General features: G+C 41.7%; 1 long non-coding RNA gene across 1 annotated transcript; it reads left to right on the top strand.

Moving 5' to 3' along the window:
- The first annotated feature begins 35437 nt into the window (after positions 1-35437).
- Positions 35438-128794, top strand: LOC117523562. Its single transcript, XR_004564539.1, has 3 exons — positions 35438-35545; positions 109378-109471; positions 128703-128794. It is a non-coding gene; the product is annotated as an uncharacterized LOC117523562 (long non-coding RNA).
- Positions 128795-144179: the final 15385 nt, after the last annotated feature.

Below are 144179 nucleotides of genomic sequence, written 5' to 3'. Positions count from 1 at the left end.
CATTTATGTGTCAAGATAATACTGAGTGCACGTTTTACAATATAATAAAACGTGTGCACAACATCATAAAACGTGTGCATAATATAATAAAATGAGCACACATTCTCTCCACATGCAAAACATTTTGCGATGACAATCCGTAAAAATGCCTGTTTTTACAAATAAAAAAATGAAATATTTTACAAAAGCACATTTATCTGTAAACACCAACACACGACACACATCACATTAACGTGTTGGTTTACATAATAAATGCCTGAACCACTCAGTGTTTAGCAGAGGCACATTTTACCCAGAATCCTTTGCGATCTGTCTGTGTTTGTTACAAAACCTCAGAATTAGTGCATTATTCAACATTAAAAGATATATGTTATATTTTAACTTTGTACAAATGACAGAATTGACATGAATGGAGTTATTCTATCGGTATTAATGTTATTTATAAATCAAAACCATAAGTCAGCACAGTTTTATTTTCCAAGACCTCTGCCTGACTGGAGTGTTGTGATTGGGTAGAGAGGTGGGCTTTGTGGCTGTGCTCAGCTTGCGTCTGTGTTGGAAGCCATGTAGTAAACAAGAGCTTCCAGCAGGGGGCAAGATATTCAAAGACAGAAGTGCTGGCTCATTGTTTGGGTCTGTTGTCGCTTTTGATGCTACCAGAAGCGATCGTGGTGTTCAAAATCAGCTTGTTAGTAGTTGCAAATGTACCAGAAACAATACTGGAAGTTATCGGTTATTTGTAACTTCCGATACATTTTTGGGTGGCTTATCGTTTTATCTTTATCAAAGATAACTTTTATCTGATTAAACAGGTATCTGTTATCGAAGTTAATTTTTTGATTATCTGTGCCCACCACTGGGTGGATTCATCTTATTGTTCTGCAAATTGGCTGTTGAAAACAGCTTGAATCACTTCCTGAATCACAGAGGAGGCTGCAGCCGGAGCTATTCACACACACGCGCCTAATAAGCTGCAGAAAGCATTTTGAGCCGTCTAAAAAGGTAATTATTTGACTTGTTTACATTGTCATGGCTTTGTAAAAGTTGCGTGTTTTTCCTTCTTGTGTGCAGCTGTTAAAGTATTTATTTTTATGTTTATAACAGATTTAACATCTTGTTATATTCCTCCAGATGAGCTGCGCTCTGATGCGATCCGCTAACGTCACCACTCACTCTGTTCACTTCTTCTTTACTCCACTTGATGAGCTGCACGTCATGTTGGAGATTAGATCACACCACATAGCATGACATTTGTGCGTGAAAGATTTTTTGAACATTTCAAAATTCTCTGTGCACAATAGCACGCACCGGCGACCCTCTGGCGTCCTGTCTGCACCAGTTAAAGACGAGTTTACTCTCCAGCACGACACAGTTTGTGGTGTTGCGTGAATCAAAAACATGCTCGTGTCAGGGCCCCTTTAGACGCAGATAAATCTTGAAATGCTGTGTTTACAGAACACTATTTGATAAGTAAGATGGTTTTCTATTTGTGTGGATGAGGCCGAACCAACAAACCACAAGGCCATTGCAGTGTTAAACTAAGCTACAAAGACACTGCCTACGAAAATGTCAAACTGTTGTTCTTACCACATGATTGTGCTAGTGTAATTCTTGGTCATGACTTTATCAATAGACACTCAGAGAGTTGAGAATTCTACTACAGGGTGATCGACCTCCCTCAGTGGTGTGCATGGTTGTGTGTGATAGACACCTGCCCGGTTCGCTAATTTGGATCCTAACTGTAAACCAATCACTATCAAATCAAGGTGCCATTTTCCTGCAGAACAAATCAGATCTAGTGACATTCAAAAGCTGTTTAAATATGATATAAAGGAACCTTCTCAATTCCCTTGGAGAGCTCATGTTTTCGTAACTACTAATAAAAGGCACAAGAAGCAACTGGTGGTAGACTATAGTCAGACCATAAATAAATATACCTAAGTTTAGTTTTTTTTATTGTTTCCAAATTATGAATGTGTAAATAATTAGTATTTTCAGAAAATACATATTGAACTGTTTCCCCCTTTTTGGAAAGGATTACATTAGAGGTGGGCGATACCGGGAATTTTGGTATTGATCCGATACCAAGTAAATACAGGCCCAGTATCGCTGATATCGATACTGATACTTTTTCATATTTAAGCTTCATAGATCCAAAGGATCCAAAAGACCTAGGATAGAATTTGGCCAAACATTGTATGTGACAACAAAATACTTTATTATCACAATCAACATTTTTGTTTAAAAAAATATCACTCAACACAACTTAAAACAAAATCTCCTGAGGCGGAGGGCTGACAAACCACAATACAACAAAATTAACACACCACAACAAATACTGTAAACAGTTTCAAACTTATTCTGTTTTTCAAGTCAAACAATACAATAAAATAATAAAAATAATAAGGAATTTCTTCCCTTCAGTGCACTTCTCTATGTTGTTTCTTAAATAGAGTGTAAAAAAATAGAACTTAAAGCAAATTAAAACAATCAACTCAGGTTAGAGAGCTAACAAACCACAATAGAGAAAAACTAACAAACCACAACAAATATTGCAAACAGTTTCAAACTTGTTCTTTTTTTTCCAAGTCGAACAATACAAGAAAATAATACAAAGAATAAGGCGTTTCCTCCCTTCAGTGCACTTCTGGCTTTAAACAAAATAAAAACTGTTGTTGTCCATAAACAAAATAAAAACAATAAGTGAAAATAAAATAAAGAAAGAATACGTTAAGGGCCCACCGCTACACTGTGGGCCCTGTCCCCCTGTTAAGAACAAAGGATTAGAGGTTTTTATTTAACAGTATCATGTTCACAGTGTCACATGTTGACTCGAGGAGAGCGCTGAGTAGATGGGCCAGGCTGAGCCTACCTGCATGGCTGTTGGCTGTCACCGCTGAGCCATGTGACGGCGCAACAATAAAAGACCATAGGGGGGAGGGTGTGCTGCTCCGTGTTGTGTGACACAGCGCAGCTCTGCTCTTATAGACAGAAAGTAGACTTTGATGAATCTACGTGCGCAGCAGTTAGTGCGTGCGGGAGAGAAAAAAAGCTTGAGTATTGATCATTTTATACGCGGATCATTCAATATCAATACCAGCGTTTGTATCAATATTATCGATATTAGGATCGATCCGCCAACCTCTAGATTAAATCAAATCAAAATCAAATCAATTTTATTTATATAGCACCAAATCACAACAAACAGTCGCCCCAAGGCGCTTTATATTGTAAGGTAAAGCCATACAATAATTACAGAAAAACCCCAACTGTCAAAACGACCCCCTGTGAGCAAGCACTTGGCGACAGTGGGAAGGAAAAACTCCCTTTTAACAGGACGAAACCTCCAGCAGAACCAGGCTCAGGGAGGGGCAGTCTTCTGCTGGGACTGGTTGGGGCTGAGGGAGAGAACCAGGAAAAAGACATGCTGTGGAGGGGAGCAGAGATTGATCACTAATGATTAAATGCAGAGTGGTGCATACAGAGCAAAAAGAGAAAGAAACACTCAGTGCATCATGGGAACCCCCCAGCAGTCTAAGTCTATAGCAGCATAACTAAGGGATGGTTCAGGGTCACCTGATCCAGCCCTAACTATAAGCTTTAGCAAAAAGGAAAGTTTTAAGCCTAATCTTAAAAGTAGATTAGATTACACAGGTTTGAATTGTGTAGTAGTAGTAGTGGGTATAGACAAGCTACAGATGAATAGGAAGGCTTGAGAGGACAACCCATCATCCAAACTAAGTTCATCCCACAGATGTATTTATTGGGCTGATGTTCATGTTATTCTTGTTGGGCCTGGTAAGTACTCACTGCATTCACTGTACTGGGCATTATACCAGGTTTTTCATCAGACAAACAGGTGGCTTTTGTCCTTGGCCTCTTGCTGTAAGGTCTGAATACAGAGATGACACCAGTGCAGAGCGCAAGCAGGAAGGTAAAATCCACAGTTCTTTACTGAAAGCCAGAGACAATCCAAGGTCATACACAGGTAGAGGTGTCCTTGAGGGTTAGTACAAGAGAGTTTAATGTTAACAGCTGTAGAAATATCTCAAGGATGATCAGCGGAAACTGGAGGCTCCTGAGCTCAAGTTTGAGCTTCATGACAACAGCTGCGAATACTTATGTGATTTCTTAGTTTTTTTTTACCTCCGCCAAGGAGGTTATGTTTTCGGTCGCGTTTGTTTGTTTGTTTGTCTGCCTGTCAGCAAGATAACTCAAAACGTTTTGAACGGATTTTGATGAAATTTTGTGGAGTGGTTGGAAATGACAAGAGGAACAAGTGATTACATTTTAGTGGTGATCCGGATCTCGATGCTAACGCTTTAGCATGTCTATGGCATTTTCAATGTTAAAAGTTAGCATTAAGCAGTTGCAGCTGTCATCACGTTCGGGTGCATTTGTTTTCAAATTGTAATATTTCTTAAATTTATTTTTGTTTATATATTAATAATCTAATCAATCAATCAATCAATCAAGTTTTATTTCTATAGCACTTTACAACAGTTTTCACTGAACCAAAGTGCTTTCCAATAGCACCAGCTAGAGATAAAATAAAAAGAAAAGTATGAAAAACATACTAAAACACAATAAGAGCATCCAAAATAGAATAAAAATAGACAAAAAAGTGTCAAAGCAATTATGTGCAAAAAACTGCCCTGAACAAGTATGTTTTTAACTTAGCTTTAAACAGAGGCAAGCTATTAATGGACCTCAGTTCAGGAGGTAATGCATTCCACAACTTAGGACCTGCTACTGCAAAAGAATGGTCACCCCATTGTTTGGACCTGGACCTGGGAACCTCAAGAAAGTTTTGGTCAGCAGACCGAAGTGCTCTGACAGGGTTGTGTGTTTTTAACAGGTCACATAAATAAGAAGGTGCGATGCCATTTACAGTTTTAAAAACAAACATTAACAGTTTAAAATCAACTCTAAAACGGACTGGAAGCCAGTGCAGGGAGTAAAGTACAGGAGTGATGTGGCTGTGCTTCCTGGTATTGGTCAACAGGCGAGCAGCAGCATTCTGGACCAGTTGGAGTCGGTTTAGAGAGCCTTGAGTGATACCAACATAAAGTGCATTGCAGTAGTCAATCCGGGAGCTGATAAAAGCATGCATAGCTTTTTCAAGGTCCTTTTGGCTTAGAAAGGGTTTGACTTTTGCCAGGAGTCTCAGTTGGAAAAAAACTGGCTCTTACCACACTGTCAATTTGTTTCTCAAATTTTAAACAGTCGTCAAACTGCACACCAAGGTTCCTTACCACAGCCCTACGATAAGGAGCCAGGGAGACAAGATCTGGATCAGAGTTAGTTTTAGCTCCAAACAGAATACACTCTGTTTTGGCTTCATTAAGGTGCAGAAAATTCTGAGCCAGCCAATCCTTAATATCCTTAAAAAAGCCATGTATGGAGTCCAAAGCACTTGTATTATTAGGCACAACTGGCATATAAATCTGGAGGTCATCGGCATAAAAATGAAACTGAAGATTGTGTTTGGTGATGACTGAACTCAGTGGAAGCATGTACAAAGAGAACAAGAGCAGTCTGAGGATACTGCCCTGGGGCACACCAGTGGTCAGAGGAACTGTGGAGGAGGAGAAGTCATTAACCATCACCCTGAAAGTCCTGTTGGTCAAATAAGACTGAAACCACTCCAGATCCCCTAGAGACAGTCCCCTAATAATCATTAGAAGACTGTCTCTAGGGGATCTAATGATTATTATATACAATTTTAGAGAAAGAGACAAAAAGAAATAGATCACTGTGCCAAGGAGGGAATCTCTTTAGGGTCAGTGACCCTATGGTTTTGTTTAGAGAAGTGTTTCATAAATATTAAAAAATTCATATATGTGCAGTTTAGTTGAATAATAAATTGAATTTTGTCTCTTATTTGTTTTGTCTATAAGCACATGCAATATCAATATCAGTGCTCAGATGACAGTAGCTTCTGGGAAAGGTGCAAGTTGCAATAAACTGTGATGCCAAGCACTAAGGATACATGCTATCCAGTCACAGCAGATGAAACTTTTTACTACTGAGCAAACATCATTGTTAGACTTTTTTAGGTTCAATGATTCCACGGCGTGTAGTGACCCCATGGCCTTGGCGGAGGTTTGCACTCTCTGAGTGCTTCTAGTTTTTAATAAATTCACAAAAATCTGAAGAAGAAACCTTTCACATTGTCATTATGGGGTATTGTGTGTAGAATTTTGAGGAAAAATTTTCCATTTTGGAATAAGGTTGAGAATGCGGAGGAAGTGAAGCGCTGTGAATACTTTCTGGATACACTGTAGATATCTAGATGCCTATCCTCTGATGAAACTTGACAAAAATGGGGGGAGAAGTGGCTCAGTATGAAACTATCAGTACTTTAAACTTGCAAAGTGCTTACCATCAGATCCCATTGAGGGAAGAAGAAAAAACATTCACTGCTTTTGAAGCTTGTACTAAAAGGGTGCCGTTTGGGGTGAGAAAGGGAGTGTCTTGTTTCCACTGAATCACAGACGTCACTAAATGAGAAGATGTTGACCTTCGCTTATGTTGACAACATTACTGTATGTGGAAACAGTAAAGAAGAACATGAGAATTTCCAAAGCTTGAAAGAAGCTGCTCAGAGCTATGCTATCACATTTAATGATTCCAAGAGCATCACTGCTGTGAAAGAGATCAATTTCTTTGAATTTAGAAAGAAATTGCCATATTCCATTGAAGAAATACAGTCTTTAAATAGGGCTTGTGAAGCATGTGCAGAACTAAAACAGGTTTTCTAAACCCAAAGAAAGAACTTTAGTGAAAGCTATTCATCCTTTTGAGAGGCTTAGCATGTACTTTACTCAACTCAACTTTATTTATATAGCGCTTTAAAACAACTACAGCTGTCACAAAGTGCTGTACATGACATAAAATACTAAGGAACAAGACAAATTTATGAGACGAAACAAGTTTAAAAATAAAAACACTAAACCAAGAAGAGTAACCAACAAATAAATGAATAACTCGAAGCACTCGGAGAGCGCAAACCTCCGCCAAGGCCATAGGGTCACTGATGTCACATGGAATACCCTTTGGCAAAGAGACTTATTCCATGTCGTTTCACGCATCTACCGTCATGTTTCAGATTCAGTGGTTAACCCTCTGGGGTCTGAGGGCATTTTTTGGACAGTTCACTCGCCTGGCATAAATGTTTTATTATTGCTGTTAACAGCTCTCCCTGCATTCCATAATCAAGTTTTATGTCTCTTTTTTTCAGGACAACCTGTACTTTCAAAATATATATGCTATAGTTGTGTTTTATACATGTAATAAAGGTTTACAATCAGAAAGAAGAAAGGAAAAAGTAAAGTGGAAAATAATTTTCCACACACATTTATTCAAAACACGCAGCAAACTATTATAAACTTGTAACACGTCACTCCTAAAAACAATCTTTGGTGTGTCACGTGAGGTGAATCTGCCCTACAATTGGATTTTGGAAAACCATGTGACGGTGAACCAATTCCGATTGGACACTCACATTGCTCACGTCATCACACAGCTTCTATAAGGAGTACAAAGATGGTGGACGTTGGCTGTAAAGTCTGCGGAGGTAACTTTTCAGCAAAAAAAAAAAGTAAGTTTCTATCTCATATCATTAAAAAGTTATTTATAGGGTTAAACCCTTAGATCTTCAGCAAATGTATTCATTCGCCCTATTGATGTTTCAAATCCCACAAAACTTTGAAGAGTTTGCCGCGCTGCAAGATCTCAGTAACATTGAGAACTGCATTGAGACGCTCTGATCAAGCTGCACTTTAACCGCTGCACACAGACAACACCATTAACATCACAACATAAAACTATTTTTATATTGTGCCTAAAACTCTCATGAATATATTCTCTGGGTTTATAGACGTTATTACATTTGTTTTTTGTGAGAATCACAGTCTGTCTCTCTGTTATTTTCAATGGGAGCTGCTGTGAGCTTCGCTCGCTTCCTGATCATGTCGTTCTGGGAGAAAGTGAAGTTTGCTCTTTAACGTTTTGATTATTGTCCTTTACAACACTGTTTGTCCTCTTTGTTCCAGACTAATATATACAATATGTGTGAAATTCGGTTTGCGTTTATTAAATTCCATGCAGATTAAATGTAGTAGACATGGATTATTTGTTATAATTGTTTTAGCAAGTTTTCAGTTTAACATGCAGCAGTCTGTTATTAACGTGATGAAAAAAAACAAATTACATTTTTGTAGTATAATATTCATTTACAATTGTCATCATGTGGATTCTCTATGTTGTTTGACTGCAGCGACTCTCTGGCGTGCAAGAGATTATGGGTGAATAAAGAGGGTGAATAAAGAGAAACTGCATGAACTACACAAGTTTTTTTTAATTTTCTAATAACAAGTGTATTCAATGAGGAGAAACAAATGCTAAATTATTGTTGTGTCATAACTTAATTTTTGTTCAGCCTTTGTGACCCGTCTTCATGAAGTTAGATGCAAAAATGTTGAAACTGGCCCTATCCTGCAATGATAAAGAATCCTTAAAAAAAATTACTGGATCTGGATCGTGTTCCGGATTATTACCAAAATGTAATGACTTCTAAGTTAGGCCAAGGTACACCCCTGGTAAAAATTTCTTTGAAATCCGTTGAGGATTTTTTGAGTAATCCTGCTAACAAACCAACCAACCAACCAACCAACAAACGGACGCGACCGAAAACATAACCTCCTTGGCGGAGCTAAAAATAGGAATAGAGTCTCATGCTGGGTTAAAGCCAGGGAGTAGAAATTGGTTTTAAGATGAGTTATAAAAGTTGACTGTTGTGAAAGTGTAGGAACACGGACCCACAACAGGGGGCGCAATGAACGGACAATGGAGAAGGTAAATAACAAGGTTTACTATTGTGAAACGAGCACAATAAATACAACAATCACAATTTGGGGTCGAATCCGCTGGTGTCGTGTGGGCAGGCTCGAAGGTAGGAGACGTCCGTCTCAGTCGAACCGGAACCACCCAGATCTCCTCTGCCACCGAACCCTGGAAATACTGGAACCGCCAAGTCCCGAATTCCCAGGTGGCCACTGCCTCCGCTCGTCGGATCCGGTACTGCTGGCGGGAGAGAGCAACAACACACAGGTGTGGATGCGACCGCACCCAGTAACGGAGAGGGGAGAAGCCACCTCCACCTCTTGTCAAAGTACAGCAGGAAGGTGAGTACTTATCCAAGCAATGAAGCTATCAGTAGTCAACAGTCCTGAAAAGGTTTAACAAGTTTAGCTGGTTGTTCAGAATATAAATGCAGAGAATATTACCTCAGTCTTAGGCGATATCTCGGCACTGAGATGGAGACGCCATCCTCCTGATATACCTCTGTGCTGAGTGGAACAGCTGTGTCTGGTGATGGGTGACAGCTGTCACCCAGGCTACTCCCATAAGGCGGCAGCGCCCTCTGGTGCCTGGAGCCCGCACTCCAGGCAGGGCGCCCTCTGGTGGTGGTGGGCCAGCAGTACCTCCTCTTCAGCGGCCCACACAACAGGACCCCCCCCTCAACGGGCGCCTCCTGGCGCACGACCGGGCTTGTCCGGATGGCGACGGTAGAAGTCGGCCAGGAGGGCCGGGTCCAGGATGAAACCCTTCTTCACCCAGGAGCGCTCCTCGGGTCCGTACCCCTCCCAGTCCACCAGATACTGAAAACCCCGGCCCATCCGACGGACATCAAGGAGCCGGTGGACAGTCCAAGCCGGTGCTCCGTCGATGATCCGGGCAGGAGGCGGCGCCGGACCCGGGGTGCAGAGGGGTGAGGTGTGAAGGGGCTTGATCCGGGAAACATGAAAAACTGGATGGATCCGCAGTGAGGCCGGAAGCTGGAGCCTCACTGCGGCGGGGTTGATGACCTTGAGGATCTTATACGGTCCGATGTACCGTTCTTGGAGTTTCGGTGAGTCAACCTGTAGAGGAATGTCCTTGGTGGACAACCAGACCTCCTGCCCAGGACGATACTTGGGGGCCGGGGCTCGCCGCCGGTCTGCATGTTTCTTCGCCCTCGTCCGGGCCTGCAACAAGGCAGAGCAGGCGGCACGCCACACCCGACGGCACTTCCGTAGGTGGGCCTGGACCGAGGGCACACCGACCTCTCCCTCAACCACCGGAAACAAGGGGGGCTGATACCCCAAGCACACCTCAAACGGGGAGAGGCCGGTGGCTGATGACACTTGGCTGTTGTGGGCGTACTCGATCCAGGCCAGGTGGGTACTCCAGGCCGTCGGGTGCGCGGCTGTCACACAGCGAAGTGTCTGCTCCAGTTCCTGATTCGCCCGCTCTGCCTGCCCGTTGGTCTGGGGGTGGTACCCAGACGAGAGGCTGACCGTGGCCCCCAGTTCCCGGCAGAAGCTCCTCCAGACGTGTGAGGTGAACTGGGGGCCGCGATCGGAGACGATGTCTGATGGTATGCCATGCAGACGGACGACGTGGTGGACCAGGAGGTCCGCTGTCTCCTGGGCCGTTGGGAGCTTCGGGAGGGCCACGAAGTGGGCCGCCTTGGAGAAACGGTCCACTATCGTGAAGACGACGGTGTTTCCCTGGGACGGCGGGAGACCCGTGACGAAGTCCAGACCGATGTGGGACCAGGGGCGATGAGGCACGGGCAGTGGCTGTAGCTGCCCTGAGGTCTTTCTGTGGTCGGCCTTGCCCCTGGCGCAGGTGGTACAGGCCTGGACGTAGTCCCGGACGTCGGCCTCCAGGGATGCCCACCAGAAGCGTTGCCGGACGACTGTCACGGTCCTTCGCACCCCTGGGTGACAGGAGAGCTTAGAACCGTGACAGAAGTCCAGGACTGCAGCCCTAGCCTCTGGTGGGACGTATAGTCTGTTCTTTGGTCCGTTTCCGGGGTCCGGGACACGGGTCAGGGCCTCCCGGACGGTCTTCTCCACGTCCCAGGTGAGGGCGGCCACGATAGCGGACTCCGGGATGATGGGATCCGGGGGATCCGACGGTTCCGTTTTGACTTCGTCTTCGTGCACCCGGGACAATGCATCCGACCTCTGATTCTTGGTCCCGGGACGGTAGGTAATCCGGAAGTCAAAACGGCCAAAGAACAGTGACCAGCGGGCTTGCCTGGGGTTCAGCCGCTTGGCGGTCCTGATATACTCCAGGTTCCGATGGTCAGTGAAAACCGTGAATGGCACGGCTGTTCCCTCCAACAGATGTCTCCACTCTTCGAGGGCCTCTTTCACAGCAAGGAGTTCCCGATTGCCGACGTCATAGTTCCGTTCAGCGGGGGTCAACCTGCGAGAAAAATAGGCACACGGGTGAAGGACCTTATCGGTCTTCCCGCTCTGGGAGAGCACCGCTCCTATCCCTGAGTCCGAGGCATCCACTTCAACCACTAACTGGCGGCTAGGATCGGGCTGCACCAGAACTGGTGCAGACGAGAAGCGCCGTTTCAACTCCTTGAACGCGGCTTCGCACCGATCCGACCAGGTGAAGGGGACTTTTGGTGAGGTCAGGGCTGTCAGGGGGCTAACTACCTGACTATAGCCCTTAATGAACCTCCTGTAGAAATTAGCAAAACCGAGGAACTGTTGCAGCTTCCTACGGCTTGTAGGTTGGGGCCAATCTCTCACCGCCGCAACCTTGGCCGGATCAGGGGCGACGGAGTTAGAGGAGATTATAAACCCCAGGAAGGACAAAGAAGTGCGGTGGAATTCACACTTCTCGCCCTTCACAAACAGGCGGTTCTCCAACAACCGCTGCAGAACCTGACGGACATGCCGGACATGAGTGTCAGGATCCGGGGAAAAGATGAGTATATCGTCCAGATACACGAAGACGAACCGGTGCAGGAAGTCCCGCAGGACATCGTTTACCAACGCTTGGAAGGTCGCGGGAGCATTAGTGAGACCGAACGGCATGACCAGGTACTCAAAATGGCCCAACGGGGTGTTAAATGCCGTCTTCCATTCGTCTCCCTTCCGGATCCGAACCAAATGATACGCATTCCTAAGATCAAGTTTGGTGAAGATATTGGCTCCATGCAAGGGGGTGAACACCGAATCCAACAGGGGCAACGGGTATCGATTGCGAACCGTGATTTCGTTCAACCCCCTATAATCAATGCATGGACGAAGCCCGCCATCCTTTTTACCCACAAAAAAAAAAAACAGCACCCATCGGAGAGGTGGAATTCTGGATCAACCCGGCAGCTAATGAGTCCCGGATGTAGGTCTCCATTGATTCACGCTCCGGCCGTGAGAGGTTGTACAGCCTACTGGACGGAAACTCACTGCCTGGAACCAAATCAATGGCACAATCATACGGGCGGTGGGGAGGAAGCGTGAGAGCCAGATCCTTGTTGAACACGTCAGCGAGGTCATGGTACTCCGCCGGCACCGCCTTCAGATTGGGCGGGACTCGGACCTCCTCCTTAGCTTGGGAGCCGGAAGGAACCGAGGAACCTAGACACTCCCGATGGCAGGTTTCGCTCCACTGAACCACTACCCCGGACGGCCAATCGATCCGGGGATTGTGCTTTAGCATCCATGGAAACCCCAAAACCACACGGGAGGTGGCCTGAGTCACAAAGAACTCGATCACCTCCCGGTGGTTACCTGACACCACCAGAGTTACTGGAGGTGTCTTATGTGTGATTGGTGGGAGTAGGGAGCCATCTAGCGCCCGAACCTGCACAGGCGAGGTAAGAGCCACCAGAGGGAGCCCTATCTCCCTGGCCCATCTACTGTCAAGCAGATTCCCCTCAGAGCCCGTGTCCACCAGTGCTGGGGCCTTCAGGGTTGAATCCTCAAACAGGATCGTGACTGGGAGTCGTGTAGCAATGTGGGTGTGTCCCACGTGAATATTTTGGCCCACCCCTGGCCCAGTCTCTAGGGGCGGGCGTTGGAGTTTAACCGCTCGGGGCAGTTGTTTGCGAGATGCTCACTCGAGCCACAAACATAACAAGCTCCGTGGGCCCGCCTCCTTTGTGCTCCAGGTGCCCTAAATGTTGCCCTGCTCGTGTCCATAGCTTCGTCAGCAGGGGGAGCCATAGGCGCACGGAGCGCAGGAACAGAGGAGCGTGGGGAGGGCGGAGCTCGATCGGACCCGGAAGGGAGAGGGACGACGCGTGCCTGGCCACGCCCTTCGCCTCGTTCCCGACGGCGTTCTTCTAACCGGTTGTCGAGTCGTATGACTAGATCGATGAGCCCATCTAAATCCCGCGGTTCGTCCTTAGCCACCAGGTGCTCTTTTAGGACCAGTGACAGTCCGTTTACAAAGGCAGCGCGGAGGGCAGTGCTATTCCAGCCGGATCTCGCCGCCGCGATGCGGAAGGCGACTGCATAGGCAGCTGCGCTCCGACGCCCCTGTCTTATTGACAGTAGTGCGGTTGAAGCGGACTCTCCTCTGTTGGGATGATCGAACACCGTTCTGAGCTCCCGTACAAACCCATCGTATGTATGAAGGAGCCGTGAGTTCTGCTCCCAGAGCGCTGTAGCCCAAGCGCGTGCCTCCCCGCGAAGCAGATTTATCACATAAGCTACTTTGCTAGCATCAGTCGCGTACATCACGGGACGCTGTGCGAAGACGAGCGAACACTGCATCAGAAAGTCCGCGCACGTCTCCACACAGCCTCCATACGGCTCTGGAGGGCTTATGTATGCTTCTGGGGACGGAGGAAGGGACCGTTGAACGACCAGTGGAACGTCACTTTCGCGCGCAGGGTCCTCGGGAGGGAGAGCCGCAGCGGCGCCCGAAGGGCACGCCTCCACTTGTGCGGCGAGAGCCTCCACCCTGCGGTTTAGGAGAACGTGCTGCTCGGTCATTAAATCGATCCGAGAGGTGAAAGCGGTGAGGATCCGCTGCAACTCACCGATTACCCCTCCCGAAGCCTCCGCCGCGCCTTGGTCTTCCATTGGCCGTTCAACAGCCGGTTGACGCCCCTCGGGGTCCATGACGCTGGCCGAGATATCCTGTTGTGAAAGTGTAGGAACACGGACCCACAACAGGGGGCGCAATGAACGGACAATGGAGAAGGTAAATAACAAGGTTTACTATTGTGAAACGAGCACAATAAATACAACAATCACAATTTGGGGTCGAATCCGCTGGTGTCGTGTGGGCAGGCTCGAAGGTAGGAGACGTCCGTCTCAGTCGAACCGGAACCACCCAGATCTCCTCTGCCACCGAACCCTGGAAATACTGGAACCGCCAAGTCCCGAATTCCCAGGTGGCCACTGCCTCCGCTCGTCGGATCCGGTACTGCTGGCGGGAGAGAGCAACAACACACAGGTGTGGATGCGACCGCACCCAGTAACGGAGAGGGGAGAAGCCGCCTCCACCTCTTGTCAAAGTACAGCAGGAAGGTGAGTACTTATCCAAGCAATGAAGCTATCAGTAGTCAACAGTCCTGAAAAGGTTTAACAAGTTTAGCTGGTTGTTCAGAATATAAATGCAGAGAATATTACCTCAGTCTTAGGCGATATCTCGGCACTGAGGTGGAGACGCCGTCCTCCTGATATACCTCTGTGCTGAGTGGAACAGCTGTGTCTGGTGATGGGTGACAGCTGTCACCCAGGCTACTCCCATAAGGCGGCAGCGCCCTCTGGTGCCTGGAGCCCGCACTCCAGGCAGGGCGCCCTCTGGTGGTGGTGGGCCAGCAGTACCTCCTCTTCAGCGGCCCACACAACATTGACAGTGAGTTGGCTTCTCTGATGTGGAGTGGACACTCATTCCAAAGAGTGGGGTCAGCGACAGAGAAAGCTCAGTCCCCAGTGAGCTTTCGCTTTGACCAGAGGCACCGAACAGGAGCGTAATGCCGCGTTCACACTGGACGCCACGCAACGCCACAAATTCATAATTTTCCTGCAGGAGCTGCGTCTGGATGATGGCCGCTTTCAGCGATACTTCTGCCACTATAGGACCCCGTTTGAGGACCTCCTGTTCCATTCACACGCACACATGTGAAAAAAAAACAACAAAAAACTGGCTGCTGCTGCAGTTCCTTGCTCTCCTCTCAAACTCTGTCATAATTGTGTTATAAACCAGTCACCATTTGTTTTATAACACATCTGTGTAGTTAATAAAATTATCTTCACGGACGATTCATTCGTGCGCGCACATGTGAACAAAAAAAAGCTGGCTGCTGCTGCAGTTCATCACTCTCCTCTCCAACTCTGTCATAATTGTGTTAAATAAATAAAGGACAAAAGGGACATAAGTCCTGCTCACAGGCTGATTGACAGAGACAGGACATGTGCACATCAAGTATAAACTCCAGACATCTCCACGTCACTACATATCCATCAGAGCCGGCCCAAGGCATACGCCAACTACGCGGTTGCTTAGGGCCTCCACGCCACCAGGGGGCCCCGAGAGCACTGAGACATTGTGATAAAAAAGTAAATATATACATGAAATTAAAGTAATATTAAATAATTTAAACAAAATTGTATTACACCCGAAAAAAATAAATTCATTTTGACAAAATACCAATACTAGGTTAATTGATGCCTCCTGTTGGCTGCTGCCACTGTTGGGCAAATTTAGATGCGCCGCTTGGGTCAGGTGGTCGATGAAACCATAATCTCCACATCTCCACATGCTACGGGTCAGTGTGTTAACTGCGGGGACATGGAGACTGTTCATCATGTTCTGTTAGCCTGCCGAGCGTACAGCATAGAAAGATGTATTCTGCTAGAGGAGGTCAGAGAACTGGGGGAGACCAGGCTCTCTCATGAGGGACTACTTTCCTTCTCTGTGCTGTCAGCTTGGAGATTTGTGTTTAAGTTCCTTAAGAACACAGGGCTTTTTGATAGGATTTAGTTAACCTTTTTTATTTATTTATTTGGTCACTCCTTCGTCGATGCTCCACATCTGTAGTTTCACAATTGTACAGTTGGTGGCGGTAATGCAACATTCTGGATGCCAACCGCCAATAAATTGCAAGAAGAAGAAGAAGAAGGTGGTCGATGACTAATCGTGAGGAAAGAAGTGAGTGTAAGTCATGTCTCAGAAAAGAAATTATCCCTCTGGAACGGAGAAAAGAAAAAAGAAGAAGTTGGAAGACGAGAAAAAACAACAAGACAAAGGTAGGTTTGCATGTCTAATATTACAATTTTTGTTGTCATTATTTGCGAAATGCTCCGTTCGTTTAGTGTAAAGTGCTTTAGGTGTCTTAAAGTCAGAGGCGATTGCTCTAAGACTGCAAGGGAAGCTCAGCTTCCCCTAAAATGTCAAAAAATAAGTGATCAAATATATACTGTTGTGTCTACATGTCATTGACTAAATATGCGCTGCAACGCGCTCAACGTTTGTTCAGAATCAGCTTCTTATCACTGGTAACAACGCGGCTTTCCTCTCACTCAAACCCGCAGCTTCACAGTGCTTTAAACAGTGTAGCGACACAAAGCATGAGGTGCAACGAGACGAGTCATTGGATAAATGCTGGGCTTTGTCCCGCCCATCGGACGCTCAGTGTGTCCCCGGGTCTATGGGGCAGTGGGCGGGCCTCGGCTGGCCCGGACGCTGAGCTTCTGCATGATGATTGGATGATCTATCTGAGGCTGAATCCCTTTTTGATTGACAGCGAAATGAGCGAATCAGCGATCTTTTGGTGTAAACGTCCGTGGGAGCATTTTTTAATTTTCATTCTGTTCTGAGTTGAACCGGAGGCTTTGCTAATCGTCTTAGCGGTATTTTCTTTGTTAAAAACGACGAGCGACAAATCGAGCTTCTATTTCTGGTGGTTTTTTTTGTAGCTGCTTGTGTTTGGAGACTGACTTCTATCACTCTTTCTGACTTCTATCGCAGTTTCTTTCCCTACCGAGCAGCGGGTGCTGCTGAGCTCCTCCACCGTCACAAAGCGCTCACAGGCGGACAAACTTCACACGAGCCTCGCGCCAGTCCCAGCTAGCTAGCTAGCTAGCTAGGTAGCAAGCTGCATATAATGGCAGACAATTTGAATGTTGTGGACCGGATTTTGGCGAAGCCATTTGATAGTCTTCCTTACGAAGAAAAAGTTAAGAGTTAAACAGCAGGGCAGATCAACTCCTCAGATTAATTTGGTGCAAAAGGTGGGGAAAAGTAGCTCAGTTCTCAATGGTTTGCAGGCCAAAGTTAAAGCAATAGCCCCCAGTGCATTGCTGTTATGTTGTGGATTTCTATGTTCATTTTGGAGATTATTTAAGTATTGTATTTATTATTGAACATTTTGCACACATTGCACATCTGAAAGAAATTAAACTAATGTGTTTACTATAAATGCAGTCTCCTGCCTGCTGATGTTACTTTCAAATAGTTAAATTAATGAGCCATACTTATACATCACTCTGTATGTAGAAGTTAATTAAAACATATGTGTTTGCTACCCCTTTAAGGTTTAAAAACAAGTGACACCTGTGTGATGTAAGATAATTACAAATAATGCTAATGACTGTGGGTATGTTACACTCATAACAGTGTAGCCTATGGAATAATGAGGCATCTGGTGCTGAGGTGATGGTAGGGGGCCCCCAAATGAAATTCTGCTTAAGGTCCCATAAAGGCTTGGGCCGGCCCTGTATCCAGTCCCTAATTGGTCATCGCGGTGTGACAAAAAGAAAAAGTTCAGATTTTTCAACTTGGGGAAGAGGGCGACGCGACACGATGCAACGTGATACCGCACCACAAACGCGCCAGTCACTCAAAATCGCTTTATTCGCGTCCATCGCGTCGCATTCTGTGGCTTGGACTTTTGTGGCGCCACAACTCATCCTTCCATAGGGATTACATGGCAACCTCTCGCCGCCATCGCTCGCGTGGCTTCTGGTGTGAACGCGGCATAATAGTGGTGTAGCTCAGAGAGGTAAGACCATTAAGAGCTTTATACACAAATAAAAGAATATTTAAATGAACTCTAAAGTGCACAGGCAGCCAATGGAGAGAGGCCAGAAGGGGAGTGATGTGCTCCCTCTTATGTGCTCCAGTTAGGGGGCAAATAGCCATGTTTTGGATCAACTGGAGACATGAGAGGGAGGACTGGCTTACTTCAAAATAAAGTGCGTTACAGTAATCCAACCGAATTGTGACATAGGCGTGGATTACTGTCTCATAGTGCTGATGTGCAAGAAATGGCTTGATCTTTTCCAGCAACCTAAGATGATAAAAACTGGACTTTACAACTGATCCAGTTTAAAACACTGTCCATATTAAAAACCAAGTTAGAAACCATTGGCTTTGTATAAGAAGCCCAAGTCAACAGGAGGGTGATCAGAAGAACAACTGGGGCCAAAGACTATCACTTCTGTCTTCTTCTCATTAAAATTCACAATGTTCAAGGCCATCCAAGCTTTAATGTCTTCGAGACACAGCATAAGAGACTGTTATACTATTCCAACTAAAGATAGAAAAAATAAACTATCTTACATTGTTATACGATTTACAAGCAGAAAATATAAAAATGAGTTATTAAGACAGGCAAAGAATTTGAAAGGAACGAGTGTCTATATAAATGAGCATCTAACGGAAAAAAAAATGCAGATATTGCTAGGGAAGCAAGACTACTAAGAAAACAGAAACACATTGTTGCTACATGGGTCTGGAATTGTAGGGTGTGGATTAGAGTAAAAGAAGGAACAAACGGTATACAAATCAAAAACATGGAGGACCTTACGAAATACAGACCTGAATAGACAATCAAATATGACGTCTGTTGGTAATTGGACCAACAAAAAATCAGATCAAACATGGAAACAGATGATAAAATATATGACAGACACTAATATTGATGAAAGTATATTTGACTTGTGTATTTGGTTGAGTATTATACGGTAGAACAGCTGAATAGTGAAAAAGTTGTAGAAGATACCCTGTCACTCATACATATAAACATCGGAAGCTTGTATTGTAAAATGTCACAAATAAAAGATTTATTTAAATCAGTTTAAAAAATAGATTTAGTATTGTTGCAATCACTGGATCTTGGCTTAAAGATGATCTCATGGATGAAGTTCAAATGGAGGGATATGAGCTGTATTTTGTAAACAGAAGATATAAAAAAGGCGGTGGTATTGCTCTGTATATAAAAACAGATCTGATGTGTACAATTGTTGAAGAAATGACAATTATGAATGATGTCATAGAAATTGATGTCATAGAAATTGTAACAGTGGAACTTGTACATGAAACATCTAAGAATATTCTAATCAGTTGTGTATACAGAGCACCAGATTCTTGTGTTGTGAAATTTACAGATAAAATAATAGAATTATTCCATCAAATTAAAAACAAAACGCTTTTTATGTGTGGGGACTTTAACATTAACATAGAAAGCTCCAGTTGCCAAAGATTGATTTTGTGAACTCAATGTATAGTTTGGGGTTATTCCCCTTGATAACAAAACCAACCAGAATTACATCGCAAAGTGCAACGGTAATCGACAATATATTTACAAACAGAACAGATGAAATTATCAAGAATGGGATCTTCATGACAGATATTAGTGATCATTTACCAATTTTTTCAATATTTAAATATAAAAATAGGTACAACAAAAAAACTGTTATAAACTTTAAAAGAGATAAGTCAGTAAAAGCCTTAGAGGCATTAAAATATGACCTTAAAAATCAAAATTGGGAAGAAGTTTGTCAGTGATGTTAATGTAGCATATAACTCATTTATGAATAAAAATTGTAAATTAATAGAAATTAGTAATAAGAGTAAATAAGCCATGGCTGACAAAGAGAATAAAAAATGCTTGTGCAAAGAAAAACTATTTATACAGGTGCTTTTTAAAATTGCAAACAAAGGAATCAGAACATAAATACAAAAAATATAAAAATAAACTATTAACAATAATTAGGAAACAAAAAAAAGATTACAGTGAACAGTTAAATAAGAGTAAAGATAATATGAGGGTAACATGGGGAATTATACAAAGTGTGATTGATAGTGATGGAGCGAAAGCAACTATTCCAAATTACTTTGTTAAGGAAAATAGAGAGATATGACATAAAAGAAGTTGCAAATGGGTTTAATGATTATTTTTCAAATGTAGGATCAAGTCTGGTGGGAAATAAACCAATAATAGAATATAAATTACATACACTGGTAAATACGGTCAATAGTATTTTCCTGGACAGTGTGGAAAAAGATGAAATAAGAAATATTGTAAAAAACTGTAAGCAAAAGATCAACTGACCATGAAGATTTAGACATGATGACTGTAAAAAGTATAATAGAAATTGTTATTGAACCATTTACTTATACAGTGGTCCCTCGCTATAACGCGGTTCACCTTTCGCGGCTTCGCTGTTTCGCGGATTTTTTTTAGTCCTATTTTGCATGCTTTTTTTACAGTGCATTGTGTTCCGCGGCCTCATCAAGCAGCCGGTCGCGACATCGCGAAGGGAGAGCACGCGCATTGTGTTCTGCGTGTCTGTTTATAAGAACCTTCTCGCCCAGAAGAAAAAAAGAGTGCCAACAACTACCCATATCTGTGTTCTACACTCGGAAAAAGACACCTGCAGCGAGGTTTGACTCAGTGGAAAAAGACGTGACAGCGCAGCGGCGCCAGGACGAAGAAGCGCAATCAGAGGAACTTTGAAATACTGGTCAGTCACTATTAATAATTTCTTATGTGTCCAACCTCGTACGTTGATCGTTAAAATCTAATTTGTTAGTTCTAAAAGCCATCATAATTATTTATATGAAAACGTTCTATTTTTATTTCTCAAACAAATGTTTGGGCCTGAAAACAAGTTAGTCTTATTTTTCTACTCAGGTTTGAACTTTGAGAGTGTTTACACACAAGAGAAAAGTGAGAAAATGTTCATGCCTGATTGAGAAAAGTGTATAAAGTGTGTAGTGAGGGGTTTTACAGCTTTAAAACGTCTATAATAATTGTAAAAAATTAACGCTGGCCACTTCGCGGATTTCGCATATCGCGGGCTATTTTTAGAACGTAACTCCCGCGATAAACGAGGGACCACTGTATTTGTAATCTGTCTCTGTCAACTGGGATTTTTCCAGATGAAATGAAAATTGCTTAGGTAGTCCCATTATATAAAAATGGAGACAAACATCATTTTTCTAATTACAGGCCAGTATCATTGCTTCCACAGTTTTCTAAAATTCTGGAAAAAGTTTTTGTGACAAGACTGGATAAATTTATTGAGAAACATATTTTAAATAATGCTCAGTATGGATTTAGAACAAAACATTTGACAGCTATGACAATTATGGAACTAATAGAGAAAATATCAACAACAATAGATAATAAGGATTATTTTGTAAGTATTTTTATCGACCTGAAAAAGGCTTTTGATGTTATAGACCACTCAAGATTGCTTCACAAGTTACAACAATATGGAATAAGAGGTGTTGCACATCAGTGGGTAAAAAGCTACTTAGAAAATAGAAAACAGTTTATTCAGATAAATAATACCAAATCAGAATTGTGTAACATTATTTATGGAGTACCACAAGGATCGGTACTTGGACCCAAACTGTTTATTTTGTATATCAATGATTTTGTGAATGTATCCAATGTGCTTGGCAGCATTTTATTTGCTGATGATACAACGCTGTTTTACTCTGGATCAGATATACAGGAAGTAGCACAAGTGATAAATACAGAGTTGGAAAAAGTTAAACATTGGTTTGATATAAACAGATTGTCACTAAATATTAATAAGACAAATTTTATATTGTTTAATGATAGAGCGAAAAAAAAATAATGTCATTACAAATAGATGGAATGGATATACAAAGGGTAAAAGAAACAAAATTTTTAGGAGTCATGATTGATGAAGATCTTACATGGAAGTCACACATAAATTACATAAAAGGAAAAATAGCGAAAGCCATTGCTATTTTGCATAAAGTAAAATATTCATTAAATAGTTATGGTTTATTAACATTGTACAATTCATTGATTGTCCCATATTTAACTTATTGTGTAGAAATCTGGGGATCAACATATACAACCTATATACAACCTTTATTTATTTTGCAGAAAAGAGCTTTAAAAGTGATTAGTAACAGTGGTTTTAGAGATCCATCTAATCCATTGTTTATTAAGTATAGGGTACTTAAATTTCATGATTTAGTCGATTTGAAAATATTACAAACAATGTACCAAGTTAATAAAAATACTTTACCAACAAACATTCAAAATATGTTTGAAAAAAAGAGTAAGTAGTTATAAATTGAAAGGAATAGAAGTCTTTTAAAAATTTAGAACCAAAGTAAAGGAAAGGAGTATTGCAGTAAATGGTGTCAAATTATGGAACAATCTTAATAAAGAAATTAAAGAATTAAGGTCGCTTAAATTATTTAAAAAAACGTATTAAATTAGATGTATTAAGTATGAAACTATGAAATAAGTCAGTGGGCTGCAAGAAAGTCAAAAAAAAAAAGGTAATCTGTTAATAATGTTTGGAGTGTCTTAAGTTTAAAATGCAACCTGTCAGAGATGTAATCTATTAGTAATGGTCATAATTATGAAATGGGTCAGTGGTGTGTGACAAGTTAAAGAAATGCAATCTATTAAATAATGTTGACTGTGATGCTGGATATTGAAAGATTGTATTGTTAAAAGGGGCAGAAATCATAAGACTTGTTCTTCTTTCTGCTCCTTTTCATTCTGGTGTTGTGGTGCTTTGTTTCTGTTTTTCTTTTAAATGAATGAAATAAATATTAAAGAAAGAAAGAAAGAGGCTGGAGAGAGTAAGCATCCTTCTTCCTAAGAGGCACATAAATCTGGCTGTCATCAGCATAAAAGTGAAGTTGGTGCTGTGTTTTCTCATAATAGAGCCCAGAAGGAGTAGGTAGAGAGAAAATAGAAGGCGCCCTAGAACTAATCTTGTGGGACCCCATAAGAAACTCTCACACAAATAGTTCTATCTCCTAGATAAGACCTAAACCAGTCCACGGCACTACCATGAATGCAAACTAGGTGCTGTAAGCGGTCAAGTAAAATGTGGTCCACAGCATATCAAATGCTGCGGTTAGGTCCACTAAGATAAGGATCATATAATCACCGGTCTCACTAGTGATGAGGATGTCGTTAAAAACGATTTAGGGTCCTCTATCGTGCTGCATTGCTAACAGATACTTATTGTCCATTATTGATATTTATTCTGATTTCCCATTTGCATTTCCTTGTGGTAACATGTCTATCATCCATTCATCCATTTTCTTCTGCTTCATCCGAGGTCAGGTCGCAGGGGCAGCAGCCCAAGCAAAGCCGGCCAGACATCCCGATCCACACACACCTCCCCCAGCTCCTCCGGGGTAACCCTGAGGCATTCCCAAGCCAGCTGCAAGACGTAGTCCCTCCAGCGTGTCCTGGGTCTTCTCCGGGGCCTCCTCCTGATGGGACTTGCCTGGAATACCTCTCCAGCGAGGCGTCTAGGGGCATCCCAAAAAGATGCCCGAGCCATCTCAATCAAATATCTATGCCAACTGTTTGTGACTTTGGGGATGTGTCAATACATACATTCTGATAGATCGTCTTTCATGTCCAGTGAATTAAAATCATTTCAACAAAATTTGGTAGCAACTAGTAGAACAACACCCAGTCTCATGCCCAAGGCATCACCAGTAGAGGTTTTTGGCATGGGCGTCAGACAGACTTTGCATTTATCAGAAGTTACAAATTTTGTCAGCACACCCAGTGAAGCAGTATTGAATTCAGTGAATCTCTGTAATGTATTTTTAGGGTTTTAACAAAGTGTGAATGGCCCGAAATTGCAGACATCAGTGAGACAAAGGTTAAAGGGACATTTACATGAGCACGACCTGTGTTGTGATGTGTCATGCTGGAGAGTAAACTCGTCTTTAAGGGGTGCAGGCAGGAGCCCAGAGAGGAGCCCGTGCGTGCTATTGCACACAGAGAATTTTGAAATGTTCAAAAAATCTTTCACACACGAATGTCGTGCTATGTGGCGCAATCTAATCTCCAACACGACGTGCAGCTCGTCAAGTGGAGTAAAGATGAAGTGAACAGAGCGAGTGGTGACGTCAGCAGATCGCATCAGAGCGCAGCTCGTCTGAAGGAATATAACAAGAAGTTAAATCTGTTATAAACATAAAAATGAATACTTTAACAGCTGCGGACAAGAAGGAAAGAACACGCAACTGTTTTATCAAGCCATGACGATATAAACAAGACAAATAATTACCATTTTAGACGGCTCAAAATACTTTCTGCAGCTTGTTAGGAGACTGCAGCCTCCTCTGTGATTCAGGAAGTAATTAGCCATTTTCAATGGCCAATTTGCAGAAAAAAATGTTTAATCAGCCACAAAATAATTATTTTATATACGTGGCGTCCAGCGCAGAGCACGTGGCAGCCGGTAGAACAAAGAACGGTGTCCAGTTGTGAACACAACGGGTGGGATCATCACGACACAGGTCGTGCTATTGCATGAATTAAAAACATGCTCGTGTCAGGGCACCTTTTAGTTTCAAAAAGCCAAGGTGATTTAATGTTCCAGTGGTGAAAACAGTCCAAACAAGTGAAAAGAAAGAACAGGGGCACAGAGTCCAAAAAAAAACATGACAAGGGATCTAACCAAGGAGTCCACACACAAACTGAATACAGCTGCTACAGGAGGTGACAAACAATTCTCAAAGTACTTACAAAACTTAGCAGGAGTAAACAGTGTGACAGCAACATCAAACCAACATAAAGGAACCAGCAAATGCACAGGGGCAAACACATACGTGATGACACAAATGCATGACAGGTCAGTCAACCACAGCTGGGGAAGAAAACCCAGGAAAAAGTTACGTCAAACATATAAGCACAGTCAGACCACCAAAATAAAACAGGAACCACGAACTACAGTCGATCCAGAAACAAAACCTAGGGATGAGACACAATAACAAAGGAAACTAAACTGCAGAACAGTGACAAAATAACCCAAAACAGAAATGGACACAGTCATAAAGACATGAAATCTAACAGGGACTTAGACACAGACAACACCAGGAACAGTCACCAGAGGGAGTCAGAGGACAAGTAGTATATCGGCTAATGTTAAAAAAAAATAAAGGTTTTAAAAATTTTGGGTAGAATTTTGGTAACCATGCTAAAACTAATATTTGGACTATATTGAATACAAAAAGTGATGTTGCCAATTTTTCTGTAATGGTTTAGGTAGTTTTTTGAAACCATATTCAAATGTGGTGTTAAAAACCCTAATTTTCTACATGCTGTTTCTGTGTAAGAAGATAACTTTAACAAAGAGCTCTCAAAATATAATGATGAAGCATGCAGAAATCAACAGGAAGTCTGTGAAGCACACAGGACATTTCTCCTGGAGTTGGAATCCATGGACATTGAAAACCTGCTGCAGGAATTTGCTGAAAAACACAGCGTTGAGCCAATGTACAAGTGGGCATGCATGTGCATGAGACAGGTGATGGCCCTGATACAGTTTCACCGGGCAACCCGTGAAGGCAACTGTTCCTTTACTTGGGAGCACTTGAGAAACTGTGCACTTACTACTTCGCCTACAACTGACTGGATTATGCGCAGAACATACCCGAATACATTGCTCGCATGCACCAACTTGAAACTGCAGACCCAGAAACCTGGCAGGAGTTTGTCAGTGGAACACAACACAAGGAACAGTGTGCCATTCACTTGCATTGGCATGGATCATGCCATGGAACACATGAACAAGGTCACCAAAGGGCAGGTGGCATATCGGGAATCACAACATCCACTCAGACTTTGCTCAAGTTTTGTCTCACAGGACCTGAGCTAGCAAGGCTCTTTGAAGAGATTGAGCAGCTGGTTACAATTTCTGACAAAGCTACAGGACAGCACCATCACTGCCTCTGTCAGGTCAAGGTTGTACGCCAGGAACAGGCAATCACCAAACTGAAGGCTGCACTAAAAGAGTGCCATCTCTTTGGTCCCAGGGACGATGCTGACAGGCCATCTCATGATCGCATGTTTAAACTCATGTCTAAGGAACTCATTCCCGAGAATGTGCAACAGAGCATCTTATCAACAGAAGAAATTGGGAAGGATGCCTTTAGACAGTTTGTAGAACGACGAATCAGTGGAGGTGGAAATCTGTGGGACAGGAATGACAAAAACAAAGTTGCTGACATGGAATGCAGCTGCCAAAGATGAAAAGTGGGTCAGAAGTAACGACACTCAAGGCATCCTTCTCCCTGTTTGCCAGAATGCTCCTCATAGCCAGATCATCGCGTGATGACATCATCTTAGAGGAAGTCATCGGTACTCATGAGTTCTTACACACCAATGGGACACTGCTGCAAGCAGACGGGACCCTTCACCCTACAAATGACGAGTAGTGTGATCCACCTTCTGGAAAGTCTTGTGCACAGTGCCAATGAAGAGACATCAAGTTCTGAAGACCACTCTATGACCACCTTGATAGTTGATGGAATCATTAAGACAGGAAAGGAGCTTACCACAGCATATGTCAAGCTTATCGACTCAAGAGCTCAAAGTTATGCTGCAGTTTGGGTTGTCTTTGACAACTACACCAAAGCCACCTCACTAAAGGAAAGCACTCAAGAACGTAGACGTGGCAAGGTGAAGGAAGTCCGATCCTTCAAAGTTGAGGATTCAGCCCTGATCAAGGATAAGGTCACATTTCTTGCGAGTAATGCCACAAAGGACTCACTCACCTTCTACCTGGCTCAGCAACTGATTGACAACAGTGCAGTGAAGTTCGTGACTGTCACACACAACAACGTGATGGTAACCTACGACTGTAACGTTGCTACCAGTGTTGGTACTCAAGAGGAAGCCGACACACTTATGATCCTCCATGCTGTGGAAATTGCAACTTCTGGTGATACTGTCCACATCTACTCACAGGACACAGATGTTCTTCTGTTGGCTCTCCATAGAGTGCCTCAATTTGGCAGAAATGCTGCACTCATCATGGGTACTGGAGACTGCTGCCACACACTTCTATTGCAGCCTATCTGTGATGCTCTTGGACCTAGAAAGGCAGCTGCCCTCATCAACTGGCATGCACTGGCAGGGTGTGACACCACAGGGTACATCAGAGGAAACGGCAAGGTGACATGTTTCAACACCTTTATGGCTGCAGCACCCAAGGTGATTTCTGCCCTCATAAACCTGGGTGTTGGCGATGAGCCATCAACAGATGTTGCTGGTGGCTGTGAAGCATTTCCGTGTGCCCTCTTCTGCCCAAAAAGAATAAAAGTTACACAAGCCAAAGATCTGATCTGGCTATTGTTCAAACAATTGAAAATGGACCAGGGAGTGGACAAACTTCCACCAACACCAGGAGCCTGGGCCGAACACATTTGACGAGCTCATCTGCAAGCGAACATCTAGACTCAGGATATCATTCTGGAACTAGTCATCCCTGATCCACTCACTCTAGGTTGGAATGAAGAAGATGGTAAACTGATGCCTGTGCTGTCCAGAGAGTCTCTAGCACCAGACTGTGTGCTAAAGATAGTGAAGTGTGCCTGTGGTGCAAGCAGCCAATCTTCAATGAAGTGTACCAGACAGTGCTCCTGTAAGAAGAACAAGCTTACTTGCACAGAACTCTGTCACTGCAGAGGAGAAGAGGACATTTGGGCCAATAGATCATCTCTACCACCAGATGACGTCGAGGACGTTGATGATGACGAGAACTAGCCCTAATACATATGGCCAAAAGAATCGACAAGGAAAAACACTTAAAGCTAAATGAAAAGATGAAAAAACTATATAAAGAACATTTCTATAGTGTTTTGAATACTTTCTTAATTTGTTATTATAATAAATAACTAGAGAACAATATTTTTTAGCAATTGCATTCAATATAATATCTATTACAGCCAAATGGTTTAGCTTTCTGGGCCACTTTCCCTCATTTTTCATGCTTAAATACATTTTCTTTCTCAAAATACCCTAAACCCCCTCATAAAAATTGGCAACATGCCTTTTGTTATTTTATGGAGTATTTAGAATAAATTAAATGCATTTTTTAAGATTCTACCCAAAAAAATTACATACGCTGATAGACTAAAGGACAAAACTAAAGGACAGACACAGAGACATGGACAGGGGACTGATCACAAAGGCAAATGGGGAAACAGACCACAAACAAAGAGAGAGGACTAAATACAAACCCCTAAACATAAAAGCACAGATATACCCACAACACGTATCAGTGATGGCACCACAGGATGCAATGGTGTGACTAAGGCATGTTGGGTTATATCTATTTTCTTTTTGAAATAAACTAAGAAATCTTGAGCTGTAAATGTAGAACAACTTACAGGTGGTTGTCCTTGAATAGTCAGTGTTGCCACTGTGTTGAAGTGGAACTTTATATTATGTTTGTTTTTTGTTAATCAAATCAGAGTAATAGGCCAGTTTTGTAGCCAATAGTGCATGTTAATAGTCCAGAACAGCACTGTACCAGGCAAGGTGGAATACTTTTCGTTTTGACCTATGCAATTTTTGCTCTAGACCTCTAGATTTATACTCGAGGCCACGTAAATGATTGCTGAACCATGGGTCAGCACCTGAATTTAAGCTGTCGACAAGGCTGTCTTGTAGTCGAGGAGTTGATGTGAGGCCATGATGATAAATAAATGTCTCGTCTCAGTGAACAAAGCAATTAGACTGTAAAATTAATAAGTCAGTGACCTGAAACAACTGACCTAACAATCACAATCTCAATATTTGAGACGGTAATACCATGAGCAAGGACCAAATCCAGTGTTTTTCTGCTAATGCGATTCAAATTCTGAATGCAGCACTGGAATTCTAATACATCTATAATGTCCATGAATGATTTGCAGAGTAGGTCAGAAGACCTATGCCAAATTAGAGCTAAACTCACCAAATTCATCTAAGAATTCAGAATATGGGCCCAGGGGCCTATAAACGGTGACAAAGTAACATTTTTGAGTTTTATTCTTCTAATCTTGACTATACATGGTATCCTGAGCTGAGCAGAGAGTCAAATGTTCAAATGAGCTATATTTTGGACCCCAAGCGCCATTAAGATAACACAGACTGATGAATTAAAGCAACACCTCTGCCTTGCTTTGCATTGTGAGGGATGTGACTAAATATGTGTGCAGGTGGGCAGGCTTCATTTAAGGGGAGGTTTCTGCCAGGTTTCACATAAACCAATCACGTATAGGCGGTGTTCTATAATTAGATAAATTTTCAACAGTGACTTTGAGGACAGTGATTGGCATTGGCCAGTATAAAAATATCTATCAAATTTTTACACATTGCATCCCAAAACAAATCAAAATAATTTTCTGCCAACTGTAAAAGTTCACTCCATTTTTAAAAATGTATTTTTTAACCAATGCATTACGTGTTACATGTGCTTTAAAAGAAATGAAAAAGTCATATCATTCAAAAACTAGTGAACAAAAACAAAAGCCCCTGCAGGATAAAAGAAAAAGGGCATCCAAGCTGAGGAAAGAAAAGGTTCATCCAAAAAGTGCCAGACAAAGAGCTGCTGACATCCTTTAATTGAAAGACAATGGAACACATATATTAAATATCAAGAGGCTTTAACATGATAATATTAGTTCCCTTTCTCTTTTTAACAGTTATGATCAATAGCAGCATTTACGCCACATAGTGACAGGTAGTCAACACACTAGTGTACATATAGCTAGTTAGCTATTGCTAGGTGGACTCGGGTCTTGTTCAGACTGTCAGTAAAAATCAGATTTATGTGTTTATTAGAATCTGTTTCCCTGCTACAGGTCTGGATAGGTCTTATCAAGTTCCACATGGGCTAAGGTAGCAGACACGAGATATTTGATGATGCAGAAACAGCCAGTGGGGCACCCTTAGTCATAGTGTTATTCAGTGTAGTAATGGGCACAAAATTTTCAAAACATGTCACTCTATGCTCTTTGTGGGTACGTCTGTGGAAACAGGCAACAATCTCAACATGAAAAAATTCCCTTGGCATTTAGACTCCACTGTCACCATAGTGGATTTCCTGTACTATTTTTCTTTACTAAGCTAATGGGCTCCACACCCACATTAATAACAGGCCCTGCAGTCTCTCTAATCACCTGCTCCGTGGCTTGCTGTAAGATCCTAATGGGGGCGCTGCGTTAATGTCAGGACTTGTCTTACCTCTCGTATTTTATTCAGTATATGGACTGCTGTGTGTCATGGGGTCACTGCATTGCACCATGACTGTTGGCTATTACTGGTAATGAGAGCTGTGGGTGTGCACATCAGTGATCAGATGTCCATAATAATCTGATCACACATGCACTCCAGTGATGCAGTGGTAGACTCTGGTTTACATGTAATCGGTCTACGGGTTGGATGTCAATCGATACACAGCAGTGTGACACAGCAGGTCATCAACAGAGCGGACCACAGCACTTGCCCTGCCACGGTAGTGTGACGGGGCCTTTAGCAGTGCCATATGGGCTGTTAACCTAGCCTAGCCTCCGCTAACACTTGCTCAAAACCATGGGATGTCACAAATTTAAGAGTTCCTGTTGAGGTGCATTGTGGAAGGTGCAGTGATTTAAGCGACATTAGTCCATGTGACCCAAAGCAGCCAAAATGGAGTTTTCCAAGTGGATTTGCCCTGTTAAGCGAAGAGCTCACTTCAGCCAAAGACCGGAGCAAACAGGAAGCTGTGGGGTGCAGTGTTGCCAAGTCCTCAGTAAGAAATGTAGCTACCAGCTGTCAATCTGCTATGCAGAAGAATGTGAGCACAGAAATGACTGACTTCTTTAGTCAAGCTGTGAAAACATCCCTACAAGGAAACAGCTTAGCCGAAATGCTACGACAATGAGCCGTAACTGTTTTTTCCAAGCTTAAGCATGTTGAATGTCTGTTATCACAGTGTGTTTCTCAATTCCAGGAATGGAATGAGGAGAACCATCGCTTGAAACAGAGTCTAGATGAGAGAAAAATTTTTGAACGTTGCTGAAGAGCATACAAAATTAAAATCAGCAAAGATCAAAGAGTAGAATTTAAATTCTAAATTAAAATTACCTCCAAACTAACATACCAGAAATGAAGAAACGCTATGAAAATCCTGTGGGACACTTCGAGTACACCACAGCCTCCAATGAAGTAAGACAGAATAAACCTAGTCCGTGCTGCAAACATCAAAACCTAAAGCACACAATCTACGTTAATAAATCTGTAAACCTACAAAACACACATTGTCGATAATTCTGCCACCCTAGTGGGGGTGGAAACTGTCTAATTAAAATTAAATTTAATTCTAATTTGACTTTTAACCAGGATAATCCCACTGAGACCGAGATATCTTTTATGAGGCCTGGAATGAGGGCAAAAACAATAACCTTATTCATACAAAAAATACTCGTAAAATTTGTGATAACAAATTGAATTAAATGAATAAAATAAATGACGCCAGACCAAAGTTGGTAACAAACAGTGTGTTAATAAACCATGAATAACAAAGGGGCTATAGAATGCAGATAAAACTTTTAAATTTAGAACTAAGGATGCTTAAAGAAAATATAAGCTGTGCAAAAATAATTTGGCCAGCATTATGAAATCTTGCAAGAAAGAGTATTACAGTGAATTATTAGAAAAAGAGCTAATATTAATATTAAATGACTCCATCAAATAGAACAAAAAAAGCTGGAAAAAAGTTGTTGAAGACTGCCCACTTATTTTTACACAACTACTGACACAATCTTTAAGGAAAATAAACCTACAGCAGATCATTTCAATGAGTACTTTGTTAATGTCAATATAATTTTGGGCTCAATGGTTATTAAACTGATGAAAAACAAACAGTTGACATCATTCATGAAAAGGTACAACATCAACTGACAGTTATATGTACAGTTGTGCTCAAACATTTACATACACTGGCAGAGTTTTTGGGTTTTTGGCCAGTTTCAGAGAATATGAATGATAACACAAAACTTTTGTTTTCACTTATGATTAGTGGTTGATTGAATCCATTTATTGTCAAACAACTGTTTCCTCTTTTTAAATCATAATGACAACAGAAACTACCCAAATGACCCTGATCCAAAGTTTACATACCCCTGTTCTTAATACTGTGTGTTGCCCCCTTTAACATCACTGACAGCTTGGAGTTTTTTGTGGTAGTTGTGGTCGAGGCTCTCTGATGGTGAAGCTGCTACTGAATATATCTTGGACTTTATTTAAATCATTTACAAAGAAATGCAAACAATATGGCACTCTATGGTAAATCTGCATGGAGTAGACAGTTCTCAAAATCTGAGTGACTGTGCAAGAAGAAGAGTGAGGAAAGCCACCAAGACACTCAGACAACCCAGAAGACGTTATAGGCTTCTGTGGCTGTGATTGGAGAAATAGTGCACGGTGGAAGCTTTACACAATTCACTGTGCCTGTCATGTTTGGAGGCAGAGGGAAACCAAACAGATGGACATACACATGACAGACTGGATGATAGTTGTGTCGAAGATGATGAGCAGTTCCTGGGGCAGGTTGAACTTCCTGAGCTGACTGAGAAAGTGCATCCTCTGCTCTGCCTTTTTCCTGATGGAGTCTATGTGGGAGGTCCACTTCAAATCCTGGGAGATGGTGGATCCCAGGAACCAGAAAGCTTCCACAGTAGACAGAGTGGTGTTGAGAGTGGAGAGGGGGAACTGATGGCGGGTTCCTCCTTAAGTCTACTATTTTATGCAATAGTCTAAATTTTCAGGGTCCACAACTTGACCGCGAATAAAGGTGAATCGCGACTTATGCATGCACGAGTTAATGGAGCTCACCTGTATATTTGTTTGATTGGAGCATTGGATCATTGTCGGTAATTGAATTATCACGTTGAATCGACCTTAACTGTTGACATGATTAAATCATGTCAGAGGGGGGAGTTGTTAATAACTCCCTTAGACATGTTTTTGCTATTTTTCTATTAAACTACAAGTTTAAGGCATGCTTTCCCAAAAAGGTTATGTCAGGATGAGCTTTCGCAGGGTCACTGCGCTCTTTCTGAAATCTCTTATCTGCATATAAAGGGACATTTCCTTCCTGCCACTCTTTATCAAAAAGGGCATAGACAACAAGTCTCCATCTCTTTTATCAACATGTAGGTCCTGACTCTGAGTGTCCAGTTTAAACTAGCTTTTAGCATATGACATGGCATAACTCTTTTTGATCATGCACTAAGCACACACATGGGAGGACCACCTCTAAGCCAATAGGAACCTTGCAAAAATAGGTCCACCCATTGTAACAGCAGCAGTCAGTGGATGTCTATAAAATATTTCTGTAATCTGTGTTCGAGGCCCTTTTCAGAATGAGTGCCTGCATAAGCTCTGTCCGCTGAGGACCCACAGCTGTCTAACTTCACCTGATATCACAAATAAATTGTATCCTTTTGTACTTGCAGAGTTTTCTTTACTAGTCAGGACCATACTATTTAAGATCCAGATTAATAGCTTTGATCTTTGATTGTGATTATTTGATTTAGCTGCGGAAAGCCAAGGGGACTGTCCACATTTCACCTGTCTGCAGCAGATTGATGGCCATTTTGGAGATGTGGGAATGAGCCGGTTGTCTGCCTGGGTCATTGCCACCCTAGGCCGGATCTAGGCCGGTTCCGTGGTGTTGTGGATGCAACAACACACAGCACCAGCACATGCTCTCAGACTGGACTTTACTTACTTGATTCTCAATGCTAAACTTTGAGCCTCATCACTGATATTTAGTCCAGATTACTGAACTTGAATCATGATCATTGAACTTTCACCCTAAACACTTATCTTTGATTATATTACTGCCTTTTGATCATATTCTCTCACCTTTCACCCTCATCTGTGCTCTTTGATTCTCGTCACTGAACCATCATACGTTGACTCGACATGATGACCTTTCATCCACATCTCAACCTTTGATTGTAATTGATATACTTTGATCACGTTTGCTGACCTTTGATCCTAATCTCTACTTTTGATTGTTGATATTTGATTCTCATTGCTGAACTTTGATCCTCATCACTGATATTTACTCGTCCTGATTACTGAATGTGAATCCTGATCATTGAACTTTGATCCTGAACACTTATTGTTGATCATATTACTGACTTTTGCTCATATTCCCTCACCTTTCATCCTTATTACTGTCCTTTGAGCCTGATTGCTGAGTGTTGACCTTGAACACAGATCTTTGACTGATATCTCTGACTTTTGATCGTGTTCTCTGACCTATTGTCCTGATCACTGCTCTTTGATTCTTGTCACTGAACCTTCCTACTTTCAATCTATACTTGTTGACCTTTGATCCTGATATTGACCTTTGATTGTAACTAATGTACTTTGATCATGATTGCTGACCTTTGATCTGATTGCTGTCATTTGATCTGCTCGTTGATCTGGATCCACAGTAAAATGTAACTGACTCTTCGTGTATACATTAAAATTTGATTAGATTTTTGTATAATCCTGCTAAAAACAGACATAGGTGAAACCATAACCTCCTTGGCAAAGATAATGAGTATGAGCTCATAGTTCACTGTCAGCTTTAATTTAAGAGTAGTTCATCAATTTTATGTATTTGGGCTCTTGGGCTGGGCCAAAGGTAACAGAAGTATTTGAACACTTTGCTCCTGAGCTGTTTCACTCTGATGTTGTCGGTTATTCTCTTTATTTCATTGACAAGTCATCAAATAAAAGGTCTGGAGTTGGTTCACACAAGCACTGAATGGTTTAGAGAGCGTGACAAAGTATCTTTGCAATGCTTCATCTGGACATAGTGGACAGTGATGTCAGTTCTATTTCAGATTCACATAGTTTGGAAGGTAATGGAAACCTGCCTGCTGGGGACGAAAGACAGCTGAGGTCCCATCAAACATCAGTACTGAAGAAACTGAGAAATGTTTTGAAACAAAGTATCAAAAATGACCATTTAATTTTTGACTTTGTCCATGACCACATGGATAAATAAAATGGGAGACCACATGCAAGAATTGCTGTTCTTTCTTTTCCACTCACATGATTTTGATTTCAGTAACCTCCAGTTAAAGTTCACGCTGCCTCAGAAAGGTAAAATTATGAAAACTTTACCAGTGTCCCAATGTTTATCGTCTCTGCAATGATGTCGTGTCCTTTAGGAGTCGCTAGGTGGCAGTGTTACACTGGACACAACTTCAGGTTCACAGACTCGTTGAAAAATGTAAAACTTAAAACATGTTTATTTCAGAGGCTCATAAGAAGCTTTTTTAAAAGTCTCCGTTTAAGTATTTTTACAGGTTCACAAATAATGTGCCAGCACGATATATATTATCTGACACTGCTGTACAATGAGGTGTGAAATAATAAATAGATAAATAAATAACGCTTCTTTCGTGCCTAAACAATTAAATATTTGTGTCATTTAAAACGATTATTTCGGCTTTTAGCGGAATAACTCCAACGTGACCTGTAAGTGGTTTCCTTTGCGCTTCGCGGGTTCTTCGGAGGTGGAGGTGAGAATTAGAGTGAGGGAGATACAGGGGAAGACAGAGAGCGTGCGAAGGGGGGGGGGGGGGAGAGCAGATACTTGGTGACGCGTTGCAGCAGGACAATCGAGTCTGAAGGCGCGCAGCCAGCGGACACGGACTGAAGGTAGGTTGATGTAAATCTGATTATCCTGCTTCATTACACAACGGACTATGTGCTGTTTTTTTGCGCGATGGATAGAAAGGCTGCCCGTCTGCACATCAATCGTGCGTAATTTGGCACTTTTGCGCACCGCAGACGACATCTCGTTTTACTTTTGCGCACGGAAAATTAGCTGAACTTGAATTCCTTGAATCCCGGCGCTCGGTCGGAGTTGAATAAGTTGCAGTTTCACCATGTTTAGAGGGTTTTCTTATTCTCACTAAGGTTTGAGTTGTTCGGTTCATCTGTTGCTGTCGAAGGTGTCAGGTGTCCGCTGCTATCTCAGGTGACCCCGGTAAATCCACAGACGCCTGCTGGGAAGCGCTTTCGTGCGTAATTGTTTATTCATGTGCCACCTGAACGCATCGGCGAGACAAGTTCATGTTAAAGACGCTTGAATTGAAGTGTTAAATCGTGCAGGGTCAGCGCAGCTCCTCTTTGCAGGTAGAAACAGGTTTTGATGAACACGCCATCAGTGATCAGGAGTCGCCCTGCAGCGACATGAAGGTGCCTTCTTGGTTTTATACTTTTGCAGTCTTTTGTAAAGCTCGTTCCAAGCAGAGTGTGTACCTCTGCTCACTGTCACCTTAGAACTCACTGATGAGGTCCGAGTGATGGTGAAGTGCTGGGAATTTGGAGATTTTGCGCAGAGAGAATATTGGCTAATTCCGTAAAACATTTGTGCGAACTACGAAGGAGGTTGAGTCCAAAGCATTGCATTGTGCGTTTTGTGGCTATTGTAGAAGCACGTCTGGAGAATTATTTTGTATAAATTGTTGGGTTTGTCTCCTCTTTTTATGCAGTAAATGCAGATTTCCTGCATTCAGGGTGATTTGACTTTTTCAAAAGTTGTGCATGCAAAGAGAGCTTCAGGAATTGTCATGGTAGAAGAAGCTGCTGTGTGTCACCTCACATGTGACAGCAGATTAGAGGAGAAGGGCACAAGATCGTGAGCTTTCACAAAAAAGATAATACAATAAATAAATAGATTAAATATTCAAACTTGATGGTAGATGTTTCATGTTTATATTTGTCACCAGATCAGCTCCGCTGTAGTGTGATGTGACAGCTGAGATGACTTCAGTGGTTATCAAAGGATATCAACTGTCCCATTTGTCAGAATGATGCTCTATAAACTCTGCTCAGGTTTCTTTACATTCACAGAAAGTGCTCACATTCCCTGCTGTTCTGTGTCCTAAGGGCCTCTGTGAACATCTGCACTCTGAAAAGTACCTTTTGAGTTTCATTATTTGTGATAAAGTGCAGTGTGCTGGTTTTTCTCATGCATCATGTGGGCAGAGCGTGCTTCTGACAGCTGCCCTTTCTCAGAGTGTCACTTCTGCTGAATTCATTCACAATATTAGAGAGAAGAGCAGGAAAAAAAGGAGATGGTGAAATGGAGATTCCGTATCTGACAGGCGGCTTGACTGACAGGCTCAAATAAAACCCAATATGAGGGATAGACAAGTGAATTGCAGATACAGTGACTCTCCCGCGCAGAGCTCCGAGGTCGCAGACAGGGAGCACATCGAGGTATGAAAACAGGATGGAGGCATCATAGAAATGCGAGAACAGAGAGTGATGCTGAATATGAAAGGATGGTGTTGAAATGAAGTTTACGGTGTTTGTCCCACGCGGTCACCAGAATTCTCTCAGCAATACGGTATTTGCACAGTGTGTGTTAACACTGTCTGCTGTGAAGGAGTCTGAGTGTTCTTAAGAACACATTAGTCCAATTTATTTCTGTTATTTATTCACACTGCATCATTTGTATTTTGGAGCATTTAAGTTTATATTCAGTGGGTAAAATGTTGTTCCCAAAACAAACTGCGCAGGAGGCAACTGTGTGATGGTTTGTTGGGATTAACAACAAACGAATGAAATGATTTTCACCAAATAGGATGGGTCAGTTTGGGATAACAGGGAACAGAAAGTCTGACAATTTGGAGCTTTTCTCCAGAAAGGGGCAGAGCGAGGGGTTGGTGGGGGGCACGTCTGGTGTTGACTGAGGTAAGCACTCTAATGCCCTAATGATCCTACTTTGACTTTAGCACAGTCATTATGAACTTAGAACTGACACACATTAAATGCCCGTTTGCCACAGTTTCTGTGCCATTCTGTGTCTGTGATGCTGCTGATAGTTACAGCAACATTTAATGTGTTTTATTACCCAGTGCAGCAGTGAAGCGGTGACAGCAGGTATTGTTTTCACTGGTGTGTGTGTGTAAAAGTCAAGAATGGCTGGATGGATTTCTTTCAAACTTGGTAAGAATATTACTTGATTAGATACCTACACTGTTTAGTAAGACCCTTCGGCTGCTCCCTTGTTTTACACTCGGAGTCGCCACAGCAAATCCAAGGTGGATCTGCATGTTGAATTGGCACAAGTTTTTACGCCGGATGCCCTTCCTGACGCAACTCTACATTACATGGAGAAATGTGGCAGGGGTGGGATTTGAACCTGGAACCTTCTGAACTGAAACCAAGCGCATTAACCACTTGGCCACCACCCCTGCGAGATACCTACACTGTTTAAAATAAATAAACAAAAAATTCAACAATCCTGACAGAGTGGTTGCCAGAATAATTCTGTAAATACAGTAAAAAAAAAAAAAAAAAAATCAGTGCAAAATTGTGTAAATATCTTCACAGAAAATATTGTAAATTCTACAGTATAAAATTGTTATAACAATAAAAGGGAGCCTTTCTTGAAGTAAGCACATCAACTGCTTGTATCACCATTTTACCACAATGTAATGAAATGTAGAATCTCTTTTATTTTTAATTTATTATTTATTTAACCAGGTTATTCCCACTGAGATCAAGATCTCTTTTGCAACGAAGACCTGGACAATTATAAAGTTTCCAATTCACCTAACCTGCATGTCTTTAGATGTGGGAGGAAGCCGGAGCACTTGGAGGAAAACCACATAAACATGGGGAGAACATGCCACAAACTCCACACAGAAAGGACACAGGTGGGAATTGATCCCACGATCTTCTGGTTGTGAGGCAACAGTGCTAACCACTAAGCCAGCGTGCTGTTGTTGTAAAGCCTAATCAATGCTAAACACACATTATTTTTTTCAGAACTCCTCATTTTAGCATACACTGTACAAACACTAAAAATATATTACTATGGCAATATGACATAGGATTCATTATATTTTCAGAGGAGTTGTGCAGTGGCTCATCTACCAAGCGACATATCCCATGTTGAAGGCTGCCTGAGGGCCGTCGTGCACCGTACGTATTTTGGAAATTGTGGTCTTTCTTGTACCTCAGTAACAAAGATGGATGAGTTAATGCCTGCAGTTATTGATCAGCCAAATACACTCAACAAAAATATAAACGCAACACTTTTGGTTTTGCTCCCATTTTGTATGAGATGAACTCAAAGATCTAAAACTTTTTCCACATACACAATATCACCATTTCCCTCAAATATTGTTCACAAACCAGTCTAAATCTGTGATAGTGAGCACTTCTCCTTTGCTGAGATAATCCATCCCACCTCACAGGTGTGCCATATCAAGATGCTGATTAGACACCATGATTAGTGCACAGGTGTGCCTTAGACTGCCCACAATAAAAGGCCACTCTGAAAGGTGCAGTTTTGTTTTATTGGGGGGGGGGGGGCGATACCAGTCAGTATCTGGTGTGACCACCATTTGCCTCATGCAGTGCAACACATCTCCTTCACATAGAGTTGATCAGGTTATCAATTGTGGCCTGTGGAATGTTGGTCCACTCCTCTTCAATGGCTGTGCGAAGTTGCTGGATATTGGCAGGAACTGGTACATGCTGTCGTATACGCCGGTCCAGAGCATCCCAAACATGTTCAATGGGTGACATGTCCGGTGAGTATGCCGGCCATGCAAGAACTGGGACATTTTCAGCTTCCAAGAATTGTGTACAGATCCTTGCAACATGGGGCCGTGCATTATCCTGCTGCAACATGAGGTGATGTTCTTGGATGTGTGGCACAACAATGGGCCTCAGGATCTCGTCACAGTATCTCTGTGCATTCAATATGCCATCAATAAAATGCACCTGTGTTCTTCGTCCATAACAGACGCCTGCCCATACCATAACCCCACCGCCACCATGGGCCACTCGATCCACAACATTGACATCAGAAAACCGCTCACCCACACGACGCCACATACGCTGTCTGCCATCTGCCCTGAACAGTGTGAACCGGGATTCATCCGTGAAGAGAACACCTCTCCAACGTGCCAAACGCCAGCGAATGTGAGCATTTGCCTACTCAAGTCGGTTACGACGACGAACTGGAGTCAGGTCGAGACCCCGATGAGGACAACGAGCATGCAGATGAGCTTCCCTGAGACGGTTTCTGACAGTTTGTGCAGAAATTCTTTGGTTATGCAAACCGATTGTTTCAGCAGCTGTCTGAGTGGCTGGTCTCAGACGATCTTGGAGGTGAACATGCTGGATGTGGAGGTCCTGGGCTGGTGTGGTTACACGTGGTCTGCGGTTGTGAGGCTGGTTGGATGTACTGCCAAATTCTCTGAAACGCCTTTGGAGATGGCTTATGGTAGAGAAATGAACATTCAGTACACGAGCAACAGCTCTGGTTGACATTCCTGCTGTCAGCATGCCAATTGCACGCTCCCTCAAATCTTGCGACATCTGTGGCATTGTGCTGTGTGATAAAACTGCACCTTTCAGAGTGGCCTTTTATTGTGGGCAGTCTAAGGCACACCTGTGCACTAATCATGGTGTCTAATCAGCATCTTGATATGGCACACCTGTGAGGTGGGATGGATTATCTCAGCAAAGGAGAAGTGCTCACTGTCACAGATTTAGACTGGTTTGTGAACAATATTTGAGGGAAATGGTGATATTGTGTATGTGGAAAAAGTTTTAGATCTTTGAGTTCATCTCATACAAAATGGGAGCAAAACCAAAAGTGTTGCGTTTATATTTTTGTTGAGTGTATATGTGATTGACTGGTATGAATGAGCTCCTAATGAAGTCCTACAGAAGCCACACAGACTCCAAATCACCTTTTCAGACGTGTGTATATTTAACTGTATGTTCTTTATTGTGGTGCAGAGAGCATGCTGGGTGTGGATCAGCCCTCTGGTGCTTTTCGCTTGTATTTTCCCACGTGCGTCTTCTCATGCAGAGCCACGAGTACCATGAAATCAGTGAGGCAGGACTGAAGAAAACAAGCTGCAGAGATTAGGGCTTTTCTTCTGGCCACTTGTGTTTCACGTGGACCATCAGTTCCTGCTGTTGCTCTTAATGGCCTTTTGTCAGACCCTTTGCAATATGAATTCTGGAAAAGAATCACAAAAGAATGTGATTGTTCAATTAGCAAACCATTTAACGCCCCCCCCCCCCCCCCCAACCCTCCTAAAAGTCCTCTATCGCCGCCTACTTCTGATTTATGAATTATATTCATAATTCTATTCATTATATTAATAAATATTGGACTGGATATGCTTCGTGGTGTATTCAGGTCTTCTCAGCGGGCAGACAAACTGACAACTGTGACGACAGCATGAACTTCTCAGCAGCTACCAGCAGATACTATGAGATAACTTTGATTTGACCACTGACATTGAAACGTCAGTGGCCTCAATGTCAATTTTAATTAAATTGTTCAATGATATTACTTATTATGATTTTGACTATTTCTTTTGTTGTGTCTGTGATGTTTCCAGTTTTTAATTATTGCTTTTTAAATAAAACCTGATAGAAACATCCGTCTTTACTATGAGGAGAAATGTGACATTTTTTCTGACTTTTAGATGTTATTTCTCATTCACTTAATGTGTAGGTGACACGATATATGTAATGTTTTTTTGAGTATTTAAGACTAAAATTAAACAGTTTGAAATTTATCCTTGCGCAGTTACTGAAGAGAAAAATATTCAGATTTTGAACTGCGCACCACTAAAAACCAAAAACTTCCAGGCGAGTCCCAACATTGGCGAAGAAGGAGGATGAAGATGGAGGATTTATGGATTAATTTATGGATTTTTACAGGCTACTGACAGCCCCATTTCCACTGAGTGGTTCGGGTCGGTGCTGCACGTTTGTATACGTGCCATAAAGGTTAATTCTCACTGGCAGAATCCTTTTGATTGGCAGGTGAAACACTTATACTGACAAGCATGCATGTACAGTCTTGTGTGGCTTCTCCACTCCACATGGAGGTAAAACAGTATTTTCACATTATTTTATTTGATTGTTTTGTGGATCATGGGTTAATTTAATCGTGCAGATGGAGACGTTATGAGCAGATGAGGGGCTGCAAGTCTTTCAACTTGCGGCGCAAAGCTGTTTGCGATGGAAGAAGAGACAGCTCCGTTCACAGCAGAGACTCGAACCATCAGCTGCACACGCAATCAACGGATTACACCTGTAGCTGACCGTGTCGGTCCCAGATCTGTACCGCAGAGACTTGACCCATCAGCCGCAATTAATGGATTGCAGATGGCACTGTAACCTGGCACCAAACTCATCACCATCATCTCATCACTCATCTTCAACTGCTTTTCTGGGTTCGAGTCGCGGGGGCAACAGCTCCAGCAGGGGACCCCAGACTTCCCTTTCCCATGCCACATTGACCACCTCTGACTGGGGGATCCTGAGGCATTCCCAGGCCAGTGTGGAGATATAATCTCTCCACCTCATCCTGGGTCTTCCCTGGGTTCTCCTCCCAGATGGACGTGCCTGGAACACCTCCCTTGGGAGGTGCCCAGGAGGCATCCTTACCAGATGCCCGAACCACCTCAGCTGGCTCCTTTAAATGTGAAGGAGCAGTGACTCTACTCTGAGCTTCCCAGGGATGACCGAACTTCTTACCCTATCTCTAAAGGAGACACCAGCCACCCTCCTGAGGAAGCCCATTTTGGCCACTTGTACCTGCAGTCTAGTTTTTTTTGGTCATGACTCATGCCCATAGGTGAGAGTAGGAATGAATATTGACTAGTAGATCGAGAGCTTCGCCTTTTGGGTCAGCTTCCTTTTCGCCACAACAGTATGGTAGAGCAAATGCAATACCGCCCCTGCTGTGCCGATTCTCCGGCCAATCTCACGCTCCATCATCCCCTCACTCGTGAACAAGACCCCGAGGTACTTGAACTCCTTCACTTGGGGCAAGGCCGCATTCCCTACCCGAAGTAGGCAATCCATCGGTTTCCTGCTGAGAACCATGGCCTCAGACATAGAGGTGCTGATCCTCATCCCAGCCGCTTCACACTCGGCTGTGAACCGATCTAATGAGTATTGGAAGTCACCGGCCAATGAAGCCAACAGGACCACATCATCTGCAAAAAGCAGTGATGAGACCCTGAGCCCACCAAACCAGGACCCCCCCCCCCCCCCCAACTATGCCTTGATATCCTGTCCATGAATATCACAAACAGGATTGGTGGGTGACACGGCGCAGCCCTGGCAGAGGCCAACCTCCACCGGAAACGAGTCTGACTTACTGCCGAGCACCTGAACACAGCTCTCGCTTTGTGAGTACAGAGATTGGATGGCCCTGAGAAGGGACCTCCTCACTCCATACTCCCACAACACCTCCCACAGTATCTCCTGGGGTACCCAATCATATGCCTTCTCCAAGTCCACAAAACACATGTAGACTGGGTGGACATACTCCCAGGCACCCTCCAGGATCCTTGTGAGAGTAAAGAGCTGGTCAGTTGTTCCACAACCAGGACGGAACCCGCATTGTTTCTCTTCAGTCAGAGGTTTGGCTCCGGAACCACTCTCCTTGATAGGGGTTGGCACCAAACTGACATGTGACAAATGGACTTTTCTTCAGCCAGGACAATTACATTATTTTCAGACGTCATTTTGTAAAGGTGGATAAGTTTTAATTAGACTGAAGATGATCTCACTGAAACGGACAGGTAAGACTATATTATTTACTGCTTGTGTGAATGGTTTTAATATTTAATAACTAGCTGGGGTACCCGGTGCTGCCCGGGTTAACCTGTTTTAGACATAAGCCAAATGCCCATCATTTTAATCAAAGCAATTGACCAGCAGTTGTTTTTGTAATGCTGATGTCTTATAAATATAATAGTTAATGTGCTAAAGTTTGTCCAGTAGAACTATAAGAGGTGGACTCCCCAAACTAAGTGGAAATACTTGGTTAAAAGACAAACACATTTGAAGTCCTTCGTGAAGACTTTGTTTTGCAATCAAACTTATAACAAAATTACACAGAAAAGGTAGGTAACAGTAAATGTAAATATCAGTGAATCAAAATTGAGGTAGTAGTGTATTTCACTGTTTTTACATTGCAGTTTTACAAACATAAAATGAATGTATTCAGACAGGAAGGTAAACTGTGTTGTACAAGACATTCAGGTGGTTAGCAGCTGAGACCATAAAGTAGCTGAAGGAAGGGATTAAATAAACAGAGATGGCCAACACATATACAGGGCTGGAAATTTGAATCTGCCTGGTCATACCCACAGCCGGCTATTTTGGGGGGTAATTTTCAGTTCTACTTTAAAAAATGGTACCAGTTTGTTCCCCATGCTATGAGGATTCAGAATATATATAGTTTTTAGGGCTACATATTATAGTTTGGGAGTTTATCCCAGACAGACAGCCCTTTATGTATATAGATAATGTGTTACGCTACTAACGTACAGTACACTAACTGTATTCAAGAAGGAAACAAGATTTATTTAAAAAAGCTATTTTCAGTCCCTTGTCATTTTTCAGATTTGAGATATATGTGCCTGTTTAAGAAAAAACATAAATAAAAAATCCACACTTCCTCATCACTTTTTTTCTGATGTCACAGATTGTAAAACAAACCTTTTTTAATCAGCTGATTACGACCAAAGAGCTGCATTATTTCTTTCTTTGTTTTTATAATCACCGTTAGCTTGTCTGCCCCTGTATTATTCAATATGTCCATTTTGAGATTTTTGAAGAAAAATTAATTTCAGCCATGCCTTTTTTTGAAATGTACATATTTTTTGTAAGATGTTACTCGGGCACATAGGATCAATCCTGTGACGTGTGCCCCGGGAAAAGGGCTCTGATGACACACGTGATTCAAAGTTCTGAAACATGGGTTGTATTTGAACACTGCTTTCTAATTTTCTTTTGTCGTGTTATTTAAAATGGGGCAATGGTAAAGACATCGGAGACCTCAGACGTTTTCCAAAGGCAGGCGACTCACATGTTCTGTTAAATCTTCTGATTTTTTCTTTTTTTTCTTTTGGTGTAATAGAAACACAAAGTGCATCATTAAAAATGTGTCAAGTAACATGAGACACATGAGGACACATTGGACTCCACACACACACACACACACACACACACACACACACACACGCGCAATTTACAAAACTGACCAAGCAGGAAAATGTATCAAACTACATAAAATCCTGCTCACATAGAAGTTTTACAAAGCAGCAGATGAAACAATTTGTTCTTCTTATTATTTTGCCTGTTTGATGATACACAGTAAATTCACCAGTGTAAAGCTAACACTGACATTGTTAAATTAACAAGTAACGTGCAAGTGTTCCTTTTAGCAACATGCGACTGCTGTGGAAATCACACAGCATTAAATATAAGAAGAATTTTTTTACTGTTTAATTTTGATTTATGAAGCAATTTTTTTAAAACATCACTTTCTCTATTGAAGCAAATGTATTTTTTCAGATTCTACAAATTTGAAACTGTACGTCTGTCAAATTTGACAAAGCTGACAAAATGTAGTTTCTGCTAAGATCCAAGGATTATAATGTTGGACTATTTTTTAAATGATTCATTTTAATGTAGACAACATATACTCAACAAAAATATAAATGCAACACTTTTGGTTTTGCTCCCATTTTGTATGAGATGAACTCAAAGATCTAAAACCTTTTCCACCTTTGAGTGGCCTTTTATTGTGGGCAGTCTAAGGCACACCTGTGCACTAATCATGGTGTCTAATCAGCATCTTGATATGGCACACCTGTGAGGTGGGATGGATTATCTCAGCAAAGGAGAAGTGCTCACTATCACAGATTTAGACTGGTTTGTGAACAATATTTGAGGGAAATGGTGATATTGTGTATGTGGAAAAAGTTTTAGATCTTTGAGTTTATCTCATACAAAATGGGAGCAAAACCAAAAGTGTTGCATTTATATTTTTGTTGAGTGTATTTATCAGGGGGGAATTCCATAATGAATATTTTATTTTCCTTTTAATGCCATCTACAGGAAGACGTGCATGTGTGCATGCATGAGATTCTGAAATTTCCGTAAGTTACCTTTGATCTCGTGTGTACAGGAAATGTGAACACTAACATCTGTAATATATCTGTAAATCAGTAAATTCAGATGTGTTATCTGGTTACAAAAAACAGCATGTTTAGATTTAGAAGTGTTTATTTCTCACTAACATTTACAAAATATATCAGAAACATAGTAGAGAAGCTTGAATCTTCGACTGGACTGGGTTGCTTGACGTGAGGACGTTTCGCTTCAAATCACAGAAGCTTCCTCAGCTAAAATTCTTGCTCTGGTAGTCCGACTTCTGTCTTGACTCTTGTAGAGAAGAATAAACCAGAAGCCAACAAAAGCTGGAGTTTTTAACCTAACCAGACCCCTCCTACCGAGAGGCCGACTGCTGTAGGCTAGTGACTAAACAATAGCTCTAATTAGCACCTATTGTGCTCTAGTTAGCACTCTCCTAATGATGGGATGGAAGCCTCCCCTGATGGCTCCCTTGATGACTCTCCTGATGACGTGAATGACTCATTACCATGAACAAAAGACTGAAACTGCTTTGACCTGAGTACCCCATTGTAAACAGGGGACAAAGCGTGTCTGAGACCCGCCCCCTGGTTAAGGCTGGGTTTCAACTGTTTTACAAAGAATGCTTCCTTGACACCTCTTTCAAACCATTTCTTTTTGGCTAAGATTTTAACTTCCTTGTCCTCAAACGTGTGGTTAGTGTCTTTCAGGTGGAGATGAACTGCAGACTGACATCCACTGGTGACCTCTCTGCGGTGCTGGTATAGCCTCTTGTTTAAAGGTTGCTTAGTCTCACCTATGTAGTGTTCATTACAGTTTTCCTGACATCTGATATAATACACTACATTGCTCTGTTTGTAACTAGGGATCCTGTCCTTAGGGTACGGACAGGAGAGGTCGCCAGTGGACCTCAGTCTGAAGTTCATCTCCACCTGAAAGACACTAACCACACGTTTGAGGACAAGGAAGTTAAAATCTTAGCCAAAGAGAAGAAATGGTTTGAAAGACTCTCGAAAGGACTTTTTTTTTTTTTTTTTTTTTTTTTTTTTTTTTTTTTTTAAGAACCTCTTAATTTTACTCTCTGGGTGACACCAGGATGATGCATTTCACTTAAAAATACACATGCCACGGAGTGTTTCTCAACTGCCCTCAAAAGTATTGGAACACTTGGCATATTTTGTTGATGCCATTTCAAATACAAAACAAATTCTAAAATTATCTTCCTTAAACTCAAACTGAAAGCAAATCTCTACAACTTGATATAAATTAAAAATAAATAAAATAGACCTTCCTGATGAAGTGGTGTAGAGGAGGATTTTCTTTAAAAGACCTGAAAGTTCGGCTACAATTTGCCATGAAGTACATTTGAGATGAAAGCCTAGATTTGATGTTTTGGTGAAAGAAAATTTTGTATTTCTTCATAATTGATGTAAATAAAGTCCAAGACATATTCAATGACTTGGAAATGTTCATGTATCCATCCCCTGACTTGTCTGAAGAAAACTGGAAATAAAACTGATTATTATTTACAGGTATTATACCAAAGTGTAGCTTTACTTATGCAACCCATCATGTTGGTTTCATATTTTTAATTAATTTATATCAAGTTTTCAGTTTAAGTTTAAAGAAGATAATTTTAGAAATGTTTATTTTTTTTTATATTTTTTGTATTTCTTGTATTTGAAGTGGGATAAACAAATTAAAATGTGTGACATACCAAGTGTTCCAATACTTTTGGAGGGCACAGTATCCTAACCTCATGGTGAGTGCAAAATGAGTGTGGTATTATTAGTGTTTTGATGAACACATTTTTAGTGTTGCTGCACTTTGTGTGAAATCATAGTCATATTGTATAATATATCGTATAATATATCAATAGCGAAATATTTGGCTTCAATATTGAAATATGATAATTTGGCCATATTGTATAGCCGTACCGTCAACTAGCTGAAAAGTCTGAATATGAATTTACATCTACATAAAAAAATGCTTAAAGTGGCAGGGGGTTAAGAGGGCAGTAGTTAGGGGTGTGTGTGTGTCTGTTTGGGGGGAGGCTGAAGGTTTTTAGCCATGCTAAAATCCCCAGAAGAGGTGAAGAGGGAATTCGTATTTCACGCTAAAATTTCTTTCAAAGTGGTTATTTCAAGGACGATGTTTTTGTGGTTCGCTCATATGAGCTGTTCCACCGTGAGTCACCCTGAGTCATCTATATATTAATAGTCAAGTGGCCTCTCTGTGCGCTTGCGTGTGTGCGCGCGCGTGTGTGTGCCTGTGTGTGCCTGTGTGTATGGCTTTGAACTGGGGAGAGCTAATATTTGCTCTTTGATATGCTTATATATTTTGGGTTAAGGATGAACACCTTGAACATGGAAAGTTAACAGGTCCACCAACCACTTGGCATTGGTGTTGTATGATGCCTCTTTCTCCTAGATGTTTGTTACTCAGTCTTAGTTGTGGGCGGGTCTGTTCTTGTGTTACTGTTTTCCCCTTTAAGCTGGGAGTACACCCTGGATGGGTCATTGGTCATTGGAGAACACGTCATTTACTTTCTTGGCCTCTGCTTCTCTGGTGTATCTCTTCAGCCAAGTTACCAGAGCTGTGAGCCTTTGTTTGTCAGTTTCAGCTTGGGGGGTATTCTTGATCTTATACCCAAATGTGTCAAGGATTGCTGTGGCAGTGGCGTATATGTGATGTTGGTAGTGGGGATGGTGGGTAGAAATGTGTTAGTCTGCAAGTATCTCGTCCGTCTCTTCTGTGGGACTTTGTCAGTGAGCTGGGGAGTTGTAGTCTTGGTGTCTGCTTTAGTCTGGCCACAATCTTCCTACTCTTCTTCCTACTTCCTACACTACTCTCTCCTACCAGGGTCACACTGCTCAGTACCGTACTGCTGTAGTCTCTGGATCTCCAGTTTCAATAGTAGCTTCCATCTCTTGATATTAGAACACTGAGCTACCAGGTGCTTCTTGGTCAGTGTGAAGGTTGGTCTTCTGTTCATCCAGAGTTCCCACATGTGCTGCATGTAACCTTTCTCATTGGGACCTCTGTCAAAGTAGCACTCAACGTCAGTTACATGTTGTCCCTCCTTGTTCATGTATGTGTTGTTGTCTTGTATCAGTGGGTCGTGGTTCCTCAACATTGCCAACAACATCTCCGGTATGGCTTTATTTATATGTCTCTCACGCATGTTTCGAGGCAGGCTGGGTGAGTAGCATGGGGCGGGGGGAGTCTAGCCTGTGGACCCTTACTGTGTGTGTGTATATATATATATATATATATATATATATATACATGCAAACCCAGCTGGGCTAATAAGTCAGCCACAGGTGGAGATAGACACCATTGCTGTCAAGACACAAAAACTTCTCACAATGCATGGAGGTTGCCTTCAAAGTCCAGCATCTTGAGGCTCTGTGAGCAACAGGTGTTTTACTCAAAAGAGAACTGAATGTATTGTCTCGTTTGGGTCAAAGCATTTTTGTCTTTTTGATTTAAAAAAAAAAAACATTATAGTATTTATGATTACCATTCATATAGTGTTTCACACACCTGAAAAACTGAACCATATCATGACCTGACAGAATACACTTGTTGAATGATTGAATGTTTGTGGTGTTATCTCTATTTTAAATCTGCAAGGCTTCCCATCAGACACAGTTGGATATTTGGTTCTCTTGTAAATCCACAGCGCTGTCATTTGTTGGATCTAGTTATTCTGTTTGCATGTTCAGAACTGGCTGGAAATTTGTTCAAGCAAAGCAGAATAAAACAAAATAATTGTAAATGTTTTTTATCTATTGTAAGAGCAACAACTTGAACCAATTTAATTTAAATATGATGCACACTTCACATTTCATTGTTTTTCATATTTCATATCATTTGTTATATATTAGTTATAAATAATGTTAAAAACAAATTTATATCAGATAGATATAGTGTTTGTTGCTGTGTTCAATAATCAACACACAGTATCTTTAATCTGAGCCTCAGAGAGCCGATCATAGGCTTTAAAGTAGACCTGCATTGAAATAAATGCAGTCAGATCTTTGGACCAAAAAATGAGTTATATTTACACATAAGATCCTTCTGAATTCTTCATTTGAAAATTACAAATTTACAGCTAACATTTAGCCCTCCACAAATTGTCCCTCTCATCATGGACGCTGCCGAGACGTCAGGGACAAGACCCTCTCCCAGCATGCATTGCGCCAATTATAATTTGTGGATTTATGTCAGTTTGCATCTGCACCTTTTTCTTGTCTTATACGGAAGGATCTACTTTTTTAAAACTTCATATTGTCTTGCGGCACGTTTGGTGAGTACACATTTCTTTTATTTGTGCTTGAAAATTATTTTTGTGGACTTTTTCATACACCCGTTTGATTGAGTGGTGTCGCATTGAAAATCTACTGTCTTTCACCTCCGGTGTACCGTCGCGGGCTACGGAGGCGAGACCCGCAAAGAATTCAAGTCATTAAAAATATATAAACCTCTCTCAGCAGCTACCGAGCTCTGCGGCTCCGCTTACCTAGACGTGCGGTGCTGCGGATTTTGCAGCAAGAAGTCTGTCCTTGCGAGCAACAGGTGTCACCGCGCGCACTACATTAAAACGGCGAGCATAGTCTCTGGACTTGTGCCAAGTTGGCTGCAACTCCATTCAGTAGACAGAGAGGTGGTGCTGGCTGCACAGCAGACACGAGGGTGTGAGTGCCGCGACAGAATTTAACGAGCGCATGCACTCGGTAAGTGTATCGGGGGCAGTGAGAGCGAGGCGTCGGGGAATAATGTCGCCCGCTGTCGATGCCGCCGCTGATCTGATCCCCGGATCTGAGCAAGCAGAGCTGTATCTCACATTCATTGCAGCTTACTTTTGGATGTTGAAACCAGGATGTGTATAACAGTAACATTACTAAGAGATAAAATCAATTTCAATGCGGGATCAGACTGAAGGTGGGAAGGCGTCGTCTTGTCACCGACATCATGGAAATGATCCGGATGTACAAACTGTTTTCACAGAGGGCTAAATGTTAGCTGCAAATTTGTCATTTTTAAACGAATATTTCTCAGCTGAATTACAAATTTGGGCTTACAGATTTACTTTACTGCATTCACAAGGGTCTTATAAATACATATCAGCTATTTCTTTCTGAAATCTGACCACACTTATTTCAATGCAGGTCTCCTTTAACACCGTGAGACAGAGTGTAAATGTAAACGAACACACAGTAACTTTAATTGGAGCCTCAGACAGCCGATTATAGGCTTTAACACCGTGAGACAGTGTAAATGGAAACTAACACACAGTAACTTTAATCTGAGCCTCAGAGAGCCGATTGTATGCTTTAACCCCTTGAGACATAGTGTAAATGGAAAATAACACACAGTAACTTTAATCTGAGCCTCAGAGAGCCGATTGTATGCTTTAACCCCTTGAGACATAGTGTAAATGGAAAATAACACACAGTAACTTTAATCTGAGCCTCAGAGAGCCGACCGGACGCTTTAACACCGCAAGACAGAGTGTAAATGTAAACTAACACACAGTAACTTTAATCTGAGCCTCAGAGCCGACCGGATGCTTTAACACTGTGAGACAGAGGTGGGAATCGATCCCATGACCTTCTTACTGTGAAGCAACAGTGTTAACCACTAAGCCACCGTACTTAAAGATAGCGATCCAACAGCGCCTGTCTGAAAACACGTGGTTCTGATTAGGTCGAGAATCTGAGATCTTATCAAAATGTGCATGAGGTGGAGGAGGAGTGTGTTGTGGTGATTTTATGTTGCTGTGTAAATATCAGCTGCACTCATCATCGTGTCACTTGACCCTGAAGTATTTGACACACAAACACCTCTAGATGTCTCTGTCCACATTTGGCATCATCACGGCACTGACCGGCTCTTCTTCATGCTTTTGACGCACACACAGTTCCTCAGCTGAAGCCACACATACATCATGACGCCGGTCAACACCCACCCCGCTGTGTGTGAATTGTGGTTTGTCAAGTGTTGTATGACAGAATGTGGTGTTCCTTATCGAAGACATTCCAGGCAGCATCCCGGTTTTTACGTGTTCTTCACATCCTCTGTGTTTCTGGCACAGAATCACTTCGTGATGTTTTAAGGAGAGGAGGCTGTCGTCCACATGCTGATCAGCAGAGACATGCTTCACTTCTGTAGAATAGAAGCTCTTCATATGTGCCACTTTACATAAATCTGATATTATGAATTTATTATTACAACCCCGAATAAAAAAAAAAGTTGGGATGAAATAGAAAATGCAATAAATAAATACGTAAATAAAGCAGTGATCTTTACATTTAATTTCAATTTTATTTCATTGCAGACCGTATGAGCCCAAGATATTTCATGCTTTGTAACATCACCTTCGTTTCATTTCTTAATACACATCCATTCATGCATTTCAATCCTCAAACATGTTCCAAGAAGTTGGGATGGGTACATTGAATGGTCAAGAGTTTGGATTCATGACCATTTCCAACTAACTGAATATATCTTGGACTTCATTTACACCAGTCATTAAGAAATATAAACAGGGTAATAAGGCTGTGTCAGGTAGACAATACTCAAAAGTTGAATGACTGGGGTGGAAGAACACTAGTGAGGGAAGCCACCAAGACACCCATGACAGTACTGAAAGATTTCTAAACTTCTGTGGATGTGGGTGGAGAAACTGGGGATGGTGCAGCATTTGTCTCTTGCATCCCCATTCACAGCTTCATGTTGGATGAAGCAGAGAAGGATTGGAAAGCAGCAAAATACAGTAGTGCTATATGACTAAAAAGATTAATCCAGGTTTTGATTATATTTGTTATTGTTACATGGGAAACAAGGTACCAGTACATTCAGTAGATTCTTACAAATCCAACAAGACCAAGCATTCATGATATGCACACTCTTAAGGCTATGAAATTGGGCTAGTATAAAAAAAAAAAAAAAGGGAAAAGGGGGTGTTCACAATAATAGTAGTGTGGCATTCAGTCAGTGAGTTCGTCAATTTTGTGGAACAAATGGGTGTGAGTCAGGTGTCCCCTATTTAAGGATGAAGCCAGCACCTGTTGAACATGCTTTTCTCTTTGAAAGCCTGAGGAAAATGGGACGTTCAAGACATTGTTCAGAAGAACAGCGTAGTTTGATTAAAACGTTGATTGGAGAGGGGAAAACTTATATGCAGGTGCAAAAAAAATTATAGGCTGTTCATCTACAATGATCTCCAGTGCTTTAAAATGGACAAAAAAAACAGAGACACATGGAAGAAAACGGAAAACAACCATCAAAATGGATAGAAGGCTCACCCATTGATCAGCTCCAGGATGATCAAACACAGCCTGGAATTACCTGTAAGTGCTGTGACAGTTAGAAGACGCCTGTGTGAAGCAAGAATCCCCCGAAAAGTCCCTCTGTTTAATAAAAGACATATGCAGAAGAGGTTACAATTTGCCAAAGAACACATCAACTGGCCTAAAGAGAAATGGAGGAATATTTTGTGTACTGATGAGAGTAAAATTGCTCTTTTTGGGTCCAAGGGCCGCAGACAGTTAGTGAGACGACCCCCAAACTCTGAATTCAAGCCACAGTTCACAGTGAAGACAGTGAAGCATGGTGGTGCAAGCATCATGATATGGGCATGTTTCTCCTACTATGATGTTGGACCTATATATCGCATACCAGGTATCATGGATCAGTTTGGATATGTCAAAATACTTGAAGAGGTCCTGTTGCCTTATGCTGAAGAGGACATGCCCTTGAAATGGGTGTTTCAACAAGACAATGACCCCAAGCACACTAGTAAATGAGCAAAATCTTAGTTCCAAACCAACAAAATTAATGCCTCGCAGATGTGAAGAAATCATGAAAAACTGTGGTTATGCAACTAAATACTAGTTTAGTGATTCACAGGATTGCTAAAAAAGCAGTTTGAACATAATAGTTTTGAGTTTGTAACGTCAACAGCAGATGCTACTATTATTGTGAACACCCCCTTTTCTACTTTTTTTTTACTAATAGCCCAATTTCATAGCCTTAAGTGTGTGCATATCATGAATGCTTGGTCTTGTTGGATTTGTGAGAATCTACTGAATCTACTGGTACCTTGTTTCCCATGTAACAATAAGAAATATACTCAAAACCTGGATTAATCTTTTTTGTCACATAGCACTACTATTATTCTGAACACTACTGTAGATCAAATCTAGGCTGGGAATTACCATGTGTCTTCTGGCAAACTGCAGCTGCAAAATGCTTTGTCTGATTAACAGTGTATCAGAGAGAGAGGGAGAGAGGCCACGTGACCTTGTCCGGCCTCTAAAATTTACTGTGATGCACAGATAGTCTAGAAAAGGGATTGAAGCTAGAGCTGACACTCTGTAGTTTCAGGAAGTGGTCACACAGAAGTCTCTGTGGTATTCCATTGCTGATTTATTAATAGAAACATTATGAAAAACAGCGTTACGCACACGGCAGGTCAATTGATCTCAGAGGGTCAACGAAAAAAAGAAACTAAAAACTCTTAAAAGGTACCTTGAAAAAATAAATTAAGTGAAGTGTGTTTGTGAATGTATCTATGGGTGGGTATGAAGTGGTGGTGGGGGGTATATGTGTGCATATGTGATATGGGGGGTGAGGAGCTGGACAGCCTGGAGGACAAAGGTTATGCTTCTCCTCTGTGTCCTGCAGCCTGGACAGCAGAGCCTGCACTTTGAAGGCACTCACTGGAATGCTGGGAAACGAGGGGTCCTGAATAACCCACCCTGTTGGCTCGTGTGTCTGCTGTCTGTCGATGTTGGAGAGAGATCTGGCAGGCAGAGTGATGATTTTTTTGAGCAGACAGTAGTAGTGCTCTGCAGGTAGTTTCTGTTCTGGAGGATGATGGGATGAAACCAGCAAGTGATGGAGAATGTGATGATGCTCTCAATGAGGCAGAAGTAGAATGCGAGGAGAACGTTTTGCTGACTCCAAAGGAATTGAGTTTTTTTTTTTTTTTTTTTTTTGAGGGTACTGTTGCTGTTGACACGTTGAGGATCTGTATGTTGACGTGCAGCTCAGAAGGTTGTTCCCAGTAGTGGTGCACGGTATTGGATTTTTACCCATATTCGATATGCTGATATATTCTATTTTTGGCTGATGTTAATACTAAAATATGAACATTGGCGGATTTGTTTTTTCTTTAATTTCACTGAAAAGCACCATCTCTCCTGTACTACACTTATATATACTCAACAAAAATATAAACGCAACACTTTTGGTTTTGCTCCCATTTTGTATGAGATGAACTCATGGATCTAAAACTTTTTCCACATACACAATATCACCATTTCCCTCAAATATTGTTCACAAACCAGTCTAAATCTGTGATAGTGAGCACTTCTCCTTTGCTGAGATAATCCATCCCACCTCACAGGTGTGCCATATCAAGATGCTGATTAGACACCATGATTAGTGCACAGGTGTGCCTTAGACTGTCCACAATAAAAGGCCACTCTGAAAGGTGCAGTTTTGTTTTATTGGGGGGGATACCAGTCAGTATCTGGTGTGACCACCATTTGCCCCATGCAGTGCAACACATCTCCTTCGCATCATCCATGAAGAGAACACCTCTCCAACGTGCCAAACACCAGCGAATGTGAGCATTTGCCCACTCAAGTCGGTTACAACGACGAACTGGAGTCAGGTCGAGACCCCGATGAGGACGACGAGCATGCAGATGAGCTTCCCTGAGACGGTTTCTGACAGTTTGTGCAGAAATTCTTTGGTTATGCAAACCAATTGTTTCAGCAGCTGTCCGAGTGGCTGGTCTCAGACGATCTTGGAGGTGAACATGCTAGATGTGGAGGTCCTGGGCTGGTGTGGTTACACGTGGTCTGTGGTTGTGAGGCTGGTTGGATGTACTGCCAAATTCTCTGAAATGCCTTTGGAGACGGCTTATGGTAGAGAAATGAACATTCAATACACGAGCAACAGCTCTGGTTATCGTTCCTGCTGTCAGCATGCCTATTGCATGCTCCCTCAAATCTTGCAACATCTGTGGCATTGTGCTGTGTGATAAAACTGCACCTTTCAGAGTGGCCTTTTATTGTGGGCAGTCTAAGGCACACCTGTGTACTAATCATGGTGTCTAATCAGCATCTTGATATGGCACACCTGTGAGGTGGGATGGATTATCTCAGCAAAGGAGAAGTGCTCACTATCACAGATTTAGACTGGTTTGTGAAGAATATTTGAGGGAAATGGTGATATTGTGTATGTGGAAAAAGTTTTAGATCCATGAGTTCATCTCATACAAAATGGGAGCAAAACCAAAAGTGTTGTGTTTATATTTTTGTTGAGTATATAGTGATGACCATGTAATTGTTCATAAAAATACAAAATATAACAAACAGCATTTACAAATATAAATTTGTGATTGCACAATTATACAACCCCAATTCCAATGAAGTTGGGACGTTGTGTAAATGTAAATGAAAACAAAATACGATTTGCAAATCCTCTTCAATCTATATTCAGTTTAATACACCACAAAGACAAGATATTTAATGTTCAGACTGATAAACTTTATTGTTTTTGTGCAAATATTTGCTCATTTTGAAATGGATTCCTGCAACACGTTTCAAAAAAGCTGGGACAGTGGTATGTTTACCACTGTGTTGCATCACCTTTCCTTCTAACAACACTCAATAAGCGTTTGGGAACTGAGGACACTAATTGTTGTAGGTGGAATTCTTTCCCATTCTTGCTTGATGTTCGACTTCAGTTGTTCAACACTCCGGGGTCTCCTTTGTCATATTTTGCCCTTCATAATGCGCCACACATTTTCAATGGGCGACAGGTCTGGACTGCAGGCAGGCCAGTCTAGTACCTGCACTCGTTTACTACGAAGCCACACTGTTGTAACACGTGCAGAATGTGGCTTGGCATTGTCTTGCTGAAATAAGCAGGGACGTCCCTGAAAAAGGCGTTGCTTGGATGGCAGCATGTCTTGCTCCAAAACCTGGATGTACCTTTTAGCATTGATGGTGCCATCACAGATGTGTAAGTTGCCCATGTCATGGGCACTAACACACCCCCATACCATCACAGATGCTGACTTTTGAACTTTATGCTGGTAACAATCTGGATGGTCTTTTTCCTCTTTTGTCCGGAGGACACAACATCCATGATTTCCAAAAAGAATTTGAAATGTGGACTCATCAGACAACAGCACACTTTTCCACTTTGCATCTGTCCATTTCAAATGAGCTTGGGCCCAGAGAAGGCGGCAGTGTTTCTGGATGTTGTTGATGTATGGCTTTCTTTTTGCATGGTAGAGTTTTAACTTGCACTTGTAGATGTAGCGACGAACTGTGTTAACTGACAGTGGTTTTCTGAAGTGTTCCTGAGCCCACACGGTAAGATCCTTTACACAATGATGTTGGTTTTTAATGCAGTGCTGCCTGAGGGATCGAAGGTCACGGGCATTCAATGTTGGTTTTTGGCCTTGCTGCTTATGTGTAGAAAGTTCTCCAGATTCTCTGAATCTTCTGATTATATTATGGACTGTAGATGATGGAATCCCTAAATTCCTTGCATTTGAATGTTGAGAAACATTGTTCTTATACTGTTGGACTATTGTTTTCACATAGTGGCTCACAAAGTGGTGATCCTCGCCCCATCTTTGCTTGTGAATGGCTGAGCTTTTTGGGGATGCTCCTTTTATACCCAATCATGACACTCACCTGTTTCCAGTTAACCTGTTCACCTGTGGAATGTTTCAAACAGGTGTTCTTTGAGCATTCATCAACTTTCTCAGTCCTTTGTTGCCACTGTCCCAGCGTTTTTGAAACGTGTTGCAGGCATCCATTTTAAAATGAGCAAATATTTGCACAAAAACAATAAAGTGTATCAGTTTGAACATTAAATATCTCGTCTTTGTGGTGTATTCAGTTAAATATAGGTTGAAGTGGATTTGCAAATCATTGTATTCTGTTTTTATTTACATTTCACACAACGTCCCAACTTCATTTGAATTGGGGTTGTATGTAGACTGCTCTGAGACTGCCATCCGTATTGCACCTCAATACTTCCTGGTTGTGGCCGGATGTGTCATTCTGACACAATTGTTCTCAATTGGTGTATGTGTGATGGGGTATTAATGACTGTGTCTGGAGGGGGTGCAAGTTGTTTCCCCAGCCAAGGTTCATGCCCATTTACAGCTGGGTGGACTGGGACAATGCAGATGAAGTGTCTTGTTGAAGGACTCAAACAGGTAGCATGACCAGGAATCAAACCGAGGTCGACATATTGGTAACCCAATTCTTTATCCCACTGACTTCCCTCCTCTATGCTGGGATACATATGGCTGAATCAGCACGTCCAGTATATGAAAACACGCTTGTACATCTGACGTGATACATGAATTTGGAGGCTCTGTAAGATGTGCCCAGAAGCGAACCTGGTAACCTGTGAAAAATGGATGGATCATTTAGTAATTCCTTGTTGGGTTCCTGACTTTGAACTGTTTTTTTTTTTTTTTTTGTATGGAACAGATGCTACATAATTATATTTTTAGGTATTTATGACAAATAAATGAACACCAGTTGTTTGATAGCTGAACAGTGAGCATCAGTGTGCTAAAATCGTAGTTTAACCTTTCTGCTGTGCATTCCATATGCTGTCCTGTTTACACTGCCCCCATGTGGTGTGGGTGAGGGATGCCGAGTTATGTTTTCATGTTTTCAGACAGTTGTCATGTTGGAGTTGAATTGATTAGAAGTGCAGAAATGAGACATTTCTCAGCTAATGAGAGCGGTGGTGTCAGCCCCCCCCCGATAGAACCTAATGCCTGCTGATCCGTCTGCCATCACTCTGCTAATAAGTGATGTGTTTTTCATGAGGGTAGAGGGTGGGCCATTAATTCGCTGTGATAATCCAGATTTAGTCATGCACTCCTGTGAGTTGGTTCCCGGTGAGTCTCAGCCATGTCAGACACAATTGCGGTGTAATCAATAATATTGAGTGTTGTTGGCCATGTGGCAGCCAGGCCTCTGCGTGTGTGTGCGCTGATATTACTCTTCACTTTACACTGCCTTAATCACACATTACTGTCAGGTAAGTGATCGCAGTAGCACTCATTAAATAGGACTTGATCCCAGCGTCGTCCTGGCTATGTCTGTCCTCACTGACTGCTGGACAATAATCCACATCTCTATTTGGATCCAGGGTGGGACATGAGATGACTGTTTTAGCTGGGCCCAATGGATGGGACACAGCTGTGATTCTAAATTCTTTGATACATAAATGATGATTTAAAAATAGTTGCAGCTAATGCATGCAAAAGCACACTTATTTTATGTTTCAAAAATAAGCATTTATTTGACTGGGCAAAGATTAAAAACCTCTTGGTCAACACAACTATTGGAGGGGGAAAATGGCTTCATATAGTGATAAAAGCATGAAACTTGGTACAAACTTTCACACTGAAGTATTCTTCAAGTTTTTCTGATGAGCTGAGAGAAAAATGAAAGATGGCTACCATTTTTTCCATGTCTCTGAACATTACTGATAGGTTTTAGTCAAAATTAGATCTGTTAAAAAAGTAAAATAAATAAAAGTGGAAAAAAAATCATAGCTGTCATTTGTTACAATTTCAGAAGGCTAGAACCCAAAAATGCAGACAGAGACAAGCAGAAGTAAAGAATAGGAGTAAAGAGTTTATTCATTGGAGTTGATATCAAGAGTCCAAAACCAAGGAACACTACAAATTATCAGGAACAAATGAGGAGAGTTGGCAGTAGCATGAGGGCAAGGGGAGATGAGCAAACACAAAACTACCAAAAGCATGAGACAAACAAAAATAACCCAGCAACTGAAGGTCGAACAGTGAGAAACGTAAATAGTGACATAACGAGAAGACAAGCAACAGGTGAGGGGATTGTAAATGGACTGCATTTTATATATCGCTTTGCAATCTGCATCAGACGCTCAAAGTGCTTTACACATCAATGCCTCACATTCACCCCGATGTCAGGCTGCTGCCATACAAGGCGCTCACTACACACCGGGAGCAACTTAGGGATTAAGGACCTTGCCCAAGGGCCCTTAGTGATTTTCCGGTCAGGCTTGGATTTGAACCGAAGATCCTCTGGTCTCAAGCCCAACGCTTAACCACTAGACCCTCACTTCCCCCGTGATTGTGATAAGAACCAGCTGTGAGGAACACCAGGTGACAGAACTACACCTACAAACACACACTGGGACCAACAGAGAGACAGAGTGAAACACCAAACCACAAAGAACTCTGAGAATCATTACCAAACAAAAGGGCAGCCAGAAACTGACAACTAAAGCAAGGAACAATGGCTGAAAACTAATGTGGAAGTTAAGAAGAGTTACAAATGTGTAACATAAATTAAAAGGCAACAGCTAACAGACAGGACATAAGACAAGGACAGGGGACAGACCACAACATGATTTTGGCAGAAGTTGTTACAGCCTTATTCTAAAATGGAAAAAAATTATTTTTTCCCTAAAAAAAAAAAAAAATGTACACACAAAATCCCATAATGACAACATTAATTTTTATTTTTACAAATATATTAAAAATAAAAACTAAGAAATCACATATACATAACTATTCCTTTGCTCAGTACTTTGTTGATGCACCTTTGGCAGCAATTACAGCCTTAAGTCTTCTTGAATATGATGCCACAAGCTTGGTGCACGTATCTTTGGGCAATTTTGTCCGTTCTTCTTTGCAGCACCTCTCAGCTCCATCAGGTCAGATGGGGAGTGTCGGTGCACAGCCATTTTCAGATCTCTCCAGAGATGTTCAATGAGATTCAGGTCTGGGCTCTGGCTGGGCCACTAAAGGACATTCACAGAGTTGTCCTGAAGCCACTCCTTTGATATCTTGGCTTGTTTAGGGTCATTGTCCGGCTGAAAGATGAACCGTTGCCCCAGTCTGAGGTCTGGAGCAGGTTTTCAGCCAGGATGTCTCTGTACATTGCTGCATTCATCTTTCCCTCAATCCTGACTAGTCTTCCAGTCCCTGCTGCTGAAAAACATCCCCACAGCATGATGCTGCCACCACCATGCTTCACTGTAGGGATGGTGCCTGGTTTCCTCCAAACATGACGCCTGACATTCACACCAAAGTGTTCAGTCTTTGTCTCATCAGACCAGAGAATTTTGTTTCTGATGGTCTGACAGTCCTTCAGGTGCCTTTTAGCAAACTCCAGGTGGGCTGCCATGTGCCGTTTACTAATTGGGAGTGTCTTATTTTATTTCAAACAACCTGTCATGGATTTTCTTTTGCTTACAATGCCTTTTTCAAATATAAAACTGCATCATCTTCGATACACTTTGCTTTCATTGCATCATCTGCCACCTTTCTTATCACAGTGTAGCACACGAGTAGATTCTGAAATTAGCAGCTGTATGTACTGAACTTGGCAAGCAGGGGTGGTGGTCAAATGGTTAGTGTGCTTGGTTTCAGCGTGGAAGGTTCCTGGTTCAGTACTGAGATACACCTTGTGGTGCAACCTGGACACATCTTCAGTGATGTAACCGGGTTCACAGGGTGTTTCAGGTCTTATATCAGACACCCTTACCCAGGTGACCCAGCCAAGGGGGATCAAGCCCTGACTTTGTGTCCAGGTAGCTCACTACACCACACATCCCCCTTCCTCAACCAGAACCAATGCGAAACCTTTTCAGCAGCTTCCTTGATGTTTTTCAAGGCTCTTCAGTATGCAGTTCCCTAGGAGTCCCAGGACCTGATGTAGAGACTGCAAAGCCCCTGCACCCCACTTCATTTGGCTCACAGTGGACCGCCACCCATTTCTACGACACTCAGCCACCAGATAAGCATACTTGTCTGCTCCTGAGCTTCCTCCATCCGATCTTCCCAGGGGACAGTTAGCTCCAGTAGCACCACCTGCTTGCTTGCCCCGGACATCATCACCCTGTCTGGAGAGATTGATGTTGCCGCAGTGATGGTCGGGAATCTCAGGTATCTCCCAACGTCAACCAATAGTTGCCACTCTTGGTTTTTTGCAAGCAGGCCCCCTTGGGTGTTTTTGGGGGCTTTGCCTTCTTGCCTGCTCAAACGAAGGTGATGATACACTTGGAGGGGTGTTGCCACTGGCTGTTAATAATGCCAGTGCAGATAGTGTCTACTAATGCCTGCAGAACCTGGTCTTGATGCCAACGAAAATGACCATCTCCCAAGTTCTTTGAGCAGCAGCTGACAATGTGTGCTAAAGATCCCCTTTTCTGGCAGAGTTGGCATGCATGTGAGTCCACCAGGCCCCACGTGAACAGGTTGACAGGGCTTGGGAGGATGTCATACACTGACTCGACTTGGAACTTGGAGTGATGTGGCTCCATCTCCCAGAGTTCTGCCCATGTGATCTTACAGCCAGCTGAATGCTCCCACTTGGTCCAGACCCCCTGCTTGGACATGGCCACCATTCTGCTCAAGCGAGCTTCTTTCACTTCGGCACGTACCTCCTCCTGGATCAGCTTCCGCTTTTCCTTTCTGCTGGTTTTTGTGTAATTTGGTTTTGAAAAACTAGCCAGCCCGGCCTGCCCAGTAGCTACTGTGCCCACGATGTTGTGCCACAACCTTGCCTCCTCCCGTTCCACTGTGTCCTGGGCACGCCACCTCCCTCCTGTTCTGATCTCTACACCGGTCAGTGGAAACTTTGGTATCGGCAGAATCCCTGTAAAGCAGGACTTCTCTGGCTTGGGTGACATTGAACTCCTCTGTCAGGCTGCTGAATGGAAGCTACAGCTTGGTGTTGTGCCTGAAGAGTGGAATGCTGCTTAAGCTCCGTGGCAGACCCAGCCACGTGCGCAGGAACTGGCTGATCTTCCTCTCAAAGCCCTCCACAATAAACCCAACCCCTGCCACTTTTATCCATCTAATATGGAGTTGCAGATCCACCTTGGAGCCGAAGGGACTTACTTTTTTTTCATTTGGCAGAAGTACTGTAGCACACATTTCTCAAATAATCCGCAAAGGCAGTTAACTGTACAAAAAGCCATTTTATATCAGATATTTGTAATAAAATAATTGGGAAGAAGACGCTCAAGCTAACATTAGCCATATGCACCAGATGCTTGCTGGCAACTACTAAACAATGATGTTTCCAACACATGAATAAATGCATTGTGAATAACTGTTTTAAGGTGCTCACCTTGATCAGGTCATCAGCTGCTGTTTGATCATAGTAAATTCCTTTTTTCAATTTCCTGACTGTTATGGGGCCACTAACAGCACCTCTCTAAATGCCGAGCATAGTCTTTTTTTGGAGGGAGCGGTGAGCCATTTCACAGCACATGTCCTCAGAAGATTGTAAACTGCTTCCCGCTGCAGCAATACACACACCTGATCTTTCACAAGAAGAACAGAGAGAGTGGCACAAGCAGTCACCTGTTCATAAGGTAAATTAAGTTTTCTTCTTCTACTGTATGAGGCCTACTTCCTAAAATTTGTCAGAATGTCTGACTGATCCACAAAGTGTTTTCACACTGGAGTATGCGGTGTGGTTAAGATGTTTAATTGTAATGTGGCTGTCAGTATTATTTGATTAAAAATTCTTTTACAACATAGATTTTAAGAGGCAACATGGAAAGCCTAAGAACAATAAAAGGCCAAAAGAAAGATGACTAACGAGTGTTAACAAAGACCACTGCAGCATGAATCTGCCGATCTGAAGAGACGAGCTTGGACAGGATGACAGAGTGCTATGCGATATCGGCCAGACTGAAGGTTTGAGCAGAAGATGAGCAGTAACTCTCACAGCGAGAAGGACGGAGTGAAGAAAGTCATAGATTGATAGATAGTGACAGTATAACAAATAGAGAGGGACAACGCTGCATTTCAGAGCAACTTGCATCGACTCTTTTGCCAGCAGTCAACTTTGACAAAGTTGTGATGAATTCTAAACTGTGACATGACAATGAAGCAGAAGACTCTCCTAATGGAAGAAACACAATCAACTTTATTGAAATGTGTAACAGGATTATAGTTCTGTGTTGCAACCATGGCTACAAAGACTATATCGCAGATGAATGCAGATCTGAAAGAAAAAAATTAACGAGGGTGTCGGAGACTCACTAGAGTTGATGTAGGTGTTCTTATAGACCAAAGGGGGCTGCACTATTAACTAAATTTGAATTATTGTCTCAACATGAGCATGCCAAACAAACACGTCACTGAGACAAATCATTTTATTTAAATGCAACATGACCACTTATGTTAATGATTAAAATTGAACTCATTGTCACACAACATTGACAGCAACATTTTCAAATAGTTTGTGTTGATTGATGAGGTCCTCCCTGATTTTTAATGGGTACTACCACGGGGGAATGGTCAAACAAGACATGTTTCTTATTTAAAAAGCAGTTAAAAGTAAATTTGCAGTTTTATATTTGATCATTAAATATATAGGTGCCAATAGTGATTTTAATCAAATTGTTTTTCAGTCTTCTTCTATTGGTGCACTTGGCCACAATTGCTTACTGTATGTTGGATGATCTCTGGGTGGAAATGCTTCAACTGAACCCAATGTTTTTATGTTGCTGTTTTTAAAATCATGTCAGCAAGCAGCCTTTCACAATTACAGTTGTATGTAAAAGTTTGGGCACCCCTGATGATTTCCATGATTTTCCCTTATAAATCATTGGTTGTTTGGATCAGCAATTTCAGTTAAATATATGATATAGCAGATGAACACAGTGATATTTGAGAAGTGAAATGATGTTTATAGGATTTATAGAAAGTATGCAATAATTATTTATTCAGCTTCAGCTTATCTGAGGTTCTTCTTGGCCTGCCACTTCGGGCCTTAACTAGTACTGTGCCTGCGGTCTTCCATTTCCTCACTATGTTCCTCACAGTGGAAACTGACAGCTGAAATATCTGAGATAGCTTTTTGTATCCTTCCCCTAAACCATGATGTTGAACAGTCTTTGTTTTCAGGTCATTTGAGAGTTGTTTAGAGGCTCCCATGTTGCCACCTATTAGAAGAGATGCAAAGAGGGGAAATATTTGTAAATGGCCACCCTAAATACCGTTTCTCATGATTGGATTCACCTGTGTAAGGAGGTCAAGTGTCAATGAGCTTACCAAACCAATTTTACGTTCCAATAATTAGTGCGAAATATATTCCAATCAATAAAATGACAAGGGTGCCCAAATTTATGCACCTGCCCAGTTTTGTTTAAATAATTATTGCACACTTTCTGTAAATACTAGAAAATTCATTTCACTTCTCAAATATCAGTGTGTTCGTCTGCTGTATGATATATTTAACTGAAATTTCTGATCCAGACAACCAATGATCTATAAAGGAAAATCATGAAAATTATCAGGGGTGCATACAACTGTAGCTACAGTATGATATGACTGAAATTATGTTGGTTACACCATAAAATCTCATTATAAAGTAGCCTATTTGTTTTTGTTTTGTTTTTTTAACACATTGCTTTTTTAATGGAAGTGATGAAGGAAAAACTTGCACTATAAAATTATATGTATGGTTAATTATTTATATGAATAAAACAAGTCTTGCAAAACTATGTTTTATTTAATAGATTTAAAATAATGTTGAAACTGTGTAAATTCATATAGAAAAGACAACTGAAAACATGTCCCTGTAAAATGCTATGAGTCTGGCATATTTAAATAAAGCGTTTGTGAAAGCCTTCTCACAATATTAATGGCTGCAGTAGAAAATGACAGCAGTGCTTAGTATGGGGATGGTAGGCCTACAGAAATATCATAAAGTTGTTTAGCAGGAGAGGAGAAACCTCAGTATACACCTTTTCTAAGCTGTCTTCACCTTTTTACATTAAATTCTCCATATATATATATATATATATATATATATATATATATAAAAATCCATACAGCACTATTGTTTTACAGAAATACAGGGGGGCTTGAAAATTGTAATGTTGTAATGGTTAATGTGCTGTGTGTGCCTGGCTCTTGATGAGAGTCTGATCCTGCTGCAGAAACAGTTCTTGTGTTTTCCACAGCAGCCTCATTCTCAGCAGCAGTCTCCCAGCTCGTCTCCAGCACTCACTCACTCGCTGTCTTTTAGCATTTGGAGGAAGGATTAGTGAGGGGGGTAGATAAGATGATGTTGCTCATGCAAAGCTCACATGCCACCTCTCTGTGGTATATAAGGCCTCATGTTTGATTCCATGGTGAATGATAACATCAGATTCTTCTGGGATACTTCAAAATGCTGGATTACTGTGTTATGAAGTCCTTTATATTTTGTGTTGTGTGTATTGTGTTCTGGCTCCTGCACTGTTCAACACTTGCATGGACTGGGTTTTGGATGAAATTGTGGAAACCAGTGACTTGGGTGCTTTGGTTGGCGAGGAAAGGTCTCCTGATGATGATGCTATGATCTTTGCAAAAATCAATGGATTCTCTGGTTGCAACACTTGAGAAGTTGAGTGATGAATCAGTGTGTCTGGGGTTCAGGCTTTGATCAACTTCCTGGACTCAACCATCAGAGGTGTACCTGTGTGTTGAATTTGTACAAACACTCACTTATCTCAGTTGTGATATTCATGTCTCTGGGTCCTCTGCCTTTGGGATTCTGAGATTGAGCAGCACTTAGAAAGAGCTTATGGAGTCATGAGATCACTGGACAGTAGGCATGTGAATCTCATCACTGACAACGATTCGATACGCACCTTGATACACTACCAGCTACCACTACCCGCACGTCTTTCATTAAAAAAATCTCCTTTAACAGTGGAATAGCCAGATAAAATGCTGAAACCGACTTCTTCTGAAACTTCTCTGTTCTCTCACGATGTCTAGAGCCTGAAATGTGGAGGTTTTCAGCTTGAAACAGGCTGACGACGGCGCCTGACGTCTCGCACGGTGGGAAGTCCTTAAAGCGACAGTATCACCTCAAAATCTCTCATCAGCCGTTAAAATTTTCACCGAAAACCAGCTTAATTTTTCGAGCCGTGTCCACTTCGATGTGTCTCACAGGTTTAGAAAAAATTTTGATCAAACAAAGCGCCAGTCTCTCAGCAACTTCTCAGACAAAGGAATTCCGACGAGGGGCTGGACGACTCCTCCCACAAGGAGTGCTCACAGGCGAATGACGTCACCGACAGGCGTGGAAAAACTCACGCATGCGCACGAGGGTTCAAGCATGTCTGACGTAAAAACATATGAATGAAATCTTATAGTTTTTGAAAAAAATAAAAAGGACCTATACTTTATTGACAGACCTCGTACATGATGAATCCTTGATATCTGGGCAGAAATAAAAATCAATAAAATCTGTAGTTTTTGTCAAAAGCAGTTCCTTTCGAGTATTAATGAGACAAATGTAACTCCATAGACTCTGAGCTGAGCTGTCCAGCTGGCTGCTGCACGTCAGGATGTACAGTGGGGTAAAAAAGTATTTAGTCAGTCCCTGATTGTGCAAGTTCTCCTACTGAGAAAGATGAGAGAGGTCTGTAATTTTCATCATTGGTACACTTCAACTATGAGAGATAAAATGAGAAAAAAAAATCCACGAAATCACATTGTAGGATTTTTAAAGAATTTATTTGTAAATTGTGGTGGGAAATAAGTATTTGGTCACCCACAAACAAGCAAGATTTCTGGCTCTCACAGACCTGTAACTTCTTCTTTAAGAAGCTTTTCTGTCCTCCGCCTGTTACCTGTATTAATGACATCTGTTCGAATGCGATATCTGTATAAAAGACACCTGTCCACAGCCTCAAACAGTCAGACTCCAAACTCAACCATGGCCAAGACCAAAGAGCTGTCGAAGGACACCAGGAAGAAAATTGTAGACCTGCACCAGGCTGGGAAGAGTGAATCTACAATAGTCAAGCAGGTTGGTGTGAATAAATCAACTGTGAGAGCAATTGTAAGAAAATGGAAGACATACAAGACCATTGATAATCACCCTTGATCTGGGGCTCCACACAAGATGTCATTCCGTGGGGTCAAAATGATCATGAGAGCGGTGAACAAAAATCCCAGAACTACACGGAGGGACCTGATGAATGAGCTGCAGAGAGCTGGCACCAAAGTAACAGGCTACACACTACGCAGAGAGGGACTCAAATCCTGCAGTGCCAGGCGTGTCCCCCTGCTTAAGCCAGTACATGTCCAGGCCAGTCTGAAGTTTGCCAGAGAGCATATGGATGATCCAGAAGAGGATTAGGAGAATATCATGTGGTCAGATGAAACCAAAATAGAACATTTTAGTAAAACCTCAACTCATTGTGTTTGGAGGAAGAAGAATGCTGAGTTGCATTCCAAGAACACCATATCTACTGTGAAGCATGGGGGTAGAAACATCATGCTTTGGGGCTGTTTTTTCTGCAAAGGGGACAGGACGACTGATCCATGTTAAGGGAAGAATGAATGTGGCCATGTATCATGACATTAAGCCAAAACCTCCTTCCTTCAGTGAGAGCATTGAAGATGCAACGTGGCTGGGTCTTCCAGCATGACAATGATCACAAATACACCGCTCAGGCAATGAAGGAGTGGCTCCATAAAAAGCATTCATGGTCCTGAAGTGGCCTAGCCAGTCTCCAGACCTCAACCCCATAGAAAATTTGTTGAGGGAGTTGAAAGTCCATGTTGCCCAGCAACAGCCCCAAAACATCACTGCTTTAGAGGAGATCTGCATGGAGCAATGGGCCAAAATACCAGCTACAGTGTGTGCAAACCTGGTGAAGACTTACAGGAAACGTTTGACCTCTGTCATTGCCAACAAAGATTATGTTATAAAGTATTGAGCTGAAGTTTTGTTATTGGCCAAATACTTGTTTTCCACCATAATTTACAAATAAATTATTTAAAAATCCTACAATGTGATTTCCTGGATTTTTTTTTTTCCTCATTTTGTCTCTCACAGTTGAAGTGTACCTACAGACCTCTGTCATCTTTCTAAGTAGGAGAACTTGCACAATCAGGGACTGACTAAATACTTTTTACCCCATTGTAATTCATAAAAAACAGGACATCTCATTTTGGGGAAACACAACAGTTTTTGGTCAGTTGCAGTTTATTTGTATATAACATTTGGAAAGAGGTGTCATTTGATTAAAACAGTGATTAAGTTATTAATTCAGACTGAAAGCTGCGTGGCTCTTTGGAGCTGCGCACTTAGTCCCACAAAACAGATGCTGTTATTGTTATTATTATTATTATTATTATTTCCTTTACCTGATGGACAACTTCACTTTATGCACTGGCTGGTGCTCACACTAGAGAACCGTCGCGTAAAACTCCGGTGTGGAACGGAGGACGATTCTGATTTCTTGCCCGCAATAAGTCAAGAGTCCCAGTTTGTGACTTTAATCCACACAAAGGTGACTCATGACTGACATCTTTAAATGGCTTTGAAAGGGGTTAATGAAGACATTGTGAACTTGCTGCTTCTGTAAACCAGTGAAGCAGAAAACCAGCGAACAGTGGGTTGAAGTGCTGCTTTTTGCATTGTTCCTTCAAGCAGACCCACTGCAGTCTGCAGTCAGCGTAGGGAAATGATCATTTTCTCAATAAAAACCCTCAAAGACAACGGTCACTCCGGTGTCCTGAACTGAAGGGTCAATAAGGAAATCATTAAGCAAAAAGACAGTTGATGTCATCATGTTTGTTGTGGTATAAATGTGCTTTCTGGCTTCCGTCTGTGGTGACTTTTGAGCCACCGTCCACCATCTTTGTACTGCTCATAGAAGCTGTGTGATAACGTGCGTGATGTGAGTGTCCAATCGGATACTCACTGTCACATGGTTTTCCAAAATCCAATCATAGGCCAGATGCACCTCACGTGACACACCAAAGATTGTTTTTAGGAGTGATGTGTTACTAGATGGACCGTTTGAATAGCCCCCTGGCTGCTCCAATGTGCCCTGCACCATTACACACAGCGAAAGTGAAAGTGAGCAGACGGAGAGCCTCTCATACAATCTCACGTGCTTAAACAGTGTATGAGTATCAGGATTGCTTGACTAGTTTTCCTGTGAATGTTACTGGATAAGCCTGTGGCAAGCTCTCTCACTCCGGTGTAAAGCACTGTTTACCATATCAGCGGGGGGGTGCTCCTCAAACTGAATGAGCCTTGAAGTGTGAATGTTGCTTTCAGAGCAGGAGAGAACAAACACACAGTCAGCTTCATAATAGAAGTTTGTGATGTGACCTTTGTGTAATAGCAGACAGAAATTGCTTTGAGATGAAGACGAACAAAATGCATAGACCATTTTTGTATATATTGTTCAAAATGTGCATTTGTGTTTATTGTTTGAACAGTTTTGTTGTACAGTCTTTCACACAAGAGCCCAAATTACCTTTATAAAGTGTCAAAACATCCATCCATCCATCCATCCATCCATTTTCTTCCAGTTGTTTATTATAGTTTGCTGTGTGTTTTGAATAAATGTGTGTGGAAAATTATTTTGCGCTTTACTTTTTTCTTTATTTCTGATTGTAAACCTTTATTCCACTTATAAAACACAACTATAGGATATATATTTTCAAAGTACAGGTTGTCCTGAAAAAAGAGACATAAAACTTGATTGTGGGATGTTGGGAGAGCTGTTAACAGCAATAATAAAACATTTATGCCAGGCGAGTGAACTGTCCAAAAAATGCCCTCGGACCCCAGAGGGTTAAACGTAGCAGACACGTATTATCTGGAATTTTGTTTTGGCAGGTTTTCACCCTCTCTATTGCCATCTACTGGCCAGTAGTTTTCATGGCAGTATGAACACAGACCTCACATTAACGTCACCCTGCTCAGAGTGCCGCTCTCATTGGACCGACATCTCTGCTTTTGTGTAACTGTGGGATAGCTTGCGTGCACAGATTGAGCTCGCCAGACTACTTTTGCCTCCCTGCTCAGCATGCTGCTCTTGTTGGAGCGACAACACACAAAATTTGTCTCTTCCCAGATAGATCTCTTTCAGTGCAGCTTCTTGTTCTGACTTTAACACGAAGTTAACACCCAAGTCTTTCATCGCCAACTGTAAATGGTCATCAAACCATTCCAGTTGTATCTTTCTGAACTCTTCCGTATCAAACTCCATCATGTCAATGTTTACAATGTGCTTGAGCAATAACAGGTGATGTTGTTCATAAACTTGAAGTTTCTTAAATATTTATTACGGCCACTCTTAAAACTTCAGTTATCTTTATGATTTTATTACTGGTAAATTTAGAATTAATATAGATGAGGTATACTTATTATCAATTATCTGGGAACTACTTTTTGCACAGGAATTCATCAAGCACGTCGGCCGCGGGCATGTACTAACACAGAATACTCAGAAACTGGAGAGTTGTTCGGCTATAACGAGAGCTTCCACTTTTAGCTTGTCATAAGCTAAGCTAGTGGCACTCGTGAGCGTGTGCATTAACGTGTCGGTTTTTACATAGAATGAATGAGTCAACCAATCAGTGTTAGCAGAGGCAGCTTTTACCCATAATCCCTTTGGCATCTGTCTGTGTTTGTTACAAAACTTCAGAATTATGCATAATTTAACATTAAAAGATAAATGACAGAATTAGCAGGGTTGGTGGCCAAGCGGTTAATGCGCTTGGTTTCAGTGCAGAAGGTTCCGGGTTCAAATCCTACCCCTGCCACATTTCTCCATGTAATGTGGAGTTGCGTCAGGAAGGGCATCCGGCATAAAACCTGTGCCAATTCGACACGCAGATCCACCTTGGATTTGCTGTGGCGACCCCAAGTGCAAACAAGGGAGCAGCCGAAGGGACTTACTTTTTACAAATGACAGAATTGACATTAATAGAGTTATTTTATTGGTATTAATTTTATTTATAACTCAAAACCATAAGTCAGCACTGCTTTATTTTCCAAGACCTCCACCTCCCGGTGACGTTGTTATTGAGTAGAGATTTGAGCTTTGCTGCTCTTTTCAACTGCTTCTCTGCTGGAAGCTATGTAATAAACAGGACCTTCCAGCAGTGGACAGGACGCTCAAAGCCAGAAGTGCTGACTCATTGTTTAGGTCTGTAGTCGCCTTTGATAATACCCAGAAGCGATCTTGGTGTTAATACTCAAAATCAGCTTGTTAGTAGTTGGAAGTCTACCGGAGACAATACTGGGAACTATCGGTTAGCTGTAGCTTCCGATAAATTTTTGGGTGGTTTATTGCTTTAGCTTTATAAAAGATAACTTTTCAGTTAGCTGATGATCTGTTATCGAAGCTAAATTTTTGGTCAGCTGTGCCCACCACTGGTATCTAGATACAGATTTGTATCGATTATTCTCCATATGGCTACTGGAAAAAGGTGTTTGGCCAATATCTTTGCAAGCAAACGAAGATCCAATTCTTTCAGGTCCTGGTTCTGCCCATATAGCTGTATGGTTGTGAGACTTGGATGCTAACTAGCGACCTAAGGTGACAATGGGATTTCTTTGGTAATGGGTCTCTTCGGAGGATCCTTGGGTACCACTAGAAAGAGAGACAAGGATGAGGAGGATCGCTTGGATTGTGAGGAAGTGTCAGCTGTGACGCACTGTGGTCTGTTTGTGCATGAAAACAGCACACAGGTGCCAGATAGATGGTTATTTTAGAGATGCGGTAATGGACCAGTTGTCGGCCTGGGTAGTTGCAATCTAAGACCCAAGGTGGTTCTGTGGTGTTGTGGATGCAGCAAAGCACAGCATCAGCACATGGTTTAAGACTTGATTTGACTATATAGGTGCTGGTCATATAATTAGAATATCATGAAAAAGTTTTATTTCAGTAATTTCATTCAAAAAGTGAAACTTGTATGTTATATTCATTCATTACACAGACTGATATATTTCAAGTGTTTATTTCTTTTAATGTTGATGATTATAACTGACAACTAATGAAAACCCCAAATTCAGTATCTCAGAAAATGAGTATATTGTGAAAAGGTTGAATATTGAAGACACCTGGTGTCACACTCTAATCAACTGATTAACTCCAAACACCTGCAAAGGCCTTTAACGGGTCTCTCAGTCTAGTTCTGTAGGCTACACAATCATGGGGAAGACTGCTGACTTGACATCTTGTCTGGGCTAAAGACAAAAAGGACTCTGGACTGCTGCTGAGTGCTCCAAAGTTATGTTCTCTGATCAAAGTACATTTTGCATTTCCTTTGGAAATCAAGGTCCCAGAGTCTGGAGGAAGATAGGAGAGGCACAAAATCCATGTTGCTTGAGGTCCAGTGTAAAGTTTCCACAGTCAGTGATGGTTTGGGGTGCCATGTCATCTGCCGGTGTTGGTCCACTGTGTTTTCTGAGGTCCAAGGTCAATGCGGCTGTCTACCAGAAAGTTGTAGAGCACTTCATGCTTCCTGCTGCTGACAAACTTTATGGGGATGCAGATTTCATTTTCCAACAGGACTTGGCACCTGCACACAGTGCCAAAGCTAGCAGTATCTGGTTTAAGGACCATGGTATCCCTGTTCTTAACTGGCCAGCAAACTGGCCTGACCTTAACCCCATATAAAATCTATGGGGTATTCAATCCAATCCAATCCACCTTTATTTGTATAGCACATTTTAAAAACAACAAGGTTACCAAAGTGCTGGACAACAGATAATATATTATAAAAATAAAGTTAAAATACAGTAGATTAGAAACATATAAAAACAAAAAGAAGATATCAGATAAAACACTAAAAAGATAAAAACACAATAAAAACAGAGACAGAAGACCACACGACTCTCATGCAGTATTAAAAGCCATGGAGTAAAAATAAGTTTTTAAACAATATTTAAAAATATCCAGGGTGGGGTCCATTTTAATATGAGTGGGCAGCTCATTCCATAACTTGGGAGCCACCACTGAAAAAGCACAGTCCCCCCTGGTCTTTTGTCTGCTTTTTGGCACCACCAGACGGAGCTGAAAGAAATAAACATTTGAAACATATCAGTCTGTGTGTAATGAATGAATATAATATACAAGTTTCACTTTTCGAATGGAATTACTGAAATAAATCAACTTCAGGCATGGCATCTCACAGTCAGTGGTCAGTGGCACCCTGTGGTCTGCATCCGTCAATCTGTCAATTCTATGCAATGTTATCCATACCTTGGACAAAGAGAAAATGAGCAGAATCAGTCTCCCCGGAAAAACTACACGTCAGGTATAATTCATCAGCAGTAAATCGACAGGAAAGCAGAGAAATTACTAAGGTGATCAGCAGCCACTAGCCCTGAGCTTCACTAACAGACCCAGAATTTAGATAAAGTTGAGACCGAGGCCGGTTCTGTTGCTAATAAAATGAATTTGAAGGATAGGAAGACTGATGTTACAAACTGAATGCATATGCTCAGTGGTGCACAAATCTTATTCAACTAAACACGAGGTCCCATTTCCACTGTCAGATGGGGGGTGGGGGAGTGGGGGGGGTAATGTGTTATTCCAGGATTATGATAATACAGTGTGATGCATGTGTTACCTACCAGAAATATCTTATTGTTCTAAATGTCACACCTGGGACACATTTAAGGGGCTTTGTCCACCCTTCTTTGAGTAAGTCACAGACATTTCCCACAGTGTTATCCATAGATAACATGTCCATGTAGCTTACACGGAGCATGCACGTCCGAGAACTGCTCATTTAACGCTTTGCACACCAAGGCGTTCCACTTGTGCGACTTCCAGAGTACTTATTTTGCACGCACCAAAAAATGCAACAACAGTCTATTGGCCTATTATTTGATCTTCCAGACAGTCTATTGATGGCAACATGACATTAAGAACTCTGTCAGCATTAATTAAAGTTAGCAGTCAAAGTTTCCAGTAAAAGCATCAGACATCAGAATCGGCTGTCTACTCCACAGATTTTGAATGCTATCAACATAAAAGTGGGACATTATTTTCTACCTCCAAATATATTGCCAATGTTTTTTTCATGAAATGCTCTCACTGTTTGCATGATCCATTGGTGCGGTTAAAAGTCACTCTCAATAACTCCAGCAGCTTATTAAGTCTGCTGGACTTATTTGCGGCCTGCGTGTCACATTTGGCCGGGCCTTCTTTTGTGTGGATATGCTTTACCAGGGTGTCTGGACTTAAAACGTTTGGGGGAAAAAGTGGGTACACATGCACTCTGAGATCTGTCAGTGGTGACTGTGGGCGCTGTGGTGGTGGTTGTGGTGGTGGGGGGTAATGCAACAATAAAGGTGAGTATTTAATGCTGTTACACAATTATATTATTGACAGCCATGCAGTTGGTGGTGGGGAGGTTAGTGATCCTAGTCTTTGGAATGGGTAAGCACAGACATTACCTTTGTGAAGTGCTTGAGGTGGTTTATGTTGTAATTTGGCACTATATAAATGAATTGGGGTATTTTTGAGTGTATTTTTCTGTGATCAAGCTTTGCAGGACTGTGGTAGGAATGCATAAAGAATGAAACCATCACTTAAATTTTGCTTTTACATTTCTCAGGGCCTCTTTTTTTTTTCCTTACAATGTACCCCACAATTTGAGGGTTTTTTTTTTTCAGCGAGCGCCACCGAGCCTGAACAGTAGTCTAGAGGAAACAGTGATAGTTTCTGTGTGATATCTTACTTTTATAAAAGTGCAAGATTAAAAAGTAAAAGATTTAGTCAATATTCCGTAGTGGAAGTATGTCACAAAGCCCAAAGCCACACACACATACACAAAAAGTACGCTAATAATACAAAGCCAGGCGGAATTCTGCAGAGAACCACATTACGTCTTTTGAAGGGACAGGGTCTACAAAATGACAAATACACCCTTAGAAAATACCACATAAAATTTGAGGTGAAACTTAAGAAAGTGATTATACACAAGCAAACGCTTAAACTTAAAATGTGACACCCTCACAGCAAGAAGGTCATGGGTTCGATTCCCACCTGTGTCCTTTCTGTGTGGAGTTTGCATGTGCTCCATGTGTTTTCATGGGTTCTCTCCGGGTGCTCTGACACGCAGGTTAGGTGGATTGGAAACTTTAAATTGAGTGTTTGTTTGCCTGTATATGTCCCTGTGACAGACAGGCGTCCTGTCCAGGGTGTACCCCACCTCACCCTCTATGACTGCTGGGATAGGTTCCAGCCCCCTGTGACCCTTCATTGGAGTAAGCACTTGAAGATGACTGTGTGTGTGTGTGTCCTTAGACAGATCTTTGGTCTTGGCGGATAGGTTGGAGTGTGGTTGATTGAGTGTGTGGACAGGTGTCTTTTCTACATGTGTCAAGTTCAAACAGGTGCAATATATGCAGGTAAAGAGTGCAGAATAGGAGGGTTTCTTAAAGAAAAACTAATATACTCGGGGATCTACGACCACTACCTTTGCACCCCCCCCCCCCCCCCAGGACTAAACTAAACCAACTTTTTTAGGTTCCTTAGATCAGTGATTCTCAACCGGGGTGCCGCGGCACCCTACGGTGCCGTGATCGATCGTCAGGGGTGCCGTGGGCAATTATCAAATATCACCATTATCGGGTGTATGTGCTGTAATAGTGTGGCAGATGTAATGCTCTTTTATTCCAGTAGATGGCAGCAAAGCGCTGTACTAGAGTATAATAGACATACTTGCGCACATAGCGTTGTGCGTCTCCATGGTTATGGGTTGCTGACTACAGCGTGAATCTCAGCTGCTCACGGAGCATGGCTCCTCTGGGGAAGGAGAAACCGCGTTGGCTGTGGAGGTGTGCGGGGAAGGCGGCCTCACCTCCGTTGATGTCACCGTGGTCAGACTTGGGCCTTCTCGCTCACAACTGGGTTTGCTGAAGGCAGCCTCTGCGCTCCGTGAATATTAGAGTGGCAGATTATTGTGAATAAAAGTGTCAACACGTCTTAAAAAAACAAAACACTTGAGATTAGGGCTGTCGCAATTATTACAATATTCGTCAATCGCGATTATTTTTCATATTCGCGATTATTTTTCATATTCGCGATTACCGTGAATTATTTATTTTATCCACAAAGCATAAAACGACTCAGAATCTGATGTCATTGTGCTGCAGCCTCCGTTTGGAGCTGTCTGTGTGTGTGTCTGTGTGCCTGTGTGTGTGCGCGGAGTCAACATGAAGCTGCCTTTACTTCTCTCTGAACTTTCTCTAAAGGTGTGATTCTGCCGTTACCGTCCTGTTCACACCATGTGCGCGTCGTATGCTGAATTTATGAGAGCATGAGATGAAATAAACGGTCAAATAGCTTTAAAAACATATTTAAAAAAATGAGAATATATGAATGAACTGAGCCACAAAAAACAAAAAAAAAAACCCTGACATGGAGAAGCTGTGGTGATGTTCAGATGCACAGATCACAAAAAGCAGGTGAGAACTCTGAACTTTAACAGCTGTTATTTTCCAAAGGTATTTATTTGTTCAGTATGGGCTTAATGTAGTGTTTAAGCACAAAACGTGACTGATGAGGAGAAACAATTTCAGAAATGCAACAGAAACAACCACAAATCAGAAAAAGTTGGGACTGTATGTAAAATGAAGATAAAAATAAAAATGTTGCACTATTCCCAGTTTCTCCACTCACAGAAGCCAAACGTTCTTCCAGAGTTGTGTAATTATACTACAATAGTAGAATATAAAGAAGGGAAAAAAAGAAAAAAAATAGAAAATATATTTGTCAATCGCAATTATTTGTCTGACAATTAATCATCTCCAGAAATTCCTAATCGTGACAGCCCTACTTGAGATCAGAGCGCACGCAAAATGCTTGAGGATTTTCGAAATGCGGTGTTTTCTCTATCGATTTTCTATTGCGATAATTGGGTTTTGCGCAAAACCAGAGGTACTAGAATTATAACATTATTTTGATTGGTGGTGTGCCGCAGGATTTTGTAAATATAAAAAGGGTGCCGCGGCTCAAAAAAGGTTGAAAATCACTGCCTTAGATGACCCCAAAACACAATCAGGATGTTCCCAAAAATAAAAACTGGCCTCAAGCCAGTATCCAAGATGGCCACCAAAATAGGGTTTTTCACTAAAACACCTTTAAACAACATATAAAAAACTTAAATATCATAGAGATTCAATGGGAAGACCATTGCAGGCCACAGCAAACGTATTTGTGCCTAAACTAAATTCATTCATGGCTTTAAGTTTCAAAATAGCGTCCAAAATGGCCGCAGATCTGGTTCAGATAAAATGGCTGTATGTAAAGAAATATATATCCTGAGTCCAAATTCAGTTTGGACGTGTGCAAGGATTACTGGTGTTTTGTAAAAACACCCACTCTGTGAGAACAGTGGCCCGCTTTAGGCCCTGAGGCTCATTGGTGCACAGCATGAAGTGGATGAGCGTCTATGATTTCCCAGGTAGTGCCAATACCATTTACACTGTGCACACTTTGTTCTTCTGTTGTGGCTACATTCATACAAGATCCTTTCTGCAGTGTAGAAACACCATCTCTCACTGACAACCAGTGTTGTAATGTGACAAAGTATTTCTACTTAAGTAGAATTTTGACGTATCTGTACTTCGTTATTTACATTTCTGGCGGCTTTAACTTTTACTCCGATACATTTCTCTTAAACATCTTACTCGTCACTACTTTATACAATTAGAATCATTTGATGGGTTAATGGCTGTTTGCAGAGGTGAAAGTAAGCTGGAGCGCAGCTGATACAGTCCTGTGCAGCCGGAGCACAGCGCCTTTCACTCCCGCACCATCAAGTGGCGCATTTGACATAAAACAAGTTTAAAAGACAAAAAAATAAAAGATGACAGGTTGAATCAGAACCCCCGCTGAGTAAAAGGAAAACTGTGGAGGGTGAAAAGAGGGCCATCTACACTCTGGACGCCACACACACACACACACACACACACACACACACACACACACACACACACACACACACACACACACACACACACAGATCAACTCCTGCTGGAGTTCAGTGCACGATTACACACACTTAATGGGAAAACTTCAGTACCGGCAAAAATGTTTCATTTAATTTATTTTATTTGAAATCTTCACAGAGAAGCGATGCATAAAAGTGGCAGTGCATTTTGGATTCAAGAGCGCAAAGAATGCGGTGTTTGGTTGCTTTGCAGTGGTGGTGATGCTTGCATTTTTATTTTTTATTTTTTTACTTTTACTTAAAGTTGCCTCGCTCTAAATGACTGTTGTGTTTTCTAAGAGCCTGGCTGTTATGTTGAACAGACAAGTGTTTGCGGGTCTTCCAGTAAAAGGACTGCGTCTTTAGAAAAAGAACGGCAGCTTTATTTCCAGCTTTATCCATCCACCTGTTGCTCACTCATCCTCTCACCATCACTGCTCCTCCAGAGGCAGATCCAGCCTTTTGTAGGGGCTGAGGCCCCCTCCTGGTTTCTCCAGACCCCACACTGACTTTCTTCTCTGTTGCTGTTTCACTCGCCACTCGTTCTGGATTTTACTTTTACTCAATACTTTTCATCAAAGTACATTTTATATGAGAAATTTACTTTTGATACTTAAGTACAGTAAATGTCAGATACTTTAAGACTTTTACTCAAGTATTTTTTAAAGGAGACTTTAACTTTTACCAAAGTAATTTTATGGTAAAATACTTCTACTTTCATTCAAGTATCACTTTGAGGTACTTTATACTGCTGACAACCACACTTTTCTGTGAAAAGATGTTTCTTCTGTACTTCTAAATTCAGTGTCACTTTCTCTGATCTTAGTGTGAGGCTCAGTCTTTTATTGCCACACTTTTCCTTGTGCATTTCTATCTTGGTCAGTCTTTTGCAGAAAGACCGACGGAGCTTCATAAGTCAGACACAGGACTTATATCTTTTGTCCAAGTCACAAAAGGGCTAAAGTGTTTTTTATTATTCTTGTTTTTTTTTTAACTCCCCTTTCTTTTTTAGCCTTAGCTTCCTTGCACTTATGGTTTTAGAGTTTCACAGTAAAACCTTCTATTATTTAACAATTAAACTGTTTTTGTCATTAATCACAATGAGGGAGTTTGTGAAGATTATCAGGAGCTTGACCCAACTTTTTGTTGCGTGTAGTTTAACGGAGCCTTATACTGCTGCTGAAAATCACCTGCTATAACGTCAAGAGTTTATTTATCGGCACATTAAAAAAGAAAACCCTTAAAACCAAAGTGCTGCACAGCTAAAAACTCAATAAAAAAGGAAATAAAAACTATTAACACTGAGTGAAATTAATATATAGAATATAACAAACACATAAGACCACAATGACTCATAAAAACAAAGTTGCACAGAAATTTAATGAATCTGAAAATCTCACACAAACAAATGTGCTTTTAATTGGGACTTAAACCCATGCACAGATGCTGAGGAGCTTACTGACGGAGGCAGGGCATTTAACAGGTTTGGAGCACAAAGAGACGTGTGCGGGACAGCAGTAAGAGAAGAGATGTGATGAGCTCAGCTCTCCACATGTAGACGATGGGCACAAGAGGTCCTGAATGTGTTTCGGGAGCAGACCCCTAGAAGTCCTCAAAATTCAAGACTAACACCTTAAACCTGATCCTGATCCAGACATGGGGACTCCAGCTGGATTTAAGCTGCACAGTCAGTGACTTCAGACTTGACTTGCGACTCAAACAATTGAGACTTGACTTGGAGACTCATGAAGAGCAACACACATGGACTCCTTTAATTCAAAAACAACGGCACACTTAAGCCTTATGTGCAAGAAAGACCTCTGTTTGCTGATTGGTTTCCTTCAATTAATAATCGCTCTCTATTAAGTCTGCTACAGCAGAAACTGATTTGCAGCTCAGTATCTGAAGCAGCATTAGCTGAGTCTGACTCTTAAGAAGCACTGCTTCGTTTTGCTTTGCTTTCAGCAGAGAGAAAAGTCATAGAGCGGTGTCAGGTCAGTTTTATTTAAGTGTCGAAACCGTAAAGCCGTTAAATGCTTCGTTGTGAATCATCTGCTTCGTTTGGTGATGCTACAAAATCTGACCATCATATTTGAAATTGTGCAGTGCAAACTTTGCATGTTGTATCTCTAGTCATACAGCTTCATGATGAAGTAGTATAGAGGAGGATTTTCTTAAAAAGAAAACCTGAAAGTTGAGCTACAAATTGCCAGAAGGTACATCTGAGATGCAAACCTGGATTTGATCTGTTTTGGTGAAAGATTATCCTTCTCCACTCTACTCCACTATGAAGCTAAGAGTGATGATGCAAAATGCAGAATTTGTACTGTGCACATTTCTCCAATCACAGCCACAGAAGTCTATAACTCCTTCTGGGTTGTCTGGGTGTCTTGGTGGCTTTCCTCACTCTTCTTCTTGCACAGTCACTCAGTTTTTGAGAATTGTCTACTCCATGCAGATTTACCATAGTGTCATACTGTTTGTATTTCTTCATAATGATGTAAATAAAGTCCACGACATATTTAGTGGCAGCTTCACCATCAGAGAGCCTTGTCCACAATGACCACAAAAGACTCCAAGCTGTCATTGATGTTAAAGGGGGCAACACAGGGTATTAAGAACAGGGGCATGTAAACTCTGGATCAGGGTCATTTGGGTAGTTTTCTTGTCATTTTGATTTAAAAAGAGAACAGTAAATGGCTTCACCCAACCACTAACCATGAGTGAAAACAAAAGTTTTGTGTTATCATTCATATTCTCTGAAAGATGGCCAAAAAACAAAAATTCTGCCAGGCTATGTAAACTTGTGAGCACAACTGTAATGTTTGGTAGCTGTCCTCCGAGCTATTTCAAAAATGTGTCTGTTATGTTTGGTTGTACCAGTCCAGAGTGGGCTGCCAACCTCCAGATCCCTCCTGACAAGGGCCAAGTATAACAACAAAGAGACATTTGAAAAACTATTATATCCTATTATGCGCTTGATCATGGCCAACTTACTAATGCATTTGCTGATGACTCCACTGATGTGCTTATTATATGATGATGTCTGCACTGGTCAAGGTTGTACCATTCATTGTACAGTTGTTCCTGGACATTGAGATAGGCTGACACTGAAATGGAGGAAAGTGCAGGTACATCAATATATTTTTAAGGCGCACACAGTCACTCACGTCTATGGTCCTGGAGCACTTAGTCATCAGCAAACAAAGTGTAAAGCTGTGGGTAGAGTTGCACATATCATTAATATGAAGAAAAAATGGAAGCGTCCTTAAGGGCCCCTTCAAACATAGTGTGAATACATACAACTCAGGGTGACTCACGGCAGTAGAGCTCATATGAGCGCACCACAAAACATTGCACCAGTGGGCAGGTATGCACGATGCCAGTGCAACAGTTCGTGCACACCACAGTGTCTTTCGAGCAGGAACACAGTGCGAGCAGCTGCTGCTCACACTGTGTTCCATGAGGCGATGTGCACCACATCGCGCCGCTGATGTGGAGGAAAATAAAATAAAAAGCAGCTGTATAATTAGTGATTATCACTGGGTTGACATAAATAATACATAAAAGGGGATGCAATACAGAACACCGTGGTTAAATAACCCTGGTTAAATAAAAAAAAAAATGCCACTCACGGGATTTGAACCTGCACGCTCTGTTTACTGGATGGAAACTTTACCACTGCACTACAATCACTGTCTTGTAACAGGAATGTGAAATGGCTAAAATCAACAAGCAGATAAACGTATTTTCTAAAAAAAGGAAAAAAGCGCTGTGATAACTGACCAAACAGTGTTTCGTACAGCGAATTTTTGCTGATACATGACTGAAAGTGGCATATTTGTCATACTGTTGGCTTGTCCTGGTACTGCGGCGCGCCACTCACAGCCCTCACAGTCCTCGCAGCCCGACACGAGTATCCTGGCAGACGTGACATTCAGATCGCCTGCTGCGTGTTCAAACAGACTGACGGTCCGTTTCTCCTCCCATCGTAAAAGCTCTATATATATATATATATATATATATATATATATATATATACAGTAGTGTTCAGAATAATAGTAGTGCTATGTGACTAAAAAGATTAATCCAGGTTTTGAGTATATTTCTTATTGTTACATGGGAAACAAGGTACCAGTAGATTCAGTAGATTCTCACAAATCCAACAAGACCAAGCATTCATGATATGCACACTCTTAAGGCTATGAAATTGGGCTATTAGTAAAAAAAGTAGAAAAGGGGGTGTTCACAATAATAGTAGTGTGGCATTCAGTCAGTGAGTCGACTTTTACAGTTACCCATAAGGAAGACACAATGTCTCACAACAAAACAATACAGACAAAGCTGTGTGATTGTGCACACGTAGTGAGGAAGGTGCGATTACGGGGAAATGGTTTTATATGCTCAGCAAGAGAGCCGAGTAGGTGAATGCAAGCAAACACAAAAGGAAAAATAAAATGGGGTGGAAAAAAAACACAAATAGCCATACGAGTCACATTGTTCCAAAAGGTGGATCCTCCAAATGAAAACATGCACATTTAATCCTGCATGGCCATCGTGTACACATGCACACATACAAAATGCTAAAAGTCTATTCTTCTGTGTGCTTTCCTTTTCACTCACCTGTAACTTTGAGCTGTTTTGTCTGCATTGAATTTGCTGCACACTGTGCATCTCTGCAACAACAAACAACTGTCATTAAGCTTTTTTTGGCATTAAGTATCTGGAGGTCAAACAGTATTGTGAGCTATGTGTGCCGAACCACAGTGGGATCTGGAAAGAAGGAGAATTTACAAAGATAACCCTTAAAATAGAATTAGTCAGTGAATAAGTTTGTCCCCCACTGAGTACTTGCTGGGCTGAGCGGTGCCCATGGAACTGGAAGGCAGACACATGAACGGAGTGACACTGAAGGCCACGTCGGTTCAGCTGGCCCAGACACTGTGCCTCATGTGGCCAATGATAAAACCACGTCACTATGACCCTCTACATATAGCATTTTTACGGTGTTATTTAAATTTATTTCTTAACAATAGGCATTGTATTTAAAGAAGACTTGCTGATAACTTTTTAAAGTGTGCACTGCTCAAATGGTGCTGAAGGCCTGATTCAGTTTATCATCCAGCACACTGAAAATACTTTTCTTGGTCTGGATTTCTGGATTAGATGATGACCTCTGTGACCCTCCATCCCATTGTGACTGAAGTTGGGGGACAGTGGAGGTTTAAATCCGATGCTTGGTGTCTACACAAAATGTCTACTAATACAGAGTGTTTTTCATTTATGACACTGGTTCTGACAGGCTAAGGTAAAAATGTTTAATACTACAGGGTTAGATGATTTGAAGAAAATGTGTAATTGGAACTTTTCACAATCAGAATAGCTTTTATTTGCCAGGTATCCACAGAATACACAGACTTTGCCTTTGGTTTGAGCTGCACTCTCTCTGTACAGCATGTATAAATATACAGTAAACACTGAATAATTCACAGGAATAAAATGTGCAAAAAATTAAACGTACAATAAGAGAAAAAGAAAAGAATGAGTGAGACAGACAACAGATTGAAGTTGTACATGAGGTATATGAATGAGTGAGTTTTTCTTGGCAGGTTAAGTTGTTCATCAGTGTGACGGCCAGTGGAAAGAAACTGTTCCTGTGTCTGGTTGTTCTGACGTACAGAGCTCTGTAACGTCGAGCAGAGGGGAGGAGTTTAAACAGTGTGTGTCCAGGGTGTGAGGGGTCTGCAGAGGTGTTACCAGCTGGCTTCCTGGTCCTGGATGGAGGGCAGGCTGGCTCTGATGATTTTTTTTTTTTCTGCAGACCTGACAGTTCATTGAAATCTGTGCCTGTCATGTTTGGAGGCAGAGGGAAACCAAACAGAGGTGGAGATGCACAGGACAGACTGGATGATGGATGTGTAGAAGATGATGACCAGTTCTTGGGGCAGGTTGAACTGCCTGAGCTGTCTGAGGAAGTACATCCTCTTCTCTGCCTTTTTCCTGATGGAGTCTGTGTGGGAGGTCCGCTTCAAATACTGGGAGATGGTGGATCCCAGGAACCAGAAAGTGTCCACGGTAGGCACAGTGCTGTTCAGGATGGAGAGGGGGTGTGTGATGGTGGTTTCCTCCTGAACTCTACTATCATCACCACAGTCTTGAGTGGGTTCAGCTCCAGGTTGGTCTGCCCACACCAGAGGACCAACTGTTCCACCTCCTGTCTATATGCAGCCTCATCACCATCCTGGATGAATCCAATGATGGTGGTGTCGTCCTCAAAGTTCAGGAGTTTAACAGAGGGGTTCCCTGACATGTAGTCGTTTGTATAGTGGGAGAAGAGCAGAAGGGAGAGCACACACCCCTGAGGGGCACCAGTGCTGATTCTCCGTGTGCTGGATGTGATGCTCCACAGCCTCACCTGCTGTGTCCTGTCCGTTGGGAAGTTGGAAATCCACCAACAGGTGGGAGCTGGCACAGAGAGACAGGAGAGGTATTTTTTGTGGAGGATGTTGAGGATGATGGTGTTGACTACAGAGTTGAAGTCCACAAACAGGGTCATTGCATACGTCTCTGCAGAGTCCTTTTATGGCCAAGATTGCAACTGCAATTTGAACTAGCTTTATGAATTTCAGACTGAGCTATAATATTGTGGTAAAAGCGTTGAATATCTCATATTTGGCGTGTAATTGCTTTATCTTTTGCAAAGTGTCCACATGTTGGTTGGAGTTGACAGTGCTGGCTTGTTCCAAACATTTTGTGAGGATTGTGCCATCCCACCTGTACTTGATGCTGTGCATCTGTGGCTGTGGTCATGCAGGTGTGGTCATTAAGACTGCTCAAGGCTGAATTTTCTCCCTTCAAACCGCTTACCTACCTCGTGACTACACTGAAAACCACATAGAGGGTCACCAAAGACAACATTCATTCATTAATGACTGTCCAATGTGAGGAATTCAGTAGCAGCACATTGTTACAAATGCATGTACATGTCAGCTGCCGTTGTTTACTGAAACTAATTCTGTAACATGCCTGAATTTGTTGTCAAAAACAATTAAAGATAGAGATATTGATAAAAAGGCCTGTATTCCAAAATTGACCTTTAGTTTTCATTCAGGTCAACCTGAACATGCTTACATAAGGAACGGGATATTCTTGAACCTTCCTCTACTAACAGAATCCGTTTATTTTGTTTGTAAATACAGAGGTCAGATGTTTCCTGTAGTTCTTGACCGTGTTTGCACACTCCACCGGGTATTTTGGTCCACTCCTCCATACACATCTTCTCTAGATAGATAGATAGATAGATAGATACTTTATTGATCCCCCGAAGGAGAAATTCGGCTGTCCGGCAGCAAAACATCCTCGCATAAACACATAAAAACACAGAAAAATACATACATAGTTAACTTAAAATCACTAACAAACAAAATGCAAATGCTCAGATCAAGCTGTTATAAAGTCTTATAGCAGAGGGGACAAAAGACCTCCTATAACGTTCTGTTCTGCAGCACAAGGAAAGGAGCCTGTTGCTGTGGTTGCTCCTCTGAGCAGCCAGACTGTTATGCAAAGGATGCCTGGTGTTACACAGGATGCCCTGCATTAGTCCTCATCCTTCTCTCCAGCACAGCACCCACAGAGTTTGCCCTACTCCCCATCACCGACTCACACTTCCTGATCAGCTTATCCAGCCGATTACTGTCTCTCAGGGTCATACCCCCCCAGCAGACAACCCCAAAAAAACACAGCGCTGGCTATGACAGATTGATAAAAAATGTACAACATTTCACTGCTGACATTAAATGATCTGAGCCTCCTCAGGAAGTAGAGTCTGCTCTGTCCTCTTTTATACAAGGCACTTGCTTGTACTGACCAGTCCAGCTTGTTGTCCAGATGAGTGATTCTCATGAAATCAGACTTACTTGGTGGCATGAAGCATTTTGACAAGGTAAATGCTATCACAATTATAAGGATACAGTTATAAACATATCATTACAGGCTATGCTGCACATGATTTAAAGTGACCATCATTAAAATATTTTTTGTTGTTTTTCACATTTAATAGTATAATTCTCATTACTGCAACGAGTCCATTACTGAATTTAGGTTCTTTGAAATACTAATTTTAATACTTAATAAAAATAAACATGATAAACTTTCAGTGCATGTTATACTACAAATAGTTACATAAATAAACATGTGATATTTGGTATTCATTTGTAACAAAAAGTGAAAAATTTAAGGAAAAGAACTTTGTCCACCACCAATTTTCTCATCTTCCGCAACAATTTTTAATCATCATTTAAGTCCACAAGGAACTTTTATAATCAAGAAATTCTGAATGGGGGCACATAATTTCCAGTGACACCCAAGATGGCCACCAGCTAAGCACCTCATTTTATTTTTCTCCAAATAAAATTTGAAAGTTCATTTGTTAGAGTGCCTACACAACTTTTCATGTCTCATTACCGATACACAAAGTTTTTAACATTTAACATTTTAAATTTTTAAAAATTCTTGATTAATATTTACCTCATCATGGTCTAAATATACAAAGCTAGGTAAAGTTTAGCTAGGCCTCATAGTGCCTTGAAAGAGCGCAGGAAAGTTCAAGGTCATTCATACTCCGCAACAGCATTATCATACACCGCAACACTTGAGGACAGGTTGCGGTAGAGAGATTCACTGTTTTGGTAATGAGAAATAGATGTATACATGTATAAACTTGTGTGTATGTCTGATATAACATGATATTTGTCTAAAACTCTTAATAAAAAGTAAAAACTCTTAATAAAAAGTAAAAGGGAACACTGCGGGAGAGTTTGTAACTGCTATATATATAGTTTTTACAAACTCTCCAGCAGTGGTCACTAGTGTTCCCTTTTTATGTAGCACTGGCATTACATGTAACATAGTATCAGGAATTGAATATACGAGGTCTATTAGATAATAAACCGACCCTTTTATTTTATTTTTTAACTATATGGATTTGAATGACGTGCGATTACACCAATCATGCTTGAACCCTCGTGCGCATGCGTGAGTTTTTTCACGCGTGTCGGTGACGTCATTTCCCTGTGGGCAGGCCTTGAGTGAGATGTGGTCCCGCCCTCTCGGCTGAATTCCTTTTTCACACGCTGCTCGAGACGGCGCACGTTGCTTTATCAACATTTTTTCTGGACCTGTGAGGAATATCCGAGTGGACACTATTCGAGAAATTAAGCTGGTTTTCTGTGAAAAGTTTAACGGCTGATGAGAGATTATGGGGTGTTTCTGTCGCTGTAAGGACTTCCCACAGAGCAGGACGTCGTGCAGCGCTTCCAGGCGCCGTCGTCGGCCTGTTTCGACCTGAAAACATCCTAATTTAAGGCTTAATTCACCCAGGACGTCGTGAGAGAACAGAGAAGATTCAGAAGAGGCCGGCATGAGGACTTTATGTGGACATTCCACTGTTTAAGGACATTTTTTAATGAAAGACGTGCGTGCAACAAATTCGCCGAGTCGTTTCCGTGACGACTCGGCGAATTTGTGTGCGCCGTGACAGGAAAAACACCTCCTTGTTGAAAACCATTTGTAAAATTCAGGCGGCTTTTGATGGCTTTCAACAAGTGAGTAACTGAGAAATTGTTTAATAGCTTGGGCATGTTCGAACTTGCCCGTTAAGGTTTCCAACGGAGGTGTTTTTCCTATCGCGACCCCCCGCGGTCGGGTCCGGCACGACATGCGACTCTGCCCGCACGTTCTTTCATTACAAAATGTCCGTTAACAATGGAATGTCCGAATAAACTCCTCATGCCGACTTCTTCTGAAAGTTCTCTGACGACTTCCTGGATCAACAGAGCCTGAAATGTGGAAGTTTTCAAGTTGAAACGGTGAGACGCTGCTGCCTCGAAGCGCAGATCGCCGTCAGGCGCCGCGGGCCGTCCTTACGGCGACGTTAACAGACCAAAATCTCTCATCAGCCGTTAAAATTTTTACCGAAAACCAGCTGAATTTATCGAATGGTGTCCACTCAGTTGTGCCTTACAGTTTTGAAAAAATTTTGATCAAACAAAGCAGCAGTCTCTGAGCCATTCCTAAACAATGAAAAATCAACGAGAGGGTGGGCGACTCCTCACTCAAAGACTGCCCACAGGTGAATGACGTAACCGACAGGCGTGAAAAAACTCTTGCATGCCCACGAGGGTTCAAGCATGTCTGATGTAATCACACGTGATTCAAATCCATATGGTTTTTGAAAAAAATAATAAGGTCGGATACTTTTCTAATAGACCTCGTATATTATTATATATTATACTATATTACATTACATTATATCAGATGGCCCAACTTCTCATTATAGAAACAAGACTTCGTTCCATTTGGCCTACACTATGCCCTTCATGCATGGGTTTCAGTGGATAACATGGAATTTCACAGAGGCATCACATGGAAAAGGTGCACCAGACGGCATTCGTGGGGTCTTAAAAAACTTGGCAGATATGAAACTCATATGAAACTAGCATTCCAGATGCTGATTCTCTATTTGACCAACTACAGAATAATTCATCTGTGACTCTCTACAAGATGTCAGAGGAAAAAATTAAGGCGAGCATTGAATTGGTTCCTCCACAAATTAAAGCAGTTCCAAGAACCATGAAAATACATCGAGTAAGTCAAAGGTTGATAAGTTAAGTTAAATATTACAATAAATAAGTTTGATAAGTTAATAAATAAGTTAATTTCACTTTTAGGACATTCTCAAAAAAACATCTTTGCCGAGGCTACCATAGAGATTGGACAGTGGCTCCGAGTTGAATATGATGCAGAGTTGTTCCCTGGTATAGTTACACAGGTGAATTTCCTTTCAAGAGTTCTATATCAATGGAAAAATACTTCTTAATTCTTGTTAGACTTGCTTAGTCAGTTCAGTTCTAATATTGTGCTGCAAATGCTCGATCAAGCCACTCTTTTAAAAATGTTTTTGTTTTACTTATAAAAACAGGTCACTGATGGCCAGTATGAAGTTGACACCATGAGCTGTGCTGGGGAAAACCGGTTCTTTGTCCCAAGCATAAGATTTCCAGGAGAAAGGGTCTGGTACTACATTAGGGACATAGTTCCAGAACCACTTCCTGTCACCTCATCTGCCCGCCATTTCTGTGTTTTGCCTGATATATGGGCAAAGCACAAAAGGCGTACATAAATGAATTGGCCTACTATTCCATTAAATCTATAGTTCTAAATAAAACATGGGTTAAGATTCATTACTATTCTATTTTACACTGAATGTTGTGTGTTTGTATGATTGTGATACACTGAAATTACTTGTTTACTTACTGTTTTTGCTTAATTGTTGTATGTTGTGTGACTGACTCATTGTATGTTATACAACTGACTCATAATTGAATATACAACTAAATGAATTGAATGAATGAAATGAATTGAATGGAAATGTTTTTGTTCATAAAAATATATTCTACGTATAAATAGTGCCATTCTGTGTTAAATATGAATCATTGCTGATCTATGAATGTGTTGCACTGAGTCTCATTTCCGAAATAGTCAATTTCATTTCCGAAACACTGTTGTCATTACCGCAATATGTTTATTTGCAAATTATTTAATAATTATAAAATTGTTTTTAGTTTGTAATTCTGTTTATACAATTTATAGGATTACTTATTTAATCTCTTTAACAAAAAACATTATTTGTCAGTTTTCAAAGAAATATCCTAAAAAACATAATATAAATCATTAGGTATCTTGCGGTAATGAGAAAAAAAATGATTTTTTTTTTTTTAATTTAGAAATATAACAAAGTAATCTTTCCTGAGGCATATATACATCTTGACATAAGTGTTTAATAACCCACTTTAAAAATAACCAAAAATAAAAGTATCTAACAATATATTTGATGTGATTTGATGTTGCGGTAATGATATTTTTCTCTGCACTCAATATCTAAAATACCTGTAATTTTATACAAAATTCCCAAAACAATGTCAAATAATAATGTTTTTAGTAAGTTCAGACATTAATCTTAGATGCTTAATTGGAAATTTGTCTTCAAATGTCTTTTGAAAATTTTTGAAGTTGGAGTCCTTTTAAATCTGGATTTCGTGAGAATCATCCAGATGGACTTCCAAGAATTTGTGGGACTAGACAACCTCTATCACCTCACCGATGGTGAAGACTGGTGTGTGGAAAGGCTTCCTGCTAAAGTCACAATTCATCTCCTTGGTCTTGGTGGTGTTTATAATCAGACCATTGCTCCTGCTCCAGTCTACAAATGAGGAAATGACTCCTCTGTACTCCCTCTTATCCCCACCCTTCTTCACACATGCCGCAACAGCCGTGTCATCAGAATATTTCTGAATGTGGCATGCCGCAGAATGATATGTGAAGTCGGCAGTGTACAGTGTAAAAAGGAAGGGAGACAATACTGTCCCCTGAGGTGCCCCAATGTTGCTCACCAAAGTGTCCGGCACGCTGCCCCCCAGTCCGACATACTGCGACCTCCCTGTGAGATAGTTATAGGTCCAGGTGGTGAATAAGGGATCCACTCCAATACCCTCCAATTTTGCCATCAGTAATTTAGGCTGGATTATATTGAAGGCACTTGAGAAATCAAAAAACATCAGCCTCACATAGCCTCCTGACCCCTCTAAAAGTAAGATAAGATAAACTTTATTGATCTCACAGAGGAGAAATTCACATGTTACATCAGCTCTTAAGAAAACACACAAGGTGGGTGCATGTAGAGGAAACTGTTCATCAAACAGCATGTGCAAGGATAAGCAATAATAATACTTGTAACAGTACAAGACATAAGAAATGAGGTAGAAATGTATAATATGTATAGAATATGTATGTATATATACACACATGCATGCATGTATGTATGTGTGTATATATATATATATATATATACGAGGTCTGTGACTTTAAAAAAAAAAAAAAACGGTCCTTTTTATTTTTTTCAAAAAATAAATGGATTTGATTCATATGTTTTTACGTCAGACAAGCTTGAACCCTCGTGCGCATGCGTGAGTTTTGTCATGCCTGTCGGTGACGTCATTCGCCTGTGGGCAGGCTTTGAGTGAGGTGTGGACTCCCCCACCCGTCGGAATCTCTTTGTCTGAGAAGCTGCAGGGAGACGGCGTGCGTTGCTTTATCAGATTTTTTCAGGACCTGTGAGGGATATCCGTGTGGACACTACTCGAGAAATTCAGCTGGTTTTCGGTGTAAAGTTTAATGGCTGATGAGAGATTGTGGAGTTTCTTTCGCTTTAAGCACAGCCCACAAAGCGTATCGGCGCGGCGCGGTCGGAGGTGGCGTCCGTCTGGCTGTTTCGAGCTGAAAACATCCTAATTTAAAGCCCTGTTCACCCAGGACGTCGTCAGAGAACAGAGAAGTTTCAGAAGAAGCCGGCATCAGGAGTTTACCCGGACATTCCACTGTTAAAGGAGATTTTGTAATGAAAGAACATGCTGACGAATTTGTAGAGCTGGATCCGTGACGACGTGGCAAATCCATCTGCACCGCGACATGAAAAACACCTCCGTGTTGAAAACCATTTGTAAAATTCAGGCGGCTTTTGATGGCTTTCAACATGTGAGTATCTGAGAAATTGTTTAACAGCTTGGGCATGTTCCAACTTGTCCGTTAAGGTTTCCAACGGAGGTGTTTTTCCTGTGGCGACCCCCCGCGGTCGGGTCTGGCCCGACATGCGAATCTGCCCGCACGTTCTTTCATTACAAAATCTCCTTTAACAGTGGAATGTCTGGATAAACTCCTGATCCCGAATTCTTCTGAAAGTTCTGTTATCTCACGACGTCTTGGGTCCACAGAGCCTGAAATTAGGAAGTTTTCAGCTTGAAACAGCAAGACGACGCTGCCTCGGAGCGCAGATCGCCGTCAGGCGCCATGGGCTGTCCTTACGGCGACAGTAAAACTCCAAAATCTCTCATCAGCCGTTAAAATTTTCACCGAAAACCAGCTGAATTTATCGAATGGTGTCCACTCAGTTGTGCCTTACAGTTTTGAAAAAAATTTTATCAAACAAAGCAGCAGTCTCTGAGCCATTCCTAAACAATGAAAAAATCGACGAGAGGGTGGGCCACTCTTCACTCAAAGACTGCCCACAGGCGAATGACGTAACTGACAGGCGTGAAAAAACTCACTTGCGAATAAATGTCTGAACGATTTGGAGCTTTGCTGCATCAGTTTTTTCCAGAAACTGTGAGAGACCTCCAGGTGGACACCATTCGGAAAATTTAGATGGCTTTCAGGGCGAAAAAGTACTGATGTCCACGTCTCCTGCCATTTTTGTGTAAGTCAGACGACGTCCTGGATCAACAAAGCCTTCACGTTGGAAATGATCTGGTTGATTCAACCTGTCAATCGGTGCTTGGAGCGCGGCACGCTCTCAGCCGCTGTGGGCAGTCTTTAAACCGGCTGGAGCACTCCTTAATCTGTGTAATCCCCATAAAATCGTCCCTGAAAGCCATATGAATTTTCCGAATGGTGTCCACCTGGAGGTCTCTCACAGTTTCTGGAAAAAATTGATGCAGCAAATCTCCAAATCGTTCAGACATTTTATTCGCAATAAAAATCCGACGAGAGGGGTGGACCACTGCTCACACAAAGCCTGCTCACAGGCGAATGACGCAACCGACAAGCGTGAAAAAACTCACGCATGCGCACGAAAGTTCAAGCTTGGCTGATGCAATCACACGTGATTCAAATCCATATGGTTTTTGAAAAAAATAAAAAGGTCTGATACTTTTCTAACAGACCTCGTATATATACACATACACCCATACACGTATACCCATATGCACACACATACCTATACACATACACATATACATATGCATATATATAAACATGATTGGGATTGAAAGGGAGATAGGAGCATCTTCTTTACAATATGCAAAATGGAGTTTAGATGTGATAAGGTGACATTAGTGCTGGGATTTATAAACGAGTTGTTATTGCATGTGATTTGTGGACATATTAATAATATTGCACGTGATTTGTGGACATGTTATTGCATGTGGTTATTTCACAGTGTTATTGTACAGCCTGACAGCAGCAGGGAGAAACAACCTGCGGTATTGTTCCTTCTTGCACTGAGGGTGCCTCAGTCTGTCACTGAACGAGCTGGTCAGCTCCACTACAGTCCAGTGCAGAGGGTGAGAGGAGTTGTCCATGATGGATTTGAGCTTGGTTAACACCCTCCTCTCAGCCACCTCCTCCAGAGAGTCCAGAGGACAGCATAGAGGAGAGCTGAGGCTACGACAGAGTTGTAGAAGGTCTTAAGCAGTGGCCTGTTCACTCCAAAGGATCTCAGTCTCCTCAGGAGGTGGAGGTAACTTTGACCTTTTTTGTACAAATGACAGGGACTGGTGCAGCAAGAAGAGGACTGCATCATCCACCCCAATATTCTCCTGGTAGGCGAACTGTAATGGGTCTCTAAGCCCTCTCTAGATCTTTCTGGTTTGGAGTTTCAGCTCCCTTCACAGGTTTTCAATTTCAGTTTAATTTCAGTTTCAATTTATTTTCATTTATATAGCGCCAAATCACAACAGAGTAGCCTCAAAGCGCTTCACACAGGTAGGTCTAACCTTACCAACCCCCAGAGCAACAGTGGTTGCTCCATTGAGTTCAGGTCTGGAGGCTGGCCAGACCACTCCAGGACCTTGAAGTGCTTCTTACGGAGCCCCTCCTTATTTGCCCTGGCTGTGTGTTTTGGGTCATTGTCATGCTGGAAGACCCAGCCATGACCCATCTTCAATGCTCTTACTGAGGGAAGGAGGTTGTTTGCCAAAATCTCATGACACATGACCCCATCCATCCTCCCTTCAATACGGTGCAGTCATCCTGTCCCCTTTGCAGAGTAGCACCCCCATGCTTCACAGTTGGGACGGTTGGGGTTGTTCTCTTCCTCCAAACACGTTGAGTAGAGTTGATTCCAAAAAGCTCTATTTTAGTCTCATCTGACCACATGACCTACTCCCATGCCTCCTCTGGATCATCCAGATGGTCACTGGTGAACTTTAAATGGGCCTGGACATGTGCTGGCTTGAGCAGGGGGACCTTGCTGCCCTGCAGGATTTTAAACCATGACAGCATCATGTGTTACTAATGTAATCTTTGTGACTGTGGTCCCAGCTCTCTTCAGGTTATTGACCAGGTCCTCTCGTGTAGTGCTGGGCTTTCTGAGAATCATCCTTACCTCATGAGGTGAGATCTTGCATGGAGCCTCAGACTGAGAAAGTTGACAGTTATCTTGTGTTTCTTCCATTTTCTAATAATTACACCAACAGTTGTTGTCTTCTACCAAGCTGCTTGCCTGTTGTCCATCCCAGCCTTGTGCAGGTCTACAATTTTGTCCTTGGTGTCCTTGGACAGCTTTTTGGTCTTGGTCATGGTGGATAGTTTGGAGTGTGATTGATTGAGTGTGTGAACAGGTGTCTTTTATTCAGGTAACAGGTTCAGACAGGTGCAATTAATACAGGTAGAGTGCAGAATAAGAGGGCTTCTTAAAGACAAGCTAACAGGTTTGTGAGAGACAGAATTCTTGCTGGTTGGTAGGGGGTCAAATACTTATTTCATGCAACAAAATGCAAATTAATTATTTAAAAATCCTAAAATGTGATTTTCTCAAATTTTTTTTAGATTCTGTCTCTCACACCCCAACTGGTGTGAGTTGGTTGACAGTTTGCAAACCGTCAAAAAACTCGATAGACAAAGAATCCAACAAAGAAGAACTTTCCTTTTGCCGCGTGAGGCTAAAGCTAGTTAGCTAGAGACGCTGGAAACTCGTCTCTAAACTGAAAGCCTGCTCTGGATCAACGAATGTCAGGCTTGAAAACAGCATCCAGCACGTTGACTAGTTTCTTCTCTTCTTTAAATCCACTCGTTTCTTCGTGCTGCTCTGCGATCTTTGTTTCTACCAACTCAACTTTTCCACCAAGTGTACCTGTGATAAAAATTACAGACCTCTACATTCTTTGTAGGTGGGAAAACTTGTAAATTTGACAGTGGATCAAATACTTATTTGCCTCACTGTATCTTGTCAATTCATCCACGGGCTTTGAAGGAGATGGTTGATCAGCTGGACTGATCAGGTGCAGTGGACAGACTTGATGGTTTAGATTATTAGCATGTAAATTAAGCTATTGATGTTTTCCCCCTAATTGAACTATTATTTTTAATCAATGAATTAATATAACAACAAATTTACCCAAATTAAATTTTAAAAACTTGTCATTTAGGTTTCAATAAAAACAAAACAAAAAAGGATGTACTGCTAGAGGTTATCGCCCAATAACAAACAGTCCAGTGTTAACTGGTCGTCTGTCTTTACAGCTTCTGCAAAATAAAATGAATGCAAGAACTTATTTCATCTAAGTAAAACGAATGTATTACATTTTACTGGTTATTGGTGTGAGACATTAAAATTTATATAATAATGAGGATTCTGTGCCCTTTTCTTTGTCTCAACAGTCACTTTAACATTTTCTGTTGGATTCACATTTTCTTTTTTTTGGCTGGCTGTACACTCTTCACCAGCACATGCTTAATGCCCCCGAGCTTGAAGTCTGACTAGCATGTATCATATCATGAAGGCACAACACCATTTCTCATCACACTAATTTTAGTATTGTTGTTTATCTGTATGCTGTGCACGTTTTGTGTGTGTGTGTGAGAGAGATTATGAGAGCTGCCCATATGCCTCACAGGCAGGCACCAGGTGAAGCAGACAATGGGGTGTTGGACGTTGGCACCAACAGCAATACTCACCGTCAAGTTGGGGTACCCATCCCTCACACACTTTCGATCAGGGGTGGGCAACTTGTTCCAGAAAGGGTCCAGAGGGTGCAGGTTCTCGTTGCAGCCACTGACTCCACCAGGTGATTTCACTGAGTAACTGATTCCATCTGCTCAAAGTGATATTAATCAGTGAAATCACCTGGTGGAGTCAGTGGCTACGTTTACATGCAGCCAATAACCCTTTCATAACCGGAATATTAGCAATAACCCGGTTGCAGACGGCCATATAAACACCTGCAAAAACCCGAATATGCTCATATTCCGGTTTTTAAAAACCCGAATATGACCCCTAGGTTACTCCTTTTCTAACCCGAATATCAGGTCATATAAATGCGCATCGAAATATCCCCATAGAAACGAACATTATTTTGTGTTCTGCGCATGTCCTATCTGCAAGAGATCTTGGTCTTTTGAGTATGGCAACTACTTGTATGCGGCGCGCACAACCCACCGGACACCACAGAAACGGAGGTAAACAAGCATGGGGAAATCCAGACGTGGCAGCACAGCACCACACTTTTGGAGCGAGGAGGAAACCGAGTACAGTGGTCCCTCGCTATAACGCGGTTCACCTTTCGTGGGCTTGCAGTTTCGATGATTTTTTTTTTTTTCTTTTGTGCAATTTTGCATCCTTCTTTTTTTTTTTTTTTTTTTTAACAGCAGATTGTGTTCTGCGTCCTTATCAGGCGGGCCGGTCGCGGCACCGGTCAGCATCACCGCGATTGCTCTCACTGCCTCCGATGTGCTTACCGAGTCTGCATGCTCGGTAAACGCCACAGCGGGCCACTCACACTGCCCCCCTCTCTGCTGTGTGGAGCTGCGCCAACTCTGGCAACAGGTCCAGAGTCTACGCTCGCTGTTTTGATGCGGAGCGCTCCGGCAGTCTGCAAGGATACATTTCTTGCGGAAAAATCCACAGCACTGCAGGGTCTCGGTATACCACAGCTGCAGAGCTCCGTGGCCATGGCTTGGATTCTTTGCGGGTCCCACATCCGTACTCCTGGAGGCAGTGAGCGAAGGGAGAGCACGCTCATTGTGTTCTGCGTCTGTCTGTTTGTAATCTTCTCGCCCAGACAAAAAGAGTGTTTACACAGGAGAGAAAAGTGAGAAAATGTTAATCTCTGTTTGAGAAAAGTGTATAAAGTGTGTAGTGAAGGGTTTTACAGCCTTAAAACATCTATAATAATTGTAAAAACTAACGCTGACTACTTTGCGGATTTTGCCTATTGCAGGTTATTTTTAGAATGTAACTCCCACGATAAACGAGAGACAACTGTACTTCATTAGTTTTGTGAAAGACATGAATATAACGTCTTTTAGAAAGTACAGAGATAGCGACATTTACAAGAAGGTGGCTGAAAAGTTACGCAAAGCAGGATTTGCATGAACGCCAGACCAAATCAAACACTGGTGGAAGACGTGTGTCACTGTTTAGATGGGGATATTCCAAATGATACCAATGACTGTATACAGGAGTAACTCTGTCTGTTTTAGCATGTAAACAGGTTATTCCTAATGATTCAGAAACTGGAATATTGACCTTATCCCGAATATTAACGGCATGTAAACGTAGCCAGTGGCTGTATAGAAAACCTGCATCCTCTGGGCCCTTTCTGGGACAAGTTGCCCACCCCTGACGTAGATGATCGTTAGCAAGGTTTTTTTTTTTTCACTTTGACTTGCTGCAGCAGGGTTCATGCTCTGACTAAGTGCAGTCATTAATCCCTTCTTGTGACAAATTGCCACAATTGATGCAAATCATTGTATTTACTTAATCAGTGACGTTGATGCATTGTCCCAGCCCTAAGGTATATTAACAAATGAAATGAACATGCCCACAATAAACATGAAATATTTTGGGTTTATAATGTCTGCAATGAAACAGTTTTTATGGAACAAGGGAGAGGTCACTTAAAGTGATATTTTTTCTGGCGGTGATAATTTGTAAGCACATTTTCTTTTAACTGAGCCCTCGAATTAATAAAATGTCAGCATATTGTAGGCCTAAACTGAGCTCTCAAAATATGTATATTGTGCTTACATTTTGTGATTTCTGACATTTTCTCACCGTTTGCAGTCTCAAGCTATTGTACGGCGATTTGGATGACTGGTAGGCTGTCTGTAACATTACAGTTCATATTGGGAAGTGATGATAACCGTAGGCAGTTATTTAAAGCCTTTTTAGTTTTCACCGTTAGGGGGTGATGACTGACGAATAGCTTACGTTTTTGTGCACACAATTTAGTTTCTTTCTGGGTGCGTGATCTTGAATATACTATAACATGCTCATGTTTACATGTGTTAGACAACACTGAGTGCACATTTCACAAATTGTGGGCACGTTAAGTAGATCGTGCAAACGTTTTATAGCGGTGTTCACTAAATTGTGCTCTCATTATACTAAATCATTCCCTCATTTTAATAAATCATGTCCTCATTTTACTAAATTGTGCGCTCATTTTACTGTGTGCACACAAATCAAATCAAATCAATTTTTTTTATATAGCGCCAAATCACAACAAACAGTTGCCCCAAGGCGCTTTATATTGTAAGGCAAAGCCATGCAATAATTACGGAAAAACCCCAGCGGTCAAAACGACCCCCTGTGAGCAAGCACTTGGCGACAGTGGGAAGGAAAAACTCCCTTTTAACAGGAAGAAACCTCCAGCAGAACCAGGCTCAGGGAGGGGCAGTCTTTTGCTGGGACTGGTTGGGGCTGAGGGAGAGAACCAGGAAAAAGACATGCTGTGGAGCAGAGATCAATCGCTAATGATTAAATGCAGAGTGGTGCCTACAGAGCAAAAAGAGAAAGAAACACTCAGTGCATCATGGGAACCCCCCAGCAGTCTAAGTCTATAGCAGCATAACTAAGGGATGGTTCAGGGTCACCTGATCCAGCCCTAACTATAAGCTTTAGCAAAAAGGAAAGTTTTAAGCCTAATCTTAAAAGTAGAGAGGGTGTCTGTCTCCCTGATCTGAATTGGGAGCTGGTTCCACAGGAGAGGAGCCTGAAAGCTGAAGGCTCTGCCTCCCATTCTATTCTTAAAAACCCTAGGAACTACAAGTAAGCCTGCAGTCTGAGAGCAAAGCGCTCTATTGGGGTGATATGGTACTATGAGGTCCCTAAGATAAGATGGGACCTGATTATTCAAAACCTTATAAGTAAGAAGAAGAATTTTAAATTCTATTCTAGAATTAACAGGAAGCCAATGAAGTGAGGCCAATATGGGTGAGATATGCTCTCTCCTTCTAGTCCCTGTCAGTACTCTAGCTGCAGCATTTTGAATTAACTGAAGGCTTTTCAGGGAACATTTAGGACAACCTGATAATAATGAATTACAATAGTCCAGCCTAGAGGAAATAAACGCATGAATTAGTTTTTCAGCATCACTCTGATATAAGACCTTTCTAATTTTAGAGATATTGCGCAAATGCAAAAAAGCAGTCCTACATATTTGTTTAATATGCGCATTGAATGACATATCCTGATCAAAAATGACTCCAAGATTTCTCACAGTATTACTAGAGGTCAGGGTAATGCCATCCAGAGTAAGGATCTGGTTAGACACCATGTTTCTAAGATTTGTGGGGCCAAGTACAATAACTTCAGTTTTATCTGAATTTAAAAGCAGGAAATTAGAGGTCATCCATGTCTTTATGTCTGTAAGACAAGCCTGCAGTTTAGCTAATTGGTGTGTGTCCTCTGGCTTCATGGATAGATAAAACTGAGTATCATCTGCGTAACAATGAAAATTTAAGCAATGCTGTCTAATAATATTGCCTAAGGGAAGCATGTATAAAGTGAATAAAATTGGTCCTAGCACAGAACCTTGTGGAACTCCATAATTAACCTTAGTCTGTGAAGGAGATTCCCCATTTACATGAACAAATTGTAATCTATTAGATAAATATGATTCAAACCACCGCAGCGCAGTGCCTTTAATACCTATGGCATGCTCTAATCTCTGTAATAAAATTTTATGGTCAACAGTATCAAAAGCAGCACTGAGGTCTAACAGAACAAGCACAGAGATGAGTCCACTGTCTGAGGCCATAAGAAGATCATTTGTAACCTTCACTAATGCTGTTTCTGTACTATGATGGATTCTAAACCCTGACTGAAACTCTTCAAATAGACCATTCCTCTGCAGATGATCAGTTAGCTGTTTTACAACTACCCTTTCAAGAATTTTTGAGAGAAAAGGAAGGTTGGAGATTGGCCTATAATTAGCTAAGATAGCTGGGTCAAATGATGGCTTTTTAAGTAATGGTTTAATTACTGCCACCTTAAAAGCCTGTGGTACATAGCCAACTAATAAAGACAGATTGATCATATTTAAGATCGAAGCATTAATTAATGGTAGGGCTTCCTTGAGCAGCCTGGTAGGAATGGGGTCTAATAGACATGTTGATGGTTTGGAGGAAGTAACTAATGAAAATAACTCAGACAGAACAATCGGAGAGAAAGAGTCTAACCAAATACCGGCATCACTGAAAGCAGCCAAAGAGAACGATATGTCTTTGGGATGGTTATGAGTAATTTTTTCTCTAATAGTTAAAATTTTATTAGCAAAGAAAGTCATGAAGTCATTACTAGTTAACGTTAATGGAATACCCGGCTCAATAGAGCTCTGACTCTTTGTCAGCCTGGCTACAGTGCTGAAAAGAAACCTGGGGTTCTTATTTTCTTCAATTAGTGATGAGTAGTAAGATGTTTATCTATGAAGCCCACCTCATTTTTTGGACACCACTCAGACAGCCAGCAATTCAGGGAGAACATGCGGCTAAACATGTCACTCCCGGTCCGATTGGGGAGGGGCCCAGAGAAAACTACAGAGTCCAACATTGTTTTTGCAAAGTTACACACCGATTCAATGTTAATTTTAGTGACCTCCGATTGGCGTAACCGGGTGTCATTACTGCCGACATGAATTACAGTCTTACCAAATTTATGCTTAGCCTTAGCCAGCAGTTTCAAATTTCCTTCAGTGTCGCCTGCTCTGGCCCCCGGAAGACAATTGACTATGGTTGCTGGTGTCGCTAACTTCACATTTCTCAAAACAGAGTCGCCAATAACCAGAGTTTATTCCTCGGCGGGTGTGTCGCCGAGTGGGGAAAAACGGTTAGAGATGTGAACGGGTTGGCGGTGTACACGGGGCTTCTGTTTAGGACTATGCTTCCTCCTCGCAGTCACCCAGTCGGCCTGCTTTCCCGGCTGCTCGGGATCTGCCGGAGGGGAACTAATGGCGGCTAAGCTACCTTGGTCTGCACCGACTACAGGGGCCTGGCTAGCTGTAGGATTTTCCAAGGTGCGGAGCCGAGTCTCCAATTCGCCCAGCCTGGCCTCCAAAGCTACGAATAAGCTACACTTATTACAAGTACCATTACTGCTAAAGGAGGCCGAGGAATAACTAAACATTTCACACCCAGAGCAGAAAAGTGTGGGAGAGACAGGAGAAGCCGCCATGCTAAACCGGCTAAGAGCTAGTAGCTGCGCTAAGCTAGCGGATTCCTAAAAACACACAAAGTGAATAATGTGTAAATTTAGAGGTGATTCAGCAGAGGGAGTGCTTTAGTTAAGGCACGTGAAGATTACACTGTGAAACAAATCGTTATCTAGTTAACTAGATCAATCTAACTGCGCAGATTAAACAGCTAACAGATACAGCAAAACACTACTGTGCTCTGGAACAGGAAGTGATACAATACCGCAGTGAGAGCCAACCACCAGTAGAGGCAGAATAAGCCGCTAGGTTAAACACAGTAAAAGACTTTTTTTTGTTTTTGTGCCAATATTTGCTTATTTTGAAATGGATGCCTGCAACACATTTCAAAAAAGTTGGGACAGGGGCAACAAAAGACTGGGAAAGTTGATGAATGCTCAAAGAACACCTGTTTGGAACATTCCACAGGTGAACAGGTTAATTGGAAACAGGTGAGTGACATGATTGGGTATAAAATGAGCATCTCCAAAAGACTCAGCCGTTCACAAGCAAAGATGGGGTGAGGATCACCACTTTGTCAAATAGCCCAACAGTTTAAGAACAATGTTTCTCAACATTTAATTGCAAGGGATTTAGGGATTCCATCATCTACAGTCCATAATATAATCAGAAGATTCAGAGAATCTGGAGAACATTTTACACATAAGTGGCAAGGCCGAAAACCAACACTGAATGCCTGTGACCTTCGATCCCTCAGGCGGCACTGCATTAAAAAGCGACATCATTGTGTAAAGGATCTTACCGCGTGGGCTCAGGAACACTTCAGAAATCCATTGTCAGTTAACACAGTTTGTCACTACATCTACAAGTGCAAGTTAAAACTCTACCATGCAAAGTGAAAGCCATACATCAACAACATCCAGAAATGCTGCCACCTTCTCTGAGCCCGAGCTCATTTTAAATGGATAGATGCAAAGTGGAAAAGTCCTTCATCACTTTTAACGAATGTGTGGCTGCTCAGATCTACTGGCAGTAGATGGCAGTGTGAGCAGCCACAAATTTGTTAAAAATGATGAAGGACTTAAACAGAGTTTTCATTTTTCAGATTGCCCTTTTTTTACAAATGAAAAAAAATTACATATTTATAAATACAGATTTATTTGTAAAACCCACCACACATTTCAGTAACTGTGTGTTATACTGACCAGCCAACCACTGATGTCAGGAAACTAAAATGTACCCATAATGCAATGTGGCATGTGTGTCCAAACATGTTTAAAACCTTCAAAATTAGTGCATTACTTTAAAACTAAAACATGTAGCTGATATTTTTACTTTGTAAAGCGACAGACATGATGTTAATTTCAATAACTTGTCCGTAATTAATTTGTTTAAAATGATAACCACAAGTCAAAACTGTCTGCCTGTGAAAGACTCCAGTGAAATGACTGGCAGGTCTGTATGATGTGAAGAGAAATGATCTTTTTGTTTCTCTTCCTCCTTTCTCTCTGATCACTTTTGCTAAGGTCTCTTTTGCTAAGAGAAGGCTGTTCTGAGACAGAAGCGCTAACTCATTGTTGTGTCAGTAGCTGCAACTGAAATCAATACCGAACATTATCAGTTTAGCTTTTATCTGTAACTTCTGCTATTTTTTTGCGGGGGGGGGGGGGGGATTTATCAGTTTATCTTTATAAAGTTAACTTTTCAGTTAGCGGATTAACAGTTATCAAAGCTAACTTTTTTGTTTAGCTGTGCCCACCACTGGGGCCCTGTAAGTTTGCTGTTTTTTGTACTTTTTTATGATTGGGGGTTAAATTTCAAACACAATATCAGTGCCAACAAGAGCCTCTTCATTGTCTAATGCTTCCTCTAGACTGTTGTTCAGGCTCAGTGGTATTGCAAAGAAAAAAAAATGAGGACCTGAGAAATACAAAAACAAAATTTAAGTGATGCTTTCATTCGTTATGCGTTCCTACCACAGTCCTGCAAAGCTTGATCACAGAAAATACATTCAAAAATACCCCAATTCAATTAATTTATATAGTACCAAATCACAACATAATTCACCCCAAGCACTTCACAAAGGTAATGTCTACCATTTACCCATTCCAAAGACTAGGATCAATAACCTCCCCACCACCAACTGCATGGGTGTCAATAATATATTTGTGTAACAACATTAAAGGCTTCTTCACACATAACATGAAGTTGGGCGAATCAGGCCTAAACAAGCCGACACAGGCCGAATGGGCGAAGCACGAAAAATTCCAGCCGCAGTCAGGAAGGACAGACATTCTGTGTGGACAGCTGTGTAAAGATGGCGTACAATCCCGCGGCAATTGTTTTGTGCATGATCGTGTGCTTGCACAGTGTGACGACAGTGAGAGTTGTGACAACACATCTTGCTCTCACAGCAGCAGAAGCACTTAAATGTTGTACAAATGTTCATAAATCAAAGAAAAAATGTGTAAGGACAAAATAATGAGAGACCATAGAATTATTACTATTATAAGAACAATGAATGTACCATTCAAATGTAAGACAATCATGTTACTGTTAATGATGTTTAATTGATGCATGATGACTTGACTCTGGGACGGCGTCTGTGCTGGAATTAAGGAAACAAATGGATTTCTTTTTGCCTGTTAAAATATTTAATTCCTGTTCCAAGGAGCAGAGAATACAAGAATTGTCCTTCTTTTGTTCCTTTTTGTGCATGAACCATGCGCATAGAAGTAAAGAAGAAATTAATGGAAGTACCGTATTTTCCGGACTATAAGTCGCACTTTTTTACATGTTTTGGCCGGGGGTGCGACCTATACTCCGGTGCGACTTATAAATGAAAAATATACCGGTAGGATCTCAATTAATTTACTGTAACAAAACAATTTTACGTGACAGAATCGATCTATGTTTTAAAATGGCCACCGGAAAAGGAAATGCAATGCATCATGGGCACTGTAGTATGACGGCCATCCGTATTCCTCACCTCACCCACAGCGTGTGAAGCTGACGAACTCGGTGCTTGCTGTTATTCTGGCTTGGCGAACAGAACAGCTTCAACCCTTGGATATCAATGTGAGCAGAGTGTTTAAGTTGACGCTGAGAGCTGCGTGGGAGCATTGGGTGAGCGACGGCGGAGGATTAGCGTGTGCACTTGGAAGGAGCTGGCGTCGATGATTGTGAAAAGCGTTTGAAGCAGACGAACATGGTGTTTATTCCGGGACGGCTAACAAGACAGCTTCAACCCTTGGATATCAGTGTGAGCAGAGTTGACGCTGAGAGCTGCATGGGAGCACTGAGCGACGGCGGAGGATTAGCGTCTCCACTTGGAAGGAGCTGGATCGACACCGCTGGGAGGTCATGAGCTGCGCAGGTAGGCGCTGCATGGTTCGGCTCGCAATGTGGTCCGCAAAATACAAACATATCCGTAGGTAAAATGCAGCTCACGAGAGGGCACTCGAGGCTTGTGTGACTGTTCCTGCGACTTCTGACTACCATAGAAAAATAAAAATTTTAACGTTACTGATAACATAACAAGACAATGGAGAAGGCCCGAAAAAATGCCACCAAAAAGAAAATCATACTCTGCAGATTACAAGTTGCGACTGGTGAAATATGCATCCGAAAACGGTAGCCGTCACAATATTATCATCTGAACTTTTCATGTTAACATACCTGTATGTCCATGGGACTTATAGTCCAGTGGACCTTATTTATGGTTTATTTTTCTTTATAATGGATAAAGTGGCTGGTGCGACTTATACTCCGGTGCGACTTATTTATGGTTTGTTTTTCTTTATAATGGATAAAGTGGCTGGTGCGACTTATACTCCGGTGCGACTTATAGTCCGGAAAATACGGTATATGAATGAGATGAAATAAAATGAAATACGTGGGCTGTCCGTAAAGTATCGGTCCTTTTTATTTTTTTAAAAACTATATGGATTTCATTCATATGTTTTTACGTCAGGCAAGTTTGAACCCTCGTGCGCATGCGTGAGTTTTTCCACGCCTGTCGGTGACGTCATTCGCCTGTGAGCACGCCTTGGGAAGGAGTGGTCCCGCCCCCTCGTCGTAATTTCATTGTCTGGAAATGGCGGAATGAAAAGGACTTTTTCCATCAGATTTTTTTCAGAAGCTGTTAGAAACTGGCACCTGGAAACCATTCAAAAAATTTATCTGGCTTTCGGTGAAAATTTTGCGGGCTTCACAGAGAATAAGGACTTAACTGTCGCTTTAAGGACCCCTTTAAAGACGCTTGGCGCACCGCGCTCCGAGCTGCGACAACGCGGCACAAAACACTGTATCATTTCTAAACGGATGGCTCTGTGGATACGAGACATCGTGTGCTCTTTCTCCGGTAATCACAAGAGCTGGACATCAGCCATTTTCCGGCAGATTTCACTTTTAACCAGAGATTTTGTCATGGAACGCCGCGCGGAGGCTTCGCGCGTCACGACCGATTCGCTTGATGAGCGTTCTTTGTCTCGCTCATCATCACGAGGGTTCAAACTTGCCTGATGTAAAAACATATGAATGAAATCCATATAGTTTTTAAAAAAAATAAAAAGGACCGATACTTTACGGACAGCCCACATACAAAAATGAATGTCATGGTCACTTTGGGCTTTTAATGATGTCTTTGAACTCTTCTTTTCCAAGGGGGGAATGACTGTACCGCATGCATTATGAATGACTTAAAAAAAACAAGAATTGGGTGCAAAAGTTTAAACCACAGGGGGCCACTGAGTTCTTTGGACCCACTGTCCTGAATATCGGTCAGTCGAGTGAGAAATGTCAAACACACCCTTTTGTGCCGGCAAAAAGAAACTACCAGTTGTAGTCAATCATGATCACTAATGAGGAGTTAATAGGCCTTGGTCTTGTTACATAAAAAGACATTGTAGAACCTCCTGCACCGCTTGTTAAAAGATTTAAGTTAATGTACAGTGTATCTGCAAAGTGTTCACAGTGTGTCACTTTTTCAACATTTTGTTATGTTAGAATTGTTTTTACCAAGGAACATCCCTGCATCATAGCGTATGTGTGTCAAACCTGTAGAGTGAAGGTGTGGTGAGAGTGTCCCCTCTTCTTTTATCTTGATTTTACATGTAAAAAACCCTCAAAGGTGTAACTACTTCCATGAGATACTCGGATGTGCTGAAAATCTTCTTGACTCTCCTGTAATAGATCATCAACCTTTTCAAATAACACCATGTTTTTGTAACATGCAGTGCTGCAAAGACGTAGTTGTCTATTAGCCTACATAATATTTCACTTTGTTTCAGATTTTCAGTTTCAGTAAGTAATTTAATTTAAGTAATTTAAGTCTATATTTTAGCCTGTGTGAATCACAGAACATTCATAGAAACTTCAAACTTGTGCACCCAGTTCTTGTTTTTTTAGTCATTAATGATGTTTGCTGTGCACAGCTGAGCTGCTCTTTGTCTGATCCTGTCAGATCTCAGAAGCTAAGCAGTGCGAGAACACCAGTGGCTGTGTGTGTTTCTCCAGGTTACACTGGAGTTGTCAGGAAGGGTATCCGGCGTAAAACTTGGCATGTAAAGGCATGTAAACCTCCAGCCTCATCTGTACGTCACTCAACAGCCCCCTGGGATTGTTTCTGTATCCTCGAACGTTTCACTGAGGTTTTACTGATGTGTCCTTGATAACTGACATTCACTAACTTCTTCAACTGTTTTCATAAATGGTCTTTGGAAAAATATAAAAAATATTGCATACCTTTGTAACAGATTCTTTGTGGGCATTAGGCGCATTCACACATAACACGATTAAAGCCGACTAGCGCAAGATGGAGAGATTACGTGGCATTCGTGAAAAATCGAAGCTGCCTGTCACGGCTCATACACCTGCCACTACAACTATTTGATTCCTCTTGCGGCAGGTGTCGGCCAAATTCCAGGTGGCACACACAAACATCTAACACCGCTTGCTGGACACTTAGAAAATATGTGGCCATTCGCACTGTTAGCACGAAAATAGTGAGCAGATGACCACTTTCATGCTGGATGTGAAATTTGTCTAAGTGCCCCCATGACTGTGGCGTTGCAAAGCAACACACGTGGCATGCCAGTGTGTCACCCCCCCATCCGCAACACGTGGCGTGCTGGTGGTGAGTGCACTTGCATGAACTGCTGATATGTATGTACAGATGTGGAGTGGCCAGCCACGTCTGAGTGCACACAACAGAGCGAGCCGCCTCCCAGCTGATCACCAGCCAGAGACTCACTGACAGCTGCAAATGACGGCTCAGTGCACACAAAATGTCACATTAAAAATCCAGAGACCACAGCCATGACAGGTATATAAATAAGTACTACACTAACTACATACACAATTACATAACAAATAACTAAAAAAGAACAAATAACTCAAACAAACGCGGTGTGTGCGCTGAAAGGACAGGGGGCATGGTCACCGACAGCAGCAGCTGTTGCGATCTCTGGTTCTGGACGTGACAGCTGGGGAACACATACCGTGTTTTGATGGACATGACTTAACTGTCCACTGTGACGTGCGTGTATCTGCTTGCTGTCCTCATGTAGACATACATAAAAACATATTTCACTGTTGCGACAGACTGCGGAGAGCGAGCGCGCGGCGTGCACATTGACAGGCTGTCCCAGGTGAAACAGACCGTTAGATCATGACACGCAGCGGGCGATCTGAATGTCATGTCACCCACATGAGCCCTGTTCAACATGACACGGTGTCTGTTCTGCGGCGCGCCATCCACAGAACTCGCTTGTTGGGCTGGACACATCAGGACAGCAGATGTGGACATGAGAGCGCACTGTTTCATTCATATCATGTCATGACGGTACGTCTGTGACCATGGGTCATCTACAGAGGAACAGACGATTCATACTTGTATTGTCCGCTTGATAAGAGGGATTCAATAAAATGTGTTTTTTATGGTGTGTGGTTTTTGTGCACTCTCACGTGCGTACATGAAACCATTGCCGGTGTGTCATGCATGCCTGTGCTCACGACAACAGGTGGAATGTTTTGTGGTTTCCCATTTTGTGTTTGGTTCGCGGATTTTCTTCCGGTTTCTGCGTCTTTTGTGTTATGTGCGAAGGGGCCCTTAAATCATTGCTTGGGTAAACCACAAAAGTGTGATGTTATATTACTTAAGCTTGTCATGTTTTTTTTTTGTTTTTTTTTTACATTTTGTCAGACAGTACTTTGATATTCCAGTTAAGTGCATCCTGTGATGAATTCACCATCTCAGCCGACAAATAACTGATACCTCCACCCTATGCACATAGTTTTTGTCTCCTTTGTTTTCTGATCACATCTCCCTCTTAAATCGCCAAATACAATGGAGCTGAATCTCTGAGGAAATCAGTGTCTGAGAGGGAGTGCAGAGTGTGGAAAATGAAATAATTGTGATTGTGTGTATTTTTTAGCAGATGCAGGTGATGTCCTGGAGTGTGGATTTAGCTGACAGAATGATATTTGCCAAGCTCCTCCTCCCCTTCATCATATTCCACCCTTTTTGTAAAGGTGAGTCGAGTTCTTCATGTAATGGCCAACTGCTGCTTCAGTGACTGTATCTAAATTTTTAACAAGTCATTCCACTGAATTTCTGAACTTTGCAAATCACTAAACAGTGTTTATCTGAATTCTGTATGTTAATTGTTTGAATTTGAATCTCATCATCAAAAAGAAATAGCTCCTGGACTAGAAAGGCACTCAAACAGTATATCATCATCAAAGTCCAACAGTCTGTCTTTCTATCGTGACAGTAATTTTCTCTTTTTTTTTCATTGTGACAGTTTGATTGCTTCTCTGATATTCTTAGATCATGACTGCTGACATTTGATCCTGATCACAGAGATTTGATCCTGAGTGCAAACATTTTATCCAAATTGTGGGCCCTTGATTCTAGCCACTTGTCTTCTTTGCCAACCTTTCGTTTTGATCTGTGAACTTTGATCCAGATCTTTGATCCTGATAATTCATCATTGATCCTGATCTCTAATTTTTTTTATCATCAGAATGTCACCAAGGAAGTTCTTTTTCATTACCATTTAGCTGTCTTGTCAGTTAATTTGTTTTCATATCAAAACCAAGATGAACACTCACAAAGATCAAAGCCAAGATCCAAGCCTTAATCTGGATATGCACTGAAATTTACAACACTATTCCTTGTCCAATGATCCCCTCTCCCCAAATTTAATTGAAATCTGTTCATTTCCTTTTCAGATATCCCACTGACAAGTGAAAAAACAAATAAACCAGAAACAAAAACATAATTTTAATGTTAATAACATTTTTTATAGAGCAGTTTCCACTTACACATACAAAGTGCTTCACAAAATTAAATTTCTAACAAAAGGCAGTACTTTTAAAATACAGTGATATCAAAGGAAAAAGTGGAATTAAAAAATAACTCAAAACCACAATTAAATTTACCTTATCAAAATAAAAATAAATGACATCACTGATTGCAGGCAGCTGAGAATCCACAGTCTGCTCTGTGGAGGCAACAATCACTTCAAATTGTCACTGTGGGGATCCACATTAAACATGAATACATTTTAAAGCCAACTACAAAAACGGAAACTGGAGCACCGCACTCCTAGAGCACAAACCTCCACCAGCACTAGTTTCCAATTCCACAATGTTTTACCTTGGAAAAAATTTCAAGGTCAAACTCCTGGGTTTTCATAAGCTAAAATACAATAAGAAAAATATAAATATAGATCAAAAGGGCTTTTCAATGTTAAAATCAAATTTCTGCTAAATTGGCAATACGGATCAGATGCGGATCAAACTCAGTCTGTTCACTGAGGGTGCCAGTTTGCACCTCACTGACTGTTTACATGCAGCCAATAACCCTTTCATAACCGGAATATTAGCAATAACCCGGTTGTGCACGGCCATGTAAACACCCGCAAAAATCCGAATATGCTCATATTCCGGTTTTTAAAAACCCGAATAAGACCCCTGGGCTACTCCTTTTCTAACCCGAATATCATGTCATATAAACGCGCATCAGGATATTCCCATAGAAAGGAATATTATTTTGTGTTTTGCGCATGTCCTATCGGCAAGGGATCTTGGGCTTTTGAGTACGGCAACTACTGGTATGCGGCGCGTGCAGCCCACCGGACACCACAGAAGCAGAGATAAACAGCGCATTGTGTTCTGCGTCCTTATCAGGCGGGCCGGTCACGGCACTGGTTGCGGCACCGGTCAACATCACCGCGATTGCTCTCACTGCCTCCGATGTGCTTACTGAGTCTGCGTGCTCGGTAAACGCCGCAGCGGGCCACTCACACTGCCCCCCTCTTTGCTGTGTGGAGCTGTGCCAACTCAGGCAACAGGTCCAGAGACTACGCTCGCTGTTTTGATGCGGAGCGCTCCGGCAGCCCGCAAGGATAGATTTCTTGCGGAAACATCCACAGCGCAGAAGGGTCTCGGTAACCGCAGCCGCAGAGCTCCGTGGCCATGACTTGGATTCTTTGCACGTCCCGCATCCGTACCCCCAGAGGCAGTGAGCGAAGGGAGAGCACGCGCATTGTGTTCTGCGTGTGTCTGTTTATAATCTTCTCACACAGAAGAAAAAAAAAAACAAAAACTAACACTGACTACTTCACGGATTTCGCCTGTGGCAGTTATTTTTAGAACGCAACTCCTTTGATAAACGAGGGACCACTGTACTTCATTAGTATCGTGAAAGACGTGAATATAATGTCTTTTAGAAAGTACAGAGATAGCGACATTTACAAGAAGGTGGCTGAAAAGTTACACAAAGCAGGATTTGCACGAACGCCAGACTAAATCAAGCACCGGTGGAAGACGTGTGTCACTGTTTAGATGGGGATATTCCAAATTATACCAGTGACCATGTATACAGGAGTAACTCTGTCTGCTTTAGCATGTAAACGGGTTATTCCTAATGATTCAGAAAACGGAATTATTGACCTTAACCCGAATATTAACGGCATGTAAACGTAGTCAGTGTCACAAATGAGTGACTGAGGCACTTTTTATTGAGATATAATTCAAAATGTACATCAAATGGGCTTTTCAATATTAAATTTAATATTAAAAATGCATCTTTTCTCTAAGGCATTTCAAAATTATTGTAGTCAGTGTTAGTCATGTTGGTCACTTTTTTACTTGTTTTATCTGTGTTGTATTTTATTAATGTCTTATTTGGAAAGCAGTTTGTTAACTTTGTTGTTCTTTTAAAGTGCTCTATAAATCAAGTTGGATTGGATTGGAAATTCAAATGTCCACAAAATCCACACTCTGGATCAGAACAGGCCCAAACTGAATGAATGAATACGTGTGACGGTGTTACTGCAGAAAAACACAGTTGGGCAAATGAGAAGCAGTAGTTCAGTGTATCAAGCAAGAGCCCTCTGCTGGCTGGAGGAGTGTTTCATTGACCTGACAAATGCAGGACTGAGTCCAGTGCATTAAATCTACCACTATACACCTGAAAGGTCTTCATCAGTCAGGGTCTTTATTTGATTAATTTTTCCATATTACAGCTAACCAGAGTTTTGCTCATGAAAATCTTTTGATAACGTAGAGAAGAGACTCTTAAATGGTTGCAGATCTTTTTTAGATCCAGAGTTACACCAGTTAATTTAAATTTGTAGCCCTTGTTAACTTCTCTGTCCACAACATGATTTATTTATTTATTTTTTTTGGTAATATTATGAGTTAACACACATGGTGCAGCAATCTTCACTGAAACCATTTGCCTTCTACTGTGTGGAACATCCCTGCTGTCCTGACGGCCAGTTAAGCAGTCATGTCACTCAGGTTTGATAATAGTTATTTGAGTTTTATTCTCTTTCACACTGTAAAACCTGATAGTCCAACTCGGTTGTAGAAAACTGGTTATATCAAACCATTGAACTTAATTCTCAGAGGTCTCAAACTCTTTCCAGACAGGGCCGAGAGGGTGCAGGCTTTCTTTGAAACCACCCACTCCACCAGGTGACTTCGCTGATTATCATCACTTTCAGCAGGTGGAATCAGTTAATCAGTGAAATCACCCGGTGGAGTGGGTGGTTTCAAAGAAAGCCTGCACCCTCTCGGCCCTGTCTGGAAAGAGTTTGAGAACTCTGATTGAAATCATTCAAGCATCAATGCTTTTATTGATTAAGGATGGCATGGTGGTTCAGTGGTTTGTGCTGTTGCCTCACAGCAGGCATGTCTTGGATTCAAATGGCCCAAGGGTCAGTACCTTTCTGCAAGAGTTTTATAAAAAAACAAACAAACAAAAAAAAAAAATCCAAACCAAAACATGAACAATAGGATTTATCTGTAGTTTGTCATCAAGGGCATCCAGTGTAAAACTGAGCCAAATCAATGTGTGGATCAATAAAATTCTGCATTCCATACTGACTGGGAGAGATGGAGAAAGACAAGAGAAGGGGGGGGGTGGGGGGTGTCAACAACAGAGTGCTCAGAAAGCAGAGTGATGCCACACCCATATTTCAAAGTATCAGACATATATAAAAAAATGTTACACAGGCAGTGAAGATCATTAATAATAAAATACCTTAAGTAATTAGCCTTTTTCCTGTATAGTGGCTTGAGGAATTTGATTTTGACCTCTGACCTTGATGACTGACCAATCCAAACCAAAGTCAAAATACTTTTTTCCCCCATCTAAATTTGATCAGAGTAGGCTTTAGATATCTTGCTGACATGCAAACCAACATAGCTGCAAAGATGACAAAATGATCACAAGAGCAGACACCTCCTGTGACATCACAAAAACGTTCTTGGTTGAATAAAACTAAATATATAAAATGAAGAATAATAATTATGCCATACATTGGCTGAGTGGCAACAACAAGGTGTTGTTTTCACTGCTGTGTGTATCTGTGGACATGATCACTCAAAACTGACTGCATGGATTTATTTCAAACATGGGGGGAATAACACTTAGACAGATATCTAGAGGTGATTACATTTTGAAGTAGTTTGGTCAAATATCAAGGAAAACAGCTGTTGCAATATGTGGGGAAAAAAAGTGTTTTTCAGACCAAGAAGCCTAGATGGGTGATCTAAAGCATATATTGATCAGTTAAATATTTGTGATTGGTATGAATGACTGATGAAGTCATACACAGTCAAAAACACCATTACAGACATGTTTATATTTACTTGTACATGTGTATCGTGGTGTGTAGAATGCACAGTGTGTGCGTCAGCCCTCTGATGCCTTTCATGACATTTATGTTGCAAAACTTATCAGTTCCAGCGATGTTGCAGTTAGGACTGACAACACAAGACAGGTGTGTGATCTAAACAAGAGACAGGTGGGTCAACAAGGCAAATAGAAGATACACACCCATAAAAACAAAGAAAACAGAAAAACCAGATAAATGCACACAGTGCAATTTCAATTTTGATTTATTTTCATTTATATAGCGCCAATTCACAATAACATTGCCTCAAGGCGCTTCACACAAGTAAGGTCTAACCTTACAAACCCCAAGAGCAAGCACACAGGCAACAGTGGTAAGGAAAAACTCCCTCTGATGATTTGAGGAAGAAACCTCAAGCAGACCAGACTCAAAGGGGCGACCCTCTGAGAGAAAAAAAAAGCAAAAACAAACAGAATCAGGCATCAGAAAGACAACAAATACAGTATAATTTGTCAGCATTAAGCAACAAGAAGAACAAAAGAAATACCAAGGTGATCGCCGGCCACTAGCCCTAAGCTTCACTAAAGACCCAGAAGCAGCCCGCTCCATTTCCCACTCCATTTCCTAATAAAATGAATATAAAAGGGTAGAAAGCATAGTAACATACTATGCCAGTATGCTAGCCATATGAAAGGGAAAATAAGTACGTTTTAAGTCTGGATTTGAAAGTCTCTACAGAATCTGACTGTTTTATTGACACAGGGATGCTTGGGGGGAGTGGCAGGGCGGAGGCAGGGGGTGGTGGGGTGGGGGGAGGGTGCGTGTATCATGTGTGCAGATGAGAAGAGTTTGTTTCAGTCAGATTAGTTTGTATCAGTTTCTGTCAATGTGTGTATAATTTCTACAGTTGCCTTGACAACATCAGACTGTGGGGGAGGGCAAAAAGATAAGAGGGGCAGCCGAATGTTTCACCTTGGCCGTAGAGATTCTTCTGGAGGAAAACAGTGTAGCGTTTTGACCTTCGGAGGCTGATAAGCCTGGGTTTATCAGCCTCAGGTTTTAGGGTTAAGCAGAGAAACACCATTTACAGCTCCTCTGACCGACCAAATCCAATTTAGGAGTATTCCCTGGTCTCCGACATCTTCCTTTGCAACGGGTACATTTGCTCCGAAATGTTTTCCAACTTTTGTCTGAGTTCAAGGGTTAACACAGTCTGAGAATGTACCGCCTTGCCCAACTCATTAATCATGACAGACAGGTGAGGGGTCGTGGTTCTGGTAGCAGCCATCTTGCCAATTCTCCAGTAGGTCAGGGCAGCACATAAACCAATAAGCACCAGCCCTCCCACTATAAAACCAAATATAAATAAGTCTTCGACGTCCTCCACAGAGACTGGTACCAAGCACGCATTGCGCCACTTCTCCCAGGCGTCGAGAACATAGGTCGCAGGGTAGGTTCCACCTGAACCTACGCAGATGATTTCCTTGTTGAAAAAATGGTGTCAATAGCGTTCAGAGACCAGCTGATCAATTCCAAATATAGTTTGAAGAATTCACAGTCCAGTGAAGTAGGAAGGATTTTGCAGGTTGGAGCATAGATAGAGGAGAGAGGAGGAGATGCAGCTGCCCTCGCTGGAGTCCCAAGCTCAAGAACAGAACCTGAATACACTCGTGTGAACTGATTTTTTTTTTTTTTTTTTTTCATTTTCAGTTCCATTTTCAGACTTAGCACAGCTTCGTGTTAGCACAATATAAAATTACATGGCTGATTTCTTTTCAGCTACACACACACACACACACACACACACACACACACACACACACACGCGTATCATATAATATATTATACTTCTTCTTTTTCCCAATTATCATTTCTTCATTCTTGACATCGACGATGTGCCTCAGTGTTTTGGAGTTTTCCAAGACAACGGGCCTGAGAAGGTGTGGAGTCCAGCCTCTTGTCTCATCTCACCTTCAAACGGGTGTTTGTGTTGAGCTGCTTTTCGCCTTCTTCACCCTCACATGCACGCTGTCCCTGTGCTCGTTCTGATCTCCGTCTCCCTGATCCTGCGTCGTGGACTGATGTGGCCGTGATTTATCAGCTGTCCACAAACCGACCCTGACACATTTCTTCACAGTAATTAAGCTGCAGGTACAGACAGGAGCTCTTTGCCGCTCCTCGCTTTCTGCACGCCCTCGTGGCGTGAAGTGCTCTCATGTTGTTGGCACCATCTAACAGCCAAACAAACGATGAGCAACACGTGGTGTGCAGTCAGGCCTGTGACTGAACCAAATGTTTCCTCTGTCAAAGAACTGATTCACTCCATAAAGCGTTCAGTCTTCGAGTGGAGCAGCTTCCCACTCTGCCGCGGCACTGTGTCTATGTTCTGTCACAGCGCAGCTGATCAAAGAGCACCAGCTCTGATCCTGATCTTCCCAATAAAACAGCTTGTATGGCACCGCCTCCTGACACCACCGGGGGCACAGCAGACTATTAACCCTTTCTATAACTTCTAAAGAGATCTTATTCTCTCCTACAAATTGAAATCGATACAAAGTGTTGTTTTTTTTTCCTCTTTTGTTTTTGTCCACAATTTATTTATCTTGCCTTTGCTGAGGTTCTGTGTTCTGCTCCACCGGTTTGATTGTTTGGCAGCAGGAATAAACAAAGACTAATGAACCAATTGCGTTGAGACTTTGGGGAGTGTTGAGGTGTGGGTTAAGAAAAAACATTTTGGTGCAAATCTGGATTGAGTCATGCAGAGGATCTTTTTATGCCTTTATATGATCTTTTTATATAGCATCCACGTTGTCCGTCCGTCTGTCCGGCCGCAATTCGTTCGCCGCATCGCAGCTCGGCACCTGTTGCTCGCAGAAACTTCATATTTGGTGGGTACATGCCTTGGAGGAGTACTTCGCATGGGTTCGAAGGCCGGTGAGCTTGACCTCCATTTCAAGGTCACCAGTGGTTGCATTTGTTTTGAAGGTTGCCGACTGTGACCAACTTTTTATGGTCACTGTTTGTCACATCCTCTAAATAAATATTATGCCAATCTACAATTTTTTCATTGTACAGTGGTCCCTCGCTATATCGCGGTTCACCTTTCGCGGTCTTGCTGTTTCCCGGATTTTTTTTTTGTGCAATTTTGCATGCTGCTTCTTTTTTTTTTTAAACTGTCTGCTGTGCTTAGTTGCAGCCAAAATCTGGCAACAGGTCCAGAGACTACACTCGCTGTTTTGATGCAGAGCGCTCCAGCAGCAAAGAAAAAGCACACGCATTGTGTTCTGCGTGTGTCTGTTTATAAGAATCTTCTCGCTCAGAAGAAAAAAAGAGCGCCAACAACTACCCATATCACTCGGAAAAAGACACCTGCCCCGAGGTGGAAAAACACGCTGCGGAGCGGCGCCACGATGAAGGCGCAATCAGAGGAGTACTGGTCAGTTACTATTAATAATTTTTTATGTGTCCAACCCCGTAGGTTGATCGTTAAAATTAAATTTGTTAGTTCTAAAAGCCATCATAATTATTTATATGAAAATGTTCTATTTTTATTTCTCAAAACAGATGTTTGGGCCTGAAAACAGGTTTTGATCTTTGGTTTCATTCTATAATACTGGACTTATTTTTCTACTAAGGTTTGAACTTTGAGAGTGTTTACACAGGGGAGAAAAGTAAGAAAATGTGAGAAAAATGTGTGTAGTGAGGGGTTTTACAGCCTTAAAACGTCTATAATAATTGTAAAAAAATAACGCTGCTACTTCGCGGAATTCACCTATCGCGGGCTATTTTTAGAACGTAACTCCCGCGATAAACGAGGGACCACTGTATATCCCGGTTTACATCAAACACACACAGCTTCAACCAAATACCCACCCCATGCAAGTACATACATTACTGCACTTTGCATGGAAAATAATACTGCGCGCGGGGCATTTCATGATGAATGTCTCTAGTTTCTTCCTTTGTTAATGTTGTGAGACAGAGCCGTCAGGATGAAAGATGAGTGATCAAGATCAAAGTTAAGCAATCATGATCAAAGATCCTGATGTGGGATCAAGGGTCGGGATTAGGATTAAAGGCCACCAATCAGTATCAAAATTCAGCATTGAGAACCACAGCTGAGCATTCAGAATCAAAGGTCAATCAATGCTAATGATCAAAAGTGATTGTTCAGGGTCAAAGTTCAGCAATAAAAATATAGTTCACCTTTCATGATCAAAGGCCAGTAATTTGGGTAAAAGGCACAGGTTATGTTCTTACTTAGTTCCCTTCTACAACCACAAATCAGAAAATGTGCAACATTATGGAAAATACACACACACACACATACCTGCAGTGCTGTTTAGATTTACTTCACTGCAAATAGTATGAACCGAAGATATTTCACCTTTTTACTCTGGAAAGAAACACGATCATCAGTGTAGTGTTGAATTAGATCACTGACACTGTCACGAGCTAATCACTGATACAATGTACAGCCACTTGCTGTCAGCACTGGATGAACAAAAACATGATTAAATGTGTGTGGTGCCGTGGACAGGATCCCACAGAGGCACATTTACCTTGTTAACCATAAAACCAACGAATTATACAGGCAGCAAATTCCTGTAGTCTCCTCTACGTTGGTGTTGACCCGACTCTGCACTAAGTCCATACAAGGTGATTGTCTCTACTTAGAAAAAGAACATGAGTCTCATTGACATTTGGCTGCTGTGGATTTAGTGGAGAGGAGTGTCTCTGATGCCTCTTGTATTTGGAGTCTGTACGTGCACGCCTCTGTCCTTTTCTGCAAGGGCGCAATTTAGAACTAGAAATTGGGGGGGACAAAGTGCGAGGCCCGCAGGTCCGAAGCCCATAGGCCGGGGGTCTGGGGGCCGCTTTAGGCCCCCATTAGCCAATGGTTTCTAGATAAGCTCAGATGCATTCTGAGCCTCCAGGACAGTAATTTTAATGTTTTGAGAAGACCATAAAGTGGACACCATTTGACTTATGCAATTTGAAACTGTGGATATAAGTACTTTATTCTGAGAATAGCCAGCATTGATTTTATTAACATCCTGGTGTAAATAAGGTATCACCACATGTGTAGAACTCAAAGAATGATAGGTTGAGTTTTTATTTTAAAAAAACAACTGCAATGTGGTAAAAAAAAAACAAACAAAAAAAACAGGCTCTTAATAATTAACTATCGCATACTGTATTTTTTTTTTTCTCAAGATTTGTTTTTGCATAAGTTTGAAAAAACAACAGAGCATAAGTTTAGGATAAATTATCATGAATTTAATTTTCGAAGTGGCACTAATGACAACACTCGTACTGAACATAATTCCGCTTGCATAGACTGATTTTGGAGATCAAGCAATAATTGCCGATGGGCTTTCTGAGGTCCCAGGTAGCTTTTCTGATTTCCTTTTCTAACTTTCAGACATTTAGTAAATTAGCATATGGTCCATTGATACTTATGTGTAGACACTAGTCCCTAGAGGCAACTATTTTTGGTTTCAAATCTGGGCAAATGCAGTCCCAGAAAATTCCGATGTGACAAACAAGAAACAGGTGTAAACAAGTCAATGCTGCTAAAAATACAAACTTGCAGAAACAAAGATACTATTCTGACATGGTTTGCACATAAGACTGACATAGCATGTTTCAAGTACACACATATATGTCAGAAGGTGGGGGGAACATACCATATTCTGTCCCCCCTGGTTGAAAAGGTGGGGGCATAGGGTAATGACTGGGTTTGGTAGGGGATAGGGGGGACCCCCCTATCCCCCACCAAATTGCACCCATGCTTTTCTGGATTACAAGTGTGACTTGTCTGTTACTACCCAGGGGCGGTCCTGGAGGTGAGCCGACCGGGCGGCCGACCAGGCAGCCGCCCGGGGCGGCATCGCAGGGCGGGGGGGGCGGCACGACCGTGGGGGGGGGAAAAAAAAAACGGTCAAAAAAAAAAAAAAAAAAACGGGGTGGGGGGGTTGTCCTGACGGGGGGTTCGTGGTTTCATTACGTTACGCCAGAGCGGCGCCCCCACCTTCCCGTCCCATGGCGGCTTTCCTCTCACTCATTCCCGCAGCTTCACAGTGCTATAAACAGTAGCGAAGCAAAGACTGCAGCGAAACGAGACGAGTCATTGGATAAATACTGGGCTTTGTCCCGCCCATCGGATGCTCAGCGTGTCTGCGGGTCTATGCGGCAGTGGGCGGGCCTCGGCTGGCCCGGACGCTCAGCTTCTGCATGATGATTGGATGATCTGTCTGAGGCTGAATTCCTTTTTGATTGACAGCAAAATGAGCGAATCAGCGATCTTTTGGTGTAAACATCCGTGGGAGCATTTTCATTCTGTTCTGAGTTGAACCGGAGACTTTCCTAATCCTCTTAGTGGCATTTTCTTTGTTAAAAACGACTAGCGACAAATCGAGCTTCTATTTCTGGTGTTTTTTTTTTTGTAGCTGCTTGTGTTTGCAGACTGACTTCTATCACTCTTTCTGACTTCTATCGCAGTTTCTGTCCCTACCGAGCAGCGGGTGCTGCTGAGCTTCTCCACCGTCACAAAGCACTCACAGGCGGACAAACTTCACACTAGCCTCGCGCCAGTCCCAGCTAGTGAGCTAGCTAGGTAGCAAGCTGCACATAATGGCAGACAATCTGAATGTTGTGGACCGGATTTTGGCGAAGCCATTTGATAGTCTTCCTTACGAAGAACCCATGGCTGCTGTCATGGCTTCAGCTCTTAATGGTTTGCATGCCAAAGTTAAAGCAATAGCCCCCAGTGCAATGTTTGTGCATTGCTCTGCACACAGACTGAATCTGGTTCTGTCTCAGAGGGCTAAATGCTTATCTGAGTGCAGAATATTTTTTGCATCACTCTCTGGGTTTGCCACATTTTTTTCAAAATCCACAAAGAGGATGCCTTTTCTTGAGTCTGCAGGCTGCTCAAGGTTGCCCAGAAATGCTCCTGCTCGATGGAATTTCACATCACGGATAGTGAGCACTGTGGCAAACAATTATGATGCCCTCCTGCAGACTTTTTTAAGTTAGTGTTTTCATGGATGGTGAGGCGGAGGTGGTGGCCATGTTAGTGTGCGCGGGGGGGGGGGGGGGGGGGGGTGCGCGGGGGGGGGGTTTCGCCCGGGGAGTAAATCACTCTAGGACCACCACTGTTACTACCAATTGGGGGGGGGGGGGGGTTGTGCTCAGCCCCAAAGTGCCTTATACTGCATAGTTTCAGCAAGAGCGTTATTATGACATGGATCAGATCTTTTTTCAAATGAGCACAAATAAAAAACAAAAACAAACACTACTTTGCTTTCCATAAAAAGAAACAAAACTCAACCAAATCAGTGGAAAAAAAGCATCTTTTGCCTGTGGTCCTGAATGACATGAGTGTACTGATCACGGCTCAAATATGACCCATCACACCATTAGAAATGATTATTTCGTTCACCATATTATAGCATCATCAGCATTTATTTATTTATTTGTGTGTTTGTTAGCAGGATTACGTCAAAACTACCACATGGATTTTTGCGAAATTTTCACCACAGATCGATATTAGGCCACGGAAGACTCCATCAAATTTTAGAAGTGATCTGGATTCTGGATCACAATTTCAATTTGTATGCTTCACTTTGTTGGATTTTGAGGATTACGTCAAATCTATTTAACAGATTTTCACCAAATTTTCACCACACATTGGTGTTAGGCCTTGGAAGACTCCATTAAATTTTGGAGGTGATCTGGATCCAGTTTCTGGATCAGGATTTCATTTTGTAGACTTTTAAGGTTTACATCAAAACTACTTCATGGATATGACATCACAGTGTAAAACCAAGATCAGAAAGACACTATTTTGTTTCAGCTTGTGAATTAAATATGAGATTAGAACATCTTGATCAGTCGGACCGTTCTGGATCAGTATGCAGTTATTACATTGTGTTGTGGAATCCATATTGTTTGTTTTCTTTTTTTTAATTGGGCTTAATCTGATTTGTCAAAGGATTTATGGATTTGTTGCTCTACTCAGACGTCATCACATGTAAGTCTGTAAAAATTGCGTTGTTCAATTTAAGATGACATTCAGGTCATGTTTATGTTGCCATAGTTCCTTTTTAGTTTACACTCTTGGATGAATTGCATTCACATTCTCCAATTCCTTAAATTTTTGTTTGAGTTTATTTCAATACATTTAACAGTTATTCAAAATGTAACCATTAACATGCTGAACAATGAGTCCTCTCCAAAGTATTGTGTTTTAGGTCATATTGCCATCACACAGCAGATTTTCCATATATATCTACATTTTTTTTTTTTTTAGATAATAATTACCACACAAAATATGGAGGAGCAGATTGGTTTATGTCTCTAAGGCCTGTCAATGATGCTTACATTTTTAGCATTGTGCTTCCACTGGAAGAAGCAGGAAGCTGAATGTGACCTAGTTTCAGGACCAGGAAAAGGTTCACACAGTGGGACATGTGAAACCTATACGGTTATTATCGGTATTTAACCTTGAAGTCAAGCAGGCGATCATTCCCAAGGCAAGATCTTTCTCACCACCTGATGCGAGTGGGTGCATATTGGACTCTGTGCTCTGCTTGATGCTACAATCTGCTGACTCCTGCTGGTAATTTTGCCTGGTCCACTTAGTTGACATTAATCCTGCCAAACCATGGAATTAAAAGAGTCATATTACGCACCTTTTCACCAAGCTAGCTAAGGTCACACAGGGTCTTAAAAACATACGAGGTCTGTTAGAAAAGTATCCGACCTTTTTATTTTTTGCAACAACCATATGGATTTGAATCATGTGTGATTGCATCAGCCAAGCTTGAACCTTTGTGCGCATGCGTGAGTTTTTTCACGCTTCTCGGTTGCGTCATTCGCCTGTGAGCAGGCTTTGAGTGAGCAGTGGTCCAGCCCCCTCGTCGGATTTTCATTGCAAGGAAAATGTCTGAACGATTTGGAGCTTTGCTGCATCAGATTTTTCCAGAAACTGTGAGAGACCTCCAGGTGGACACCATTCGGAAAATTCAGATGGCTTTCAGGGACGATTCTATGGGGATCACACAGATTAAGGAGTGTTACAACCGGTTTAAAGGCCGCTCACAGCGGCTGAGGGCACGCCGCACTCCGAGCGGCGATCGACAGGCTGAAATGACCAGATCATTTCCAAAGGGAACGCTGTGTTGATCCGGGACGTCGTCTGACTACCAGAGAAATGGCAGAAGATGTGGACATAGCACTTTTTTGGCACATTCCACTGTTACAGGAGTTTTTGTCATGGAAAGAGGAGCGGAGGAATTCGCCACGGAGCCGCTAATGGTGCGGGACAAAAGCACCTCCGTGTTGGTCCTCTTGTACCATTCGGAAGATTCAGCCAGCTTTCGGTGGCTTTTCAGTCGTGTGACTATCTGAGAAATTGTGGACGAGCTGGACATGCCACAACATGTCCTGTGAGGCTTCATCACGGTGTTGGTTTTTGTTCTGCGCCATGCGGCTCCGTCCCGACGCGCGAATTCCTCTGCACGTCTGTGTCAATGTGCCGAAAAAGTGCTATGTCCACATGTTCTGCCATTTCTCTGGTAGTCAGACGATGTCCCGGATCAACACAGCGCTGACTTTGGAAATGATCTGGTCGTTTCAGCCTGTCGATTGCCGCTCGGAGCGTGGCGCGCCCTACGCCATTGTGCACCTTCTTTAAACCTGTGTGATCCCCATAGAATCGTCCCTGAAAGTCGTCTGAATCTTCCGAATGGTGTCCACCTGGCTGTCTCTCACAGTTTCTGGAAAAATTTGATGCAGCAAAGCTCCAAATCGTTCAGACATTTTCCTCGCAATGAAAATCCGACGAGGGGGCTGGACCACTGCTCACTCAAAGCCTGCTCACAGGCGAATGATGCAGCCGACAGGCATGAAAAAACACGCATGCGCACGAAGGTTCAAGCTTGGCTGATGCAAGCACACGATTCAAATCCATAAGGTTGTTGCAAAAAATAAAAAGGTCGGATACTTTTCTAACAGACCTCGTATATTAGTTTTCGCTGCAAAATACCACAGAGGTGACAAATGTGACCGTTTTCAGGTCTCTAATAGCTTTTTAGTAGCCTGGCATAACCAGACATGTCACTTCACATGGATGCAAACCAAAATGCAAAGAAACATGCAAAGAAATGTGACGTAAGATGATCAACACAAAAATGTTGACAATCTGAATCAGCTGAAATAAGTTAGTACAAACATTAATAACATAACGTAATTGATAAAAGCTGCATGAATCCTGGAGTGGTGTTTTGTGTTGACATTATGTTGTAAATTCAGCGCAATAAGTTATTTAAAGTTAAATTCCATAAGTACAGCGAGGTTATGTTAGGACAGTAGCTACAACATGCATTTCATGTGGCTTCTAGTTCAACTTAATACAGCAATAAATAAAACAATTTATATGATGTTATTCACTAATTAATGCCTGGCAGCCTGGTGGATGAGCGGTTAATCGCTCGTTCCCAGAGTAGAAGCTTCCAAGTTCCTTATACTCTCCATGTAATGTGTAGTTGTATCAATAAAGGCATTTGGGATAAAACTACTCCCAAATCATCCTGAGGTGTTGGCTCTGCTGTGGTGACCCCAAATGAAAAAAGGAGACACTGAAACAGCTTCCTTACATTCATTGCCTTATGCTGAAGAGGACATGCCCTTGAAATGGGTGTTTCAACAAGACAATGACCCCAAGCACACTAGTAAACGGGCAAAATCTTGCAAAATAATGCCTCGCAGATGTGAAGAAATCATGAAAAACTGTGGTTATACAACTAAATACTAGTTTAGTGATTCACAGGATTGCTAAAAAAGCAGTTTGAACATAATAGTTTTGAGTTTGTAGCATCAACAGCAGATGCTACTATTATTGTGAACACCCCCTTTTCTACTTTTTTTTTTTACTAATAGCCTAATTTCATAGCCTTAGGAGTGTGCATATCATGAATGCTTGGTCTTGTTGGATTTGTGAGAATCTACTGAATCTACTGGTACCTTGTTTCACATGTAACAATAAGAAATATACTCAAAACCTGGATTAATCTTTTTAGTCACATAGCACTACTATTATTCTGAACACTACTGTATGTAAATAAGTTGAACTTCAGCCACAACAATCCCTCTAAGAGTTCCTTAGAAAACCTTGGCGGTGACTCTTGGTTACCAAATAAATCATGTCTGCTGCTGATTACTGTTTCATTGTGGACCCCAAGCTGCATGATGGTAATTCCAAGTTTTGTAACTTCCCGATCTGTTCCAGTGGTGAAACAACTATAGCCATTGGATTTTTTTCACTGTGCCACATTTTTACAATGATCAGCGGGGACGGCCTAGACTGGCCTAGCTGTATGCTGCATTTGATGTACCGCAGAGATGGGATGTCATAACTGGAAATATGCAATTTTCATAAAACAGACATGTGCTTCACTTACCTTAAAAACAATCATAAGCAAAGAAAGACATACGTATTGTGTGATTCCCCTCTGACGGTCTTTCTTTTTCCTGCACGGCTGCACTCACTTCACTAATCAGAGCTCCACTTTTTCAGCAGTCTGCTACAGAGACACAGTACCAGATCATTATTTGTCACATACTGACAATTCCAGCGTTTATTACTTTGCCTTCCTGTTTTTTTTTTTTTCTTCCCTTCACACACGCTCCATTTTTAGATGTAGCACAGCTTCATGTTGATATAACATAAAATTACATGGCTGCTGATTTCTCTTGACTTTCACACACACACACACACACACACACACACACACACACACACACACACACACACACACACACACACACACACACTCCCTTCACATCCTGTGTTGTGTTCTGAAAGCCCCGACGATGAGCTGGTTTGATTTTGACCCTGAGACCAGTCTGTACTTTGATGAATGTTTATGGACTCTGAAAATGTCCAGTAACAACACGGACCTGAACCTGAACCTTTCCCTTAAACGTAAGTCCAGTTTTGCAGTGACGAGGAAAGTGGAAGTCTTACAGCTGTTTTGGAGGAGTTTCAGACATGGTGAAAGGGAGTTGGGAGTTGTATTTGTTTTGGCGACCCTCCTGTCCTGTGCGCCAACAGCATTTCTTGTATATTCGTCCATGAATTGTCTGAACTGTTCTGTAATTTATGTTTGTATCATGGCCCAAGCAGAGGGTCACCCTTTTGAGTCTGGTCTGCTTGAGGTTTCTTCCTCAGGAGGAGTTTTTCCTTACCACTGTTGCTCTGAGGGTTGGTAAAGGTTAGAACTTAGCTGTGTGAAGCGCCTTGAGGCAACTCTTGTGATTTGGTGCTATATAAAGGAAAATAAGTTGAAAATTGAAATTGTGAAAGAATGACTTAAGTCTGGTGACGTGGAGTATTTTAATACCTGGTGTATTTAGGTCCATTTGCAGTGAAGATGATATTCCAAACATTTTCTGTTCCTGACAAAATATCAATTTGGATGGAAGAATTGACTTAAGTCTGTGTTTTGGTGTCGTGAATCAATGAAACAACTGGTAAACCATGTCCAGTGGCAGTGAAGAGGATAGTGGAAGGATTAAGTCATTGCTGAAGTGGACTGTTCATTTTGACTGGAACTCCTGTGTGCCATTCTGCATCTGTACCGAGTCCGACTATCACCGCCTCTCCACCGAGACGCCACCCCTCAACTCCAGGCTGTACTTGGGTTATATAAAATTATAGGGTTCAAAAAGAATGATCTGGCCAAACTGAACCCTGCTGACATTAAAACTTTGCAGAAACCCTTAAGGGCCTTTCATCCCATGCATCATTCTAAAACCCATTATTTTTAATGAGATGCACAGGGTTCTAGCTAGGACCACCTTAGTGCCAGGTAAATTATGTGATCGTGGCTCATAGCTTCGAGGGGCCTGGTCTAAGTGGAAAATTATGCCCATTTTGAACTGTGGAGATGTATTTTTGTCCATATTCGCTACAGTTTTGACAAGAAACAACCCCAGAAAAACAATAAAGCAACAACAACTATTACTGAGTCTGTTATAGGGATAAAAACAGTCCATCTTGGTGTTTAGTTTCTGCCTCCAGGTCTATAGGTAATAGGTAGGGTGTCCTGAGGTCAGTCCAACACCCTGGGGTGCAGCGCCAGCACCATTAAGGCATAGTAAAGTCCATTCAACATCTTTTTTGGACTATAATCAGTGAGCTGTTTTTCTTGGAGTTATATCTTTTGAAAATAAGGGTTCAGATGCAAAGCCCAGTCCTTCAGTGTTTTTTTTGTTTGTTTTTTTTTTACATGCAGAAAGCTACAGTTTAAAGTGGGCATTTAAAGGAAAAGTTGTTTTAAAAACAAAATGACAATGATTTGTTAAAATTAAGATTTTGCATGCACATTGGCCTTAACTAAGATTTTGTCATTTTAAAGATGCTGAGTTTTGCATTTCTCCAATAAGTGTTTGTTAATCAGATAAGATGTTGCATAGATGAAGATTAGTTCTGGGTTGAAAATATAGATTTAAAAGCAAATCCCTTCGGCTGCTCCCTTGTTTTGCACTCGGGGTCGCCACAGCAAATCCAAGGTGGATCTGCATGTTGAATTGGCACAAGTTTTACGCCAGATGCCCTTCCTGACACAACTCCACATTACATGGAGAAATGTGGCAGGGGAGCCTTCTGAACTGAAACCAAGCACATTAACCACTTCCCCACCACCCTTGCATTGAAAAGATTGATTTGATGATTTTAAATCGATTCTCATTTTAATTCCCACAGATCGACTCACACATCCAAAGATATATATGTATAACAGCGTCTGTGAAGAAATGAGGCTGCAGTTGGGCTGTTACATTGTTCTGATTTAGAATGCTGCAGACGCGAGTGTTTGTAGGGGAGACCGGGACCATTTGCCCATGGAAAATTTTAAATTCCTAACTCTGAAATGCTAATGTCTGCATCTTGAGGGCCAAATTTTGTGAAGTAAAGCCATAGTTTTTATTTTTTTTTATTTTTGTTACAGCCTTACTTTAAAGCTAAAAGAAACAAGGCATCAGGCCAAAACATGGAAGGGTGTAGAACTGTACCTGTGTCAGGGCCAAAGGAACAGGTACCTCTTTTGGCTGCCCTGGATCTGTTCAGTAATTCTGCCCCCTAGTCTATCATTCTGGGAGGGGGACTGGTCCGTGCCATCAGTCTTATAGCCATCATTATTAACTACCAATACTTCATTAATTTGCTGTCAAATGTCAATATAATACTAGTATTAGTATGTTGCATAACTAGACAGGTAACAGCTCAAAAACGATTTAAATAACACTAACCCAAATTGATATTGAATCAAATCGAAATAATTGATTGTGAATCTTAAGTATCAGAATTGAATCGATTCTTGAAATTTGAATGGATACCCAGCTCTAATGAAGATGCAACATTTCTTGTGAAACATGCAGAACACCAAGCATTACAAACAAATGTCAAAGCTTGTAGCTCACTTTGAATCAGGTACTGATCAATAAATTATTGAATGTGTTGCATTGCTTTCAATCAGTGCAACAGCATTCGTGATAACAGTTTGGTGACCTAAAGTGACTTCTTCTGTGTCTGTTCTTCACAGCCTCCAACAACCCTCCACAATTTAACAACTACTTCTTCACGACCTACCTGCTCATCTATGAAGACACACCTGTTGGTGAGTCCTGACTGTCTGCACTGTCTGCACTGGCACCATCTGAAGGACGTACAGTGAAGTTGTCTCTGGTGAGGTCTGTATTGGTTTTGTTGCTGCTCAGGGAGGAACTGTTTTCTGTATTCACTGAACCGAAACAAAAGAAAAGAAAGAAAAATGCTGTTATTGTGATGGCAGTAGTTTCCTGTGATGAGACTCTCGATTGTGATACTTTGAGTTTCCTCGTACAGAGCTGCGTTTTTTTTGTGCTGTTGTTGACATCTACATGGAAAAGGATTTGATATCTCCATCTTATTCTAAACATGTCTATATGTATATGTATTTTGAGGGGCATCTGGAGGTTACAGCATGAGGACTAGATATGGAGCACATAACCGCCTGGATCCATTATGCTCTGTCTTCTTTATTTTTTGTCATCTTTCTTGGTTGCAGTGATTGACAGGCCAATTTACAGTTGTCTGATTTTTTCATCCTCTTCAAAGGTGTCACTGGCTTGGAATTAAAATCCTTTATATTGGAAGTTTGATTTTCTTTTTCCATCATGACCTTTCCAGTCTGCTGATGTGTTGGACTCCTAATGCCTTTACAGATCATAGCTGAATTATAAGTGAATTTTATACACATTAATAATATTTTCCATCATCAGAAGGATTGAGTGGAGTCTTTCATATAGCGAGGGAGCTTTCTTGGACAAAATGTGGCTTCTATTTGTATCAGAACAAATCAAACACAATGCTCAACATCTGGGTCATATATCCACTGGTTCAGTGGGTGTGTCCTGTCCAGTGCTAACCTGGCTGCTCGGGAATATTCAACACTTTGGAAAAGCTGAGGCATGTACCCTAGAAAGTGAAGTTATAGAAAAGAGGCAGTCAGATCCAACAGTAGGACAGTGACACATTTTTTCGGAGCTGAAATGAAACAATCAAGATGTGCTTACAGTGCCAATTGTTCACTTTAATTCAGTGAGTTTAACATGAATATGACATTAACCATTTAGGAAATACAGCTATTTTTATGCATAATCCCATTATTTTCAGAGCCTTGAAGTACAGTATATCTGGAAAGTATTCACAGCACTTTACATTTTACACATTTTATGTTACAGCCTTTTTGTTATTTTAAAATGAATGAAATTCATGTTTTCCTGAAAATCTACACAAAATACCATATAATGACAATGTGAATTTTTTTTTTTTCAGATTTTTCAATAAAAAATAAACAAAAAACTAAGAAGTCAACTATTCATAGCTTTGGCAATGAAGCTCAAAGTTGAGCTCAGGTGCATCATCCTTGATCATCTTTGGAGTGGATCTCCAACTTCCTGATGGACAGGGCACAGCAGGTGGGGCTGTGGAGCATCACATCCAGCACACGGACAATTGGCACTGGTGCCCCTCAGGGGTGTGTGCTCTCCCCTCTGCTCTTCTTCCTCTATACAAATGACTGCACCTCAGGGAACCCCTCTGTTAAACTCCTGAAGTTTGCGGATGACACCACCATCACTGGACTCATCCAGAATGGTGATGAGGCAGCATACAGAGAGGAGGTGGAACAGTTGGTCCTCTGGTGTGGTCAGAACAACCTGGAGCTGAATCCTCTCAAGACTGTGGAGTTGATAGTAGACTTCAGGAACCCTTCATCACTGCTCCCCCCTCCCCCTTCCATCCTCACTGTGCCTACTGTGGACATTTTCTGGTTCCTGGGATCCACCATCTCCCAGGATCTGAAGTGGACCTCCCACATAGACTCCATCAGGAAAAAGGCAGAGAAGAGGATGTACTTCCTCAGACACCTCAGGAAGTTCAACCTGCCCCAGGAACTGCTCATCATTTTCTACACATTTTCTGTCTTGCGCATCACCATCTCTGTTTGGTTTCCCTCTGCCTGCAAACATAACAGGCACAGACTTCAATGAACTGTCAAGTCTGCATTGGAGCCAGCTTGCCCTCCATCCAGGACTTATACCGGTCCAAGACCAGGAAGTGAGCTGGTAACATATCTGCAGACCCCTCACACCCTGGACACACACTGTTTAAACTCCTCCCCTTTGGTTGACATTACAGAGCTCTGTACGTCAGAACAACCAGACACAGGAACAGTTTCTTCCCACAGGCCATCACACTGATGAACAACTTAACCTGCCAAAAAACCTCACTCATTCATATACCTCATGTACAACTTAACTTCAATCTGTTTGTCTGTTTCACACATTTTTTCTCTTATTGCACATTTTATTTTATTTGCACATTTTTTATTTGCACATTTATACTGTGAATTAGTCTGTGTTTAGTGTATATTTATGCATGTCCATACAGAGAGAGTGCAGCTCAAACCAAAGTCACATTCCTTGTATTCTGTGGATACTTGGCAAATAAAAGCTATTCTGATTCTGAGATGTTTCTACAGTTTAATTGGAGTCCACCTGGTGTAAATTCAGTTGATTGGACATGATTTTGAAAGACACACTCCTGTCTACATATTATGTCCCACAGTTGACAGTCAGAGCAAAAAGCAAGCATGAAGTCAAAGGAATTGTCTGTAGACCTCAGAGACAGGATTGTCTTGAGTCACAAATCTGGTGAAGGGTACAGAACCATTTCTGCTGCTTTGAAGGTCCCATTGAGCACAGAGGCCTCCATCATTTGTAACCGGAAGAAGTTGAGATCCACCAGGACTCTTCCTAGAGCTGACCACCCGACTAAACTGAGCGATCTGGGTTGAAGGGCCTTAGTCAGTGAGGTGACCAAGCACCCAATGGTCACTCTGTCAGATCTCCAGCATTCATCTGTGGAGAGAGGAGAACCTTCCAGAAGGACAACCATCTCTATAGCAATCCACCAATCAGATCTATATGGTAGAGTGGCCAGATGAAACCCACTCCTTAGTAAAAGGCACATGGCAGCCCACCTGGAGTTTGTCAAAAAGCACCTGAAGGACTCTCAGACCAGGAGAAACAAAATTCTCTGGTCTGATGAGACAAAGATTGAACTCTTTGGCATCATGTTTGGAGGAAACCAGGCACCATCCCTACAGTGAAGCATGGTGGTGGCATCATCATGCTGTGGGGATGTTTTTCAGCAGCAGGAACTGGGAGACTAGTCAGGATTGAGGGAAAGATGAATGCAGCAATGTACAGAGACATCCTGGATGAAAACATGCTCCAGAGCGCTCTTGACCTCAGACTGGGGTGACAGTTCATCTTTCAGCAGGACAGTGACCGTAAGCACACAGCCAAGATATCAAAGGAGTGGCTTCAAGAGCATGAGACATGCTGCAAAAGAGGAATGGGCCAAACTGCTCAAAGATAGGTGCACCAAGCTTGTGGCATCATATTCAATAAGACTTGAGGCTGGAATTGCTGCCAAACGTGCATCAACAAAGTATTGAGCAAAGACTGTGAATACTTATGTATATGTGACTTCTTAGGTTTTTTTTTTTTTTATAAATTTGCAAATCTTTCCAACAAACCTTTTTCATGTTGTCATTATGAGGTGTTGTGAGTAGAATTTTATCAGCAAGGCTGATCACCTTTTTTGCCAAAACCATTTAAAAGTTTTCAGTTACTTGTCATCATGACATCATAGCCTCACGTTCAAGATTGTACAGTACTTAAACAAATTAATAAAAATTTGTCAGTTTTTCCAGGTCACCTAACCTGCAGGAAGCAGGATCACCCAGAGGGAACCCATGCTGGAAGAACATGCAGAGTCCACACAGAAAGGACCAGGTGGGACGTGATCCCAGGACCAGCTTGTTGTGAGGTAACAAGATAGTTCTGGGATCGATTCCCACTTGGTCCTTTCTGTGTGGCATCAGTGCTAAGCACTAGGTCACTGTGCTACCCCTTACGTGAGGAATATCAAAAGTACATACCATCACTTTTACAGCCAGTTTTCTTTAGATTCAGGGGATGGATACATGAACATTCCCAAGTCAATGACTATGTCTTGTGTTTCATTTCCATCAATTATGGAGAAATACAAATAGCGTAGTACTGTAACCAAGCATGCCATCACACTGTAGGTGATAACTGGGTTTGGAAGTTTGGGCCCATTTGATTCACTGATTTCTTTAAAATCCAAGTTGTGTATTAATAAGTAGGGATCAAATTATAAATTTGTAACTAATGGACAAACTTACTATTTTTAATCCATCTCTGGCACCCTTCAGGAGTTTTCTTCTCTGTTGGAAAACTGTGTAACACAAACGGTGGATCTTTGTGCTCACAATTATGAACATCACATGTACTTTTAAAACACCTTTCCCATATATATTAACTCTTTGCACAGTCAGTAATAGCGCAAGGTGCACCTGTAATGTTTACACTTCAGCTGAACTTAAAACCTCCATCACACTTGAGGTCAAATGAGCCCGAATGCCAATTTGACCCAATCGCAAAGTGCTGAGAGTCCGTTATTTGTGGGAGGAAAATAGATCAACAGAGCCCGTAGCCGGTTCCTACCTTCCCCTTGTTACTTACATCTGTGTAAAGTGTTATTGCCCACCACTGTATTTGTATTGATCACCTCATTAGAGAGCCATTCAACTAGTTTCACTTATGGTTTTATTTATGAACACTTAGAGAGAAAGAGAGAGAGTGTGAGCGAGTGTCTGAGCGCACTCTGTATTTGGCATTTGTATGAAGACCTGCCACCCCCCCGTCTGGATTTCAAAAGAAATCCTGTTTATGACCAGAAACGTGTAATCCAGGACCTTCTGATTATGGGATCAGTGAAATACATCACAGACTGGTGGTTATTACTGAGAACCGCTCTGGTAATTACACACGCGCACGTTTGTGATCTGATGACTGCAATAATCTGATTGCTCTGTTTACATGCACCACATTACTGCCTTAATCAGAGGTACCTGGCAGTGGTGGGCACAGCTAACCAAAAAGTCAGCTTCCATAACCGCTAATCTGCAAACTGAAAAGTTAACTTTTATAACACTAAACTGATAAACCGCAAAAAAAATTTAGCAGACGTTACAGCTAACTGCTAATTTTTAGTACTGTCAGCTACTGATAAGCCAGTTTTGCGTTTAAGCACCGCCAAGGCTTCTGAGTAAAATCAAAAGCAATCACAAACCCAAAATCGAACAACGAGCCAGAGCTTCGGTCAGTCAGACGGCTGTGAGCTCAGTCGTCCTTCAGCTGAAGAGAGCCGAGCGAGCGCTGTTACTCAAAAGGGGGGAAGAAAAAAAAGTGTGGAGGAGACATGAAGCTCAACACATTTTTACTCATTTCAATTTCAATTTTCAATTTATTTTCATTTATATAGCACCAAATCACAACAGAGTTGCTTCAAAGCGCTTCACACAGGTAAGGTCTAACCTTACCAACCCCCAGAGCAACAGTGGTAAGGAAAAACTCCCTCTGAGGAAGAAACCTCAAGCAGACCAGACTCAAAGGGGTGACCCTCTGCTTGGGCCATGCTACAGACACAAATTACAGAACAATTCACGGACTCATCAACAACTAATTCTGGACAGTTTGTTGATATTCACGGCATTTGTCGTGTTTATGAGTAAAACCATGAGTGAAACACACGTAATCACGCTACCGAGCTTTGGTTAGTGTTTGGTAGCCAAATGAGAGTGAATCTCGGTGTTAAAGCAAGTGCAGTCGGGTTGCTCACTTGGCTCATTGGTGGACAGTGAAGAGCATGTCTCTTGTCCCCCTCGAAGGTCAGAAGCTATTCCGGGATTCAGGAAGGATGTTTTATGTGAGTGGTCTCACACTTTTGTTGCAAAAACCTTTCCTGTGGTAGACAGCAAGGAGATTCGGTGATTATTTCTGCAGTCACACTGGCTTTCTTTTAACTTGTAGATGTAGACAATCACTGAGTCTTTCAGGTATCTGGGTGTTTCTTCTTGAGTCCAGATTTTAATGAGTTGATGCAGGTGGTGTTTGAGAAAGGGACTGAGATGGCCCATATGGGTTGAAAAAATCTGCAAACAATTATGTTCTAAACTTCCATACATAACCCCGTGTGTGTCATGATCTTGTCCGTTCTGGGCCGTCGTTATTGTTTTTTGCTTTTATTCATGCTTTGACCTGCAGTGTTTTGTAATCTGGTTTATTGATTGCATTCTGTTATTTATATATCATTTATTCTTTGTTGTGTGCTCATTCACGGAATTATCTGTATTCTGTAGTCTCTGGTTTTGTTTTCTGTTCATCATTTATTTTCTGTTTAATCAATAGTTTGTGTTGCCATTTTATTATGGATTATTGTATTTACATTTATTCTTCTAGTTCTAGTTTTGGTTATAGTCTTTAATTTTCTTGTCCTCTTTTTAGGCTTGTCACTTTATTTCCTAGTTTGCCTCGTTGTTTTGTTCACGTTAATAATTGTGGGTCTTTGGGCACGTTATGTTTTTCACCCTTGGTTTTTTCTGTCATTTATTTCTCTTGCTTTGCTTTTGGTCTCACTTCACTCTCTTGCACTTACCTTTGTGTTTCTTTCATTTCCAAAACCTTGGTCTAGTGGCTTTGAGTCCACAGCTTTTTGTTATTCAGATGTTGTATTGTTGAATAATTTTCAGTTACCATTATTTCAGTGTAATTGGAGGAGTAGTGCGTCAAGATATTAAGCTCTCTGGGATGTCTTTTTCTTTTTTCTCCTTTTATACAGGCTTTGACAGAAATAAAACAAATGTTCTGATTCATTCTGGGTCTGGAGTCCAGGTCTTTAGCACAAAGCATGCAGAACAATAAAGCAATAAAACTACATGAACAGATAATGGACATGACAATAATGAAATAAAAAAAGCTCTTTCATTGTGGAGTCTGGGTTCTAGGTCCTGCAATCTTGCACAAATAAAGTCCATATGTACGACACAGCATAAACTTTCTTGTATTCAGTCAGACAGGTGGAACTGTGCCTCAGTGTTGAAAACTTCAGCAAGTAGACCACGTCAAAGGGACGTCCACATGTAACCTGGATGCAGCTGATAGCTGGTTGCTTTGAAGAGATAAGGGTGCACCGCTGGTCTGCTTTGGTGTTTGCCAGTCAGGACCCAGGGAGGTTCTGTAATGTGTTGGATAGAGTGACATGTGGCACTACTGCATGCACCAGGGCTTCACATCACCACATCCACCACCGCTAACATGGTCTGGCTTTACCATAATTGCTATATCAGCAGAGGGCAAATGAAGAACTGGAGGTGGGGGCACTCATTAAGACTGTAAAATATTGCAAAAAAAAAAAAAAAAGTTTTTTTTCCTGTTATATATATTGCAATGCCAGCTCACAAAAGAGTGATTTTTCAGTCAATAAAAGATGGAGACAAAGTTAAAAGTTGGATCACGGTGTCAAAATGACTGTCTTTAAAGCAGTGGAAGACATAAAGCCAGTGAAGCCGTGGATGGAAAGGAAGCCAGCAAGAAGGCGCGCAGAGGCAACTGTCCATTAAAAGAGCCCACAAAAGAGCGATTTTGCAGACATTAATGGATGAACGCAAAGTTAAGTTGGATCACAGTGTCAAAATGACTGTATAAACAGCGGAAGCAATTAAGCCAGCGAGAAGAAGTGCAGAGGCGACTGTCCAGGAACCTGTGGTTCGGTTCTAGCTAGTCTAGTGCATTTAATGACTCTGGAACACAGGTGAACAGCAGCCTGGCGCACAGCGCACACCGGCCAGTAGAGGTGGGCGGATCGATCCTAATACCGATAATATCGATACCAACGCTGGTATTGATATTGAACGATCCTCGTGTAAAAAGATTGATACTCAAGCTTTTTTTTCTCTCCCGCACACACTGACTGCTGCGCACGCAGATTCATCAAAGTCTACTCTCTGTCTGTAAGAGCAGCGCTGCGCTGTGTTACACAACACGGAGCATCGCACCCTTGTGTTGTGGTTTTTCAGACCTCTACCTCAGGAGATTTTGTTTTAAGTTGTGTTGAGTGATTTTTTTTTTTTTAAACAAAAATGTTGATTGTGATAAAGTATTTTGTTGTCATGTACAATGTTTGGCGAAATTCTGTCCTGGGTCTTTTGGATCCTTTTGCCCTATGGTGCTTAAATATGAAAAGGTATTGGTACCGGTATCGATATCCGTGATACTGGGCCTGTGTTTACTTGGTATCGGATCAATACCAAAATTCCCGGTATCGCCCACCTCTTCCGGCCGGACTGTGCAGGAGCATTATTTTTGTGAATGTGTTTAAAAAATGTGACATTTTGAATGGATGCTGTGAATTGAAAACCCACACTTTAAAGGGACCAAGTGTGGGAGGATTGGAGGTATGTACCAAACCCATACCTAAACGTGCACCAACATCACGTTACGTGGCGCTACATGGATCATATGTGGCTGGAAGTGGATCATATGTGGTGACACCAGGCATTGGAGGCTGGACGGGGCTCAAATGACAGGTCGGTCGTGGCTCACTAGAGCCCGGGCACGTGAGGTACAGAGACGCACATAGAGGCGCCTTAGTAGCCGATACATAATACCTTAAAATGTGGATCATTCTTTGAATAATTACTGACACACCAATGCGTGGCTCACTATTCATGGCTTATTATTCTGTGGGACTGTGGCTTATGGAGAGTCAAGTAGAGAGGTGAAGAGAGTGCAGGCAGGGTGGAGTGGGTGAAGAAAGGTAGCAGGAGTGTTCTGTGACTGAAGAATATCAGCAAGCGTGAAGGAGAAAGTTTACAAGACAGTAGTGAGACCAGCTATGTTGTATGGTTTAGAGACAGTGACACTAACAAAAAGACAGGAGGCAGAGCTGAAGATGTTGTGATTCTCTTTGGGAGTGACGGGAATGGACAGGATTAGGAATGAACATATCAGAGGGACAGCTCAGGTGGGACGGTTTGGAGACAAAGTCATAGAGGAGTGACTGAGATGGTTTGGAGACGTGCAGAGGAGAGACTCAGGGTATATAGGGAGCAGGAGGTTTATGAATGTGCTGAAGGAGGCAGTGGTGTCAAAAGTACACACATTTGTTACTTAAGTAGAAGTATAGATACTGCAGTTTAAAAACACTCTGGTAAAAGTTGAAGTATCAACTTGACCTCTTTACTCAAGTAAAAGTGAAAAAGTATGTGCTAGAAAACCTACTTAAAGTATAAAAGTATAAAGTAACCTTTAAAAAAAAAAAAAAAAAAGGTAGATGCCACTATATCAATTGAAAGCTTAATTTAAAAACTGATTCGTTCTACATGTGGCCCAAGACCCAAAACCCAAAATTACCCCCCAACACCACCTGCACGAAAATGTTTCAATTCTAGAAGCTCTGAAATGCAATCTGGGACTATTCCAGACAATAAACTGCAGTGAGTGCAGCATCCATTTAGTGAGAAAAAAAAAAAAACTTTCCTTATTCAGATTCATTCCAGTAGTATTCTGCTCTTACTAGGATGCAGCAGTTTTCTAGTTTGGCAGAAAGTTCTGGAGGAAATCACTGAAGAAATTAACACATTGAAAATATGGTTTGACCAAAACAAACTGTCATTAAACTTAAATAAGACAGGGATGAAATGGAGGTGTAAGAGTCACTAGGTGTTCACAGGAAACACTTATTTATTTCTGTATTTATTTATGTTCATTGTTAGTTGCTTTTATATTTTATTTTCTGTTGTGTTTCTATTCAGGTTCTTTTTGTCTCTTTCTCTGAAATTGTATATAATAATCATTAGATTATTAATATATAAACAAAACTAAATTTAAGAAATATTACAATTTGAAAACAAATGCACCCGAACGTGAAGACAGCTGGAACTGCTTCATGCTAACTTTTAACATTGAAAATGCCATAGACATGCTAACGTGTTAGCGTCGCTCCCATTTTTAAGTTATAAAATACATCTATCAACTGTTTCAGAAGACCATAACAGGTCGGTTTAACATAGAAAAGGTAAATAATACTCACAGAAGTATGCTCTTTAGGGTTTTAGCGGGGGAAAATTAAGTGAAAGAAAGAATAAACGAAACAATAGGTCGAAGCATTGCTTCAGTCTGCGAACCACTGCTTCGATTGGTTCAAAATCCATTCCTTTATCTTCATTGATCCATGTTTCTGATATAGCAATTATGTTAAATATTTTTTTAAATTGACTTAAATATTCTTTAATGTTGTTAAAGTTTGCATACAGACTTCTGCTGTTGAAATGGATTATTGATAATTTGTTATCCGTTTTAATGATCCGATTAAACTGTTCATCTGTATAATAGCAACAACTGTCATTTAGATTTGAGAAGAAATTATTGTCCGGGTCTATATCGTGCTCCAAGTCCAGTACATTGTGGTCTGTGTATTTAAATGTTCTCAGTTCTAGTTTTCCATGATCAGCAATCCTTTGAGTTATATCCTTCTTGTCTCCAGATGTAGATGATGTAGTAGATGAATAGGTTCCTCTGGTCTGTGTCATGGTGTTGTGATGTGTTTGTGTCCTCATACCTTATTGATCGTATTTGTCCAGTTCCTTGATGTTCCTGACTACCATAACCTTCGCTTGTTCTGGTGTTCCGTTCAGTTTGATGAATGTTTTGCAGTTGGATGTCCATGTCTGTTGAATTTTTCCCTGCTTTTTTAAGAGACAAGTTTTCCTGGCGATGTCTGCGTTTCTTTTGGTCAGATGTTCATTGATGAATACGTTTGTTCCTTTGAGTTTCCGTCCCTGTTTTAACAATGCCGTTTTCTGTTTTCTGTTGACAAACCTCATTATAACTGCTCGCTTGTCTCCATCCTCTCTCCTGGGCAGGGGGTGGCACGCTTCAATGTTATTACAGTCCATTTGAATACCTTTAGATTGCAGGAAGTCATCCACTTCTTGTTCCACTGAGCTGGCCTCCTGCTCACTGGCCTCCCCTCCGCTGTCTTCTGACACCGCCCGTGCTTAGGATCGAGGTTTAATATGAATTCCTGTAATAATAACGTCGTTCATCCTTGTGTACTGTTCCAACTCCGCAACACGGTTCTCCAGGTACACCAGACGCCGGTCTTTCTCGGCATTCTGGATCCGGAGAGGCTTCACTTCTTCCACCAGCTCCATAATGGATTTCTGCTGCATTTTAACAACAGAGATTTCCTCAGACAAAAAGTCCAGGGACTTCTTGATATCATCTCCCTCCTCCGCCGTCAGTGCCTTCTTCGGACCCATGGTCAGATAACTCCGCGCTGGCGCCTCGGTAAAGCCGTGCCGGTGGAACTGCGCTGGCGCCTCGGGCTTCAGGGGAGCCGCGCCGGTAGATGTGCACTGGCGCCTCGGCCCTCGGTGAAACCGCGCTGGTGGAACTGCGCTAGCGCCTCGGGCTTCAGGTGGAGCCGCGCCGGTGGATGTGCGCTCGGCACTGAAGCCAAGAGTAACGAGGCTGTTTGTTTTAAAAATGTAAGGAATAGAAAGTACAGACACTTGTGAAAATGTAATGAGTAGAAGTCAGAAGTAGGCAGAAAAATAAGTAATGGAGTTAAGTATAGATACCTAAAAAGTGTACTTAAGTACAGTAACGAAGTATTTGTACTTCGTTACTTGACACCTCTGGAAGGAGGACATGCAGGTGGTTGGTGTGACAGAGGACAGGGTGAGGTGGAAATGATTGATGTGACAACTGTTGTGAAAGTGACGTGACACGGACCCACAACAGGGGGCGTTAATGAACGGACAATGGATAAGCCAAAAGTAACAATTTAATGTTGTGAATCGCACAACGACGTACAGACAATAACAATATGGTGGACTGTCAATCACACACCAGGTGACGTGTGGGCAGGCTCGACGATAGAAGACGCCTGGCGAGAGAAGAGCTGGATCCCCACACAGCTTCCACCACCAACGGAGCTGAAGAACACCGGAGCCGCCAAGCCCTGCGCCCCAGGTGGCCGCTGTCTTCAGCAGTCAGACCCGGTACTGCTGGCAGAGAACAGAGACAGTCCTGATGAGTGTGAGTTCGCACACTCAGTAATCCCACAGTCAGTGTTTAGTAAAGGAGGGAGAACCTCCACCTCCAATCACACACTCGTGCAGCTCCTGGTTAACCACTTATCTGGTTTGGAGTGTGAGGCGAAGCCGTCGCTGTCACACCAAACGCCAATTCCTCAGACAAGGCAACACTCCAGGAAAACGGCTGCAACAGAAGTTCAGGTTATACACAGAAAGTGTCAGTCAGCAGAGAAATTACCTGAATGGTAGCTGATTTCTCGGCGGGGAGGTGGAGTTGCAGTCCGGCCTTTATGGTGGTGGTGATGAGTAGTGGATGAGTGACAGCTGGTACGGATGATGAGTGACAGCTGTCACTCCTGGTTGCTCCGACGCCCTCTCGTGCTTGAAGCCCGCACTTCAAGGTGCCATCTTGTGGTGGTGGGCCAGCAGTACCTCCTCTTCAGCGGCCCACACAACAACAACCCCTAACGGGAGCAGAAAGGAAAAGGAGGAGAGATTTTTAAGTCTGGTAGATTCATTCATATCTGCATTTAAACCAGGCAAAAAGACACCATAAATAAATATAAATGTTTATTATAAACACAACAGGAGATGATGTGACAATGACTGCAGTGTGTCTGTTAATTAGGATTTCTCAATGTGACAAAAACCCCATGATGAAATAAATTCATAATTTAGTAATTTCAACATTTAATTACATCCTCCTTGACTATGTGATTACTTTAGATGTTGTACTTCCTAAAATATAAATTTGACTAGGGATGGTGAATGCTTTGAAATTGTGCACAATAGGAGCAGGGCTTTGTCTACCTGTACAAGCATCTTATTGACTGAACTTTGACTTCATGGACATGTTTAATGATTCATTCAATTAATGTGAAAATATAAAAAGGAAACAGCTTTTTCAAATAATAAAATAGTTGCTGTTTTATCAAGTTAAATTTGTCATTAATACCTGCAAATGCACAGAGGCTGATCAACAAATATTCCTTAAATTGCACACGTTTTGCAATCCACAAACACAAATTTCTGATTGGTAAGTTGTCTGTTGGTTTTTACAAATAAATGTGTACTTGGAAATATATATATTTTTTTCATTTGTAAAAAAAGGCTTTGCAAAACTGAAAATTTTGTTTGTGAAGTGTGATTCAGTAATTGTTGGTCACCGATCACACACATTCATCACTTTGCTTAGTTATGGAATTTTGAGTCATTCTGAGTGTAAAACTGCACAAATCCACAAACAAAAAAGTCACAATTCACACAAAGCAACACTGTCATACCTGCAAATGCACAGAGGCTGACCTACAAATATTCCTTGATTTGCACATGTTTTGTCATCCACAGTCACAAATTTCAGTTTTGTAATGTGTGTTGTTTTTTACAAATAAGTGTGTATTTGTAAATTTGAAAATTCTGCTTGTGAAGTGTGATTCAGCAATTGTTGATCACCAATCACACACATTCATTGCTTTGCTTGTGAGGATGACACATTTGTGCAGTGGTGTGCACAGCTAACCAAAAAGTTAGTTTAGATACCCAGATAACTGATCTCAGAAGCTAAGCAGTGCGGGGCCTGGTTAGTACTTGGATGGGAGGCCTCTTTGGAACACCAGCGGCTGTGTGTGTTTCTCCAGGTTACACTGGAGTTGTCAGGAAGGGCATCTGGTGTAAAACCTGTGCCAAATGCCAATGTGGATCTGTCTGTATCCACTGTGGTGACCCCGAACAAAACAGGAGCAGCTGAATGGACGACAACAACAACAGATAACCGATAACTTTTAGTATTGATTCGGATGCGGCCACATCAGATTACACTGTCGGCTTCTGATAAACCAGTTTCACTTGAAGTGCCGCAGGGGCTGCTGGGTAAATTCAAGGATCACAAACACACAAGAATGCATGAAAATGAATGAATAAAAAAATAAAACCCCAAACACTGTCATCATCTTTCAAAAGCAGTAAAACACAGTATTAGAAGTCACAGTTTATCTTGGTATTAGATACGCTGTCATTTACGAACTAAAAAGCTGCTGCTTTTTTCGCATGCTTTGAACCCTGTGGCTTAAACAACTCAAATACATCCATTAATCCGTTGATTGGCAGAATAAAATACACGTAGTAAATATAAATTCTTACCTGTTAGTTTCAGTGGAATTCATCAGAAAAAATAATTGTCCTGAGATTATCCAAAACAGTAAATGGTGAAGAAACGTCCCTCTGTACACAGCTCTGCCGTGAGAGCTCCTCTCTCCCACCGAGTCTTGGTGATACCGTCAGACACAAAGAAATAAAATAAAATGATGTTAAAATTAGTCCATTTTTTTTTTGTGCCGAGCGGATGATAACACTTCTTTATCTTCTATTTGGATCCAGTGGCAGACGGCACCAGCTTAAGCTGCATTTACTGCCACCTAACGGGCTGGTGAGTGATCACTGAGATTTTACAAAACCTTAACTCCTGGCAGCCATAGTCATTTGTTTCGATGCGATGAAGTAATCCAGTGTCCTTTACATATTTAAATAATTCTTTTTGCATGATGTGTGATGGGTTTTGCTGCAGCTTTCCAAGGGACAGAAACACTGTAACATTCCAAAGTGAACCTGAACTACACTACTCACAATGCTCCCTGCGTCAACCGGCCAATCACGTTTTGTGCTTAATGATGACGTAATTGGCAAGCAACAGCCAGTCTGCCATAAACAAACACACAACAGACAGATTAAAATGTTTGATTTTAGGGTTTACAAACATTTTTGACCGTTAAACTTTGCTGACTTTACCAAATGTTATCGGACTGAAAGTTATTAAAACTAAATTTATCGGAAGATAACTGGTCCGATGAAACTTATCTGATAAAACTTATCTGAAAAGCTAATCCTCGAGCAAAAACAGTACCTTTGATAATTATCTGCAATCAGATTAGCTGAACCGTGCCCACCACTGCATTTGTATTTATCACCTCATTAGAAAGCCATTCAACTAGTTTCACTCATGGTTTTATTTATGAACATAAAACAAATTCTGGACAGTTCATTGACATTAACTGCAACTCTGTCATTTTTACAAAGTGAAAATATCACACATATCATTTTAAGTAGCGCACTATTTCTGAAGGTTTGTGCGTTAACTGACACGAGTGCCAAAAGGCATTACGGAAAATGGTATTGTTCTTTGTTTCTGATTCTCTATCTGATCACTTCCCCCGAGACCCGGCGTCACTCTGAGCAGTCGCTGAAAAAAGCTTCTTCCTCGTCACTCGTTCTTTTGCATTTTTGCTCTTAATATTGTAGTTATAACTCCCAGACTGAGTGTTTCTCTTTTCCTGACATGAAGCCAAGAAGCCAGATAGTGACATAGAAATCTCTGCTCCCTCTGTTGCCGTGTTCAACACAAGCGAATGGATGTCAGTATGAATCACGAGGTACATATTTGTGAAACTCTGTCATGTGTTTTGTACTCAGAATGTCTCAGAATTCCATAACTTCTCTCTACTCTTG

The sequence above is a fragment of the Thalassophryne amazonica genome, chromosome 13, assembly GCF_902500255.1.
Source record: "Thalassophryne amazonica chromosome 13, fThaAma1.1, whole genome shotgun sequence".
NCBI lineage: Eukaryota > Metazoa > Chordata > Actinopteri > Batrachoidiformes > Batrachoididae > Thalassophryne > Thalassophryne amazonica.
This window is presented reverse-complemented; position numbering and strand designations above follow the sequence as displayed.